At 43.2% G+C, this 121,764-nt stretch overlaps 2 protein-coding genes across 5 annotated transcripts in view; one reads left to right on the top strand and one right to left on the bottom strand.

Moving 5' to 3' along the window:
* Positions 1-32,929: 32,929 nt before the first annotated feature.
* LOC114050541 (CCR4-NOT transcription complex subunit 10) lies at positions 32,930-99,631 on the top strand. 4 transcript variants are annotated; one of them, XM_027872315.1, is made up of 20 exons: positions 32,930-33,156; positions 39,428-39,528; positions 57,148-57,242; positions 57,774-57,935; positions 58,040-58,190; positions 60,637-60,782; positions 62,329-62,415; positions 62,938-63,021; positions 65,267-65,384; positions 67,869-68,018; positions 69,456-69,658; positions 70,272-70,393; positions 71,167-71,343; positions 75,686-75,766; positions 90,492-90,605; positions 94,173-94,303; positions 94,957-94,992; positions 95,216-95,343; positions 97,996-98,071; positions 99,419-99,631. In XM_027872315.1, the coding sequence occupies exons 1-20, from the start codon at positions 32,930-32,932 to the stop codon at positions 99,571-99,573; spliced, it is 2,544 nt and encodes an 847-aa protein (XP_027728116.1). In that variant the 3' UTR covers positions 99,574-99,631. The 4 variants fall into 4 exon arrangements, with proteins under 4 accessions (XP_027728116.1, XP_027728117.1, XP_027728118.1 ...); XM_027872316.1 differs by lacking the exon at positions 39,428-39,528 and having other exon boundaries at positions 33,062-33,156; positions 75,689-75,766; XM_027872318.1 differs by lacking the exons at positions 32,930-33,156; positions 39,428-39,528 and adding an exon at positions 36,332-36,564.
* Positions 99,632-113,065: 13,434 nt separating this feature from the next.
* Positions 113,066-121,764, bottom strand: part of LOC114050420 (E3 ubiquitin-protein ligase TRIM71-like) — an 83,206-nt gene continuing 74,507 nt past the window's right edge. The window contains exons 6-7 of the mRNA XM_027872070.1: positions 117,913-118,047; positions 113,066-114,554 (exon numbers count right to left, since the gene is read on the bottom strand). Of these exons, the coding sequence (XP_027727871.1) occupies positions 113,103-114,554; positions 117,913-118,047 (1,587 nt within the window). The 3' untranslated portion in view covers positions 113,066-113,102. The remainder of the gene's footprint in view (positions 114,555-117,912; positions 118,048-121,764) is intronic.

Genomic DNA, 121,764 nt, shown 5'->3' on the forward strand with positions numbered 1-121,764 from the left:
GTTCTTTAGCCCCCGAAGGAAGAACAGAAGCGGCAATCGAAGACGCAGAGGCAGACGCCTATTGTATCAGGGGGAGTCCATTTCATCGATTAGCTTATTGGTCCCCTCCCCTCCCCCCCATTCTTTACCCTCCATGGTTCTTGTCCATGCTTTCCCATGGACCCTCCTTGGAGCATCCACCCAGTGCGCAGCAGGCCTTCCTTCCTCTGGTTCCGGTTTCCTTCCATGGGTGACACCTCGTCTTCCTGTCCTCCCTCACTCTTACTGCAGCGGGGCCATCACCAATCATCTTGACTTTTGCCTGGCCACAGGGCTCCAATGACTCCACAGGACAGAGTGAGCACGGCTCTGCCTCACTTAAATCCAATTCACCTGCAAGTCAAGGCTTAACCCCTGCTGAAGCCATTGGAGGACTAACACCAACCACAATCATGCCTGCTTTATGACCTGGCCATCTTCTTTTAGATCACACATCACCTTACTAGATGGAATCTTACATTTTTATTGGTATCTTTGTTTTTACATTCACTTACATTTCCCACTACTGAGAGCCACCCCTTATAACAAAGAATCAAAAAGAGGAGAAAAGACAGACAGTTCAGCAAAACTAACCAATGTATAAAAAAATTCTGACATTATATACAATCTTTCATATGCACAGAACCTTCCCCTCAACTTCTTTGGGGCCAACCTTGGTCATTAAAATTTCACAGCATACATTGGATCACAGATGACCTTAGAGGTCATAAAGCCATTTATGGAAGAGGAAACTGAGGCAAACATGGGTTAAGTGACTTGCCTAGGGTCGCACAGCTAGCAAGTGTTTGAGGCAGGATTTGTACCTGGGTCTTTTGGATTCAAAGTCCATCTTTCCATCCGACAGGTCACGTAGGATGTATTTTACAAGATGCCTAGAAGTTCAATTTAGTTCAGTTTTAATTGTTTTGTTGTCTTCATTTTTTCAATTCATATTGTTATAGTCATCGCATATCTTGTTTTGCTGGTTCTGCTTATTTTATTGTGCATCAGTTTGTAGGTCTTCCCATGTTTCTCTGTGTTCATCATACTAACTGATTTTTTTTTCAGCATGGTAACATCTCATTTCTCTTATGTATCCTGACTAATTAGTCATTCCAAATCAATGTCAGCTGCTTTGTCTGCACGAGACCTTTAAAGTCACTTCTTGGAATTCAGCTCAAGCTCCGCCTTCTAAACAAAGCCCTTCTTGACCCCATATCCCCTGCCTCCCTTCAGCTGCTAGTGCCCTTCTCTAACTACCTTGAATTATGTATGCACATTTTTTCTTCCTGTTAGAATGGAAGCTCCATGAGGGCAGGGCATGTTTCATTTTTGTCTTTGTATCCTCAATACTCGGCACAGTGCTTGGTACATGGTAGGCATTTAGTATGTTTGTTGACTGATTGTTCCCAAACATAGGTAATAACTGGAAATATGCTTTGGCCCACTCACACCCCCTTCACAGCTGTCCATTGCCCTCTGGATCACCTATAATCCCGATCTGTGGTGTTCCAGGAATCACAGTCATGCCACCTTACCAAGAGGCTACTAGGTTAAAAGGATAGGCTTTTGTGCCAGGTTGTGCCTTGCGAGTCATTCAAAGCTCTGGGCAATTTCCCAAAGGCGGTCCGGACCATTCTCTTCCTCCTCGTCAGTTATGAACCCTGATCATTGTCCAGCAGGGCAGCTAGGGGGCGCCATAGTGCACAGAGCACTGGGCTTGGGATCAGGAAGGCTCATCTTCCTGAGTTCAAATCTGGCCTCAGACACTTCCCAGCTGTGCAACCCTGAGCCAGTCACTTAACCCTGTTTGCCTCAGTTTCCTCAGCTGTAAAATTAGCTGGAGAAGGAAATGGCAAACTGCTCCAGTATCTTTACCAAGATAACCCCAAATAGGGTCACAGAGTCAGACAAGACTGAAAAACAACTGAACAACCTCTTTTTTTTTTGGACAAAGGGATATTAACTGAGAAAACATAGCAAGAACAAAAGTATAACCACCCCTCACCCCCACCCCCACTCTCTCATCCAGGGTACACTCTGCCACCCTGTTCCCTGGGGCTCAATTTTAAGTGGTTGCTGCTAAATATTTGTCCTACCATGTTGGCTTTGTGGCTGAACTAGGACCTCCTTGCCTGCAGGACAGGCTCATCAGTGTAGTGGGCGCAATTCCTTAATTGTCACCATTCACTGATTTCACAAATGGGGCTTTCCTTTGTTTCTCATAGGGGCTTCTGGCTATTTTCTCTCCTGTTCCAAAGAAGAGATAAACCATTGTCCCATATAATTCCCCCTTGAGCTGGACTTAGACATTTTCTAATATTAAGCTCTGATGTTGCAAAAATGCCAACCAAAAATATCTTACTGACCGTGCCATGAACATGCTATTTATTCTGGATCACTTGGGCAACTATTTTGTTCCCATTTTAACAAAAGGGTCATGAATCACACGACTTGACAACAGTAGAAAGCTCTCTGAATAAACCATGGAATATTCAAGATAGAAAGGAAGGGTTTGTTCTGTGAAGTTTGGATTCAGTCAAAGGGCCACACTTGAGGACCTAGAGGGCCACATGTGGCCTTGAGGCCCCCTTACTCTAGTCCAATATTCTTATTTTACTGAAGAGGAAACAGCAACCCAGAGAAGTAAAATCATTTGCCTAAGATTGCACAGCCAGTTAGTGACAGAATTTCCCTCTTGATACCCAGGTCAGTGTCCATTCTACTCTGCTGCAATATCTCCCAGGTCTAATATGTGGGGCAGCTAGGTGGCACCATATTGCAGAGAGCACTGGGACTGGAGTCAGGAAGACTTCATTTTCCTGTGTTCAAATCTGGCCTCCGATACTTACTAGCTATGTGACCCTGGGCAAATCACTTAACTCTGTCTGCCTCAGTTTCCTCATCTGTAAAATGAGCTGGAGAAGGAAATGGCAAACCACTGTGGTATCTGTGCCAAGAAAACTCCAAAGGGGGTCACAGAGAGTCCGATAAGACTGAAATGTCCGAACAACCAATATCTGGTTGTTGTTTTTTAATCTCCACTGAAAAGTGGATCTTAAATTTCCATTTAAAGACCAATTTTTATTGAAGTCTTTTGCTTTAATTACATAATCATTCCTCAATACATTCTCCCCCACTGGACACTCCTTTATAATGAAAGAGCAATCACGCAAAGGCAAGCATTGTAGAGCCCTCCACTGACAGCACATGCCACATTCTGCACCCATAGTCTTCTATCTTTCTATTAAAAGAAAGGAGAAACAATTCATCTTAAAGTTTAATCATTACGGTGCTCATTCTCACATCAGGAAGAAAGTCTTTTCATGCTTACCTTTTTATGAATAAAATAATCTTTTTATGTGAATAAATCAGCCTACTGTATTACTGAGTTGGGTTATTACTACAAACATGCCCTGCAGAAAGAAAATGTTGATCTATGAAGAAGGAAGCTAGCTGTTGTTGCTAACATGCCTGACAAGAGCCCTAGCCCTCCCACCCCCCTGCAAGATGAGTTTACCACTCACCAGGCTCTAAAAGCAGTGCTGGTTTAAGTTTCTGGATTTATATGTATTTATAAGCTGGCCGTCATACTGTGGAGCTGACTCTACTGTTGGGGGAATGAATGAGAGAGACTGACGACATTTGTATGTGCACAGCGGCATAAATGGGAAATAAGGTTAACAGGATGGTTTTTCTTCATCTGCATTCTCCTGTGCTGTGGGTGGGAGCCTCATGGCGAGGGTTATACTGTAAGCTACGGGAGGTCTTAAGTAAACATTAAATGACAAGATCAGTGTTAGGAGCAATTGATGCTATGGGACCAAGGTGGAGGAATATACGGGCCACACGCCGACCTTCTGCCAGTCATGCGCCAGTACCCACTTCTCTTAAAAGAAGTACACTACCAGAGTCTTACCCACGCCTGGGTCTTCGGTTCTGAGCCGGATCACCACACAGAGACGAGCCATGGGGAGGCACCAACACCAGAGCTTTATTCAGAGGCCAACACAGCAAACCATCATAGCAAGCCCAAGCAGCAAGGCCAGAGCAACAGGGCAGGAGCCAGGGGAGCGCGCACGTGTGATCTGACCACGCTTGTTCCTAAGTACCTACTTAGCCTCTCCTCCCCAGCCCGCTACTAGCCAATGATTGTAGGGTCAGATACCGGAAGGGGCTGTCTGAGTTTAGCACACCAAGGGGGAGGGAGTGACGTAGGAGGCTAGGATTGGATACAGGAAGGAGGCATCTGGGATTGACGCATAGACAAGAGTACGTGACCTAGGAAGTCAGACTCAGGAGGGGACTGGGTCAGTGCTGCACAAAGGGACCCGGAGGTCAGGAAGGTCACAAGAGGCATCTGGGGATGACGTTGCACATAGGGAGGGGACTAAGCAGAGGGAACTCAGTCCTCTGCCGTCCCACTCCCACGTGGCACCGCCCCTTGCCTCAGGAGCTCAGGCTCTGCTACTTCCTTGCACCCAGCTTATCTCATAGCACTGCCCAATTGCCTCATGGCTTCTCCGTATCCAGCCCATCCCAGTACACACGACTCTGCCTACCACAGTCCCTGCCTCGACTTCCAAAATACCCAGATCTTACCCTACCCTTGCCACAGTACCCAACCTGGTAGCTGCCAACATCAGACAGTCCCTCACAGAGGAAGAATTTCTATGCTACAGGATGTGGACGGGAGGGGTGAGGAGAGAAGAAAGCAACTGTCTCCAATTTTTTGGTTGCTGTGAAATAGTTTAGTAGTGTTGGAATCTTTGTGATCCCATTTATCCCGAGGTCACTTATTATGTCTGGTGTTTTCTTGGCAATATTATTATTATTTATGGGGTTTTCTTGGCAAAGATACAGGAATGCTTTGCCATTTCCTTCTCCAGGGTCCCCATTTTACGGTTGAGGAAAATGAGGCAAACAGAGGTTGAGTGACTTGCTCAGGGTTACACGGTTAATAAGTGTCTAAGGCTGGATTTGAACTTAGGTTCTCCTGAGATGCACCCCAGGCCCAGAGAGCTATCCACCAAGCCATCTAGCTGCCTGTCCCTAATTTTATTTTATTTTTTTATTTTTTTGTTTTTTTGGCTAGGCAATGGGGTTAAGTGACTTGCCCAAGGTCACACAGCTAGTAAGTGTTATGTGTCTGAGGCCGGATTTGAACTCAGGTCCTCCTGAATCCAGGGCTGGTGCTCTATCCACCATGCCACCTAGCTGACCCCTCCCCCCATTCCTAATTTTACAGAGCTTTTTAAGAGTGTCAGGATGTCAACAGATGATAGATAATTTATTAAGCACCTACTATGTGCTAGACACTGTTTAAGCATTTTAAATTATTATCTCATTTGGTCCTCACAACAACCCGTGGAGATAGGTGCTATTATTATCCCCGATTTACAGATGAGGAAAGTGAAGTAGACAGAGGTGAAGTGACTTGCCCAGGATCACAGAGGTAGTAAGTATCTGCGGACAGATTTGAACAGAGGTCTTGCTGACTCCAGGCCCAGTGCTCTGTGCACTTTGGCGCCACCTAGCTGCCCCTGGGTGAAGGTTTCTGTCTTCGTTCTTAAGTTAGATCAGCTTGGGAACGGTGAAGAAAGCTCAGCTATGGACAAAGATCTAGGGTCTGCAGCGGGGGTGCTGCATCAACAGATGGGGCAAAGGGGGGATGGAGTATTAAAGAGTTGATTCAGTGGCTATACAAGGAAGAAAAGACTTACTGCATATCTTAGAATCTCAGAATTTGGAAGAGAGCTGAATGGCTCCCAGCAATGCTTTCTACAACATACCCTCGTTTCCCCAAACTCCTACTTGAAGTGTCAGTCTGGGTTCCCGGAGGGCGATTGCTATTTAACCCCTCAGAGTTCTAGGAATAGCCCCGAGAGGTTGTGAGAAGCCCCCATTGGTGGGGTTCCCCTATAACTATCCATTGATCAGACAGATTTAATCAGCTTTTGCAAAGGGATATTTATTAAGGTGGCATAGTGAGAACACTGAGTACAAAAATATTCCCCCCTAAAACTCTTCTACAAGTAAATATGGAATTAAGGATAAAGTAGGTTAAGGCTTTAAAGGGGGAGCGGGTAACAGCTCCAGATATCCTTTTGCTGGATACTCACCTTAAGTATGGTGTACCATTTTTTGCTCGGCCCCTTGTAGAATCTTGAAGTTGACTTTCCTCCTCAAGTCTAGTCTGTCCTCATGTCCCAGTGCAGATGTTTTTATCAGCTGCTGCTAATCTGGGAACAGAGTTAGGACACTGTAAAAAAAAATGCCCAAATCTTTCAGACCTCTAAAATTCATAAGGTCCTTCCTCAGTCAAAGCTTCCCCCTGAAAATGATTCCTTCTTGGGGTCTTAGCTGGGAGGCTTCAACCTTCATCCTTCTGGTCACCCTCCTCTGGATGCTCTCCAGCTTATCTGAGGTTCTCAGTTCCAGCCTCCAGCCCAGTCTGAAACCTGCAGCAGAATAACTATGGCAGGAATCCAAAAGAGAGCATCTAGTTCTGTTACTCTATACCTACAGAACTTTCAGATCGCTAATAGTGGCTGAGTCCAATAGGAGTCACTGGAAGTTCCAACTAGGGGAAAGCCCACAGGTGTGTTGAACAGACCCAAACCTAGGTCAAGAACTTGCAGATCTCCGGGGTGGGGGTGGGGTGGGGTGGGGCAGTGATCAGACTTTACCCTGGACTAGACCACTTTGGGAATACTGAAAGTTTGCAAGTCCCCAGCTCAAGTTGTTCCTGAGACCCTGGTATAACACAACACTCAATTTTGAAAGAAAGACCCAAGAGGTCAAAAGCTCAGCCAAGACATTTCCCACTAGAAGTGCACAGAGCCCAGCCTTAACATAAAGTAATATCAGGAAACAGGCTGGAAGAATAAACAAACAAAAAAGAATCCTATCATAAAGAGCTACTATGCGACAGAGATGTTCAAGACACAAACCCAGAAAAAGAGAATGACTCCAAAACATCTACAAGCAAAGTCTCAAAGGAAAACACAACTTGGGCACAAGTCCAGTTAGAATTCCTAGAATAGATGAAGAAAGAGTTTGATTTTTTTAAGAGCCAAAAGTGATTTTTAAAATAATAACACTACAAATAAATAAATTTATTAAAATTTTTAAAATAATAACACTAAAGGGAAAAATGGGAAAATAAATGAGACTTTAAAATGGCCTAGACACCATATTGAAGAAATTATAAAAGAGAACTGCCTAGATCACTTATAACCATAAGACAAAGTAGAAACACCACTGATCACCACCTGAGAGAGACTCCAAAATAAAAGCTGGAATATTAAAGTTAAACTTCAGTGTCCAGGTAAAATAAAAATTAGTGGTTACAGAAAGAAAGAATGAATTCAAGTAACTAAGAGCCACAGTTAGGATCACACATGATTTAGCAGCTACCACTATAAAAGAGGGGAGAATGTAGAATATAATATTACAGAAGGCAAAAGATATAGGCTTACAAGCAAGAATATTCACCCAGCAAAACTGAATATAATTCTACAGGGGGAAAATGAATCTTTAATATAGAAGACTTCCGAGCATTCCTAATGAAAAGACCAGAGCTGCATAGAAACTTTGAAGTACAAATATAGGAGTCAAAGAAACACAAAAAGGTAAACATGAAAGAGCAATCTAAACAAAGCACTAAACAAAGACACACTGTTTATAATTTAACGTGGAGAGATGATACATGGTATCTTTCAGAACTGTATCTTCACCAGGGATCACAGAGTCTAATTAGACAGAGGACTTAGGAATAGCTCTTTTATGTTTTGATGATCTTAGAAGAATGAAAAGGCAGGAGAAGAGGAGTATATTGCAGGGGTGAAAAAGAAGGGATGGGGAAAATTATTTCACATGATTATGGTATACAAATGGAAGTCAACACAAATAAGGAGGAAGGGGTGGGGAGAGCAGGCAACACTTGGACCTTATTCTCATCTAAACTGGTGAAAGGAGGGAGGAATATACACATAGCTGGGTACAGAAATACATTTCACTTAGCAGGAGGGAAAGGAGGCAAAGGAAGGAAGGGGAGTAGGGAAGGGGGGTAATAAGAAGAGTGTATTAAGAGATGAATCAGTCTTAAGCAAAATGAATTCTTAAAGAGGGTGGGGGAAACAGAGATGCACACAGAGTTAAAATAAGAGGTTGGAGCAAAATCTATTATGCTTCAACTTTAGTAAAAAAAGGCAGGGTAGCAAGAATGATCTTAGACAAAGCAACAGCAAAAAGAATTAATTAAAAATAATAAACAAGGAATCATATTTTGCTGAAAAATACCATAGACAGTGAATTAATATCAATAATAAATACATATGCACCAAATGCCATTATATCTAGATACTTAAAGGAAAAGTTAAGCAAGTTATAGAGTGAAATGGATAGTAAAACTGTAATAATGAGAGACTTCAATTTACCCCCTTTCAGACCTAGACAAATCTAACCAAAAAATAAACAAAGAAGAAGAAGAAGAAGAAGAAGAAGAAGAAGGAGAAGAAGAAGGAGAAGAAGAAGAAGAAGAAGAAGGAGAAGAAGAAGAAGAAGAAGAAGAAGAAGAAGAAGAAGAAGAAGAAGAAGAAGAAGAAGAAGAAGGAACTGAATAGGGTTTTAGAAAAGTTAGATATGATAAACCTTTAGAAATTATTGAATGAAAACAGAAAGGACTCTATATATTTCCCAGATCTGCCTAGTACCTTCACAACAACTGACCGTGAGTTAGGACATTAAAAATCTTGCAAATTCAGAAAGGCAGAAATATTACATATATTTTTCTGATACAACAAAAATTATATTCAAAAAAAGTCCATTGATGAAATAATTTAAAATTAGTTGGAGACTAAATAACTTAATCCTAAACAATGAGTGGGTCAAAGAACAAATCATAGAAATAATCAGTAATTTCATTAAATATGACAACAATACCAAACATTTGGGGGTTGTAGCCAAACAAGTCCTGAGGGGGAAATTCTATCTCTAAACACTTTCATCAATAAAAGAGAAAAAGAACAAATCAATGAACTGGGCATGCAACTAAAAAGACTAGAAAACCAGCAAATTAAAACTCCCAATTAAGCACCAAAATTGAAAATTTGAAAATCAAAGAAGAGACTAACAAAATTGAAAGCAAGGAACTTGAAAAAAAAAAAGATGAAATAGATACACCATTAGCTAACTTAATTTAAAAAAGAAAGAAGAAAACCAAATTACCAGCATAAAAAATGAAAGAAGTAAATGGCAACCAATGAAGAATAAATAAAACAAATTATTAGGAACTATTTTACCTAATTATATGCCAATAAAACTAATAATCTAAATGAAATGGATGAATATTTATGAAAATGTAAAATGCCCACATCAACAGAACAAGAAATAGATGGCTTAAATAACCCAATCTTAGGAAAATAAAAGCAAGGGCTAAAAATGGAGCTGATAATTAGGCAGAAGTTGGAGGTGGAGGGCAGGGCAAAGGAGAGCACGGATAGGGTCAGGCTTATAATAAGGGATGGGCTCTCTTGGCTTTGCTCCTTATTACCCGTGTGACCTGAGTTCACTTAACCTCTCTGGGTCTCTTAGTAAGTCTCATGATCCTCTCATCTTTTACTTCTACCCATTCAGGAAGTATGTGAAACTGCTACATGCACCTTGAGAACATTGAGGTTCTCTTAGAGACCACTAATCATGCCAAGGTCAGATCTTTGTTTTGTTTTTGGTGCAGTGTTAACAATTGAGGCGTGTCCTGGTCTGGCCACATTGCTCACAAGCTTACAGGCAATCCAACCATTATTTCTCATAGCATCACACATGGCTGCTACCAACTCTAAGCCCTTGGCTGCTATCTGAACTGGAATGATGCAGATGTCATAAATGATGCTGATGATATGTGACTGTATCAATAGCAAAAAGCATCTGTCACACAGGAAAGGAGTCATTTTTAAAGAGCAGGAGACGATTTTCAAAGTTTCAATTCAACAAGCATTTAATAAGAGCTCTGTGCCAGGCTCCAGGAGATTTAGGATAAAATGAAGCAATCTCTGCCCTCACAGACTTTACATTCTACTGGGATGTAGCTATTAGTTAATAATGATAACTGACATTTATTTAATACTTCATATGCATTATTTATTGTGAGGCTCACAACAACTCACAATCGATTTGAGCTAAGTTACATTTATAATTGCCCTTTAAGCCTCATACAACACTTTCCTTATATTAGCACTTTGGGGAAGAGAGTAAAAGTAAAATATCTCTCCTACAAAATTCAATCCCTTAGAATATGTAATTGCTTAACAAGCCTGATTGTCTTCCCTGAGTTTCCAGTTCCAGCGCTGGGAATGAAATTAACCATGGCAATTGGGTTTCTCCATGGAAACCATAGAGTTCAGATGTTCTATGTTCCAAAAAAGATGAAACTTAAGCTCTCCTGTTGTTTGTTGCTTGGCAACAATACTCACTGTTGTGACTCTCTGGGAACTAAATTGAGACTCCAGAATCAGTGCAACTTTGTGTGGGGGAATACAATGATGAGAATGGTTTTCCCAGTGGTTACAATCAGTAGGGCAGTTCCATGCTTGACCATGTCACATGGAAACACCCTTATGGGCAGCACAGGGGAGAGTGACCTTGAACAGTATAAAGACGAAACAAAATCAGAGATTTCTCTCTCTTATAGTACCAGTGAGGATTCTATAGGGTGGAATTTCTGAAAGAGCTTTATCCCCCAAGGAAGGAGGGAGGTCCCCCTGGTTTTATATGGGTCATTCATTCTAACTATTTTTGGAGTGAATTTTTCTAGTTTAGCCATCATTCCAGTTGATTCCTATGAAATATTATAAATCCTGTGAATGCTTGATCTAGGTAACTGGGGACATGAGGACATAGGATCTTAGACCTGGAAGGGACCTAAGAGAAGAATTCACGGCATTCAGTCACCTTGTTTTACAGACGAGAAGAGTGAGACCATCATGGATCCATTATCAGAGTGTGCCTAGCTGGCCTTCTCTTGAAATTTCCATTTATCTGGAACAAAGCCATATCTAGCCACCTGTCTGGACATTCTTAACTATATTGAGAATCAAAGTGTGTTTCCCCTTAAGAAAAAACAATACTGTTCATCTATTCAGAAAGCAATTTGGAACTATTTCCAAAATGTTCCTAAACTGTGCATGCCCTTCGGCCCAGTGAAACCACTACTAGGCCTATGTCCCAAAGAGGTCAAGGAAAGTAGAAAAGGCCCCATATGCACAAAAAATACTTAGAACAGCTCTTTTCATTGTAGACCCAAACTGGAAACTAAGGGGAACAGCTAAACAAATTATGGCATATGAATGTAATGGACTGACACTGTGCCACAAGAAACAATGAAATGGATAGTTTCAGAGAAAACTGGGAAGATCTCTATGAACTGATGCGGAGCAAAGTGAGCAGAACTGGAGAAACAAATTATACAACGACGACAACATTGTGGAGAAAAATCTTTGAAAGTCTTTAGAACTCTGACCAATGTGATGATAAACCACACGTCCTCAGGACTGAAGACAAAATGCACCACCCACTCCTGCCAAAGAGACGGATGGTGGTCTTAACGTGCAGAATGAGATATACATTTTTGAACAGGTCTATTGGTTTGCTGGACTATAATTTGTTATGGTTTTATTTTAATAAATGCTCATATATTTAAGTAAAATTAAAAATCATGACTCATTTATTCATTCAACAGGAATGAGAGGCAGTGGGACTGAAGTAGATAGGAAGAGGGCCTCAAAGTCAGGAAAACCTGGGTTCAAGTCAGTGGTATGCTGGTAAATATTTAACAACTGGCTGTTCGGGGGAAAATGTATGCAGGACATACTTACAAATTTAACTAGCATTATTAACATTTTCTCCATCACTTTCTTAAGTCTGGACAATCAACAAGTCCTGATTTGCCACATTTCCCCATTTCCTAGGTGTAAATGCTCACACTGAAAATTTAATAATCAGCCCTTACAAACAAGACTTGGTTCCAGCACACGACAAGGTTCAAGTCCAGTGTCTAACTTATGTTGGCTGTGTGACCCTGGATAAGTCACAACCTCTCAGCCCCCAGGCAAATCTCTAATTTGTAGAGCAGGTATCCATTTGTGATGCTAGGATTTCCCTGACTAGGAGTTTTGGATGCCCATTAAATAACACATCTGGTCCTCCCCCCTTCAAAAAAAAAAGAAAGAAAAAAGAAAAGCCAGGTGCCATTTTATCGATGGATTTTTCTTTTTTGTTTGTCTGTTTGTTTTTTGTTAAGGATTTTTCTTTCTTACATAAAACATATCTATCACTTCATTATAACTGACCCTACCCTAATAGAAACCCTCTTGTAAGAAATAATTCTAGTCATATGCTTTGTTTCCCATAGCACCTAGCATTATGTCTTATATATATTTATATATACATACATTTCATGTATAAATTATTAGATTTTATTAATATAGTATATATTTGTGTGTATACATAAATATATAAACACATGTATAAGACATGTATATTGTGACATATAGAAATATAGGCATATAACTGTGTATGTACGACATGACGCCATGTTGGATTTGTCTATCCTCATCTGTGTACATGTTGTTTTCCTACTCTCTCAATGGACTATAAGCTCCTTGAGGTCAGGAACTGCTTTATTTTTGCCTCTGTAGCCCTAGCTCCTAAGCACCCATAAATGCTTATTATATTGAATTGAATGAACCGAATCTCCATTAATCCTTATCTTCCTTTAAAGTTCAGCTCAGTGAAGCTTACCCTGATGGCCCTAATTGAAAGTATTCTCTCTCTCCACACATTTTTCTAGAATATTCTGTCTGGATCTCTACTTTGTCCCTATACATTCTACCATGTACCACATTTTGTGTATATATCCTATCCCCATGTTTCCTACATATTCAAACACTGACTTCACTTCTATTAAGGAGTTAAGACTTAGCATCTCTCTGGTATATTTGCAGTTTACTAGGGAACTGTCACAGCCAGAAACATTTTTCAAGACCATAAAGAATGGAATTAGAATACTGTAATGAGTATCTTTTGCCATAGACATTTGTGGCCAAGGGACCTACCTGGTGCCCCACCCTCCAATCACACCATGTCAATGAGCTCTTATGTTGCTTACTTTGGTTTCCCCTATCCCATCTTGGGGGGGCTTCCAGACCATTTGGCATATGCCATCCCTGCTCATTCTACCACCCATCTGGATGCCAGAGCAGTAGAGGAGGCAAGAATGGGATGGTGAATAAAGGCAGAAGCTTTATTTCCTCAAAGCTGTTGGCTCCATATTACTACCACCTGGGAGGAGGAGATATTGTTAATCTCTTTATTAGTCAATCCTCCCCCACCAGACTGAGTCAAGGTCACAAACAATGGATATAATTACACTGAGGCAACTGTGTGTTGTTAAAGTCTAGACACATTTAAAAATAAAGAGGCGGGAAAGGGGGAACCCCCTGCTAGCTTTTTCCTCTCTGGGTGACTATGCCAAGTCTGGATGGCTCTTTGGTGATCAGCAGCTGCTCACTGTCAAAGCTTCTGGGCCTTCTTTTTTTTCTTCCAGTAGAAGAGCCAGGGCTGGTCTACCATTTCTAAAAAGCAGAGAGGCAGGACCCACTCCGGCAGGCCAAGCCTAGACAGCAAGTTATGCCCAAACTTCCAGGCTTCCAGACAAGATGGCATGGCAACTCGGACAACTTCTGCAGCCTCAGGTAAAATCAAAAAGGCCCCTGTAGGTGAAAACGTCCGAAAGGTTGCCAGCATGCGCCATAATTTTTTAAAGTCCCCTTTTGATTTAAAAAACAATTTTATTTTCAGAATTTGTACAAATTTCAAGTGTTTTATCCTTAGACAAAGATGATCCAGCCCTTGTGAAGAAATGCCATAAAGCTCTGGGCTGGGTGTTCTCAGTTGTTTCTGATTTACTGTGGCCAGTTCAGGAGAAATGAGGCTGTATTTTGTGTCTCTACACCTACAGGGCTGTGTAGACAAGCTGTGGCAAATCAAAAGGTCGGTTCTTATTTGAAATTGCATTCAACCAGACCTAAGCCTGTATGAACATAAGTAGACACTGAAGCTTTGCCAATATTTTCTTTTTCTTCCTTTTCCTTCCTTCCTTGTTTTGAAAAAAATAATGTTTTATTGAGACCTTTTGTAGTTATATCAGAGTCAACCCCAGATATTCCACACACCCCTTGTATACCCTGGGAGCCTCTCTCATAAGAAAGAAAAACACTGAAGGAAAACCAACCAATACAGTAGCCACACCCAACAATGCACACAACTCGGATTCAGTGATGGATGGGACCTTCAAAGCCATCTAGCCTAATTCTTAATTTTTCTATACACAAGAAAACTCCGGCCTAGGGAAGATAAAAAACAAGCTTCCGACTACATAGAAACTAAGTGTTAGCGACAAGATTTGGGCACAGATCTTCTGATCCAAGAGCCAGGTATCCTTCCACTGTACTACACTGGCTCATCTGTACTTATAGTCTCCTATCTCCTCAAGGAAAGCAGGGAGATGAATTTCTTCACCTTTTCTTGGGACCTTGATTGGCAGTGTGAGAAATGAATATTTCTTTCTTATATTTAATAATTAACTATTATATTAGGACCAAGGCTTTTCCCCTCTTCTACTTCTTCATCCAGAAACCAACCAGTGTGGGAAATTTATCTAGGCCAAGATCTAATTAGACAGTAAAAGAAATTCTAAAGTTGGGCTAATGGGTGTATCCCGGCTCACTATGTTTGTTCAGACAGGTCCTGGGAAAATGTTGACTCTCCCAATTATCAAGACAGGTGATACGGATATCGATGTCTCTTTGACCAAGATTTGAGAGACCTCTAAGTCATGGACCTCAAGATAGCCCACCTCCCATTTGATTAGCCAATCAGAATTGACTGCCACCTTTCAGGAACGCTTCCTCTTTGAAGGGCTTATAAACCGTGATTCCAGGCCATTAGGGGTCTTTGGTCTAAGAGAGATGGCCAAATGACTATCCTTTTATTAATAACCTGCTGGCCTTATTAATAAAATGATTAAATTACCCAGAAACTATGTCTCTTGAACCCACGGCAATCAATGCAAGCTTCATGGTAACATAGTCCAGAACAGGCAATTCTCCTTAGTGTACTATGTAATTGGGGCACATTTAACAAAACAAACAAAAACACAATTGAATACAGACAATGTTGATATGTGGTTTTCTGGGTCAATACGCAGGCCAGCAGGGATCTTTACGTGTGGTTTTACTGGCTCCCATTTCTATCTGAGTTTGGTACCCCTGACAGACCATCTAAGATTTGAGGCTATCCCAATTCCCATTCTCACACAGTCCCAGGTCATGAGGCAAGACTTTATCTCTCTTTCAGGGTTCTGGGAGTGGCCCCTGAGGAGGTGGGAATGATTCTCTGCTTTTCTATCCTTATTTTGTATGACTGTCCTTCAAACACTCTCCTAGTTATCCAAACTGGTCTATTCCATGATCATAGAACCATCTTCCTGTTCCCAGAATTTTCCTTTCCCCAAGTCACAGATGGCCTATAGGATGTCCTATCTTCCTTCAAGGCTAAGCTCACAAGTCATCTTTAATCATCAGGTGATGGTGCTAGTTACTGTCCCTGATCCCATTAACCCAGAAAGGCTTGAGCTCATGTGACAGCTTCCATCCCCCTCTACTCTTACGTTCCAGCCTAGGATGGCACCTGGCATGTGAGGAGAGAATAGGGAATGGATTTGGGAGTCCAAAGGTGCAGAGAACTGTGGGATGAGGAAATGCCACCTTCACCTAGGCAGGTCAGTCCTTTCTCTGCAATTATAGTCTTAGAGAGCTGCCCAGGGGAATGAGAGGTGAAGCAACTGGGCCAGGGTCATACAGTGACTGTGTCAAAGGCTCATCTCTACCTCCCACCTTCCCTGGCTTTCTCCAGGTCCCAGCTCAAGTTTCACCTTCTGCAGGAAGCCTTTCCCAGCCTCCCTTAATGATACTGCTTTCCTTCTGCTGATGATTTCTAATTTATCCTGTAGATATCCTGTTTGTACATGGTTAATTGCCTATTGTCTCCCCCATTAGACTGTGAGCTCTTGGACAGCTGCCTTTTTTCTTTTGCTTGGCATACAGTAGTCATGTAATGAATGCTAGTTAACTGACTCTTTTGCCTCTCCTAGCTCATAAGAGATGCTTCATAATTGCTTCTTGAGTTGAATTGTTGGGCTGATGTTTTGTTCTCTTTGCCTTCCGATAGCTTTATGTCAGTGATTTTAAAGGAATTTTGTTCTCCACAGAGTAGTGTTTGCAGTAATAAATGGGCTGTCATCAGAAGGCTTGCTCAAGTCTCTTGCTGGCACCAGAGCGAGAGGGCATCCCAAATCCTGGCCTGTCTTCATCCAGATCATATGGACGACAACCTTACCATGCCAAACATGACCCAAGGAGGACACCAAATCGTTAGTACCATGCCGGGGCTGATGTTACTGTCACAGATAATACACAATCTGTCACAGTCTTAGTAGTGTCTACAAACTAGACACATCTGACTCCTAGAGTGGAGGTTACTTCTCAGGGCTTTACGTGAGGATGCTCAATGAACGTATGCTGTTATTGGTGCTGTTAGTTTGACTAGGTGATCACTTATGCAGCACTTAGCTATGTGCTGGGCATGGGCCAGACAGGCTCTGGGGAGACAAAGAGGACTGATAAGCAGGGCCACTCACTGAAGAGGGCGTATAGCACCCCTTTTGGGCCATCTGCCCCAGATCACTGGGACGCTTTATCTGGGAAACAAGAAAGAAACTGTGTCATAGAAGGGGCCTCAAGGAAGCTCCAGGAAGGAGGGGCAAGTTTGACTTTCTGTATTCAAGGAATGACCAAAGTTGAACAGACCAGAATAACTGAAAAGTGAGTCAAATCTCCCAGAGCATTCTCTCATAATGGTATCTAGTGAACAGAGATGGAACCTACCAACTTCCTCATTTTACAGATGAGGAAATCCCCAGGCCCAGAACCAGTTAGAGATGTCTACAAGGGCTCTACGATTTCTCTAAAACGCATCAAGTCATTTTATCACGACTCTCCTGGAAGCAGGTTCTGGGGCTACCCCTACCTGAAGAATTTCCAATCAGTCAAGCACACTGATGCAGGCTATCCCTGGCACACAGGTGAGGAATTAGAAGCTCACACCCCCTTCAGCTACTGAGATTTAAGTGTCAGAGGTAGGATTCATAATAACTTCATTTTAAAAAACAATTTTACTAATGTATTTTGTTTTTACATAACCTTAATTTCCAAATATGTCTCTTATCCCTCCCTGGAATCCAGTAAGCCATCCCCTGTAACAAGGAAGGAGGGAAGGAGAGAAAATGAGACAAACAGACAGACAGACAGAGACAGAGAGAGTAGGGAGAGAGACACAGAGACACAGAGACAGAATGACATGGCGAGGAGAGAAATAAGGAGGAGGAGAGAGAAAGAGAGAGAGAGACAGAGACAGAGAGACAGAGACAGAGACAGAGAGAAGAGATAAAGAGACAGAGAGACAGGGTGGGGGTGGGGGTGGTGGAGAAACACTAAATCCTCCACTTCGGCCTGACCTTTTATGAGGCATCTCCCAAGGGACTGAGCTGAGCTGGGCCTAGGAATCTCTGTACCTTGAGCATCCATCACAAAACATCCAACTCTGCCTTGGCCCGGTGGAAGTGGGGGCAGGGAACAGAGCAGTACACACTACTATCGCTAGGTTTCTATTTTACTAAACATTTTTGCTAACAAGAGGTGAAGTTTTATAGTCCTATAGTTTTTCTTCTGGAGGATTCCTATATTAACTCAGGGCCCCCTGGGGCCAAGTTACATCCTGCTTATAGCTCTGCCCATAAGCTTTTTTAATTTATAGATCTTGTCATATAAGACAGTGGTGTCAAATTCAAATAGAAAGAGAGTCCTGTGGGTGTGTATTTACTTAAAAACCAAATATTAACATTAACTATACTGCATTGTACTTTTACTTACTTTGATAAACACTTCCTAGCTACATTATAATCTGGTTCAGCTGCACTTGGGGGAGGGGGAGGGCCATGGGAGTTGGACCCCCTGGACTCCAGAAAGTCTTAACACTGTAATATCAGGCACTGGGATTCTAGAAACGCTTTGGTCTCTGTCTTTGTTGAGATAAACTATTATTTGAAGTGGATATTCCTTTAATTACCTTATGCTAATGTCTGTTATCTTAGTATTGCTGGGAGGCATCAGGGTGGTGGGCAGTGGATGGAGAATGGGCTTCAGTCCTGAGCTGGAGACCTTGGACAAGTCACCTCACCACTCACTGACTGAGGCAATTCTGTAAGATTCTAAGTTACAGAGCAGGTACAAATCTGCATTAGTCAAAAAAAAAAAAAAAAGTAAATGCCATCATAGATCCAGTTTTCCTTCCCCTACCCTCCAAGCTAGGATAATTATAAGATAACTTAAAGAATATTGGGAATTAACTGAGTAAAAAAATCAACATAGAGAATGATGTTTTAAAAAAAAATCCTCTGGGCAGCTGTGTGGCACAGTGAATAGAGCATAGGCCCTGGAGTCAGGAGGACCTGAGTTCAAATCCAACCTCAGACACATAACACTAGCTGTGTGACCCTGGGCAAGTCACTTAACCCCATTGCCTAGTCCAAAAAAAAAAATCCTCAATGGTTCTCACAAATAGCAACCAACAAACATTTACTAAGCACCTTCTGTGTGTAAAGAACCGTGTTGGGCTGAAGGGTGTACAAAGACTACTAAGATACCAATCCTGCCCTCAGGGAGCTTGCCATGTCTCTGTCAACTCTCAGGTCAAAACAGCTTGACTGAACCCAAACCATGAAGTTTCCAACTGTTTATTCGGAAGAAACCACGTGGAACCTGCCCACAGGTATGTTAAATCTCCTGACTCTAGAAAGGCTGGGTGAGGCTGGGGACAAAGTCCCTCCTACAGTATGATAAAAGGCAAGGCTGTATGAGGAATACAGCAGAGGCCTATTGGTATGAATGAGTCACCAACATAAACTAAGACCTGAAGACCTCAAAAGCTGACAGACACTAAGTCCTTTTGGATAACTGCAGTAGGGTGTTGGGAATGTGGAAGGAGTCTGGTCTGAGCCTCCTGGAATATACTGAACTCAGAAGGTGCCCAGCTCTGTGTGGAGATTACCAAGCCAAACGCCATGAAAAGCAGCAAGCAGAAAAGAAAAACATTTCAAAATGATTAGACTTTCCTTTTAGACCATCATCCTAACCTGAGTTCCTGGAGTGACCACTTTGTATTGTATTATATTGAATTAATTTGATTTTAATATATTTAATGATATCTTATATTTTATGCCTCGGTCTCCTCAATTGCAAAATGAGCTGGAGAAGGAAACGGCAAACCACTCTAGTATCTTTGCCAAGAAAACTCCAGATGGAGTCACAGAGTTGGACAAGACTGAAAAAGAACTGAATGTTTTTTTTTATCACCTGCATTTCCCAATGCATATCCTTCCCCGAGAGTTATCCCTTATAACAAAACTTAAAAGCAGAATAATACAGTTCAGTAAAACTAACCTATCAAAGAAGTCTGTCTTTCTATCTAGCATTCCACACCTACAGACCCAACTTTTGCAAACAAGGTAGGGAAAGTTCCTTCTTGTATCTCTTCTTCGGGGCCAGACTGGAGCATTATTATTTTGCAGCTGGTTTTTTTTAATTTGATCACCATATATTTTCAAACAAGCATGTTCTCATAGAACCCCCTTGCTCCTCTATCCCCTTGGGGCATGCTCAGTTGGCATTCTAGGCAAACACGCAAAATTGGGGTGGGCTTGCTTTCAGGCATGTGTGATACAGGGGCTTCCTTCCCCTCTTCAGAGTACTGCAGTATTCCCTGTGTAGTTTCAACCTAAAACAAGGGGATTGGTGAACTTTGTTTTGGAAGGAGAGTAGAAGAGGTTGAGCCAGAATGGAGTATGCCTACAAAAGGTTCAAACAGACAGTTTCTCCTCATCTTAACCGGTAGCTTTCAGATGAGAAAGGCTGCTGTGGACTGCGGGTATGGGGATGAACGCAGCTAGCTGGACAGTACTCCTGCCCCCTGGCTACCATGTATCCCTGAGTGCATGGTGCCTCTGGCCCGGCTGTCTCTTCTTTCCTTGTCTCATGTGAGTGAACATTCTGAGAAGGGAGGACCCAAGTGACCAGTGAGACTGAGAGACTGGTCAAAGCCAACCATGATCTCAAAGCCAGTAGCAGCATTAGCTGAGTTTGGTGAAAGGCAACTTACTTGACCCAACCCAGCAGTGAATTGATCCACCAGTGCAGACACCATGCTCTGGAAGGAGCCAGCCCATCAAAGGAAAGGATCCCCTCACTTATCACAAATGCAACATTCCCTGAAGTGAAATCTGTTGAGGACTCCTCAAGGGAGAAAAGGACTCATAGGTCCAGTAGTTGTGAGCTACTCCTTGGTCCCATGCTGATGGGGTCTAGAGGTTCAGGGGTGCTGGAACCCCAAAATCATGACATGTGGGCCCTCCCTGAAAGAATTTGACCCAAACCCTCTTTCAGCCAGAGACAGAGTTTATTATTTAGAGATAAACCATAAAGGCCAGACTCTTAAGGTATCTGAACATTAGGGATGCCCGTAATTAGTAAGCAGGCATGAGGAAGTCTCAGCATTTAAATGGGGGCCAGGGTGGATCTTACATACACTCAAGTAATTTTGGGTAACCAGAGGAAGGGCTGGGATCTGGGTGACTGGGGGAGGAGTTTAGGGAGAATTCTGATTAGAATGTCTGGGAGGTTGAACAGACAATGGGAACAGATAATGAAGAGAACTGGAAGGAAGAGGTTTGAATAGGGTCTGAATAAGATCAAAGGTGGGAGTAGGGCTTTCAAAGGGAGATAGGGAGAAAAGCCATTGGGTGGCTTTAAGACCAGAGTGAGTATAAGGGTTTTCTGGGGCCCATAGACAAATGGGAGCCAAATTCTTTTTGGGGCAAGAGGCAAAGGTCTTGGCTTAGGCCCATACCCCATCAATGTGATCTTTATGAGTCCTCACTAGCATGATCTCTTAAATTTGAGCCCATTCTCCCCAGGGACCTTGTGGATGTGAAAGGAGAGAGAGTGCCCTCTGAGTTTGGGGAAGATCATTTTATAACTACTATTATTGCTATGTATTCTCAGTAATTCTGTAAAAATCACCTTTCTAAAACTCCTTGTAATAGGGTTCTACTGGCTGACTGATATCAGTGAGCACACTGTATAGGGGCTCATGAGCTACAGTATGAGCACTCCCAGCTCCCTAGTCTCAGGAAAGAAATATGCAAATACCCTCTGGGGGAACCCATAATGCCAGTTGCAGTGGAAGGTGAGGAAGCAGTCCAGAAGGTGTTCTACACTTAAATCAACTTATACAAAATGTTTTGGTCCTTAGGACGTTCAACAATATCACATTCAACAAACAAGTAATTATTAAATTTGTAGTATGTACAAGGCACTGGGCTAGGGGCTAGGCATACAGAGACAACATAAACAATCTCTGCCCCAAGAAGTTTCCATTCCTAGACATGTGCACAGATAAGTAAATGTATAAGATAATCTAAGGAGAAAGAAACACTAACAACCAGGAGAATCAGGAAAAGCTTTGTCAGACAGTGCCATGAGCTGAGCCCTGAAAGAAGCTGAGAATTCTAAGAGGTCTCTGAGGTGAGGAAGGAGCTTCATTCCAGCCCATGCAAAGACATGCAGACAGGAAATGAACTGCTGTGATTGGGAATAGCAAATAGACCGATATGACTAGAATAGAGAGTGTTGGAGAATGGAGTAATGTGAAATAATCCTGGAATGGCAGAGTGGAGCCAGATTTTGAAGGGCTTTCAATGCCAAGTGGACAAGTCTGTATTTCATCCTACGGGTTTTTCTGAGTAGTGATTTGGGTGGACTGTTTTGGGAGCCATGTGGAAGATGGATTGGAGTGGAGAGACTAGAAGCAGGGAGACCAGAGAGGAAGCCATGGCAATAGCTGATAAGGGCCCAGAGTAAGACTGGAGGTCTGTGGCTGCAAAGAAGGGATAGAGTCAAGGGACGCTTCCTTGAAAGAACTGACAAATCTTGGGAACTGATTTGATATGGGGAAGTGTAAGGAATGAAGAAATAAGGGTGATTCTTACATTTGCAAACCTGAGTGACAGAAAGGATGATGGCACCTTGGAAATGGAGAAATTTGGAGGGGAGGTAGGCTTAGGAAGGTAGACCATGGATTCTCTTTGGACATGTTGTGTGTGAGGCACCCATGGGGCATTCAGGAGGAGAGTCTCTACATTACGCTGGTAACATTTTATATTCACCCAGAGCCTCCCAGAGGGACTAATTACAGAGCCGCTCTTCCTTTTCTTCCCCTTGTTGTGACCAAGGAAAAAGGGATGGATGGGTTGTTCCAACAGCTGGCAATATTCGAGGAGACAGCATCAGGCCCCACATCCAATCCGTTGCTAAATCTTGTCACTTCCACTTCTCTCTGTCCCCTCCTCCCCTTTCAACTCTTACGTCTTTCTCCTCCCACCTACCTGGTTCAGGCCCTGCCCACCTCTTGCCAGGATGTCTGCAACAGCCTCCTAACTGGTCTTACTGATTTCAGTCTCACCTCTCGCCAATTCATCTTTTATATTAGTGGTGTTGAACTCAAACAGAACCAATTGGGGTGGAAAACCACAAATTAACATTATCTATGTTGTATTATACTTTTATTTTGTTAAATAAAGCCAATGCATCCAACATTAGGAGGGAGGCAGAAAACCGGGAAAGAATTTTTACAACCTGTGTCTCTGATAAGGGCCTCATTTCTAAAATATATAGAGAACTAAGTCAAATTTATAAGAATACAAGTCATTCCCCAATTGATAAATGGTCAAAGGATATGAACAGGCAGTTCTCAAATGAAGAAATTAAAGCCATCTACAGTCAATGTAAAAATGCTCTAAAATGAGCATTTTTGAAAATGCTCTAAATGAAAAAAATGCTCTAAATCACTATTGATCAGAGAAATGCAAATCAAAACAACTCTGAGGTACCACATCACACCCATCAGATTGGCCAACATGACAAAACAGGAAAATGATAAATGTTGGAGAAGATGTGGGAAAATTGGAACACTAATGCATTGTTGCTGGAGTTGTGAACTCATTCAGCCATTCTGGAGAGCAATTTGGAACTATGCCCAAAGGGCTATAAAAATGTGCATACCCTTTGACCCAGCAATAGCACTTCTAGGGCTGTATCCCAAAGAGATCATACAAATGGGAAGAGGACCCACATGTACAAAAATAGTTATAGCAGCTCTTTTTGTGGTGGCAAAGAATTGGAAATTGAGTGGATGCCTATCAATTGGGGAATGGCTGAACAAGTTGTGGTATATGAATGTGATGGAATACTATTGTACTATAACAAATGATGAACAGACTGACTTCAGAAAAATCTGAAAAGACTTATATGGTCTGATGCTGAGTGAAATGAGCAGAACCAGGAAAACAATGTACACAGTAACAGCCACGTTGTGCGATGACTAATGCTGATAGCCTTAACCCTTCTTAGCAATACAAGGATCTAGGACATCTCCAAAGGCTGAATGATGGAAAATGCTATCCACATCCAAAGAAAGAACTATGGAGTTTGAATGCAGATCGAAGCATACTATTTGCTATTTTTTTTCTTCTGTTGTGTTCTGTTTCCTCTATCTGGTGGTTCCTCCTATGGGTTCTAATTCTTATTTACAACATCACTAATGTGAAAATATGTTTAATAGGCATGTGTATGTACAGCTTATATCAATTTGCACGCCTTCTTGGGGAGGAAGGTGGGGAGGAAGGTGGGGAGGGAGGGGGACAAAAATTTAAAACTCAAAAGCCTATGGAAGTGATCGATAATTCAAAATAAATTAATTTTAAAAATTAAATAAAATTAAAAAAGAGCAAAAAAACAAAAACAAAAACAAAAAACAGGTGCACCCGCCATACTTGGTTTAATCATCATTAATATTTTCTCCAGCACTTTCTTAAATCTAGACAATCAACAAAATAATAAATCAAACCCTAATCTGTACTGTGCATATTTCCAGCTGCAAATGCACATGCTGAAAATTTACCAATTTTCTGGTTTTCATAGCTGGCTCCAGCACAGTCCTGGCTTCAGTGAATGCCTTCCTCAATCTCTGACTTCCTTCAATGCTCAGCTCCACCCGCAAAAATACACTGTATTCCTCCAATAAAATGTAAGCTCCTTGAGGAGAGGGACTTTTTTTTATTTAGTCTTAGTTTCTCTAGTGCAGGGGTGGGTTGGGAACCTACGCCTTTAGGCCACATGTGACCCTCTAGGTCCTCAACTGTGGCCCTGTGACTGAATCCAAACTTTACTGAACAAATCCCCTTAATAAAAGGATTTGTCCCCTAAAACTTGGACTCAAAGGGCCTTACCCAAGGACCTAGAGGGTCACATGTGGCCTCGGGGTCACAGGTTCCCCACCCCTGCTCTGGTGCCTACCATAGTGTCTCCTACCTGTAGGTACTTCAAGGCTGGAGATATGCTGAATGGAATTGCTGGCTATTAATGCTGCTTGGTCTCACATGATCAGGTTGGGATTGGTCAGTAAAGAATTACAGGTATCCCTTCCACATCTCAGGAATTGGGGGTGTAGCGCTCTTTTGACGTAAAGTTTTTTGGCCCTCCCTCCATACCAGAGAAATCTGAATTTTTTCTTTTTCTTTTATGGGGTGTTTATAGCATCTTATTGTAAAATTTGGGTTATGTTTTGGTCATAGGCTTTGTGTCAACTGATGGCCTTCATGTGTCGTCTGTGACTTCCGAAAAACTCCCCAAAAATTCCCATTTAATTTCTTACACCAACCCACAGTATATGGAAACTGTGATGGGGAAAGTCACAATATGAAAGGGATAACTGTACGTACTTTCTGTAGTGGCTAACTTTCTCAGGCTGAAAATCTTGTGAGTGACATCTCAGTGTGGATATGTTTAAAATCTCTCAAATAAATGCTTAACATACTACAATGTTGTTTTCAAATGTAACTTGACATTGTCTCTCTGAGTTTCCTTTTCCTCATCTATGAATAGCCCAGGAGTTAGGTTAGAACCTTGTGGATCGAGGACCCTTTGGCCTTCTGGTGAGGCCTGTGAACCACTCCTCAGAATCGTGTTTTTAAATGCATAAAATAAAATGCAATTAAATTGAAATGCAGTTTTCAAAATATTTTTAAAAACAGCAAACAAGTTCACGGACAGCGGGTTAAGAAGCCTAGGAGCAGATGATTTCCGAGGACTTTTCCAGCTCGGCATCACTGAATCAATGATCCTATAAAACTAGAAAAGTAGCATGGTATAGTGAGGTATAGTGAGGCTTAAGCCTCAGTTTTGCCACTTACGACTTGCATGAGCATGAAAAAGACAGGCAGTGTTGCCCAATGGAAAGAGTCTGATGCTGGAGCCAGAAGAACTGGTTTCAAATTCTATTTCTGAGGGGCAATTAGGTGGTGCAGTGGACAGAGAGTCAGGAGGATCCTAGTTCAAATTTGATGTTAGGCACCTACTATGTGACCTGGACAAGTCAGTTAACCCTGACTGCCTAAAAAACAAAACAAAACAAAAAACCAAAAAACCCCAAAAAACCAAATTCTACTCTGACACTTACTATGTAAGGAATGCACGCATGAGCAAAGTGTGTGGCCCTTAGCTGCTCTGGGCTTCAATTTTTCCATCAGTAAAATGAAGGAGTGGGACTTAGTCCTTGAGAGCCTTTCCAGTTCTAAATCAACGGTCCCAAGTCACTTCTCCCTGGGCCTCAATTTCTCTACCTGTAAAATAGGGTTTGAAGAGTGGGGTATAACTAACTAGATGATCCCTAAAGTCCCTGCTGGCTCTAAAGCCTATGGCTCCGTACTTGGTTTAGTTAGGGGTACAGCGCCACCTAGAGACCAATGGTAATAGTTACATGCTCCTGATAAATATGGACCCCTGGTCTATATTTGCACAGCCTTGAAGACCTCCCTGGAAAAAAGGATAGTGAGGTGGGTCTTTGTGCCAGCGAAGGCCTGATGAGCAGAGCAGCCTCAGTGACCCACGGACCTGGCACTCCCCCTCCCCACACACACTCTGTATAGGTTCACTCAAGGAATAACCTCTTTCTGATGTGGTGAAGACAGATACTGATTATAGAAGATACATAAACCATGAAATTCTTCTGGGTGAGACAGAAATCCTGCATTGTTTGTAAATAGGACGGCCTTCACGCCACAATACACTTACAGACAAAATGATGGCTATGGGGTCAGAGGGCCTGGGTTTGAATCCAGTTCTCCCACTGTGATGTTGGACAAATCACCTGACCCCTCTGGGCCTCCGTTTCCTCATTTATAAGATGAGCCCAAATCTTTTTGGACTTGGTGATGCCTAAGGTCATCCTCTCCTCTTCTACCTGTCAACATGTGATCTTAGGATGATCTCACCCTCATTCATACACCTCTCTGCATCTCACATAGTCCCGGCTGAGGTGCTGGGTAGAGAGGGGAGACGAGGGGGAAAGGAAAGTTACCCCTAATCCCCACATCATCACTGCCAGTCTCAGGATTGGCTTTACCCTCATCTCTCTAGCCGTGTCCTTAGCCCTGACCTATCCATCAACCTCTATCCTGAACTCCATCCTGAAGCCCTCACCTCTGCCTTTGGATAGTCTGGGCCTACCTCTTATCTACAAGCAGATGAAATGTTCCTCCATCCTTTGTATAGCCCAGACTCAATCATGTGCCCCCTGAAACTTCCCTCAACACAAGCTACACTTTGGGTCACCATCTGCTAAATGTTTAACAATTAGGTTCTCCAGGGGGGAAAAGTATGAACACATTCTTTTAAGTTTAATCCTCATTATTAATACTTTAAGTGTAGACAATTAACAAAACAATAAAATTGATGGGAGTCTGATGGTAGAGGCCTTTAAAGGTCTCCACTGAATGATTAGGCCAACAAAGGGAGGGTCCTACTTTTAATCTGTTTTAGGGAATTGAGCTGATAAAAATACCCAAGGCCATAAAGCTTGTTTTCTGAGTGACAAGGAGCAAGGGTTGTAGCTAGACTAAAAAGAAACAAAAGCCTAGCACCTCCTCTACAAGGGCACAAAGGATAGACTGAAATTTTTACCCTCTGTACAAGTACATATATTTATGTCTTTACATCTGTCCATAATGACGTCTACTTTAAAACATAAGTATAGAGGAATCTAGCCTAATGAACTATCTTTTTCATTTCAATAAGCATTTATTAAACCCCTTCTATGTGCCAGACACTGTACTACATGCTGGGGATGTAAAGACAAACATGAAGCAGACTTGTCCTCAAGAAGCTCACATTCTACTGGGAAATACAACCTGTACATAGATAAGTAAATACAAGTATAAACAGAAGAAAATGATTTCTAGACAGGGAGCACATTAGCACCTGGGAGAGTGGGATACAGATCATCCATGACAACAGAGAAATGAGGATTGAAGAGACATATTTTAATGGGAAGGTTAAAATAATTATTTCTCATCAAATGCCAACAGCAGCCAGATTTTGCTTGAGAAGATAGGCTACTAATATTTGAATTATAATACAAAACCTTAGAGGTTAAAATGGTCTAAATACCGTACTATTTTTAAATTATAGGATACAAAATTACTGTTTTCTTTGTAGCATTTTTAATTAGGCATTTTTTTAGGGAGCTAACATCATAAAACGTGGTTTTTAATTTAGTTCTATTTGCACCCTCTGCTGGAAGGAAGTGCTAATAAACAGAGGGGCATGGCTGGGACCTCTCAGGGAAGTTCAACTTAACATTTTTGGTGGTGAGAGCTCTGTGTGCTCATCTGTCCTCACACATGAACACTGCAGGGGCATGGGGAAGAACGTATGGTAGGAAGAAAGGGCAGCGGTTCTGGGATCAAAGGAGCAAGGCGCCGGCTGGCGCCTTTCTGACTGCTTGAACCTGGACAGGTTTCTCTCCCGGCCTCAATTTCCTCAGCTGTACATAATCTGCTCACCTCAGGCCACGGGGCAGGAACCTTCATTCCTCACAGGCCCTGGGGAAGCCTGACTTCTAGGGGGGAAGCAGGCTCCCCGTCTTCACATTTCTTGGCTCATAAGCCCCAACCTTGGCTACTGCATGGAAAGGTGCCAACCAAATACAGCTCCAAAGTCTAAGGGGTTTCCAACGGGCAAACCTGAAGAAGGGATAGGGCAGGCGATTTATGCCTACTCACAAAAAAGGTAGGCTGAGTTTAAAGGAACCAAAGTATGCACTAACAGAAAGATTCGAATAGAATTCAATAATTTAACTTATTGCTAGAAGTAAAATCAGTTTAATATTCAAGTATTTTGACATTAAACGGGGCTTTTTGGGGCAGGATACTAGTTAGTCACATTACATTTCATTTGGGATTTTCTTTCTTTCTTTTTTTTTTGTCTTTTGGTTGGGCAATGGAGGTTAAGTGACTTGCCCAGGGTCACACAGCTAGTACGTGTTATGTGTCTGAGGCCGGATTTGAACTCAGGTCCTCCTGACTCCAGGGCCGGTGCTCTATCCACTGCGCCACCTAGCTGCCCCCCATTTGGGATTTTCCAATCAAACAACCAAACTTAATCTTCTTTCCCAGTGGACTCTCTCTCTGAGGCTCCCCCTGCTCTCCATTACTGCTTCTCTGGGGACGCTGCAGCCCTGAAGGAAGACCTTCTCACCTTTGGGGACCCAGAAGGGTCCTGCTTGGCTACCTGGATACTGTAAGAAACACGCAAGAGGAAGGCAAAGGCAACCAGGAATCCTGCCTATGGATAAGCCGGCCTAGCTGAGTTGACACTCCACGTGGGAAGCGGTGCCCCTCCATACCCACCATTACACTGGAGTCAAGGACTGTCTTTTACCCTCGTTGGAATTATATGCCGTCTACTGAAGGACAGAAGGCAAGAGGGCAGCTAGAGAACGTCTCCTTTTTCAATAGGTCCCCTGAGTCCTCAGCTCTTCCAGTCCAGCACCAACTGGGGGACTCTCACCAATGCGCCTAGACAGCTGAAAGTCAGCCCGCCCCCCAAACTTCCCTGATGGGCCATAATGGTGACGGCTCGTGCTCCAGGTGGCGAAGGGCCACATTACCCGTAAAACCTGTTAAACTAGAAGACCTACAAAGTCCATTCCAGATGCCTTTATTCCTGTGTCTTTTCTATCATGTGGAAATGTCCCCAGAAGGGGGCTCCAGTGAGCTACCTCAGGATAAAAAGTGACGGGCCATCCCTGTTATTATTTACAGTGAATGCAACGGGAAGAATCCTATGGTTGATAGAATTAAAGCTTCTCAATGCCAAGGGCTGTTTCATTTTGGTTTTCGTATTCCAAGCACCTAGCATAATATCCAGCACATAGAAGGAGCTTAATAAATGTTTGTGAATTGATTGATAATAAGTTGTATTTTTGTTGTTCAGTTATTTCAGTCCTGTCCAACTCTTCATGACCCCTTTAGGGATTTCCTTGGCAGAGACACTGGAGTGGTTTGCCATTTCCTTCTCCAATTCATTTTACAGTTTCTCAGGAAACGGAGGCAAACAGGGTTAAGTGACTTACCCAGGGTCACACAGCTAGTAAGTGTTGGAGGCTGGATTTGAATTCAAAATTTGAACTTGGACCTAGCTGGCCCAAGAATCTTATGGGCATGGTTATAATTCCAATAATAGAGCATTTTCGTTTGTCCACCACATTATAGTAATAAATCACTGAGGATGCAAAAAAATTACCACACACATTGCAAGGGGAACCTGATAGACCTTTGAGGAAGATCTTCTTTTACCCCAAGATAGAAAGGGCAAGGAGGAGCAGAGTGGAATAGTAGACCAAGCCCCAACTTCAGAGTCAAGAAGCCCCAAGGTCAAGTCACAGCTTCACCAAAGCACACTGACTCTGCGACCCTGGCCAGGAAAGTCCCTTAACTTAATGGTGTCCCAGGCCACTCGGAAGCTAGAGTTGCCAAGTAATGCTGATCTACGTTGACAGGGGAGTTTTTTCATTAGGAGATCCCCATGTGAGTCAAATCAGAAGTCTGTTAAGAAAACATCTCGAAAGGGCAAAGGGTTATCAGGAGAGTGATAATGGCTAAGCATTTCCCAAAGGCTTCAGTTTACAAAGTGCTTTAAACATCTTATTTGAACCTCACAACAACACTGTGGGTTGTGGACTATTGTTTTCCCCGCTTTACAGATGGGGAAACTGAGATTTGGAGAGATGTAGTGACCGGCCTACAGTTCTACAGCTAGAACAATGGGCACAACCAGCAGCTCGGGTCCACGGGAAGATCCACCTGTGATGTGCCACGTGACTATAAAAATGGAAATGCAGAACCAACAGACCACTTACATTCACACAAGTGCCGTCCGTGGGCACGTGACTTCTGTCCTCAACAAACTGTAGATTTATTTCAATGTCTTGACATGGCAGAGCTTGGCTGGGGATGCCAAATCCTCAGGCTTTTCAGGTTTCGGGCCAAAGACAATTTAGGGCCGATGCCACTAGGGCAAGACTTTCGGAGTTTCAATCCCAAATGATTTGACGCTGGCCTCCTTGATTCAGGTAACTTTTAGTGCAGCTCTCACACCACTAATATGTACTGTGAAGGAATCTAAACATATTTGTGCTAATGTAATGAGAAAAAAGTAATAATAATAATAAGTAATGTTTTGATCCAGCTTTAAAGTTTGCCAAATACTTTATATCTATTACCTCATTGTAAGAAGGTCTCACCTTCTGCTCTACATGGCATCATGGAAACCAACAGAATTTGGATTCCTGTTCCTCAGATTTGTGACTGGACAAAGCACTTCCTTTCTCATCCTCACTTTCCTCTCCTGTAAAAGGGAGCTGATAATACCTGTCACAGGATTGTTGTGAGAATCAAATGAAATCCTGTATGAAAAATGCTACTGAAATATAAACTGTCATGATTAAAGTCAACAGACTACATTTATGAGTGTACTTACAGATTTAGAGGCAGAAGGCACCTAAGAGGTCATCAGGTCCAACCTGTCTCATGTTTCAGGTGAGGAAACTGAGCCCCAGAGATGAAGTGACTTATTCAAAGTCAAAACAGACAGTAAGTGACCGATGGGATTTGAATTCAGGATGGCTGATCCAATAGTCTTTGCCTTAGTACCATGCTTATCCACCTTACAAACAATACAATACAAAACAATATAAACTATATAAAAGACAAATACTATTATTATTGATATTACTATAATATTAGAAGCTATTGCAGCATTAGAAGAACCTGGGTTCAAGTCCTTACTCTGACACACACTGGCTATGTAACTCAGCCCCAGTATTGACAGCTATAAATCAGAGATGATATTTGCTATTTCTCCCTCTCACAGGCATTACTTTCTAGCACAAAAACTTTTCTGATCCTGCCCCCGCCCAGATGCTTAATGTCATACTTTATTATGTATTTTTATATTCATTCTGTATATGCTTATGTATGAACATCTTAACTCCCCGGATGGAATGCAAGCTCATTAAAAATAGTAGGGAAGGGATCCCAAGCCCCTGCAAAGGTTTGGCAGAAAATAAATACTGATGGATTGACCCTTGGCAAACCACTGCACCTCCTCCAAAATTATAACTTGCAGATCTGCATACAAGAAAGGAGTTTGGGTCACCAATGAAACGACAGGCATTGACCCCCTCCCAGTTAATAAAAACAATTAAAAAAATAAGATGAAGAGGCTTTCAGTTGGTTATAAAAGATGAGTTTACGGTTCGTTATGTTTATCTAATCAGAGAAGCATTTACTTTAACTACTTGCATAAATTTACTGAAGAGGTGTCTTCATACAGCCAGTATGACCCAAACCAGATTAAAATGTAATTGGGAAATAGTGAACAAAATAAGTAAGAATACTACAAAACAAAGTTGCACTTTAAAATGAAGAGAACATGTGGCTTACAGGGATTCTTATGCATAAATTAGCAGCCCCCAATCCTATTTGAGTTTGACATCACTTGTGTATTAAATACAAAAATAATAATAGCAGGCTGGAAACTCGTCCCAGAATCTTTGCTATCCACAATCCATTAAAAAATATGAGAATAAGTGAAAAAGCATTTATTAAGTGCTTATTGTGTACCCTGTAAAATGCTAGGCTCTTGGGACATAGATGCAAAAAATGAAAAATGAGCCCTCCCCTCAAGGGACTTACATTCTTTCGGGGGAGCCACGTTCATCCCTAAAAATAAAATAAATCCAAGACAGTTAAGTACGGCGCTGAGCACCAGGGATACAGATACAAGAATGCTGACAGCCCCTGCCCTCAAGGAGCTTACTCTGTAAGTGGGGGAGGGGCACTAATGGTTAGGAGAGTTCCAAGGCGGGTGAGTGAGGCCGCGGGGAAGCAGACCTTCGCAGGCAACAAATAAACATAATAGTAATGATGATGATGATGATGATGATGATGATGATGATGGTCCATCCAAGTCCATCCCGCAGGGAGAGCGTGCACGCGCACACACACCCACACACCCACCCCCTCCCCTGGATCCCGAGCGGGGCGGGGCCTGGGGGAGGGGGGCGGGATGTCGAGGGCCGGAGGGAGGGGCCGAGGAGCAGGAGGAGGCCGACAGCTCTGACGTAAGTGACACGAGGCGTGGCCTCGACCGCGTTCCCACGCTCGCCCCGCCCCTCCCGCGACCTCTCCTCTCCTGGCCCCGCCCCCCCACCTCCGCCGCGCGCGAGGCACCCGGAAGTCGCGTGTCAGGAAAGGGGGAGGGGCGGCCGCCGGCGGTGGATGGCGGGAGGTCTTCGCCCAAGCGCCCGCGGAAAAGCAATCATCCCGCTGCGGGAGCGGCTGAGGGCTTGTGGTCGCCGGTCCGCGCTCCCGCCAGGGCCGCGGCGAGGCCCGCGAAGGCTGGCACCACAGCGAGTCGGCGGTCGCCCCCGCCGGAGTCCCGGCTGCGCCGCTGGCCGGGAGGCGCGTGAAGCGGGCGGGGAAGATGGCAGCAGACAAGGCCGCAGGTGAGGAGGGCTCGGCCCGGCGCCCTCGGACGCGCGCGCGCGGCGGAGGGATATAAGTTTCCCGGTCCAGTGGCGGTGAAGTGAACGCGCATGCGCAGGGGAAAGACGGATCAATGCGCGGCGAGGAAGCTGCGGGCGCATGCGCAGTATCTCCAGCCCCGGGCGCGGCGCTGCTGCTGCCCTCCATCTCCTCTCTCTGCCTCGTGCGGGTCCGGGTCTGCGCCCCCAGCTTTGCCCTTTTTTACCTCCTTGGTGACCCCGCCGAAGCTCCTTCCCCCCTCTGGGTCTCAGGTTTCCCCTCTGTAGTCGCCATGCTGCTGTGACCTTGGGGTGCGGAGGCCTCTGTGGCCCCTCGTCCTCGTTCTGGGCAGTGTTGGGGAGGTGGGCGGCGGGGCTGCACCCCGGGGCTCGGCGGCAGCCTCACTGTCTGTCTGGGCTTGGACTCAGTTTCCTCTTGTGTGAAATGAAGAGGGGGGCCCCCGAAGGTCAGTGCCACAGTACTTTAAGTCATAGCGATGCCTCCTCAGTTCATCGCTTCCCAGGCTTTGGAGCGCGATCCAGTCCCCTCCGACTTCTCCTTCCGAAGGCTGCCTCTGTTAAGCTCCCACTGTGTGCCAGGCACCAGGCCCTTGTCACTCCTCATCTCACATGGCTGGCCACACACCCCCGTCCAATGCGATCAAAAGGACCTGGTCATTCACTCTCAGGAGGAATCGAACGAAGCATCTGCCAAACACTGAACTGTGTGCTGAGCGCCTTTTGGTCCAAATAGAAAAGTAGGACACTCCCCGCTGGACACGGTGTGCCCCACACCTGCAGGGCCCTCCTTCCCATCCTCACCTTTATGTCCCAGCGCCCATGTCACCTCTGCCATGGAGCCCTTCCCCATCCACCACCCGTGGTAGTGGCCTCTCCTAGTACTTTGGTTTAATAACTAATACACTCACCGTGCAGTATTTTGTATAATAGTTGTCCCTGTTTGGTTCTTCCATCAACAAGCATTTATTAAACACCTGTTATGGGCCCTGGGGCTTCGCATGCAAAGATTGAAACAATCCCTACTTGCCAGGAGTGTGTCTTCTAATGGCAAGGATGACTGGTACCTGCAGCATAAATGTGAAAAGAGAATAAGTACCTGCTAGTTAGATGCGGGGTAATTTGGGAGGAAGAACCCTAGCAGGTTGGGAGGTGGTGCTCAGGCTTGAGCTGGAGGTTAAGAGGGGAGTGCATTCCAAGCCTGGGAGATGGTTGGTCTGAGTCCAGAGATAACAGTGTTTGGGACAGTGTGTGACACTGGATTGCAGTGTGGAGTGGGAAGTTAACATTCAGTGAGACTGGAAAGATAGGTTGGGTCAGCTTGTGAAGGACTCTAAAGGCTAAATGGAGGAGTTGATCTTTAAACCTAGAGGCAATCCCCACCAGAATCTGAGTGGGGAATGACATGCTCAGAACTGCATTTAAGGAAACTCCCTTGGGCAGCAGGGTCTCCAATGGCCTGGACTGGGTTGCAGTAATCTGGATTAAGGGATCTGAACTCATAATCTAAGGCTTTTTTTTTTTAACAACTTGCAATATAATTGTAACTTGCAGTATTATTGTAAGTTTTATTTTTGGCATTGAAAAATATTTTTTCTGAGAAGGATCCATAGGCTTCACCAGGTTGCCAAAGACGTCCATGACCCAAAAAAGACAAACAGAAATAAGGTCCTAAACTAAGGTGGTGGCTGTGAGCAAAGAGAAGGGGCTGCAGATGGTATGGCATTCGTGGAAGTGACATGAGGTGAGAAGAGGAAGGCAATGCTGAGTTTGGAAGACTGTAAGAATCAGTCAGTCAAGAAGGGTGGTGCTTTTCACAGCTACAGGAATATCTGGAAGAAGAAGGGATGCATTGGGGGGAAATGAGAGACATTGAGATTGAGATGCCTGGAATGTCCAATTTGAAGTAGGCAGTTGATGATATGGAATTGAACTTCATTGGGGGCTGGGGCTGATTATAGAGATTTGAGTTACTTGCATAGAGATGATGATTGAACCATGTGACTTGATAGGGTTTCCAGGAGTGTAGAGACCAAAGAGGGCCTGGGACAGAACTTTGGAGAATGCTCACAGGTAGCATGGTGTGGATGAGGAGCCAGCCAAGGAGACTGAGAAGGAGCAGTCAGACAGGAGAGAGTATCTGGGAGGAGCTGGTGATTGGCAGTGTCAGATGCAGGTTGAGAAGGATGAGGACTGAAAAAAGATGCACATATTTGGTAACTAAGAGATCATTGGTAACTTTATAGAGATAGTAGCTTAAATTCAGACTGTAGAGGGTGAGAGGAGAAGAGGGAGAAGTAGAGACAGGGAGAGTTTTTTTTTCCCCAGAGTTGAGCTGGGAAGAGAAGATGTATAGGACAATAGGTAGCGTGGATTGGAGGTTCTAGTGAATGCGTTTGTTTTTAAGTTTTGGAAGACTTGGTCATATTTGAAGTCAGTTGAAAGTAATCAGTAAAGTAGGCAGAGGTTGAAGATTTGAGAGAGGACAATGGAGGTTGTCATCTGCAGGAGGTGATGAGAGGAGGGGACCGAGAGCACGTGCAAGTAGAGAGGTGGTACTGAACTCAGCTTTCTCCTGACTCCAGGGAATCCTTTCCTGTTGAGTGCCATAGGATGAAATCATTGCGTTGTACCACTGAGCATGCTTCATTAACAGTCATTAAACAGTGCTGCTGTTCAGGTGATTAAAAAAAGCATGTGTCAGCCGGGTGAGCACCTTTTCTATGGCAATAAGGGTAACCTTGAGTTGTTTCTGAAGTGTCTTGGTATGAAAAGTTTCTTTTCATGAAAGTATGATCCATTTGAAGCAGTAGACTGGCTAGGGCCTTAAAATTCTTTTTTTCTCTGAAATTCTTTTTTTCTTGAGCATTATGGTTACTTAGCTGTATTTTGACAAGTGAATTTAACTTGTTCGGAACACTAGAGTCCAGTGGGGCTTATCCACCAATCAGATTTGAATTGTTAACATTCTGTGTTTGAATATACCACTCTGTACTTTCTGTTAACTGGCTTTTTCATTTGATATACTAATGAAGATTTGGTTCCACTTTCTTTAGAGAGAGAGAGAATTTTGGGGGTCAACTTGACCAGTTTAAAGAATTTTGAAGATGTAATGAATTCTTTTTTTTTTTTCATGTGGCTTAGGCATGAAAGGAATTGTTTTGTCAAAGATGAAATCCATTAGCTCAAAGAGTATCAAGCCTTGGGAGACCCAGAGGTCTGTGTGTCTAAAGGATAAACCCTTTTTATTAGATCAAAGTGGAAAAGGTGCCCAGGCTATGAATAAACAATCATTTACTATTTCAATTGGCAATGGTGATTTCTTTTGGAGAAATAAAGATGAATTGTGGAATTGGATGCAGACTCACTCTGGTAAGCCTTTGTTAGACTTTTAAAAACTTTTAAAAACTAATGGTGTTTGGTCTTAGAGTTAAAGAAACTGAGTCAAGCACTGTTTGTGCTCATGTCAGTGTTATTCCCTGAGTCCGTTTCTTCCTAATGTATTTAGAAGTGGGTCTGTCTGAGCAGAAAGGGAAAGAGGCTACTCTGCCCATGTGGGCAGCCCTTCAGCTCATTTTGCACTGAGATCTGGTCCTCAGTTTTTGTATACTTTGGTTTCCACATAGTTACTAACCCTGATGCTTTTCTGTCTAGGAAAGTGACACATCACATTAATAAAAGGGAAAGTAATAACAGTGGGAAGATTTCTAGGAGGGGAGATAGGTGGGCATGGACACATAGGCCCTGGAGGATTATGATAGCAACAGCCACATGAAATACCATTGGACTCTATTGTCTTCCTAGAAAGACGAGGATCACCCATCTGGGTTGGAACTTTTGTCCTGTTTAACTGAGTAAAAGTCTCTTGAGGAGGTAGAGAGTTAAACTCTATCCTTCTTCAATAAATTTATTGGGAGTATCCCAGTGGGGTTCTTAGAGTGGGGTGCTCTGAGAACTGGACAGCATGAATCTCATTTAATCATGTCATCTGATTATGAGTTGATATTTATTGGGATTAACTGAGGTAACACTAACATGATCCCAAATTCAACAAATATTTATTGTCTACTCTGTGCAGAGCCTTGTGCTATCTGTTGGAGGAGAAAAGAAGTTGAGATAAGATATCTTTACTCTTTTGGAGTTTAGAGTTAAGTAGGTCAGTCAGTAGGCATTTATTAAGCACCTGCTTTGCCAGGCACTGTCGTATATAACACATACATGATAATTGACATCAAGATTCATCAAGTACTTTCAATACGTTGTTTCATTTGAGCCTCACACAAGCCTATGAGGCTGGAGTTACTGGTATTGTTAGCCTCATTTTACAAATAAAATTTTATTTAAAAAATTTTTTAAAATCCTATTTTATTTTATTTTCAGTTCCTAATTCTCTTCTCATCTCTACCTCCCCCACCCATGGTGAAAGCAAGAAAACAAAATCCGTTACAAACATAGATAGTCTAGCAAAACAAATTCCAGCATTAAGCCATGTCCCCCAAAAAAAGATGCTTCAATCTGCCCTCTGAGTCCATCAGTTCTCTATTGAACTGGGTAGCATGTTTCATCATGAGCCTGGGAAATCTAAAAAGACAAGGATGTGCATAGAAGTACATGTCGGATAGTTAAAGCTTCATTCTTAATCAACATGATTGGCAAACAAATGATCAAAAACAGAGTGTATGATGAAATGCTTTCTCTCTTACATTATACCTTATATCCTCTCTTTGCCATGATGTAGTGGTAACCCTGGGTCCCCGACATGTTGCCAAGAGAGCGTAAGTTCCTGCTGCTCTTTCTAAGTTGGAGAGGCTTCAAGGACTAGGGTGGGGTGGGGGAGAGGGGGTGTCCTTTCTCTGAGAACTTCCCAGCTTTGCCAGATTTTAAGAGACTCATCACCGAATATTGACTCCTGGGGGAGTTTTTTCTTTTGTGGCTGAAATAATTTGTGAAGATATATATGTTAAGGTGTGGGAAAAGTTTTCAGTGATGCAATAGTGTGTCTTTGAAGTATGAAGTACATACATTCAATGTATGAGGGAGCTGGAGGTTTGGTGTATATGTTGGAGTATGGGGAGATGGCCAAGGAACCTAGAGTTAGGGTGCACGTGTGTGTGACCACTGGGCAATGGGGGTCATAGAGGGGAAGTTTCACCATCATTTCTCTCCCGGTCTTTTTAGTATTATTAATGTGATAGTGAGGTTTCCTTCAGCTGAAGGGACTGCAGGAGTTTAAGGGGGCGAAAGAAGCCAGGTGGGGTGATACTTGCATATAAGCTGTTTTACTGAGAGAGTACCATTGTTGGGCCATTTAAAAGCTAAAAGGTAACAGGTATTTTTCTGGGTTTTAAAAACTATTAAATTTTTCCCCATGAAGTTTCTAGGCTCTTACAGAATCTTAAGTTGAAAGGGGTTTTAGAGGCCTCGTATTCCAAATCCATTCCCCACCCCCAGCCTTTGCTTGAAGACCTCTACCCAGTACCAGGAAAGGCCCCACCTCCTGAGGCAGCATCTCCTGCTTCTGGCTGACTGGGGTTTAGGCAAGCCTGAATCTGCCTCTCTGCCAGTTCTATTCATTGTCACCAGTTATTAGCATCAAGCAGAATAAGTCTGAGTCTTCTGTGACATGACAGCCCTTCAGATCCATGAGGGCAAGGCAGCGCTCCAGTTCCTCCTAAGTCTTATCTTCTCCAGGCTCAATCGTGCCAGGCCCTGAAGTTGATCTGCCTGGGCTGTCGTCTCTCTTTGCTCGACTTTCTTTTCAACATATCAGTGTGCTTCCTGAAATATGGCACCCAGAACTGAACACAGCACTCCAGATAGGATCCGAGAGAGCATTGCACTGCAGACCTCTCCTGCCCCTCGTCCTTGACTTAGGTCTCTCTTAATGCAGCCTGAGATCACGTTGGCTCCATATCGTACTGGTAACTCATTTTGAGCTTGTAGTCCACTAAAATTTCCGGGTCTTTTTCAGATGAACTTGTTTCTAGACATGCCTCCCCCATCTTGTGCTCCTGAAGTTGATATTTTTGAACGTAAATGTAAGACTTTATGTTTGTCCCTATTAAATTTTGTCTTATTAAATTCCATTCAGCGTTTTAGCTTGTCAAGAGTTATTGGGTCCTGACTCTATCATCTCTGTTGGCTGTTCTTCACAACTTTGTGTCATCTGCAAGTTTGATAAGCATGCCATCTATGCATTTATCCAAATTATTAATAAAAATGTTAAATTGCACAGGGCCAAAGACAGATCCTGGGGCACTCCACTAAAGACCTCCTTCCAACATCTAGCCATTAATGACCCATTGTGTCCAGCCGCTCAGCCAGTTCCAAATCCACGTAAGTGTATTGTTGTCTAACCCACACGTCTCCATCTTGTCCAGAAGAATAACATAAGAGAGTTTGTCAAGTTCATTGCTGAAATCTAGATAAGATATATCAAGAGATCTACTGGTCTAGTAACCCTGTTCCCTCCAAAAAAAGGAGTTAAGGTTTAGTTTGACATGACCAGTTCTTGGTAAAGCCGTGTTGGGTCTTCGTGCTCGCCATTTTCTTTTCTGGTTGTTTGTGAACTATGTCTTTAAGAACGTGTACTGGAATTTTGCTCAACATCAAAGTTGAGCTCAGGGGCCTTTAGTTTACAGGTTCTGCTCCCTTTAAAAAAAATTCTGTACAACATTTGCTCTTCTCCAGCCTTGCAGTAATTCTGTTCTCCATGATCTTTTGTTTTTTAAGGTTTTTTTTCTCCTGGTAAATGTATAGATTTATTATATTTTCTGTGAAATAAGACTCGAGTTGACATAAGTCTCCCCATGTTTCTCTAAATTCTTTATAGTTGCCATTTCTTACACTGTGGTGATGTTCCCATTATTTTCTCTCCCACCCCTGTTACAAACCTGTATCATCAAGCAAAACAAATTCCTGAATTGGCCACATCCAAAAAAAGGTTCAGTTTATACTTTGAGTCCCATTATCTCTCTGTTGAGAAATGGGCTTCATCGTGAGTCTTCTGGAATTGTGGTCAGTCACTCTTGTTGATCAGAGGTCCTATGTCTTCCAAAGTTGTTTGTCTTTATAATACTGTGTCATTGTATAAACTGTTCTCCAGGTTCCTCCCACCTTAATCAGCATCATACAAGTCTTCCCAGGTTTTTCTGAAACCATCTGCTTCATTATTTTTTAGAGTACAATAATATTGCATCACATTTATATACCGTAATTTGTTCAGCCATTCTGTAGTTGGTGGACACCCTCTCAGTTTCCAGTTCTTTGCTACCACAAAAAGAGCTGCTAATAATATTTTTGTACATCCTTAGAGTCTATTTTGCTTAGAACTCATCTGTTCTTTAATCTGTTCTCCCTCTCATTCCCCCTTCTCTCTTTTCCCCTTTCTTTCCAGTTTGCCCATTAAGTGAAACATTTCTGAACCCATTGCTGTATGTGTATTTTTTCCTTCTTTGACTGGTTCAGAAGAAAATGAGATTGAATTATCAACCATTTTTTCTACTCCTTCTTCCTTTTTTATATAGACTTTTACTTTCTTACACCCACCATATGAGATAATTTTCTTCATTTTTCCTATCCACCCATTGTATTCTTTTTTCCCTCCCTTTCTGTTCAAGACCATCAATATCACAAAATAGCTCCCAGACCCTCTGGTGATGTTAAAGTTCTTAGGAGTCACATGTATCATCTCCCTGTATTAGGCTGCAAAGAGTTTATCCTTGTTTTTATGTTACTTTTGATTCCTGTGTTTGTACTTTAAAGTTTTTATACAGCTTTGGCCTTTTCATGAGGAATGCTTGGAAGTCTTCTTTTTCATTAAAAGTTCCTTTTTCCTTCTTCAGGATTATTCTCAGTGTAGCTGATGAGGTTATTCTTGGTGGTAAGTCTATATCCTTTGCCTTCTAGAACATCGTATTACAAGTTCTCTGCTCCTTTATAGTGGTGACTGCTAAGTAATGTGTGGTTCTGTAACTGTTGGTACTGGAATTCTTTCTTTCTGGATGCTTTCAGTATTCTTTGACCTGGAAGCTTGGGGTTTTAGCTACAGTGTTCCCGGGAGTTTTCATTTTGGGCTTTTCTTTCAGGATGTGACTGGTAGATTCTTTCTAGGTGGTTTTCTTTTATGGTTTCTTAAAATGTGATGTGTAGACTATTTTTTTTTTGTCACGGATTTTAGGTAATCCAGTGATTCTCAAGCAATCTCTCCTTGATGTGTTTTTCAGGGCAGTTTTTGCAATGAGATCGTTTAAGTTTTCTTTCTTTTCTTTTTTTTTTTCAAATTATCCAATCTTCTGACTTTGTTTTAATATTTCCTCTTGTGTCGTGGAGTCATTATCTTCTATATGGTTTATTCTAAGTTTTAGGGAGTTTGTTGCTTGGCTGAGTTTTTCTTCCTCTGATGCCAAGTTTTCAGTTCCCTTTCCAGTTCTTTCTTCCATAGCTTTTATTTCTTTTCCATTTTTTTCCTCTAGCACTATCATTTCACTTATAGAAACATTTTAAAACTTAAAAAAAAGCAAAACACCTCTGCCTTCCTCTCTTCTAGGAATTCTAGTTAAACATGTGCCCAAGTTTATTTTTCTTTGACCCTTTTCTTGTAAATGCCTTAGGGTCATTTTCTACTTCTGGGTTTGTTTCTTGAACGTTCCTGTCCCCACAATAATTCTTTATGGTAGGGTTCTTTTTTTGTTTGCTCATTCTTTCAACATACGTCCTGACTTTAACCTTGATGTTGGGGCTGGCCTCTGTGCACTTCTGGAAGGAATGTCCTTTTGCTGCTTTCTTACTGTAATGGGTCTTGTTTATTCCAGGACCTCAAGGATAGCTCGTGATGAGAACTTACAAACTCTCAGTGATTCCAGAGTGATCTGATCCAGAGCAGAATCCAGTTTTTGCCCTTTTCATCTTAATTCTGCAAGTTCCTGAGCAACTGGCCTCTGGGCTTGCCCTGTTTGGAGTTCCAGTAGACTGCTGCTGGACTTGGCCCCTACCAGCTGATTGGAAAGCTCTGCTGTTTCAGAGGGACAGAATTGCAGGCTCCTCTTTGGTCTGACATCCGTGCCCTGGTTATTTCTCTGTAGGCTTCAGACTGGGCTGGAGGCTGGAAGTGAGACCCTGCTCTTCTCCTTACTAGGTGACTGCTCACCCTGAAATGCCATCATGTAGGTATAGATTCCTTCCTCAGTCAGCCCTGGATCTGTGACCTAGAACTGGGCGGTGAGCCACAAAGCCGCACCTAGTCTGTGCTCGGGCCCCCTCAATGCTGGCGTTGCGATCTGTCTTTGCCCCTGGGTGCAGCCTTGTCTCCAAAGTCTGAAGACCCCTGCCCCCTTGTGACAAGCTGAGCTGGAAGAACAACTCCTCGCTGTTACTTTTGCTTGGATTTCACCACTGGGCCTTGGTCTGGTGCATTTTCTAGATCTGTTTGAAGGAGTCGTGGGGTAGGTCTTGACTCTACTTCTTCCTCTGGGGCTGCCATCTTGTCTCTACCCCATGTGCGTGATCCTTCAGAAGTCACTGAGAGCAGCTTAGCAGCTACATCTTCAGTTCTTTAGGTTCCTGGGCCTAGTGACAGCGAGGGGATTTCTCACTGTCTTTCTGTTATCTTGAATTGCAGCTCCTTCTTGGCCATTTCTGTCTGTCCTTTCCAACCCAGAGGTCATTCTCTCTGTCAGAGAACACAGAAGCAAAAGAATTAAATAGTTCAATCTCTGCCTTGGTGTATGCTGTCATCCATTCGTGGGGAAGGAGCAGGCCCAGCCCTTCTCTGACCCTCTCTTCCATAATTCATAAATAAATCCCTCGGCCACCTTCATCAGCATTCCTCACCAGCCTTACGTTCCAAGCTGTTAACCTGTTTGCTTACCTGCCCTGTGCCTATTTTCTAGAACTGTCTTTTTAGAAACAAAAATCCTCGAATTTCCGGTCAATACGAATTAGCCTCCTCAGACTTCCGCTTTTCTTCATCTAATAGTATCTTCTTGTCTCCAGAACGTCATTCTTGAAAGTCTCTCATTCTGGCTGGGTTGATTTCTTCTGGAGAATCTGTGGGATCCTGCTTATCCTTTTCTATTCCCTTTGAAATCTGCTCTCCCAAGATCTGGGATGTTGGACTGTGCTTGCCTTTGCTCTCCACAGTCTCAAAATCTACAGAAATGCTGTCTCTCTGCCGGCTCCCATCATTTCTCTGGTTTAACAGCTACCTCTTCCTTGTTGGTCAGGATGTTGAATAAATGACCCTTTCCTCTTGTTGCTTCCACAACTTTTGGAAGAGTGAATGAAGCTTTTTTTCCCACATTGGGACTAATTTAATAAACTTTTCCTCTATGTAGACATGAAAGAGAAGCCTGTTCTTTCGTTTTAACTTCCCATATGGTAAGTAGAATGACCTGTTTGTGAAACCACTCTGGTTGTAAGCCAGGTGATTTTTCTATAGGCCAGATCATCTTCAAATAAGATTTTTTAGAACACAGCTTACATGAGATAGCATGAGGTTATACCTGAGACTATCAGAGTGAGGAGAAGTTTCGAGGTGGTCTGGCCGTGGAACAAAATGTGAATCATATGTGACCTCTCAGCTTTCTCCTTTTGTTGGATCTCTGTCTTCATCACTTGCTAACAGTGTTGGTCCCCCAAGCCTGTCTCCTGGATCCTCTTTTCCTCTCCCTCTATGCTGTTTGACTTGCTGTGGCTGCCATTGAGGGTGGGGCCTGTCTCGTGTCTTTCTTTGTAATCCTTGTGCTTAGCACAGTGCGTAGCACATAGTAGGTGTTTAATAAATGCCAGTTGACTTGACTAGCTTTTTAAAAGTATATTTTACTCTTATTGGAATCTGAAAAACCACACATCAATGCAAATGTTTTAAATAGTGACCCAAATAGTGATTTACTCAAACAAAAATAGTGCTTGGTTTTTCTTTTTTTGAAGTAGAAAAGAGGGATTGGGTAGGATAAATGGTCTACTCCAAAGTAACATGCAAGCCAAAAATAATGAAAACTGCTATGCAGCAGTATTTTCTAGAGGATTTATTCTCTTATTCTTTACTAAATTAGCATTGAAAAAGAGCAGGTTAGCAAAGCCACTGGAGCAGCTTGACTTGAACTTTGCTGCTGACACAGTGAGTTCTCAAAAACATGGTATAACTTCTCTCCTGTATCTTGAAACTTCAGACTCTCTGTGAGGGGCATTATCATTCCTTTCATTTGACCCACTCATTTTACAGGTAAGCAAACTGAGGCCCAGGAGAGTTCAAAGTGGCACGCCCATCATTCATTCTTCATTCTGCAGGAACATTCCTGCCCAGGGCTTTGTTCACAGCCCCATCCTGCTTCTCTTCTGCAAAATGGGAATGAGGCTGGAACCAAATGATGATTTGCTAACTGAGTGGGAATATCACTGAATCTGGAGGCTGATAATAAAGACCATTCCTCCCTCAGGGAGTTTATTGGCTATGGGATTACCACTTGTTTGCCGGGCATTTCTCCATGGATGTTGTAAGTTCATCTCAAATTCTCTTTGTAAAAAGATGTCATTCCCAAAACCCAGGACATAACCTGTTTTGTCTCTGCCTTATCTATCTGGCATGGCCATTACTGTCTGTCCCATAGACTCGGCCTCTATCTGCCAGTCTGTTTCTCATCTCCTTTTCTCTCCATCCATCCCTTCACACAGCTTCCAAAGTCATTGTCCCTGTGGAATCAGTGCCTCACTGATGCATCAAGACGCCCACAAACTTTTCATCCTGGCTGGCTGCAGGCAACATTTCCAGACCTCTTTCGTGGACCTTGTGTTCCAGTCAGACCAGCCTACTAACTGTTCCCCAGGCTGAGTATTCTGTCTCCTTCCTGTCTCCCTCCTGAGTAACCTCTCTGTCCTGGAATCCTGAGCTTTTTTCAAGGCTCATGGTCAGGGCCAGGGGGAGCATCTCCCACAGGAAGCCCTTCCTGATACCCTCCCTCCCCCTGCCCCATATTAGTTCTGTCTCCCTCCCTGTCCTGCATGTTGACTTGGAAAACCACAAATTAACTTTATCATTGTTGCATTCTATTTTTATTCTGTTAAATATTTCTGTGTTACATTTAAATCAGGTCTGGGACAAGTTTGACCCCTCTGCCCTAGTAAACTGTAAACTACTTGAAGAAGAAGAAGAAGACTGGTTTCATCTTTGATTTTGTATCCCTAGAACTTAGCACTGGATGCTTTGTTCGGAGTAGGTGCTTAAAAGATGTTTGTTGACCTGAATTGAGAATTGTGTAAAAGACACCCAGTTCGTAAATGTGGTCATCTTTACATGAATCACAGTGGGTGCTGTAATTCATTGCCTTTGACTTGAAATTAGACTCTCACTTTCCTTTCTTTTAAAACAACATTGCCAGACGCACATAGTAGTACACATCTGCTATCCCAGCTACTAGGGAAACTGAGGCTGGTGGAGCTCTGAGTTGGGGGGGCAGGGCGAAGCAGTGTTGATTAGGTATACGCAACAAGGTCTGCATTCATGTGGCAAGCCTGGGGAGGGGGAGCGATGCCAGGGTGCATAAGGTGGTGTAGACCCACCTAGGTTAGAAATGGAGCAGGTTGAAGCTCCCAGGTTGGTTGATTTGTATGTAATGGGATCAGCATGTGATAGATCTGGCTGTATTCCAGCCCGGGTGAGAGAGGGAAACCCCATCTTTTAAAAAATAAAGGCTAAAAACATTACTAACAGCTCTAGTGGTTTATAAATAGTAGTTAATAATGGGGTGCTTTACTTTTTTACAAAATACTTGACATGAATTAGGGGCAGCTAGGTGGCCCAGAGTATAAACCCCAGTCAGGAAGACCTGAATTCAGATTCTGCCTCAGACACTCACTAGCTGTGTGACCCAGGGCACCTTGGTTACTTATCTGCTGTCTGCCTTAGTTTCCTCATCTGTAAGATAGGGATGATAATAATAGCACCTACATCTCAGGGTTGTATTGAGGATCAAATGAGGTAATCATTGTAAATTACTTAGCCCAGTGCCTGGCACATAGTAAGCAATACATAAATGTTACCTGCTATCATTACTATTAATATCTCATTGCTTACAACAGCTCCATGTGACTTATGCAGGTCGTCTGTCCAGTACTCTGTCCACAATCCTGTCTTTCCTCCCCTCATTTTCCTTATGCTACTTTCCCAGCCATATTGAAGGATTATTAAGCATAGAGAATCTTGGTCTTCACTTGTAAAATGAAGATGTCAGTCTAGAAGGTCCCTGCCATCCCCAGCTCTGACTCTGTGAATAGAGCCCAGAAAGTGAGTGTTTCGGGGATGAATTGACGGTCACCGTTTGATGCTACAGTCATTAGCGATGCTAAAAGGGACGCCCTAAGACTGCTCTCCTCTTTATCGGTGAAGCCAGCAGCTTCCCCGAGTCTGTTCTTTCTCAGCCTTTGAGGTGGTTTCCCTGACTCATTTGCCTGCTCCTCGTTAATGCCCTTTTAAGATTTTTGTTGACGGTCTTGAATGTCATTGTCACTTCCCAGATGACAAACGAGTACCATCAAAACAAGCCAACACATGGTCCACGTCTAAGACTGTATGTCTTATTGTACGCTTGTTGTCTGTCCTCTCTGCTGATGAAGTCCAGACCGTCCGTGAAGTTATGATTAGTTATTTGCATTAATCAGAGTTCTGACGTCTTTCATTGTTTGTCTTTCTGTTTCCTGGTCACGCTTCTTTATGTTTTCCTGGTTGTTCTCTGTTAGTTCTGCTTGCTTCATTCTGTATTCACCCCGTTTCTCAGAATTCTTTATATTCATTTTTTCTAAGATGGTTCGGTAAATTCCATTGCTGTGGTAGATTTCTTTCCTGTGTGTGTACCCTTGGACTTCATCCTGGGCCCTTTTTTTTCCATATATTGGTGATTTCATCAGCTCCTTTAGGTGTACCTATAATCTCTATGCAGATGACTCCCAAATCCAGCCCTTGTCCAACTCTTTTGAGTTCCAGTCTCGTATTCCAACTGATTGGTGATCAGTCAGTCAGTATGCATTTATTAAGTGCCTACTATGTGCAGGCACCTGTGCTAAGTAGTGGGGATACAAAAAGAGGCAAATAATAGCCCCTGCCTGAAGGACTATTAATCTGATGGAGAAGACAACAACCCAATCTATACAAACAAGTTACATGTGGGATAATGGGAAATAGTAAGAGAGGGAAGGCACTAGCATGAAGGGGTTGGGAAAGACTTCCTGTAAAAGATGAGATTTTAGTTGGAACTTTAAGAAGCCAGGAGGCAGCATGCAGAGGTGAACGTTCCAGGCCTTGTCATGTTCCCTGAGATATTCCCTAGGGACCCCAGACTGAGCAAGAACAAATAACTCATAGCTTTCTCTTAAGCCTACTCCTAATCCTTCCCTATCTATTTATTTACTTACTTACTTACTTATTTATTTATTGGGTTAGGCAGTGGGGTCAAGTGACTTGCCCAGGGTCACACAGCTAGTAAGTGTTATGTGTCTGAGGCTGAATTTGAACTCAGGTCCTCCTGAATCCAGGGCTGGTACTCTTATCTACTGCGCCACCTAGCTGCCCCAACCCTTCCCTATTTCTGCTGAGGGCACCACCTTCTAGTTGCCTAGGTCTGTGTTCTTAGAATCATTCTTTTTTTAATTTTCAGCATTCACTTTGATAAGATTTTGATTTCCCCTCCCTCCCCAAAACAGAATACAATCTGATACAGGCTCTACATGTACAATCGTGTTAAACATATTTCCACATTAGTCATGTTGTGAAAGAAGAATCAGAACAAAAAGGAAAAACCATGAGGAAGAACAGAAAGAGAGAACATGGTATGCTTTGACCTACATTCAGGCTCCATAGTTCTTTCTCTGGAGGTGGATAGCATTTTCCCTCTTGAGTCTTTTGGAATTGTTTTAGATCATTGCGTTGCTGAGAATAGCTAATCCTATCAAAGTTGATCATTGCGCAGTGTGACTGTTACTGTGTGCAATGTTCTGGTTCTGCTCATTTTCACTCAGCATCAGTTATGCAAGTCTTTCCAGGTTTTTCTGAAATCCACCTGCTCATCATTTCTTTCTTTCTTTTTTAAAAATGATTTATTTATTTATGTATAGTTTTCCACGTTCACTTCCGTAACATTTTGACTTCTAAATTTTCTTCCCCTCCCCAAGACAGCATGCAATCTGATGTAGGGTATACATATACATTCATATTAAACATGTTTTCACATTAGTCATGTTGTAAAGAAGAATAAGAGCCAATAGGAGAAACCATGAGAAAGAAGAAACAAAAAGGAGAGAGCAAATACTATTCTTCAATCTGCATTCAGACTCCATAGTTCTTTCTCTGGAGGTGAATAGCATTTTCCATCTTGAGTCTTTTGGAATTGTCTTGGATCGTTGCATTACTGAGAAGAGCTGAGTCTATCAAAGTTGGTTATTGCACAGTGTTGCTGTTAACTGTGTACAACTTTGTCTTGGTTCTGCTCGCTTCACTCAGCATCAGTCCATACAAGTCTTTCCAGGGTTTTCTGAAGTCCGCCTGCTCATCATTTCTTACAGCACAATAGTATTCCATTACATTCATATACCATAACTTGTTCAGCCATTCTCCAGTTGGTGGGCATCCCCTCAATTTCCAGTTCTTTGCCACCACAAAAAGAGGTGCTAATACATATTTTTGTACATGTGGGTCCTTTCCCTTTTTTATGATCTCTTTGGGATACAGCCCTAGAAGTGCTATTGCTGGGTCAAAGGGTGTGCACAATTTTATAGCCCTTTGGGCATAGTCCTTGGAGTCTTTCTTGTCGTTTTCCCCTCCCACCAGTATGTGGGATCATTTGCTAAATCGTGTTAATTCTCCCTCTGGAAATCTTCTCCATCATCTTTTCTCCACTTTCATGGGTCCTCATCGCCTGTCATCTGGACCGTTGCCTAGTGTCGTAATTGGTCTCCTGCCTCCAGCCTCTCCCCTTTCCGAACAGCTGCCAAATCGATATTCCGAAAGTACTGCTTTCTTTGGCTGCCTGTTGCCCAGGATAAAATAGGATCTCCATGGTTTTGGCACTGAACGCCCTTTTCAGCCTGGATCCGGTTTCAATTTCCAGGCTGCTTAAGCATTTCCCACCTTCACACATGGCCTGTCTCTACTGCTTTGGCTGCTTTGCCATTTTCCTGACAATTTATTCCATCTCCTACCCTGTTCCTTTTTGGAATGCTCTGCCTCTTGGAATTCCCTTGCTCTCTTCAAGCCTCAGCTCAAATGCCACCTGGCTATACCAGGGTTTCCCTAATCCCCCCCCCCCAGTTGTTAGTGGTTACCCCTGAACTCACTTTGTATTTGCATAGATTTTGTATTTACCTACCCTACCCCCAAACCCTAGTAGAATGTAGGGTTCTTAGAGACTTTTTGGTTTTTGTCTCTATGCCCCAGTGCCTCTCAATGCTAGCACATAGTAGGTATTTCATGAAGGCTTGTTGAATTCAACTTACAAAGTGCTGTAACAGCATTTGGACGTTTATTAGCACAGGTATCACTTAGAGAAAGCTGTTTTTTTTTTAACCATTATGCGAATGGGAAAGGAAAAATATCATTTCTCCCATGCCTCAGTAAGTTGCTTTTTTTCCTAAACCATAACAAAGAATTTTTGATTAAGACTTTATTGTTCTAGTCAACATAACCCAAGTGGAGAATTTTGAGAAATTAAAGAAAATCTTACTTTGCAGAGGTAAGCAATTTAAGGCAAGCCTTTATTCAGGGGGTCAGTGCCATCTTTTTAAATTAATTAATCAATTAATTTTGGTTAACAGCCTGTTCAGACTTCAGTGGTAGTCCAGTTACTGTTGTCCGTAGGAACTGACAAGACTAATAAGCTGTGGACCAGAAGAAGGGCCACGTTGGGAAATTGGCCAGTGACTAAGGTGCTTTTTGTGATGCTAAACGTGATGGGTAGAGGCAGGCACATTGCACTCCCGTCCTCAGGGTAGGAAACACTTGAGTTAAGGAATCCATTCTCCTTGGTGGAAGAGAGTTGGCGTTTCGTGTGTCTGCCAGTTAAGCAGAGTTCCTCATGTACCACAGGAGGCAGCCTTAGTTTTGGTCAGGTTTGTCAGCTTCAGGACGTTCGTCAGAAACTGATGGAATACAGGGAGAGGAAAAGATGAGCCTGGAACGAGTAACAGCAGTTGTTGCCAGTGACCTTTCACTGAAAGCCGAGGCCAACAAACCCAGCTGCTGACCCCTCCGCCCCACTTCTCATATTGGAGTTAATGGGCTGGGAAACCCAGAGCTCAATGGTAGTGTATTGAATTCACTTCATTTCTTACAGAAGCCAGAAACTTGACCCATGCTATTATTCTTATGTTTGGGACACTGATTCTTATAACTTAATGCATTATTACTATGACATAAGCACATGTGGAAAAGACTAGAAAAAGATTTTGAATAGGAGTTGGGGTTTTGTTTTTTTGTTTTTGTTTTTTTTTTTAAACTTATTTATAAGGAGGTTTAAGCAGTAATGGTTGAAATACAGTGGCCTTGAAACTCTTTTTAGCAGCTGTAGACTCCAGTTCAACAAATATTAGTTCAGCACCTGCTGTGTTGAAGATGCTGTTAGGTGTCTGGAATGCCAGGAGAGATGTTAATACCACATTGTCTCTCCTCTCCAGGAGAAGGTGCTGTGATGTGAGGGGACCTAGTGTAAGGGTAAAAGAGAGCTTGCTTTCATCTGGAAGGGCTAGGGGAGGAGTTTTGTGAAGCAGGTGGCAGCTGAGTTGGGCCTTGAACAGTCAAGGCCTAGGGAACCCATTCCCAATGGGAGAAATGCCCCAGGCAAGATCACCAAGATGAGAGAAATTGGGGGCGGGGGGATGGACACGCAGAATAACTCCGTTTTGCCACAACGTAGAATATTGAAAGGAGAGTGGCAATGGGGAGCCACTGAAGGTTATGGAGTCAAGTCAGTGGGCCTACTAACAGCCCTGGCCTAAGTAAGCCCTGAAGATGCAAAGACAAAACCAGGCCCTGCCCTTAAGGTGGGGAAAACCACGAAGGACTCTATGTATACAGGATAAATTGGAGGTGATCTTAGAGGTAAAGCACTGATATTAAGGAGGATTAGGAAGGTGGGATCTTAGCTGAGGCTTGAAGGAAATCCAGACAGCCAGGAGGCAGAGGAGAGAGAGAATTCTAGGCTTGGAGGACAGCCAGGGAGGGGGCAGGATTCAAGAGATGTTGGAGGAGCAGCCAACAGGCCAGTGTCGCTGGACTGAAGAGCACATGGTGGCCAGAGGAAGGGAGAGGAAGATTGGAAAAATAGGAAGGAGCCAGATGATGAAGGCCTTTAAAAGCCCATCAGGGTTTGATTCTAATCCTGGAGTTGTTTGACTTAGGGACCTGACATGGTCAGATCTGTACTTTACCATCATTTTGACAGCAAAGTAGGGGACAACTTGAGACTAGAAGAAGATCCAGTGAGCCTTTGCAGTAGTCTGGGAGTGAGGGGATGAGGGCATGCTCGCACATGTGTGTGCACATACATACACATGTGCATGTATATACAGATGTATATGAAATGGTGTGAAGGTAGATTCAACAGGTTTTGTCAGCTGATTGGATATGAGGGAAGAAAGAGAGTAAGGAGCCACGGGTGATATGTGGGCTTCAAAACTGGGAAACTGGTGGTGCCTTTGACAGTAACAGCAGAATTAGGAAGAGAGGAGTGTGGGGGCCAAAGATGATGAGCCCAGTTTTGGATATGTTGAGTTTATGATGTCTCCAAGAAATGCAGTGGATTTTGGGAGAGAGGTCAAGGCTGGATAAATAGATCTGTGAATCATCTGCATAGAGATGATAATTACAGGAACTAATGAGATCACCAGGACAGTACAGAGGGAGAGAAGAAGGCCCAGGACAGGGCTTTTGGGGGGGGGGGCACTTTTGACTAGCAGGTGGCCCTGGTTGGAGATTCTGTTGGAGACCAAAGATTGGTCAGATAAGATAAGAGAGCCAAGAGAGAGACACGTCATGAGACTCTAGAGAGGAGAGAATATCAAGAAGGAGAGAGGTGGACAATGTCAAAGGCTGCAGGATAGGGAGAAAGAAAAAGCCATTGATTTGACAATTAAGAGATCATTAATAACTTTGGAGAGAGAAGATTCAGCTGGGTGATGATGTTGGAAGCCAGACTGAGAGTTCCAAAGAGAGAGGAAAGGAAATGGAAGCACTGATTGTAGCTTCCTCAAAAAGTTTAGCTAGCAGGCAGCTAGGTGGCTCAGTAGATAGAGCACCGGACCTGGATTCCAGAGGACCTGAGTTCAAATCCGGCTTTAGACATAACACTCACTAACTGTGTGACTCTGGGCAAGTCACTTAACCCCAATTGCCTCACACACACAAAAAAAGTTTACCTAGAAAAGGGAGGTGAGATACAGGAAGACGGCGAGCGGGATGTGGCTCGAGGGACGACTTCGGAGGATGAGGAGACATCTTCCTTCCCTCTTCTTCATAGGCAGTAGGGAAGCAGCCAGGAGACAGGGAGAGGCTGAAGATGAGTGGGAGTGAGCTGGCGAAGAGGGGAGGGTGAGGAAGAGCATAGCATGTTGGTGGGTTGGCCTTGGCAAGGAGAAGGGCTGCCTCTTCCCATGAGACAGGGATAAAGAAGATAATGGGGAAAAGCATCTGAGTGAGAGGAGAGGACAAGCACGGGAGGAATGACGCCATACCAGGGGTGTTCAGAAGAATACTCAGGCAGTGTGGTGGAGAATGGGTCAGATTCGATGGACTAGGGGTAGACTAGATGTAGGAAGAACATTTAGAAAGCCCCTGACAATAATCTAGACCTGTGGGAGCCAAAGTGTGACCCTGAAGGGTCGTTCTTGTCTCCAGTACAATTACTGAACTAAGTGCCTAAGATACAGAGAGGAAATAAGGATGGGAGAGAAAACTCCTAGAAGAGTTCAGCTGCGAGAGGGATGGAGAATCCTGGAAGTCCTTGTGGTACTTTGCGGGGTGCATGGCAGGCCTGGGAGGTCTCACTGGAAGTAGTTGGTGACTTCCAGCTCAGTCCAGGTGGTGTGAACAGCAATGTTCTTTCTCCCCTTCTTCTCCCCAACAGGGTTTGGGTTTTGGGGTGGGAGGTGGGGGGGTGTAGTATGAGCTGTACCAGCAGCTCAGGTACCTGGTTGTGTTTTAAGATTATCTCTCCTCCACTTTATTTTTTTTCTTTTTTTTTCCCTTTTTAAAAATTTTTTATTAATTTATTTTGATTTATCAATAATCACTTCCATATGCTTTTGAGTTTAAAATTTTTCTCCCCCCTCCTCCCCACCACCCTCCCCAAGACGGCACACAATCTGATATAGGCTATACATTTACATTCCTATTAAACATATTTTCACATTAGTGATATTGTAAGTAAAAATTAAATCCAATAGGAGGAACCATCAGAAAGAGGAAACAAAACTCAATAGAAGAGGAAAAAAAAATAACAATTCAACTTCCATAGTTCTTTCTTTGGATGTGGATAGCATTTTCCATCACAAGGCCTCTGGAAATGTCTTAGATCCTTGTATTGCTGGGAAGAGTTAAGTTTTATCAATATTAGTTGTCACACAATGTGGCTGTTGTTGTGTACAACGTTCTCTTGGTTCTGCTCACTTCACTCAGCATCAGACCATACAAGTCTTTCCAGGTTTTTCTGAAGTCTGCCTGCTCATCATTTCTTATAGCACAATAGTTTTCCATCACATTCATATACCACAACTTGTTCAGCCATTCCCCAGCTGATGAGCATCCTCTCAATTTCCCATTCTTTGCCACCACAAAAAGAGCCGCTATGAAAATTTTTGTACATGTGGGTCCTTTTCCCATTTGTATGATCTCTCTGGGATATAGCCCTAGAAGTGCTATTGCTGGGTCGAAGGGTATGCACATTTTTATAGCCCTTTGGGCATACCCACTTTAATTTTCTGTGAGATAGGCTAGCTACAGGATAAGCAGATTCCAGGCTCCCAGCCTCAGGGTCTCTTTATCCTTTACTCATGTAAACGAAACTACTTTTTCCAAAGTTATCGGTGATTTCTTTATTGTCAAATTTGATGAGCTTTTCTAAATCTTTATCTTTTTTGACTTCTACATTGACTGTCCTTTCTTGAACACTTAGTCTTTTCTCTGTGGATTACTAAAAATTGTTTATAACCCACCAGAGTACCCATATCTGCACATTTTAAAACTCGGAAATAGAATTTCCTAATTTGTTTAAACATCTTCTAAATAATGAATTTCAATGGGTTTTGAACCAACTGTAAAAATATAAAAATGAAACATCTTCTAGTCAGTTAATGGATTGGCATCACTGAAGCTGCACATGTACTAGCTAAATTTCACCCAAGCCCTCTGTGTAATTGGGGGGTAGAATTGGAAAATAAAGTGTCAGGGTTTGTAAATTTGACCAATGCTACTGTTCTTCCATTCGCATCCATGTGTCTGGGAGGTGTCTTTTTTTTTTTTTTTAAGCAAAGACAACTGTTAAAACCAAGTATTAAAATGAGTTAAACTTAGGCTTTCTAAATGTCAAACCAAGATCTTGAAATATAACAGAACATGCTCAATCATGTTACTTTAATGGTATGTTAGAGGAAAATGTATTGTACCATTAATAAATGAAAGGTTTTCAAAATATTAATTTTTTTCATCCTTTAATCCTATTATATCCTACTATATATATATACATAATTATTAGTACTGTAGTGTATATAGATACAGTTTATAAATAAAATCAATGTCAAGATTGTGTGCTCAAAGATTTTGTTACTGATTTTGTTCCAGAAAAACCTGGAAAGACTTGTATGGTCTGATGCTGAGATTTTTAAAATTTTGGACATGACTGGTCCATATATAAAAGAAATGGGAGGCTGCCCCCTGGTGGCTACATTGAGAATGCACAGGAGGAACCACAAGAAAGTGTAGAAGCAGTAGGAGGCCCAGGGTGCTTGGGGTAAGGCAGAAGAAAGAGGTAAAGATAGATCCAGGTTTAAGACTTAGAAGAAGATGAAGGTGATGGTCTCTTGAATAGAAAGGGAAATTAGAGGTGGGACGAGTTTTGGAGGGAAGACAATGAGGCCAGGTTTAGATGCTAGCAAGATATCCAGGTGGCTGGATCTAGTGAAAAGGTGAAACTACCAGCCTAGAGATTGGGGAGAAGTCAGGGGCACACAAAAATATTTGTAGATGGGTAATATGTATTAATTAGGGGCAGCAGTGTAATTCAATGGATAGAGCACTGGGACTGGAGTCAGGACTCATCTTGCTGAGTTCAAATCTGGCCTCAAACACTTACTTGCTGTGTGATCCTGGGCAAGTTACTTAACCCTCTTTGCCTTAGTTTCCTTGTCTGTAAAATGAGCTAGAGAAGGAAATGGGAAACCACTCCAGGATCTTTGCCAAGAAAAGTCTGATATGTTCTGACATGACTGAACAGTAATATATAATATGTATTAATTATAAACATTTACTTGTTAATCTTAGAGATTAGAACTTTTAATATTTGTTTCTTTACTACCTCCTTCCTAAAACAAAACTTCTGTGTTTTGTGAATAGGGCTAGGGAATATATATTTTTAAATATCAGTAATTATGCCTTATAGACACTAATACATGATTTACAGACAAAAGAATTTTGAAGTTTATTTAAAAAAAACAAAACCAAAAAACAAGAAGCTTGTTGTCTCCAAAGAGTGATTTAGATTCTTATCACTCATCTAACATCAAGGCTCAAAATTCCAAAGGGTTGAAAATAGGGGGAAAGGTTCCCTTAGGCCAATTAATCATTCCACCAAAATATAAGGTTAGCCCTAATCTGTAAAAACCAAATGTGAGGTGGGGAGCGTGCTCCCTGATGAACAGTGGCTGAAAAAAATGGCTGGAGTTGTTTGTAACAGTTTTTTTGTTTGTTTATTTATTTATTTATTTTTGACCAGGCAACTGGGGTTAAGTGACTTGCCCAGGGCCACACAGTTAGTGAGTATCATGTGTCTGAGTCTGGATTTGAACTCAGGTCCTCCTGACTCTGGGGCGGATCCTCTAGCCACTGAGCCATTTAGCTGCCCCTGTTTGTAACAGTTTTAAAAGATGTTTCAGCATCTTTCTTGTCTTCAGTAGAGCTCACAAATTTTTTTCTGAGATTTTTTTTTTAATCCTAACCTCAGGAAAAAAAGATCTTAACTTGAAAAAAGAAACATATCATAGTGAAATGTGTTCTTCTTTCAACTCTTACTAAAAATGGCGGCATTGCTTTTCGTTATATTGTCACTAAGCAACGGAAGCTTAAGTTTTACTTTGGGGTAAAAAGAGGAAGTAGAGCTACAAGTGGTCTCCCAGGTGGGGAGAGCCCTGTCAATTCTAACAGTCCCTGATTTTTTTTTTTTTTCATCTAATTTCTCTGGGCTTCAATTTCCTCATTTGTAAAGTAAGGAGGTTCTATCTCTAAAACTGTATCATTTGAAATGACTCAGAGATGAGGAGCTAGCCTGGCTTTCTGTTGGTACAGCAGCAGAACTACAGATTCGTGATCCTTGTGGGCAGGGCCTGCTTATTATGTATCTGATGGAGCACTTGAAGCAGGCTTCAGAAAATGCTTGTTGGTTTGTTGATTGTAGATTTAATATGTAGATATGTTTTATGGAGCACAGTATCTTAAAATTAGTACCTTTATCATGAAAAAGTTTTAAGTTCTCAAAATAAGGGCTGGTGAAATTTCATTGTGTTTGACCACTGACTTCAGAAAAGGGAAGTGGTTTCTAATTTCATTTTTCCAAGTGATTAACAATTGTAGTTAAAAAGGATGCCATTTGTAAAATGTCATTATGACTGTAATTAGGAATAGGAATAAACTAAGAAAAAAAGTTTTTAATAAGAAAAATACTAGAATGTTTTTGATTTCTAAAGAATATAATTTTGTCTTTATAGATCAAGGAACAGAGAAACATGAAGGAACAGTTTCTACTTCTGGGATCACTGATCAAGAGAAGGAATTATCAAGCAATGCTTTTCAAGCATTCATGGTAAGAAAATATTTCATGTTAATCTCTGAAACTTTTGAGAAACTTCTTTCATATTGGACATTCTTTGTTGCTTTTAGGAATACTGTCTTTGATAAGCACCTGAGAGTATAAGTTTTTGTGAAATTTGAACTTCTTTAAAGACCATTGAAAGGATTTGGAAGAGCAACTTTTTTTCGTTGTATTGCTTGTACAAAACCAAAAGAGCTATTCTCTGATGTTTGTTTTCCATAGACTTTTGAACTTTTTATTTAAATTCAGAATTGGAATTTCTTTGGTCTTGGGCCCACTGACAATGTTGTGTACCTTTGGCATTTCCCATATTAGAAGGGTTAGGGGTTTTACCTCTTGGGAGTTTAGACTCATCATTTCTCTTGGAGAAGATATGGCTTAGTAACGTGACTTCAGGCTTGTGATCAACCTCTCTTTTCATTAATCTGAGGGATTTTGTTCTATCATGATGTGCGTAAAATCATTTTTGAAACTCTTGGTTTACAAGGCTAGAGTGTAAGTCACTGTGTGTGCCCTTTGTAGGCTGGGAATTATGAAACATGCCTGCAGCACCTGGCCAGCCTGCAGGACATCAATAAGGATGACTACAAGATTGTCCTGAACACAGCGGTGGCCGAGTTCTGCAAAAACGAGCAGACGACCACCGATCACCTGCGAGCAACGCTGAACCAGCTGAAGAATCAGGTACGCCGGCGCGGGTCAGCGTTGTTCACGTGGCCAGTTCCATTACGCTGGCTGCCCCTTATTTTCTTGTTGTAAATCAGAAAGTGTGATGGGCTATTTTTCAGGTCCATTCAGCTGTCGAAGAAATGGATGGCTTAGATGATGTCGAAAATAGCATGCTCTACTATAATCAAGCTGTTATTCTCTATCACCTGCGCCAGCACACTGAAGCTATATCAGTCGGAGAGAAACTCTATCAGTTCATAGAACCTTTTGGTACGTCATTGATTGAAGCAAGTAATTTTTCACATGTTTTCTCTGACTTAAATTTTTTAGTTCATCAAATTCTTGAATAATTTATACTAGGACATTCTGGCTGTTTCCTCTTTGATTGTCCCTTCTCTGTCTCCTTTGCAGACCCCTTTCCTCGTTCTGACCTTGCAATGGTGGTGGGCTCTCGGCTCGATTCTCTTCTTGTCGCATGCCCCATGTCTTTAGCCTTGACATCTCTGCTGAGCCCCAGGCCCACATTTCCTCTGGGTGTCCCCTGGCCTCTCAGACCCACCGTACCTAAAGTGGGACCTAACTTTATCCTCAAACTTGCTTATCTTTCTGACTTTATTTTCTGTTGATGCCTGATCCACCTGTTTGAAACGTAGCTGTCTTTGACTTATTTCTCTCCCTTCCAACATCTGATTAGGTGACATATCCTATCGGTTCTGTCACTGCAGTTTTCCCTTCTCTCCTTCCTTTCCCACTGCCCTCGTACAGGCTTGTGGGACCTCGCGTCTGGACTACCGCTACAGGCCTAGATGCCCCAACCTGTTCTTGCTCTAGTCGGTCCTTCATCCTGCTGCCAGGTGAATCTGTCTTTGCCGATCTGGTCACGTCATTCCTCCGCTGAAAACTCTTTTGGGAGTCCTGATTGCCTTACTCGATAAACTCCTTTGCTTGGCATTCCAGGTCCTTTCAGTCAATCATTTGATCAGCTAATAAACATTTGTTTAATGCCTGCTGTGTGCCAGGCACCGTGTTAAGCACTGGGGATACAAAAAAGGGCAACAGGCAGCCCCTATTCTTAAGGAGCTTACAGTCTAATGAAGAAAACAACAGGCGAGCAAATACAGACAAAGCAGTGCTGTGCCGCCACCCCGTCCTTTCCAGTGTTACATCATGCCCTGAGCTCCCGCCCAGCTGGACCCCTTGTCTTGCCTTACAGCTTTCACAGTGTCTGCCTTTGCTCACGTCATGTTTTAATTAGAAACAGATTGCCTTTTGTCTTGGATTCCTGCCTTTCAAGAGCCCACTGCTACACAGTTCCATGAAGCTTTGGCTTCTCTCCATTTGCCCTTGCCCTTTCCCACTACGTGGGAAACACGCTTTCTCTCCTCTCAACCTTCTCCAAACTTTTTACTGTCTTTCATTTGGTCACCATGTTCCATTTCATGTTGTATTTGGGTACATGTTATCTATCTCCTGGTTTGTAAGAGGACAGATGTCATGATAGTTTTTATATCCCTAGCACCTAGTAAAGGGCTTTGAAAATGTAGGCTTTGAGTAAATGTCAGTTCAGTTGAATTAAGCTGAGAGTCATTGTGGTAACAAGTTATTTCCTAATGATGAGAAGAAGTGTAAAAAAGAAAAGATATGAAGGCATTGCCTTCTATCGGCACAGTTTTGGGGGAAGCTGAAAACGTTCGTTCTATTTTTCTTCTGTCTTTCTTCCGGCTCTCTGAATGCCTGAACATGTTTGCTGGGTCATGGTTGGCGAGACTTTACAGCTTTGACTCTCTCTCAGAAAGCTTGTTCCTTCCTACGAGGCTTCAGGGCATTGAGGGAGGAGATTCTGGGCCCTTTGGGGGCATACAAAATCCTTGTGGGGACTTTGGGACAAGGGGACAAGGGAAGGAGCCTAGAATTGTCTCATCTCCTAACTAACCCCTGGGCTGCTTGCAGTATGTGAAAGCAATAAGACACCCGGGGGGAAGAAGGAGCTGGGAGCTCTTTCTGTGAGATAGGGGACAAAAGAGAGGGTCAAGCACAGAGGTGAGTAGGAGAGAATGCTCCTATTTTCCATTTTGAAAACTAAAAAAATAGGTAATTCCAATTTGCTTTAATTTCATTTGTTAAGAAAATTTGTTATAATTGCATGTGAAACTGATGGTGTTGGCAATTCCAGACAAAGAGTAGGCTTCAAAAATACCGCCTGTCTGAATCCAGCAGTAACACCCACTTCTCGTGCCTCCTCGTACAATGCTGTCCTTACTGTAGCAGGGGGTCAGAACCTTTCTGTGTGTCTGGCACCTGGACCCTTTTCTTTGCTCTCAAAAATCATCTTTTTAAGTGCATAAAAGTCAGATTGCAAAGGGAAACAATTACGTTGAAATCAAAGCCTAACCGTTTTTCCATCCAAGTTCATAGACCCCCTGAAATCTTTTTCCTCACGCCTTGAAGATTGGTTAGGCCCTAGATGAAGGACCCCTGAACTTGACTCTGTTACCCCGTGGGAGGCTGGTTCGAGGGCAGCCCTGGCTGAGACTTTGGAGGCTCAGGGGTATGGCGTCCATACCGTCTTCAGGGATCCAGTTGATGGTCACGGGCCCTGCATAGAGTGTGGTGGCGGGCTGGAGTAGAGAGACCAGGAGACTGGAGGGCGTATTTGTCCTCATTTGCTCAAAGCGCATGTCTGTCTTCATGTCTTCTTGTCTTTTGTGTTCTGTAGAAGAGAAGTTTGCACAGGCCGTGTGCTTCCTGCTTGTGGATCTATACATTCTAACTTACCAAGCGGAGAAAGCGCTGCATCTCCTTGCTGTCCTAGAAAAAATGATCTCACAGGGCAATAATCACAAAAACGGGAAAAATAACGAGGTGAGTGGTCTGAGGCAGACGTGCCAAGCACAACTGAGGACATCTCCCCCATTAACCCGGCTCCTCTCTGGGTAGCGGTCAGGCCTGGTAGTAAGCAGCTGCTGTGTAAGTAGCTGCTGAGCATTGGAGACAAGAGTCCCAGCTCTCAAGAAGCTAGTAGCATAATAATGGGGGGGACAGCACTCTAACAGAGGACAGCCAGGTGGCGCCAGAGTGCAAGAAGACCTGAGTTCAAAATGGACCTTGGGCTCTTACTAGCTGTGTGACCCTGGGCAAGTCATTGAAACTTTGTTTGTCTCAGTTTCCTCATCTGTAAAAATAGGGATAACAACACCATCCTCCCGCCCAGGGTTATTGTGAGGGTCAGATGAGATAATAATCATAAAGCACTCAGTGCCGAGCCCAGCACACAACAGATGGTGTAGTATAAATGGTAGCTGTCGTCGTCATCATCGTTATTAAATATGTACAAACAAGCTATGTACTGGGTAAATGGGAAACAGTCAACAAAAAGGAGGGGTAGAATTAGAAGAGATTGAGAAAAGCGTCACGGGGCAGGATTTGAAGGAATCCAGGAGAGGAGAAGGGAAAGCCTTGCAGGCCTGGGGGACAGTCGGTGAAAATGCCTGGAGCCTAGAGATGGAGAGTGGCCTTGAGGAGCAACCTGGGGCCTGTGTCACTGGACAGCGCTGGGAAGGGAAGAGGGGCTGGGTCACGAAGGGCTTTGAAGGCCCACCAGAGCATTTGGTGTTTGCTCCTGGGGGCAAGAAGGAGCCATTGGAGTTCACCGAGTGGGAATCAGAGAGTCGGACATGGTCAGACCTGAACTTTAGGAATATCCCTTTGGTGGCTGAATGGAGGATGGCTTGGAGTGGGGGGACAGTCAGCATCAGTTATTGCAGGTCAATGCAGTAATCCAGATGTGAGGTGATGAGGGACTGCCCCAGGGTGGCAGCGATGTCAGAGAAGAGAGGGGGGTGTATTCGAGAGATGTTACAGAGGCAAATTGACAGGCCTTGGCAGCAGCGTGGATAACGGGGTTGAGAGACAGTGATAATTGGCCCTCTACAGTAATTGGCAAGTTAAAAGGGGAGAGGGTTCGGTGGAAAAATCATGAGTTCTGTTTGGACATGTCGAGCTGCTGTTGATCTGAGGGCTGAGCCAGAGTCTTGGATGTCCCCTTTGACCAGGGTGGTGGTCATACCTGGAGTGCTTGGCTTTGTTAAGGAGATACTTATCTTGTCCCCTGATTCCTTCTCCTTTATTGTACAAGCAGTAGGCAGGGAAGAGGTTCCTTTTTGTTTGTAAATAAACATCTTCCTTGAGTTCTTGACATCACCCTTTGGTACCAAAGAGGGAGTCAAAAAAAAGTGACTTCATTTGAAGGTCTTTATGCTGTAGTACTGAGACCTGGACAGCAAATCAGCTTGGATTGCCTGGGGAGCCACCTTATTTTTCAGTATTTGTTATCATGTTTTTAAAATTTAAGATGCAATTAAAGCCTGATTAAATTCTGGTTTATTTGTTTTCTTCAATTTTTGTGCAGTCAGGAAACACTGCAGGCAAAGAGGGATCGAATCACAAAGCGGACAGTGGAGCCTTAATAGAAGCAGCAAAGTCCAAGATTCACCAGGTGAGCTGATGTCAGAGATAGCTTCTGCGTAACATGTAGTCAGCCTGGTGATGGAGCCTAAGAAAGGAAGAGCGTTCATTATTGGGAAAAGTAAACAACGGAGAAACAGTTGTCTTTACGCTTGCAGAGCATTACTGAATTTTTGTGGTCGATTTGTGGTCCTAACTGTTTCGCTTCAAGTGTCACTAATAAAGAGGCATTTTTAGTGGTTGTGTCCCCCAGGGTAGTGGGGGGGGGTAGCGAGCACAGGGGCTACACAAAAGCCCCCCACGATTGTAACAGAGAACTGAAGATGACTTTGGTTTGGAGCCTCAGCACAGCCTTCATTCCTGCTCTGTTAGTGTGCTAACTTTGCTCCTAAGATAGGAAGGATTTGAGATCATTTTAAAGTGACTTTTTAGCATTAACTTTACAAATGTGACGTTGCATTTTTACTCTCTACCTCATAAAGTTAAGTACTGTTTTGTGATGTTTACATTCACTGTAGTTCTCATGTGAAAACTTTTCCCTCCAACTGTGCAGTATAAAGTGAGAGCCTATATCCAAATGAAGTCTCTGAAAGCTTGCAAAAGGGAAATCAAATCTGTCATGAATACAGCTGGAAATGTAAGTGTCTCCCCTGACTTTTCTCTTTTTTGTCTTTTCTCTCTTAAGGGCATGCTGTGTATACTTACCTTTATTTTCTTGGAGAATGGTAATTCCTTGTTAAGGAAGCTTTAAACAGGTGATTGTAATGTGGCCTGTTCCCGTTATCAAGGAAAAGCCAGGCCAGCAAAGGGCCAGCGCTTAGCTCTTTTATGATGGGGCTTGGGTTTTTTGTGTTTCATAGAGACCAAAAATTAAATCTGAATCACTTCTTTAAAGCACCTTTTAAAAATAATTTATTATAAATTTAGCCTTTTTTTTCCACCCAGTGGTGTAGGGAGCTCCTTATGAGGAAACCCATTTCCAGGACCCAGTGTGCAAAGTGAAGTCAAGTGACTCACCCAGGGCCCCATAAACGGTGTGGGAGGGGTTAGAACTTGAACCCAGAACTTGTGTGCTCTCTAGCCAGCTCTCCAGCTGCCCTGCACACTAGAAACACTCATCTCACATAAAACCTCATCGTGTAGCAGTAGAGAAGTGAACACATTAGCAGAAAATAAATACTAGCAACCTTTTTGTACTAGAATCTACCTCCCCAGTCATAGCTACATGCGGCCCCATCGTAACTGAAATGTAATCGTGCTTTGTATAAGCCCAGATTTCTGTTGATCTTTCATTGCTGAAGCACCTACCGCAAGGGACTGTAGCCAAGACAGTGAGCCCTGAAATTTGGCCCACTAACCACCTGGATGACTCTTGATGGCATCCAGGAGAAATGAGAAGCAGGTTGATGCTTTGGGATGGCTTCTTAAAAAACTTGAAAGGAGAGGATAGAAAGATGTGAGGTCTTGTCCAAGGAGGGCTGGAAGCAAAAATAAGTCAGATTATTTGAGTGGGTGGAGGAAAGGGGGAGTTGAGCCCTAGACTAGAGAGTCTGGGTAAAGTCACCCTGGGAGCTGCAGGGAGACAGCAGTTTTTGTCCAAGCCCAGGGGTAGATCTGAAGCTTTGCCAGAAAAGGTTGGCTTCCTTGGTGATCAAGAAGCTGTTAAATGTATGAGAATTTGAGACAGATGAGGGAGCCAGGGTGTGGAAGGGCTCCTCAGAAAGCCAGATGGACTGAGATATTTGAGCCCTAGTATCCTGAGAGACTGGGCTGGGGATTCCCCTCTTGGGTCATTCGATGCCTAGGGTTTGCTCTGGGGGTATGTGTGTTTTACGTAGGTTACAAGTAGGTTGGACCACAGTGGGTACTGTGAGGAGGAATTACAGGAGCAGAAGGCTGTGATTGCAGAGAAAAGGGGGGTTGGTGTAAATGCCTTGCTTCTTTGGGGCTGGGGCAGCAGCCAGTTCTTACACATGGAATTGGGGAGGCGGCCTGTGCAGTGTGGCGGTGCTTAGACAGATCCCTTTGGTTACATCTCTAAAAAGAATGCACAGTTCTTGAGTGAGTTCAGGACAATTATGATTTACCCCTCCATAAATTAAGATTTGCCCCTGTCTTGTTATTTATCTCCCTACACTCAGACACACACACACTCTCTTCAGTAAATCTGTGCCTATTTCCTTTAATGGCACATGGTAATCCATTCATGCCTTCTGGTGTGGTGTGACAGTAAACTCCCATAGTGAAGCATACCCAAAACACACATCTGCGTATTATCTTTTCCCCTCAGATGTTCTGTCATTTGGAGTTCTCCTTCACACTTAACACACTCTGCTTGATGAGACTTACTTGTATTACTTTCCCCCACTCCAACTCAGTTATACGCTCTTTGAATACAGGGCCTGGCTGTGAGTGTGCTCCCAGGATTTTACGCACTGTGGGTGCTTCATAAATGTTGAATAAATGAACAACAGTGACTTTGTCTCCAGTGATTTAGAAAAGTATTTAATTCATGTATATTTAGAAATATATAAGAGATGATCAGTCTCTGTGGAGACTATAGAAACATTAAAATGGTTGTTAATCCCAAATCAGTGATATAACAAGAAGATCCCTTTGATACACTGTAAAGCATGTACTCTTAAACTGTGTTTTGGTTGTTTGCTCTGTTGTGGTTAATTGTGTGTTTTGACATCTACTTATTAATTCCTATAGGAACAAGAGACTTAGAAACAGATAGATATTGAAATAACAAGCGACAAACAATAGCCTCAGTTTCCTGTGCCATAACTGTGTGAATTCATTGCTAACATGTTAGTATAGTAATGGAAATCTGAACTCATGTCATACCTCTTTAAGTTATAACTTGTGTTTTTTTACAGTCTGCTCCTTCTTTGTTTCTTAAAAGCAATTTTGAATATTTAAGGGGCAATTATCGAAAAGCAGTGAAATTGTTAAATAGTGCAAACATTGCTGAACATCCAGGATTCATGAAAACAGGTAAAAGAAAATCATGAAATTTGAAAAGTCTGTATTCTTGCTCTTCTTTCCCTTACTATGTTCTCTGTTCACAGACACTTGTTGAGAATGACTTCTAAATGGGTAATTCTAATAGTGCCTCATAGAGTCAATAACTTTCGGAATCTCTACTTTGCCTTATCCCAAACTCTTGGGATTTCAGTTGATTGTATACTGATTCCTTGTTGTTCAGTCATTCAGTTGTGTTCAACTCTTTATGGCCCTGTGGACCAAACTGTCAAGGGGGATTTCTTGGCAAAGATACTGGAGTGGTCTGCCATTTCCTCACCTGGTCAATTAAGGCAGAGGTTAAGTGACTTGCCCAGGGTCACACAGTTAATACGTGACTGAAGCCATATTTGAACTCAGGTCTTCCTGACTCCAGGCCCAGTGCTCTATCCAGTGAGCCAGCTGGCTGCTTCCTCATGAATTCTAGTGGCAGCCCAACTTTAAAAATGTTTTGTCTTTGCAAAGACTGCCATCTCAAATAGTGAATAACTTGAGGGTATATTTGGAATACAGGGCTGAAGACTAAGGACAGCAGTAAGTCAGATGAAAGTTCTAAAATCTAGGTCATCTCTCATGGTCAAACTAACCCAGTTGTGAATTTCTGTTCTGGGGATGTGAACCCCATTAACTTGTCCTGCTGGTGTGAGGCAAAGGGCAGGAGAGGGGAGGGGTCACATAGAAAAAGAAGGTCTAATGAGGATTCCTTCCTTTTCATTTCTCATCCTCTTCCTCCTTAAAAGTAATGTGTGTATTCTATATAAAATATATCTGACACATTGTTTGTAATCTCAAGAAATGGTAAAAAAAAAATGACTCCCTAAGTCCTTGTGAGTGATGAGTCTTTGGTGTATATTTTACAAATGAGTAATTAACTGACACACAGTTACACTTAATAAAACTTCCAAAACTGTTGTCTTGGAAATAAGAATTTTTTAAAAAATAGGTTGGTGGTACTGAATAAGTAAAGTATAAATATTTTCTTCCAAAAAGGTTGAATTTCATAGATGTCACTTCTAGTCAGCTAGTAGCCATTTTTCAAAATAGTTTATTCTTGATTTTTCAGTGGAATTAGAAAAATAACATGAATAATTCAAAACCACAGATAAACCAAAAATTCATTTTCGAATGCAGTCAGCGTCATACTTGGGCATAAATACAAATAAATTGTCAGATTGACACATGTGTAGATGTTTTTCAATGCCTGCTTTGACCTTGGCCATCTCCAGAGCCAGCCAGGCAGCAGTGTGCACGTGGAAAAAGAGGCAGGGAAGAGGCCACTCTGGGGCGCTCCCTTAGTACAGACCACGAATGCTTGGCCAGTTGGCCTCCAGCGTCTTTTAGCTTCTCAGCTAAGACACTGGTTGACATTATTACTCTTTCTGTTTGCTCTTTGCAGGCCTTTCCATTGAGAAAGACTTGTGTTCTCTCTCTCTAAAGAGGGATGGAGTGTAAGATTAGCTCATTTGGAGAATTGAGAAATCCCTCCCCACTCTCCTCCTCCATCATCAGGCTGATCCTTAGCTTCAACCTGAAAAATAGTGTGGTTTCCTCCCCGGGGTTCCAACTCTTGGGGAGCTTCCTAGTTTGTGAGTGGAGTTTTTATCATATGATCCTAATTTATGGAGTACTAACAGGAAATATATTCAAAGTCAAATATGTGAGTGCACACACACATACGTGTACATGTGTCAGATCACTGGTATTTTAAATGTCTATGCCTCTGGACCACTTCCTTAGCACAGATCATCATATAATGATTTTACATGTAGCCACAGGTTTTGTGTAGCAGTTTTACAGGTAGACCTCATCTAACATTGCCTCACCACACAGAGTTCACAGTGACGTCACTAGCACATCGTAATACCCAAGCCCTCTCGTGACATCGTGAATCTTGCAGGGATGTGGTTCTAGGCACCCGCATGCCCATCTGAGGGGCTAATTGCCATCCTTCAGAGGGTGTTTCACCTGATGCTTTGTTTTGTCAGAATCTGTTGATGAAGATGGAAGGGCTTTCCCTGAATCTTGCCTGTATTAGGGTATTTCCTTCAACTTTTACAGCAACCACTAGACTTGAGGATGAGCTCCTCCCCCACTACCCTCTGCTGTGCCTCATCATGGCATCAAGTGGCCCTCATTCTGGCAGGCCTGGCCCGCCAAGCACAAGGGGTGCAAGGGTTTGGAGGAGGGTCCCAGTGATGGTCCCTGGCTCTGCCAGCTGAGGACCAGCCCCGTGAAGTACACAGAGCCTCCCATCAGCATCTGGCTGCATCCCTCTCCTGCATCCCTCAGAATGCAGACCCTTGAAGTGGCCTAGCTCTGCCCGTGCTCTGTCTGTGCCCCAGAACATAGCCTGCCCCATCCCACAGGGGAGGCAGGAGCCTGGGCAGCTGTTGGGGGCGTCTCCATTAGAAGATATCGTTCTGGCCTCACGCAGTTTGGTGTGTTTGTTTTTCTCAGGTGAATGTTTAAGGTGCATGTTCTGGAACAATCTGGGCTGCATTCACTTTGCCATGGGTAAACACAATTTGGGAATTTTCTATTTTAAGAAGGCTCTCCAAGAAAATGACAATGTGTGTGCCCAGCTCGGAGCAGGCAGCACAGACCCGGGTAAGTCTTCTTTTAATGTGCTGTGGCTGTGCACGCTGCTGGGGGAGCGTGGGGAGGAATTGGGGTTTTGTTTTTTTCCCAAAAGGACTTTGTCAGCATTGAGAGATGAGGATCAATAATCATTGAGAGTGAACCTGTGGGGGTGCTCGATTGATTAATTTCAAATAGTAAACCAAAAAAGTGAAGTACTTTTTTTAATGCATAAAAGAAAGCAGAAGAATTTGTGGGCAATCAGGACAGCTTTGAAAGTTAGATGTTGAGTTTATTATATTCTTCAAAGGAAAAAAACAGGTCTACATAATAACTGTTTCGTGTTTGTCCCTTTTTCTGTTCTACTTTGTATATGGGAGCGCTCATTTTATTTGGTGTGGTAAATTCAGAACAAATTTTTAAAATGAAAAAAATAAGGGAGAAGAGTGTAAGCATTTCTATAGTGCCCCCTGTGTGCTACGTACTGTGCTAAGTGCTTTACAAATATTATCTCATTTGATCCTCACAACAACTCTGGGAGGCAGGTGCTGTTATTATCCCCATTTTACAGATGAGGAAACCGAGGTAGACAGAGGTTAAGTGCCTTGCCCAGAGTCACACAGCTAGTAAGTGTCTGAGGCTGGATTTGAACTCAGGTTTTCCTGATTCCAGGACTGACACTGTATCCACTGGGCCACCTGGCTGCCTCAAATGAGGTAATGAATGTGAAAATACATTTCCCTAGTTCATTTCCGTTTCATTCAACAAACATTTACAAATTATGGCATTTAAAATGAGGTGCCACCTCACTCAAGTTGATAAGAATCAGCCCTTGTGCCCCCTTTTCATAAAGTGAGAGAGTGTATGTGTGTGTGCATGCGTGCGTGCGCGTGCATATGTGCACGCTAGGCACAGCTGCTCTAAATAACCCTCCTGGCTGCTGATGTGGTTCTGAGCCCAGATCCTGAGACTCAGGATCGCAGACTTCTCTGAGGAAAGAGGTGCTGAGGTTCCAGGAGCAGACGTAGAGCTCTAAGGCAGTGCAGAGGCATCCAGGCCAACCCCTCCATTTCACTGTGAGGGAGCAAGGTGGGATCAGCCCCTAGTCATTCCTCTCAGGGCGGAAGGGATGGGCCCCATGGGGCTGCGTGGGACCTCTCCCCTGTGCCGACGTCTCCTTGCATCTAGGTAAGGGGGCTTTAGGAACAGAAGGTGGTAGCCCTGCCTGAGGGAGACCAGGGACGTCTCCTGACAGAGGCACCCGCCAGGAGGATTGGGGTCAGTGTGTGCTGAGGGGCGGCCACTCCAGGAGGAGGAGGATGGTGAGGTGGCCATGATGTGGGGATTTGCATTCAGGATTGCTTGGGGTGGACAGGTGGCTTAATTTGACTTCTCTGTTAGCATGTTGAGTGAGTGCAAAATAAAGATTAAACTAAAAACTTCACAAGAATCTTATTATATTACCAGGGAAGAAATTCTCGGGGAGGCCCATGTGTACCCTGCTAACAAATAAGCGCTATGAGCTCCTGTACAATTGTGGCATTCAGCTGCTGCACATTGGCCGGCCACTGGCGGCCTTCGAGTGCTTGATCGAAGCTGTCCAGGTTTATCATTCCAACGCCCGCCTTTGGCTGCGGCTGGCCGAGTGCTGCATTGCTGCCAACAAGGGGGTGAGTAATGGCCTTCACCCTGGTTTGGCTCAGGGACAACGTTGTCCTTTTTGTTTCTCATTTCACTCATGTTCAAAGAGACAGTTCTCGCTCTCTGTCAGCTAGCTGTTTTACTGCCCATTTGTTAAAACTTTTGTTTACAGACAAAGTACACATTATCCATTTTTAAAGGGAGTAATTGTCCAAAGCCCCTACAGAGAGAGTGGGGTTAGGACGAGGCTGAGGAAGGTTCCCTGCAGATGCCTGAGGAGGCTGGTGGGCTTAGAGTAGGCCCTTTTTTACACTCTTTAAGTATCATAAGCAGTTTTGGTTGGGCTGGGTTCTATCTATGGCTATTTACCGTGTTAAAAACTAAAATGTCTTAGTGTGATTATGAAAACGGTTTTGACCTCATGGGCCCCAAAAGGGTCACGTTGAGAGCTGCTCCTTGGGAGAAACAGGCAGGCAGGTAGTTTCCTCAGGCTTGGATGGGTCTTTCCTGATCTTTGCCCACCTTCCCTTTGAGACCTTCAGAAAATTAAAATGAATTTGAAATATATCTGTCTGTCTTTATAGCTCAGCCTTTTACTGTGATTATGAGGCTTCTTGAAAACTTCCCTTGTATGTTTTATAGACCTCAGAACAGGAGACTAAAGGTCTTCCAAGCAAAAAGGGGATTGTACAGTCCATTGTGGGTCAAGGCTATCATCGAAAGATAGTCCTGGCATCCCAGTCCATACAGAACACCGTATATAAGTAAGTACTTGGCAAGGAGGTCACCTCGTCTTGTTTGTTTATTTATTTTTGCACATGGGAGTTTTGCTGTTATGTTGACTTTGAAGTTAATGTCTTAATTCATAGATGGGCTCATTTTGTAACCAGCATTATTGTTACTTTCCAAACTAAACCTCCATGATGAGGGTACAGACGAATTGGCCTTGGGCTAGCTTGGGCTTTCTCCCACAGCAGGATTCTGGAGGAGTCCTGGTCCAACCCTGTCAGCTCCATCTCTCTGTGCCCTCACCTCATCTCTCCAGGAGAGGGTGTCGAGGGATGTGACGCGTCCTAGGCTGTCCATCACTCAGGGTTTTGTTTCTGAGCTCCTTTCTCTCAAATTAGAATGTTTACATGTGATAATTTGTGGTTTAAAGGGGCCAGCAGAGACTGTTTGGTTACTGGTACGTGTAAGTGTCCAAAATAGCTTGGAAATCCTTAGCTGCCAGAGTGATTTTTCCAATTTATGGTCTTTCAAAAATGCAAGGACCACGTTCTACATAAATATTCCAGCTAGAGTTTCCCATATTTCTCTGGTGACAGCCAGCATCTGGTGGCTTCAAGGAGTCTTTCACAGCTTCTTCTGTGAATAGCTGCCTATTGGATTTTAACGTCCTGATTAAAATTACCCGTGATTTCATATCTGCTACTAGTAAAACAAGGCATTTTAAAACAATACTTAGCATCCATCTCCGTAAACATTGTGTCTGAATTTTTTATTTTTCATTTGATCTGTTTAATTCTGTTCCTTTAAGTGATGGACAGTCCTCTGCCATTCCTGTAGCCAGTATGGAATTTGCAGCCATTTGTCTCAGGAACGCCTTGTTGCTGTTACCAGAAGACCAGCAGGACCCAAAGCAGGAGAATGGGTCTAAGACCAGCCACCAGTTGGGTGGAAGTGCAGAAAATGCTGAAAGTCAGGAGACTTGCAGGTAATCCCACCCTATCCCCAAACCTGTAGTTTCATTGAGAGAGGGAACTCCCAAATGAGGAAATTCCCTCTGCCAGTGCAGAAGTTTGGTGGCATCTCTGTAACTTACGGTCTTAGAGAATTGCCTAGATCGCTGAGAGGTTAAGTGATTTGTCCAGAATCAGTTTACATCAGAACTCAAACCTAAAGGTCCCTGTCTCAAAGGCCAGTTCTTCATCCTTTACACCCTGGCTGCCTCTGTTAAGATATAATAAGCATTCAGCAAAAATAAGCTTTCATGAGATTGTGTTGTAAACCAAAGGAGCAGAATATGTTTATTATGAAATTAACATAGGGTTGTTCTGTCACATTTCTTCATTCAGCATTCAGTCACTATTGTTTTATAAATTAGTGAATCTTTCCTAATATTTGTATTATAAAGATTGTTAATTTAATGTAAATACATTCTTTAAGAATTTAGAATATTAAAAACATAACTTTTCATTTAAAAAAGTGAAGTATGTCCTATTTGTTTGCTATTGTACTATGAACAGTGACCAGTATAAATAAGTGTATGGTCCTTGCCCTCAGGGAACACATGCTCTAACTGAAAGAGGCAAGATGTGTGTAAAATAAAACGGTGAATCTGTAAAATGAGGGGGTTGGAGGAAGTCATTTCTCCAGGCCTCTTTTAGGTCTTCCTTTTAATAAGTTTAATAATAGCTGGCATTGATATAGCTCTATAAGGTTTGCAAATTATTTTCCAGTATCAACAGTACAATGACTGACTCAGAACAGTGTTCAGAGTTCCAAGGAGGGCGGTAATCATAGTGGTTGGGGAAGGCATTTCAGAAGACGTGGCATATGAAGGATGATTAGTACTCAGGAAGACAGAGGAGCGGGGAAAGTGTTTGAGCTGAGGGAACAGCATAGGTGAAGACCTGGGTAATGGGAATGGATGAGAGATGGTTTGTGTAGAGGAAGTGTGGGAGTGCTGACAGGACAGATCACGGAGGGCTTTGGATGCTAGGCGTAAGAGTCAAGTGGTTATTCTAGACAGTATGAGAGAGAGAGAGTAATGTGAGAAAAGCGATGTTTTAGGCAAAGTATTATCTGATGGTGGTTTCAGGATGGATTGGTTTGGGGAGAGATGGAGGTTGGTAGACTGGTTATGGGCTGCCCTGGTAGTATAGGAGTAAAGTGAATACCTGGGCTGGAGTGGTGGTGGTGTTAGTGGGGAGCAGAGAATGGGTGGGGGGAAGAGATGTCTTCATGGCAGAATTCAGAGGAAAAAGAAGAGTCAAAAGGGCCTCTGGTGTTTGAGCCTGGGTGATTGGGAGGATGGTATTTCTGTTAATGGACAAAAGGAAGCTAAGTGGAGAAACTGGCTTCAGCATTGGTTGGTGGCAGGCTAGCTATTTCAGGTTTGAAGTGGTGATAGGGAGGAGAGGCCTGGGCACCCCGTGGTCATATGCTTCTGTGTTTGGAAAAGGGTCATCAGACCAAGGGATGAGAAAGAAGCCATCCAGGAGCTGAGAGAGATGGGGAGAAAGCAGCATAGAGGAGCTGATGCTCAGAGACAGGACAGACTCAGCCTAGGCAGATTTCAGGAAGCCGATGGAGACCTTGTGTCACTCCTAGACTCTGTTAATGGAAGATTTAGATCAGAGGTTTCCAAACTTGTTTGGCCAACTGCCCCCTTAAAAGAAAAAAAAAATACTCAGTGCCCCCCTGGAAATCTACTTTCTTTAACCCTTTAACATTTTTTAAAAAATTTTTTGAGTCATTTCAAAAAAAAAATTATATACATATAAAATGACATCTTAAATTTAATAATTTATTGTAAATTTGCAGGTTTTTTCCTGCACTGAAATTTTGATGATGCAATGTTGTGTCATATAGTTGTATTGTATCATACTGTAAACAAGTCATGACACGCACGTATTCCTACCCATGCATGCTGGACTTCACCTCATTGAAGGACAGGGACAGGCTTGCCTGCCAGCACTTGCATGTTAAGACCTGTTGGCGAACTTGACCACTGATCAGGTATAACTTGCATTTTGTGTGCTTATTTGGAAAATAATGTAAATCACTATGATTTTAGCTCTGTTACACAACAGATGAAACATGTACGGACAATTTTCAAAATGTTTTCATTTTCTCTTCTTTCTTTTTGTTTCCACTGCCCCGTTATTTTTATTCAACGCCCCTCAATATTATCCAAGGCTACTACCACCCCCCTGGATGGTCCAGTGTGGGGCAGGGTGGGTATCGCCCACTTTGGGAACCTACGATTACATGTGCCATTGAGAACGATCACACAGTGTACCACCCCCATCCCCACTGCAGCCAAAAAAAAAAAGACATAATCATTTAACTAATTCTAAGTAGAATCAGAGTCTGAGAGTTTGAGAGCTGGAAGAGAACCCTCTTCTTTTAACAGATGAGGAAATCTGGGCCCAAAGAAAGGAAGTGCCTTGTTTAAAGCCACACAGCTAGTTAGTGGCAGCTGCAGGTGGTAGTTTTATTTGAATGCCTGTCCAGGGCTGTGGTTTTTTTGTTTTTTTTTTTTACAGTCTTCATGCCCACATTTTCCCTGGTGTAAACTTCTGTGGTGTCCAGACCTGCAGAGGCACTGGGCAACCATGGCTGGTATGGAGGGGAAGGTGTGAGGGCCTTCTTTAGGATGCGCCCTCAAACCTCACACTGTGATCCTGCAGACAGGTAGACAGCTTGTCCCAGCTGTCCCAGTGTGAAGAGAGAGGAGAACAGAGGCACTCTGCCAGACCAGTGTCTTCTTTCTGTGCAGAGAGAGAAGATGCCCGGCACCCCCTCCCTGCTCATGTTCAAATTTTTAGATGTTTGAGAAGGAGGCAAGCAAGCTCGAGAGGAGCAGTTAGAACTGTGGGTGAAGGAGAAGGGACAGTGGGACCTGAAGGCTGGGGCAGAAGAGGGAGAGCAGTGAAGACATGCGTGGGGTTTGTGCTTTGAATTTGGGGGGATCGAAATGAGGCATGTTTTTGCTGGATTTCATGCAGGAAAATGTTTAAACTCTGAAAATCTTTCTGATTTTGCCCCTGCTTTTTACTTTGCCTCTCACCAAATTTAAACTCCATGTCTGAGGTGGTATATTACTTTTGTGGCTTGCAGTGTTCTTGATACACATTTGTTGTTCAGCCATGTTCAATTGTGTCTGACTCTTTGTGACCCCATTTGATTCGGAGTTTTCTTTGCGGAGATACGAGTGGTTTGTTATTTTCTTCTCCAGCTCATTTTACAGATGGGACACTGAGGCAAAGAGGGTGAAGTGACTTGCCCAGGGTCACACAGCTAGTTAGTGTCTTAAGCCAGATTTGAACTCAGCAAGATGAGTCTTCATGATTCTGGGCCTGGCGCTGTATTCACTAGCTGCCCTTTGATATATGCATTATCTCACTTGAACTTCCAAAAATCTGAAAATTAAGTACCACTGGTTTTATTTTCTCTCACCTGTAAAATTGCAGAGACCTCAGGTCCACGCTTTCTAAAGAGCTGGTTCAGAGAGTGGTGGCTTTCTGTATAAACTGGGAGAGAATGTGGTGATCTGCAGGAGTGGCTGTTACCTGGCAATGCAGCCGTGGGCTTTCGCTCTCTCTAGTCTGTTTCCAAGACTAGAGTGAGGTCGTTTTTGTAGTTTCATTTCAGTGGGATGGGGACACCAGTGATCCTAAGTGGGAAGAATCCGGAGAGACCTGGGTTTGAATTCCCCATTGGACGCAAGCTGTGTGACCAAGGCAAGTCACATAACCACTCACAGGGAGTTCTGAGACTCACATGATATCATGTTGGTTGAGTGCTTCAGAAATTTTAAGAATTGTTTAAATTCCAGTATTTGGTTAAGAGATCAGTGATCTTGAGGTAGTCTTTGTAAGATCATTTAGCACAGTACCTGGTACATAGTAGGTACTATGTAAGCCTACCTGCCTGCCTGCCTTCCTTTCTTCCTTCCTCCCTCCCTCCCTCCCTTCCTCCCTTTCTTTCTTCCTTCCCTCCTTTCCCTCCTTTCTCTCCCTTCCCTTTCCTCCCTCCTTTCTACTATGTAATCTATCCATTTACTTATATTAAAAAATAAGGAGCATCTATTGGGTAACTTTCTCATAAGTAAGACTTGATGTGTGAAATAGCAAAGTCAGTGGTAATAACAAATTTTTAAGCATTTATCATTTAACCCTCCCACCTCTCACACTGTTCTTTTTTCCTATTTTTAAACATCATAGGGAAATGAGTAGTAGTAAGTATGTAACGAGTGAGAGGCAATATGGAAAAAAAAATTAAGGACTTATTGGTTAATCTGTGTAAGTAATAGGCTATTTTTATTTCAGCAGTAAAAGTCATGATGGAGATAAATTCATTCCAGCTCCACCGTCTTCTCCTCTCAGAAAACAAGAATTAGAAAACTTAAGGTAAGTGCCAAAATAAAATTGTTTTTAATTTAGAGCAAAAGCAAATGACTCAGTCTTTTTAAAAGCTTGCTCACTGTTAAAATATCTATAAGATGTAAGAAAAAATATTGATAGGTGACAAATTCCATTCAAAAATTATTAATGCCATTTGTCCTTATATCATGTTCATTTTTGATGGGGAAAAAGCAGTTCTGCAAAAGTATCTGAGAGAAATGATTATTAATAACCAGTGATTTGGGGAGGTTGGGAATTCCCCCTTCTTCTAAAGTCCCCATTTCAAAGCTCAGTCTCTGAAGGTTGAATTAACTTTGTCCTCAATCTGGGTCAGACCCCACCCAATTTTACCAGGAATTTAATCTAAGCCCATTGTGCTCTCCACAGGTTTGGGTGGGGATAAATTCTTTGATTAGATTGCCCAAGGCTAGGTGTGATTTAGAAGTGAATGACATAATGAAAGTTATGTTTCCCCCATCCTTTCTTCAGAATAGGTCCTCCTCTCATTGTAATGTTTATTCTCTCATTCATTGTTAACCAATCAGAGTTGATTTCCAGACTCAGGAACACCCACTCTTCCCAGGGCATATAAAGTGTGAGCCTACCACTATGATTGGTCTTTGGCATTTGAGAGTGTCACATTGACTCTTTTATTAATGAAATGCTAGCATTATTAGTAAAATGATTAATTACCCAGAAAGTATATCTCTTGAACTTTTTAAATGTCACATATCTGGGTCTATGAAATATTCTATGCCCATGGTCCACCATTCCTGCAATAAAGGGACAGGGATATTCAGCTTTTCTTAAGGGTGAGGCTTAGTAATTTTTGTTAGACAGCATTGATTTCCGTTGTATTGTCCTTTTTTGTGCCCTTTGTTGTGGTCACTGTTTATTAACAGTTTTCCAGGTTTGGCTTCTTTTACTCTGCATCAATTCATGTAAGTCTTCCTGTACTACTCTGAATTCTTATACTTCATATCCTGTGGTACAGTAAGTAGTAGTCCATTACGTTCACCTACCACAGTGTGGGCAGCCATCCCTGGCCAATGGGCACCTAATTTGTGGCCTGTCCTTGACTGAATATTTTGGTATGTATAGGGCCTTTCTGTTTTGATAGCCTTGGGATATATTCCAATGGCCATATATGATTTTACTACGGCATCCCAAAGGTTTCATTTTTTCAGACAGGGCGGAATTTGAAGACAGGCAGTGGGGAAAGAGAGGTCTGCTGTGTGTGTGGCATTTATTGTATGTAACTGGGCCCCTCGTTAGTCTTGCATTAGAATCGACAAATAACATTGTCACGAAATTATGCTCAGTCACAGAATTTGAAAGTTTGTGCAGCGTGGTAGGTGGAAGCAAAAAGGAATCATCTGTATGTTTTATTGATGGACAATAAATGATCTTTAATGCAATCAAGACATGGAAAGCTGCTTGATTTTTTTTTTAATGGTGGGCAAATGTTAATTTTCTTCAAAATTGTTATTGTTTTTTGCTAGATGAATAGCTTTAACAAATGCTTCAGTAATTCCTTTTCCGATAGAGACAAGTTCCCTGTGGAATTTATAATGTGGTTATATTTTGAGTAAGTCATTATTGAATTTGGCCTTTCCAGCAAATATCTAAGCGGTTTACAGTAGTTTGTGACTTGTAAAGCTGTCATCTGGACTTTTTCTCTGTTTCCTAAAAGTAAAATATTAGAAGCATAAATAATTTATCAAAATTAATATCTGTGTTCTCTGGATGCAGGAATTTAAAAATGTTTACTAGCCTTCATTTCTTGAGAAAACAGATTGCCTATAGCTGAGGCAGGTAGGTGGCGCAGTGGCTAACAGTACCTGGCCCAGAGTAAGGAAGGCTTAAGTTCAAATTTGTCCTCGGATCATAGGCAAGTCTCTTAACCTCTGTTTGTTCCAGTTTCTTTAACTGTAAAATGGGGATAGTAATAGAACCTACCTCACAGGGTTGTTGTGAGGATCAGACGAGGTAAAAGTGCTTAGCACAGTGCCTAGCAAATGATAGACGCTATATAAATGCTTATTCCCTTCTTTTCCCTCCCCCCTTTCCACCATATACCTCCTGAACAATATGGCAGCTGGCCGTAATTGTATTGAAAGAAAGAAATTCTCAAGTAGAGAGTAGCTCACATCATAATCTATATAGAAGACCTATGTACCAAATTTCATTGAAATCCCTGAAATTAAAAGAAGATATTCGTGTTTGATAATTTTGAAAATTCGTCACCATTTTGTTCCAAGTTGGTAGATTAAATTCCAATATGAATTTAGATATGTCTTTTATGGTTTTGTAAATAAAGTTGACACAGACTACTTGTTGAGAATTTATCATGGAATTCAGACAAGCAGTTGAAAGAGCTCTCTCACAGTCAGATACTATTTTTCATCACTGTTATTGGATGCAGTTTGGAGTAACGCCGCTTTGAAATGTATGTCCTTGCACTTCTAATGTCTTTGGGGATAACCAGGCCAAACAAATGTTGTCTTGTAAATAAAAGTGTTTTTGTGTATTCAGTGGGGCTGGGGTGGGGGTGGGAAAGGAGGAGAGGAGTATTGGCTAATGATCTCAGCAGTTGGGCTCTAGGAGTGTCTGGGAGCACATGTTTCTTCTGCTCCGTAAAACAACAGAAAGGATGTTGTCTTCGGTTCTTTTACCCTCTTTTTTGTTTTACTTCTGTCAGAGCGTACAGTAATTTCCCACTTCAGCTGCCAGTAATACCCTCTGAATCCTGGGTTGTTACCCTCTGTGTCCTGTTGTCTTAAGGGAACAGTTCACCTTTGTTGTTCTTGGGTTACTTTCGAGCCCCTGATTCTATTAGGAAGGAGGCGTTGACCTTGCTTTTGAGTTTTAGTTGTATTTTCAGCATGAATTAAGCATGTTCTTGAGTTAGGCTCTCCTTCTTGGGTTCTGCATAAGGTGTTACTTTAATATGGCCCCCAAAGTGCAATCTGGAGAGGCTGATCATTACTGAAAGTTAAAAGCAAGAAAAACAGGCCACAGTTTTCTGATGTGAAATGCTGCAGCAGAAGCCCAGACTCTGTACGGAGTTGGGTTTGTTATCACCTCAGGAGCTAAAGCCAGCCCAGGGATCTGGGCTCAGAGATGAGCAGCAAGCACCGCCCAGGCCTCTCCATGCAGAAACTACAGTGACACGAATCTGTTTGATTTCTTTAGAGAGTGGAATTGGTTTCAAATCAAGGAACTTGAGTGAAAACTCAAAAAGCAAGAAGGAAAATTCTGAAGGAGCATCAGGAAGAGTTTGGGGGAAATGCCATTCATGGTGTTGGCTTTCATTCACCCAAGAAAGGCCTGCTTTGCTTGCATACTATTTAGTCATGGTTTGAAATGTTACTGGTGAAGTCATTTGCTTTCATGGTGTTTGCCAGGGGAATTTTATAATAAAAATGTTGTCATTTTCAGTAAATGGATTTATGAATAAATTGATTTGAAGGAATGAGAAAGTCAAGTTTTTTGGTTTGCTTTAGTCATTCCATATTTTATTTTTTTCCATTATGAACTTGAACAGATGAACCTGAAAATTAGCGTGATTATTTATCTCCTGAGTAGAGCTTTTAAGAGAAGTGCGGCAGGAAGGAATATTTCTTCTCTTGAATGCTTGTTCCTTTCTCGTTTAGTCAGCTTCTTTTTCTGGACGTCCTGAGAATAGGAGTGATCAGTTCTGGGATGAGGGGACTGCTTCCTTTTGTTACGGAAAGAAGCACCTTTAGGAATGGTACAGTACCTCAGAGTTTCCATGAGGGAATTCCAGGATCACTACAATGAATTGTTAAAAATTAGTTAGCTAGTATATATTAAACTTTATTGTGTGGAGCAGATGGGACAGAGGAAGTGGAACAAGATGGAATGGGCCTTGGGGTGGATTTCTCAAAGGAGCTGCCGAGGCAGGCAGTTGTGACAGCCTTGTAGAGACAAACGGGCTGGGGAAGGGGCTACACAGGGTCGGGGTCATCATTTTCAGAGCTAGAGAAGGTTTGGTGGGTGCCTTGGAGATGCTGGGAAGAGAGGGCTGGGCAGCGTCTGGGCTCAGGCTAGTGAGAGCAAGATTTCTGGCAAGAGGAGAGTTTTCTTGGGCTTGCTTTTGACTTGATGCTTCTCCCTTCCACGTAACGAGTGTGTAGCTGAGTTTCTATAGGCTGTTGTGTTTGACCCCTTGAACTCTGTAATGCCCAAAGCAACCATCACATAGGCCATTTCCTCTTTCTAGCATAACTAATATGCAGTAATTTATCGTGACTGTTCTTATGGCCATTTCTTATTACATCCTCTTGAGTGTGTTCTTTTTGTGTATTTGCACATAAAATAAACCTGGGACTAAATATGTATCGACATGTATGCACATATATGTAGAGACATCACATATATATTCAGTATATATACTCATACTAATCTAATTGTAGGTGTGTCTTCAGAAGGTAGGCAAAACACATGAAGCCTTCATTATGTTATTATATTTTGTATTAAAACAGGGAACCATTCTGAAAAATTCTTAACTAATAAAAAAATGATACAACTAAAAATTAGGAGACTGTCCCAGATAAATTATGTAGTTGAATTATGGGCCTGCTCTTACTTGGGCCAAAAGAATGATCCCCAATTCCACCCCCAAATCAAAGCTTTGTTATAAGTATTTCTTTAACGTCACAAGTTGAGAGATCAGACATTTTATTCTGAACGTTGAGGTAAAAGAAAGTTTGAAGCTTGATTTAAATGAGTGCTACAAGTAGACAAATATGAAATGTTAAGAATTGTGAATATTCTTAAAATATATCTAAGGCTTCAAAAACAAAATCTTTTTTAATTTCATAAGGGAAAAATAATTAGAACTCGACCTTAGCTACCAGTAATTGGTAAGAAGCTGGCAATTTCCTTTGCCTGTCAGTTATGACATGTGAAGAAAAGGCCAACAGGGAAAAAACTATGTTGTGTCTTAACAGAAAACTCTGCTGCTCTTCACTTCTAACCCTTAGGCCCAAGGTTCACATGGCAAAGACTTCAGTAAGTTGCGTGTTTAAAATTGTGTGTACTCCCATAAACTTATGACTCAGCCTCAGTCCCAGCATTTTCTCAGATACAAGAAATGCTAGATGAATTCGATCCATATCTCTAATAGCTTATTTTAATAAGTAAGTTTAATAAGTTATTTAAAAAGCAAGTAGCTTAGTGATGCAGTGAATGACTTTGAATAGATATTTATTTAATTTTGTTACAGTTTACATTAAGCTTTAGGGACTTAATTTCAAAAGTATTTGAATGAGGGTCTTCCTTATTTAGCCCTTTGAGTTTTCTTGATATTTTCTATGATAATGGAAGTATCACAGTGATTCTCAATCAAATCAACAGGTATTTGAGTGCTGATACAAGAATACTCTAAAGCCAGTGGTGGTCAAGAAATTCACCAGTTCAGTTACAGTCTCTAGTAACTTAATCTGTTTTCCAGTATTCCAGCTCCTTTTAGCCCATAGCAAACATGACTCCGCTGAGAGTCTGCGATGTGTTGTACTTGATAGAGTTATTTTTTGCTTTCCTCTGAAGTTGAAACTTTAGTGGAATCTCATTTCCCCAAGCTGTCATGAAGGTCACAGCTAGGGTGGGAAGAAATGGTATGTATGTGTGGAGAGAAGTGGGATGTGCCACAGGGTGGGGATTAAAATTCCTGAAAGGGTTAACCCTAAATTAAAGCTGGAAACATGGCAAGAAAAGGGGATTTTTTATTCATTTGTCATTTGCTACAAAAATATAGGCAGAAAAAAAGGTAAAAAGAAATCTTCTGCGGTGATCCCAGCCTGTTAAGGTGTCTGTTCCCTAGGCATCTTCAGTGAGACACACAGGGCAATTCAGTGGTTCTTTCAGGCCACCAAAGGACATGGAGCAAATTCTCCTTCACTGAATTTAACAAACTCTCTTGTGGCCCATTGTTAATTAAAAAAAAAAGAAGATGATTTAAAGATAAAGGGATTATGGTCTAAATGTGTTTGAAAATTACTTTCTAAATGTATTGAAGAAAAATTATATTCTTGTGACTTCTGACTTCCTGATTTAAAGTCCATGCTACTTTATTCTGATGCATAGTTTCATCAAGACCGTGTCTGCATATTCAACAGCAGAACTGTCTCAGCTGTAACTTTTCAATAAGACTGACTAGCCCCTGTCTCTGTGCAAAGAGGTATAAAAGTCTTTGGATCTGGCTCCCACTGAAATGGACTGTTACTGGTCCAGTTGACTAGCAAGTGATGATGGAACAAAAACATCAGTAGGAGGAAAAGTACATGTTCCCTCTGGACACAGACCTGCACAGACCTGCACGGAAGAGGCAAATGCTTTACAGATTGTAAACTCCTTGGGAGCAGGGGCCCCCACAGTGACCTCCATGGTATTGTCTGTCTTGTTTCTCCTTGAGATTAGAGACCTGGGAAGATAAAGCAGAGGATGACCCTGACTCACTTCATATAATTGGGGGAGGGGCGTTTAGGCTAAAATTTCCTGAGAAATAAACGTTTGCTGGAAAGCAGCATAATGAACTTGAGAACCGCTTTGAACCCTGTTTATTGTCTCCGACTGTTTGCACTATTCTGTCTGCTGCCACAATGCTAGTTTGCCGTGTAGTATATGGAATGCTTAGTCTGTAGTCCATAGCTGGACTTGATGTAATCTGACATGTTCCTGAGAGGGGGGAAATACCTGTCAACCCTTGTAGTTGTGTAAGTTGAGATATTGAATTAGGAGTTAGGAATACCTGGGTTCTAATCCTGCCTCAGATGTTCACTAGTTGTGCCATCCCAGACAAATCACCCAACTGCCCTCTAGCGAAATGGAAACCAACATGGGAGTGATAATAATAAATAAAATGGTCATTTCACATAGACTCAAAGATGATCGTGTATGTAAGGTGGTTGGGAAACCCTAAAGCCTGCAGGAATTCGAGCTCTTATGGGGGGGGGGGTGAGTCAGCTGGAGTGGAGCTTGTTTCTCTTTGGAGCTGCGAGGTCTGAGTGCTGAAGGGTATTGTGGTCTGCTAACAGATTGGGGCACTGATTTGCCTCTTTGAGAGAAGTTTGGTATTTTTTGTTCTCCTTTCATTTAGTAGATGGTGAATAGCTGCTTTTACCCTATTCTAGCTTCTTTTAACCTAGATTAAGCTAAGCTAAATGCCTGGTTCAGTTAACTACAGGATATGTGGTTTGACAAACCTTATTTCCCAGTCTTACCCAACAGGTTGTTTGATGTTATTTGTGGTTCGAAAGAAGGTTTTTTTCCCCTTTTCCCTAGTCCAAGTTGCTAGAACACAGAGCTCCATAGGACTAGGGCTCATAGCCTATGAAGGCAGCCTGTGGAGTTTGGTCAAATCCTCATGGGGGGTGGGACAGGGGGAGGTAGCTTGTCTTTTCCCTTGTGGTACAATTCTTCCAGTCTAATGAACTGTCAGATCTCTTGAGTGTTTGGTAAAGCAGATTGGACAGTGACTCGAAGATGGAGTTTGGGGTGGGGGTGGGCAGGAGGAACGGTATTTTGAGCAGCAGCCATCAGACTCATATGTTTGTCGTGAAAATAGATAATTACCAGATTGACACAGACTTGGGTGAGGGGCTGTAAGTGGGCTGTTCATTTCTGTTAAGTGACATAGGGGACAAAGGGAGAGGCGGCTGTAATGAACTGGAAGAGAGGAATAGCACAGACTGGTTGGAGAATGCATGCAGGGGAAGACATCACTGTGCAGGTGTGAATTTGAATTTTAACCAGCATCTTGACCATTTGTTATTATGTTAACTTTTCAATTGGAAAGAAAACTAACTTAATCAACTTTTCTCTGTTGGAACTTTTATCTCTGTTGCAATTGGATGTGACATCTTGGCCTGGCAAGGCCAGGGTAGAAAACTGAGGAAAACAGAGGTTCTTTGCCGTCTTGTTCATAATGAATGTATGGGCTTCTTGGGAAAGAGGATAAAGTGATCTTGGCCCTGCCATAAATTACATGACTGACTTCTGGACTCAAAGTGGGCTTGACAGTTGCCAGAGGTTTGAAGCTAGAGTAGCCCACCAACTGTCAGAAGAGTCCAGGACAGGCGTCCCGCAGCATGCCTGACATGAGACTTGTCCAACAGCATTCATGTTTCCTCCCTCCAGAGTTTTAAAAAAAAAATCTGCTTTCTCAGCAAGAAGCCCTATAGCACACATCCTGGAAGGATTTGGGCTTTGAGGATGCAACCTCAAAAGAACTGTTTTTATGGAATGGGGAAATCTTACCAAGTGCAGCAGTCAGCTGATAAGATTAATCAGGTGCCTACTATGTACAGAGCTTTGCACGAGGTGCTTTGGGGATGCAAAGATAAACTAGGCTTGTGCCCTGCCCTCATGGAGAGAGCTCATATTCTGCCACAATACTCATGCTCACCCAGGGAAAGTGGTGGGTGGGATCATCCCAGAAGAGCCCTGCCTTGTTGGCCGGGTTCTCTTTGTAAGTTTCACTGGGAGCAGCTTTGGGGAAACAGTGTCACTCGCTTTCTGGAGACCCAAGCCCAGGAGTGGATGGGGTTTCCTCTTTCACACTGTGGTTTTGGCAATTGAGTCTTTGCCCTTTAGAGACAGGAAACTGGTCCTGACACAGCAAAGCAGTGTCTTTTGTACTGTCTGTGCCTCAGATTTCCTCCAATTCCGTGGCTGCTGTAAGGGACCAAAATTCAACTCACTTCTACCCTGGGGAAATTGCAGTGTTTACACGCTAATGAATTCATCACAGTATATGGTTGAAATAGTGTTTGCTCTAAGTATTACGTTATTGTTCTCAATTTCTAGATTCTTTTGAATCCAGAAGTCTGAAGTAGTCATTTCTACTTTTTCAAAATCTAATTGATAATACTTTCATTCAAGATATTGCTATCTTTCACCTGATAAAAAGATTTGACATGCTGTAGGGAATTCTGAAAAGATGGCAAAATGAGAGATAGCCAAGGGTACAACTGTTCCTTTCCTACCCCACGAGAAAAATGCTGTCAAATGGAGCAAACAGCACAGTGACAAGAAGACAAATATTTAAAGAATCCAGAACAAGACGATTCTTCTAGGAAAAAAAAACTGCCAGACACCTCGCAGTTCATTGCTCCTGGCACTCCTTCCCTGGCGTCACTCCCCTTTTCCATGGCTTTTAGCTCCTCCGTAGCCTCGGGGGCCCCGTGTGCCTCGTGGAATTTGCAGTTTGAGGCCCTGACTTTTGAAGTTAGTCCCACTGGGTGGGTTGAGGTCCATGAATCATACCAATGTCAAGGCTTGGAAGGAAGGAATGACCCCCATGGAGGAATATAAAGTCCTAGAGAGAAGATGGTGGAGTGAAGAGGAGACCAGAAGTTCAGAGATGGCTGCAGGTATTTAACAATTACAAGTGGAGATAAGCAGCTTGTGGCCAAAAGATGGAAAGAGGCCCAGATGTAGAGGCTTCTTAGTTTCTCCTCCACAATTTTTCTCCAACCTTACCCTCCGCTGCCACTTCCTAAAGGGCCCCCCAGCTCAGCCTTGGGACTAAAGAGAGTCAGCTACAGAGAAAAGTGTAGAACCCAGAAGAGTGAGAATGGGAAAGGAAGAAAATGGGTCCATCTGTGATGGTCTGCCCTCTTCCCTGCAGCAGTGTTCCAGTGGTTCACCCTCACCATCAAGGACCACAGAGCTCATCTGACCCCATTGGTATGAGACAATAGAGAACAGGTAGCTGGCTGAGGCTTGGGAGGGGGTTGGGGATTGGGGGGCGCGGTAAAGTGGGCAAAACAGAGATAGGTCTACTAAAAAGAAAGGATTAATAGAAGAAGCATTCTATAGCAGGGACACTAGGAAATTCAGCAGAGTGATGGATAAAGACACATAAAAGTCAATCGAAGAGGACAAATGACAATACCAAAAAAAGCTATTTCATTGAACAAATACTTCATAGTGAAGAAAAGTGAGACTATTTTCTGAGAAAGGTAAAAGTATTACAACAAATTTAGGCAGGCCTCCAAAATCAACAGTAAAACAGTACTTTAAAAGCTCCACAGTGGTTCAGAAGCACAAAGAACTGAGCGAAAACATCCAAGATGTTGTTTAGTCACTTCACTTGTGTTTGCCTCTTTGTGACCCTGTTTTGGAGTTTTCTTGACAAAGATACTGGAGTGGTTTGCCATTTTCTTCTCCAGCTCGTTTTACAGATGAGAAAACTGAGACAAAGTTAAGTGACTTGCCCAGGGTCACACAGCTAAGTAGTATCTGAGGCTAGATTTGAATTCATGAAAATGAGTCTTCTTGATTCAAAGCCCAGTGCCCTATCCACTGAGCCACCTAGCTGCTCTCTCCAAGACAGAAGTACAGAAATTAGAACTCTTATGGAAGAAATAAAGTTTAAAAAGAGTGAAGAATGTAGAACAAAAAACAGGGTCATACTTCAAAACAGATTTCCAGATGAAGGGAACAACAGAATGGGAATGCAGAAGTGAAAGGAAAATTAACTGAAGAAAATTAGAAGATTAGATTGAAAGAATACAGGAGAACTCAAAAAAACAAGAATGTGGATTATAGGTCTATTAGAAAATAATGAAAAATAAAACTTGAGTTCCATACTTCAAGTTATTCCTACAGGGAAGTTGCCAAGAATGTACTAGAAACAGATGGAAAAAAAAAGAGAGGAAGAGAATCTATAAAATAACAAAAAACCCTCAAGTTTAACATGTCAAGAAATATTATAGTCAGACTTCATAATAACATAATAAAGCAAAAAAATCTGTAGACATCCAGGAAAATATCTTTTATAAGGACAATAGGAAGAACACAAGATTACTCTCTTTATGAGAAATCAAAGGAAAAGATGGAAAATGATATTCTGAAAAGCAAAGAAAAAAAACTGGCACTTAAAAATAATACATCCTGCAAAACTGAACCTAAGGAACAAAGAAAATGACTTGATGTTTGGCAAAAGGGAAGAATTTGGGATATTCCTTCTAACGAATCAACATGCTGACCAGTAGAATCAGATGAGTATAAGCAAAACACATGGCAGAGACTACTAAGATGAAGGAAAAAAAGATATTAGATGTGTGCATTTTTCTATTTAGTGAACGTTAAATATAAATGGATTAAATTTCTCAACAAAGAGAAAGAAAATGGAAGAATAATTGATTTAAAAAAAAAAACTGAAATCTAAGAACGTTACTACACAAATGAAACATACCTAAAATGGAGTGAAAATGGAGAGGATTTGACAAAACTGTTTTCCCTCAGACTATACTTTAAAAAAGGAGTTGTAGTCATGATTCTAGATAAGGCAACAATACCATACTGTAGACACTATGAAAAAACTATTGTAAGGTGTTTTTTTTTAAAAAAAATTATACCCTAGATGAATTACATAAAGATATTGATAGTAACACCATAATAATAAAAAGTAATATTCTTTTCTCAGAAATTGATTAAAAACCATTAGAAAGATAAACAAGGAGAATATAGCGCTAGACAAATTTTCAGAAAAATTAAGTTTTACTGGCCTTTGGTGACTTCTAGATGAGAAGAGTATTAAGAAGGATATATTTCTTGCATCCCATGGTAGTTTTATGCGCTCAGACATAAAGGAATCATAAATATAAAATGGCAGAAATAATAAACATATCCTTTATAGAGCATCGCATAATAAAAGTAGTAATATAGAAAATAAAAGCAAAATAAACAGACCTAAATAGAGTCTAAGTAATGGCATTCTGAATAATGAGTGGGTGGAAGAATAAATCAGAGACACAATAAATAATTATATAATCATGAGAAGGCATACTCTAAAGCTTATGGGATACAGTTAATTTAATGCAGTTCTCAGAGGAAAATTTGTGTCTAAAAAATTATATTAACCAACTAAGGGAATCAGTGAACTAATAAGCACGCAGAGGGTAGGAAATGGACAGAAGAAATCCATAAATTTAGAGGAGAAATAGATAAACTTGTCGGTTGAAAGAAAAAAAAAAAGATTAATCCACCATCTGTTATCTAACCTGAACAAGAAAAAGAGAAAAACAGATCATCAAAATAAAAAATGAACAAAATAAATTCACAATAAACAGACTAGAAACAAATTATTAGAAATTACTGTATAAAACCACGTGTCAGAAAAACTGAGAATTCAAAGGAAATAGATAAATATCTACAAAAATATAAAATACTGAAATAAACAAAACAATTCTTAACCTCATGTCAGAAAAAGAAGTCAGTGAAGCCATTGGAAAAATGCAAAAAGGTAAAAAATAACTCTGGGCCAAATGCATTTACAGGTGAATTCTAGCAGACATTTAAAGAGTAATTAGGACCTGTACAACAACAACAAAAAAATTGTTTTCAAAAGACAGTATTATTCTAGTCTTATTTTATAACATAAATGTGGTCTTTATATTCTAACCAAGGAGAGGTAAAGAATAATCATTGTAGACCAACTGATAAATGAATATTCGTGCAGAATTTAAATTAAAATTCTCCCAAGAAATTGATACAGGATTGCAATAGTATCTAGGGAAAACTCATTGGAAAACAGTTTGGAAAAAAATAGCTTTATACTAACATCTTATCTTATGTAACATAAATTCAAAATGTATACCAAAACGGAATAGAGAAGAAAACCTTTAAAAAATTAGAGACTAGGGCAAGATACATTTTGCCCCTATGACTCGAGGGATAATTCTTAACCAAATATGGAATAGGATAGCAAACAACACCAAAAAAGACAATTTTGATTACATATAATTCAAAAGCTTTTACACAAATAAAGTCATTGAAGTTATAGTAAAAAGAGAACATTATGGGGGAGAAAAAACAGTTGAGTCAGATATCACTGAAAAAAATCTAGTATCCATGCCATGTAGGGAATTGACATGTATGTAACACCAGACTCCATTCCCTGATAAAGTCAAGGAATATGAACAGTTTTCAAGAGAAGAATTACAAAATATACAAATGACCATTTGAGAATGTGGTCTAAATCACTAATAATAAGAGAAAGCCAAATTACATCAACTTTGAGATTTTACCTCTCACACTGAAAATTGTCCAAGATGACTTAAAATGAGAACATTCGATATTGGAGGGGCTGTGGGAAGGTAGGCACACTGATAACAGGCATTTTTTAAGCAGTGTGTAGCAGCCACTATGCCAAGCACTGGAGGAGAATACAAATAGAGAACAAAAGAAAGATAGCCCTGGACCTCAAGAAGTTTACATTTTAAGGAAGACATACATCAAGGGAAGCTGAAAGGTCAAAGGGTCCAGGAGGAATTGATGGCTCAGAAGAAGGGACCACTAGGATGGGATGATTTTCCAGGATAAGAAAGCTATTGGGTCATGATGGAAAAAGAACTTGAGTCAGGAGCAGGGCCCAGTTTTGCCTCCAAACCACAAAACTGTTCATGCCTTTTTGACCCAGATATCGCACTATTAGGTAGATATCCCAAGGAGGTCAAAGATAAAAACAAAGCCTGATACATAAAAATATTTCTCTTTTTTGTGGTAGCAAAGCATTCAGAACTATGCAGTGTACCATTCATCTCTTCGCCTAGCTTCACAACTTCAGTTGTCTTCAACTTTTCACTCTCCTTTACCCATTTCCAGTTAATTGCCAAGTCTTACTGATTCTCCTTCCCCATCTCTTACAACTATCCCTCTCTTCCCATTCACCCTCTCCATGGCCACCACCCTGTTTTAGGACTTTACCATCTCCCCCCTGGCTTATTACAATAGCTTAATCAATCTCCTTGCCTCATTTCTCCCTTCTCTAATGCATCTCCCACGCATCTGCCAAAATGATATTCATAAAGAATATCTGGCCATGTTATTTGTCTGCTCAGTAAGCCCAGTGGCTTCCTGTTGCTTCGAGGATAAATTAAGAAGTTCCCTGTCTTGGGGCAGCTAGGTGGCACAGTGGATAGAGCACCGGCCCTGAAGTCAGGAGGACCTGAGTTCACATCCGGCCTCAGACCAAACGCTTGACACTTACTAGCTGTGTGACCCTGGGCAAGTCACTTAACCCCAGTTGCCTAAAAAAAACCAAAAACAACAAAAAAAAAAAAGTTCCCTGTCTTGCATTCAGAACCCTTCTCAATCAGGCTGCAGCTTCCCTTTCTGAGGTTGTGACATACTACTCCCTTCCCTATTCTCAGTGTCCCAATCAAATGGGCCTCCTTGCTAATCCTTGTATACCACAGTCCATCTCCTGTGTCTGTACAGTCTTGTCATCTTCTCCTGCCTCCACTCTGTGCCTCAGTTCATTCACCTGCCACAGCATTACACTGCTTCGACGAGTTTAGACAGGGATCGGTTTTCAGCGGGCTGCCTTGTGGGCTGAGTTCTTCACCAGACCATACACCTGCACAGAAAAGAATAAACTATCCTTCCAAGGTAATAGAATGATGGTGTCAGTGGAAGCACCTTCCTCATTCCTTAGCGGGCCGTGAATTATAAGCTCTTTTGTATTATATTGGGTTGGAACCAAATTAGCATTTGTAATTTGTGAAAAATAACTTGAAGAAATGCTTATGGTGATTTGTAAAACACACGTAGCCAAAATGTGCTTTGGAAATCAAGCGTAACCATGTCTCCCAATAAGCCTCGTAGTTTCTTCTGTTGTTTTATTCCCCAGAATAAGTGGTCAGAGAGGTATAGTTTGTGAATTCTTCACATTATCTCCCTCGTTTTCTCGTTCCAGGTGCTCTATCCTCGCCTGTAGTGCTTATGTCGCTCTGGCTTTGGGTGACAGCCTCATGGCCCTGAATCATGCAGACAGACTACTTCAGCAGCCTAAGTTGTCAGGATCTCTTAAGTAAGTTTGACTTTGTTACACATGATGAAGTTGTTTTCTCCTTCATACCCTTTCTCCAGCCAACAGAGTTTAACTCGAGCTGATTTGTCTCTTCCTGGTATGACCCCTCACCTGTGTAGTGGCCCATTGGCCCATCCCTGTCCTGAGACTAAGGAGATGGAGTCCTGGTTCTGCCTCTAGCTGTTGTCACTCGAGCTGTCTTGGGGAGGGACCTGGATAACTCTTACATCCTTCAGATCTCCATGGTCAGGGCCATGTAGTTACAAATCTCATGAAGAGTATCTGGCGCTGCTGAAATCTGTCATTCTTATGGACACGTATTTATCTGTCAGCATAGAAGCACTTAGTCCGTATTTAGAATGAAGGCATGGGTCCGTGTTGCACACAGCAGATGGCTAGTCATGGCAGTTGTTCCTTCTACATGCTGCTCTTAAGCAGTCAGAGATGGAGCTGGAGAGGTCAGGAGAAGGCAGCGTGGTTGGGCTGTGTGGTACAGAGAAGAGGTGCATCCCTTCCTCTTTGGAATCTTTGGGACTCCTGCACCAGAGTGCCACCCTCTTGATTAGTAACTGCTTTGCCCGCTGCGCATAGCTAGCCCCAGACCACGTTTCACTTTCCACCCCCAGCTGGCCCTCATCTGCTGGGCTCCCTCATGTATTCCCTTTCCCTGACCCCCACCCCACCCCCAGGCTCTGGGAACCTTCATCAAAGGAGGGCATATCATTGGATTGCCCTGTGGATCTAGTCACCATTCTTAGGACACCTTAGGTCAGAACTTCCTTCCCTTTCTAACATTCCTCTCTATGGGGTTTTTCCCACCAGAGTATAAGCTCCTCGAGGGTAGGAGTTATCTCTTTTCACATGGCTCTCCCCAGCACGGTGTGTGGCACACCATATGCTCTTAGTAAGTGCTTTTCTCATTTTTCATTAAGGTATGCATTTATTCAGAGGCCTGCCTGGGTTCTAGTCTCAGCTGCCACTTGTCTGTGTGACCATGAACATGTCATTGCACCTCGCTTAGCCTCTGTTTCTTCATCTCTAACATGGGGGTGATGATAATGTCTATTCAGTCTATCTCAAACAGTTAATATGATGAGGATGAAATGAGCTGATGCCTTGGCAAAGCCTATCCCCCAACCTAGAATGGTTTCTTTCCTTCCTCACACCTCCTAGACTTCTAAGTCACCTTCAGAACTCAGTTCAAGTATCCCCCTCTACCTAAAACCTTCTCTGATTCTCCCCAGAGTCACTTTATATATTCTTCTATGTGTACATGTTATCTCCTCAAACAGAATCTGACCTCCTTGAAGCCAGGGCCATCTTCTTTTTGTCACCACATCCTTCACACACATCAATCTGCAGGCAGGAAGCCCCTGACCAGGGGCTAAAGCCAGGCACTGTTCTAGCTTCTGAGAATGTACAGTTATCCCTTCCACATCTAGACTTTCCCTATCATCATTTCGATATATCACGGGTTGACATAAGAAATTAAATGGGAATTTTGAAGGAGTTTTGCAGAAGACACATGAAGGCCAGCAGACAACAGAGAAAAAGTTTAGAAATTCAGAAACGCACAAAATAGACACATAACTTGTATAATGTCTTCTCTGGCACAAAGGGAGGGCCAAACAACTGTACGTGGATTTTCCAGACCACGGGGGCGTCATGCCCTAACCCCTGCAATGTGGAAGGCTTAGCTGTGAAGGCAAAAAGAAGATGGCCTGGCTTCAAGGAGGTCAGATTCTGTTTGATTCTGTTAAAGGTCATTATGAGGCTGAGCCCTGAGAAGGAAGGTCAGAGAGAGTGGCAGTGCATTTGGCATGTGCCTGAATAGGAGAATTCTGGACTCTCTGTGGAACTGAACTGACTTCGGTTGGGTGACTGTGATGGATGATTGATACAGAGCTGGAAAGGACCTCACAGATCACCCGATCTGTGCCCTCGTTTTACAGAGAGGAAGCGGAGGCCCAGCCCGGAAAGCTTCAGGAGGAGAGCTGATCCACTGACTCCTTTCTGACACGCCACGGGGCTGGTTGAGGTCAGAACCAGTTGTTGAATGCTGTCAAAGCTAGTCTGCTTGGGAGTCTGGACTCTTCCTTTATAAAATTGGTAGCTCACACTCGCGTTTGAGCAAGGGGGTTTCGCAGACAAACTGCTTTGAGAAGATTAATTAGGTGGACACGTGCAGACTGAAAGGGATGCTTGAGAGACTTAAGGGAGGCCAGGGAAGAGGCTGTTGTTGCAGTCCAGGTGTGAAAAAGGATAGATGGCTGGAAGCAGGCTGGTGACACTGGCAGGGGTCGGGGGGTGGGGGGGTGTCAGATGAAACCCAAAACCTCTGGAAGAAGAAATAAGATCTTCATCTCTGTGCTGATCCAAGACAGATTTTTTATTGATTTTTTTGTTTTTACATTGCCTAGATTTTTTTCTCCTCTCAGAGAACCATCTCTGATAACAAAGGATTTTTTTTTTTTTAATGATTCAACCAAACCAATGAGTGCAGCAGTCTGACATTCTGTGCAGGGCTCCACAGCCATGTACTCCCCACCCCCACCAAGGAGCCAAGGGAAGGGCCAAGACAGAGCATCGCAGCTATTGGTGACATCGCTTAGAGTTACAGTTGGGGTGCAATGAAGGAAGCACTGGCTGGGTCCGTCCCCAGCCGTGCCGCTAAGCAGCAGCATGTCCTTGGTTAGGGGATTAGCTGGCCTAAGAGATGATAAGGTCATCCATCTTATAGCAGGATACAGACCGCCTCTTCCAGGCTTACGCTCCCCAGTAAGCAGTGGGGAGGCTGCTTGGGATGCCCTCAGAATATCCTTACCAAGTCTTTGCCTCTCAGCCGAGCATCCTGGGTTATTCTGGCCTGGCCTTGGAGTGAGGAAGACCTGGGATCAAGTCGTGCCAATGTTATTGTATCACTCTGGGAAGGTCATTTAACCTCAAGCAGCTCTCTTAAGTTTTTAAGTTACAGGCAAGTTGGCAGTCTTAATTGGTGAAGGTAAATTGAACATTGGCACACTGTTGTAACTTCCACACTGATGAAATCACATACTTTGAAAAAATTAGAGTAGAAAGATCATAGGATTGAGAACTGGAAGCAGTTTTAGAGATGATCTGGTGCCCTTCTCTTATTGTACAAAGGAGGAAACTCTGAAGCCCCCAGGGTAGGATCCTGGGGCTGGAGCTGGAGGTGACCTGCAAGGCTGTCCTGTAGAGTTAAGTGATCTGCCCACAATCGTACAGATTTGAACCCAGCTCCTCTAGTTCCAAATGCTGTCAGACCAGGGGCCTCTCCAAGTATGAACTGACTGAATTTTCTAACTGTTCTTCAGTTGTACTCAACCAGAATCAAAGCAGCAACATATGTCATTTTAATATGAATTAGTAACATTTTAGTGATGCCAGATGACTCTGTCCATTATGTTTGAACTCTTACATTCCACCTCAATTACTGCAATAAGATTGTAATAGGAAATCTTTAAATACAGGCCTGTTTCCTAAAGAATTTGTGGTGCAATACTTGACCATTTGGGAATGATTTCTTTATTTTGTTTCCTACTTTAGGTTTTTGGGCCATTTATATGCAGCAGAAGCCCTCATCTCTCTTGACAGAATCTCTGATGCCATTACGCATTTGAACCCTGAAAACGTCACTGATGTGTCTTTGGGGATCTCTTCAAATGAGCAGGACCAAGGTTAATGAAGACATATTTGATTAGACATGGCCCAAGTTCCTACTTCTTTTTTATTGTAACTCATGATGTATAGAAATTTAAGGCTGCAACCATTGTAAAAGCAGGTCTTAACATAGCTTCTTCCCAGCCTTTTAATGATGTTTCTTTTGTAATAATTGATCTAGGCATCATTGGTGTAACTCTTGATTTTTAAAAGGCTGTCTAGCAGAGTGGGTTAAGTTTTGATTCACTGCTTTTTTCCTTCTTTGGAATCAGTCTAGACTGTTTGTTAGCCCCAGTGTGGTGAGGGAAGGTGATATGACTATTTAAAAAATACAGCTTAATTCTTGCCTAATTAATGTACAGGCTTGCTAAATACAATCAGGGTATTCTGAAGCTGTGGTCTAATTCCTAGCTTTGAAAAGTTAGTTGATATTTGAGTAAGTGGAACAGGAACACATGGGTTGGATTTTTTTTCCCCTCCATTTAAGCTTATCTCATGGTTTATGCTGCCATGCTCTGATGCTTTTAGATAAGAGAAATCATTCACTGAAAATTAAAACTCAAAGGAATGAGGAGCTGTTTAATGTCAGAATTCTTGTTTCATGAAGAGTTGGGTTTTCAGAAATGACTCCCTTTTGGCCTCAGACTGGTTTCTCATGTCTTTGTTGTAGGATCTGACAAAGGGGAAAATGAAGCAATGGAGTCTTGTAAGTAAGACGTTTGTAAGTCTTTAGTGAATGTGTAAGGCTGAAGGGGGCGTAGCCTAGACTTAGGTGAGACCGGGAGAGCCTTGTCTCCTTCCCCATACCTGATGCCGTAAGCTCTGCAGCTGGTCACTGGTTTTTAAAATTCTGTAGACTTTGGGTCACATTAAGCTACGTGAGTTCATTTGGATTTGTGTTTTTAATAACATTAATATTCCTTTTTAAGCTGGCAAGCAAACACCTCAGTGCTACCCAAGCTCTGTCACTTCTGCCCGAACGATGATGCTGTTTAATCTCGGCAGTGCCTACTGTTTGCGCAGTGAATATGACAAGGCTCGCAAGTGTCTCCACCAGGTAAGCCTGTGATGCTTCACTGCCCTTGTGTTCTCCGAGAGCCCCAAAGCTGAGGCATACGTCAGACATGTAGCATCTGAACTGTCTTCGAGTCAAAGAGCCGTTTTCTCAGAATGACTGGAGGATCCTGGCCTGGTCGGAAGGGGGCCTTCTGCGGCCTGAGCTCGGTGTACCATCTGTGATCCTCCACCTGAAAACGCTGTGCACCCTTAGAGCACCGAGTACGTGGGAGGCCGTGGTGCTGGCGGCTGCTTGTTGCTCCCGGTATTCTATGTTTAGCACCTGGAGAGTAACGGATATCGAATGCCTGACTACTTGGACACACATGTAGAAGCATGTAGAAGTTCAGAGCCGTGTGCCTAAGCATGTACTTCCACACGTCACAGCTTTTAAAATGAGGGCTTTGGTCATAAGAGTGTGTAACTCACTTATTCTCCACTGAATTCTCCTGATGACCCTGACAATTGTGTCCTCAGAACATCCTCACTGCAGGGACCTAGAGTCAGAGTGCTTGAGGACAGCTGAGCCTCGGAGGGCCTTGGGGCAGGCGGTGTTGGTGTCTTGGGGAGGGAAGATGGGGAGCTGGAGGAGGATCTGAAGGAACATTTTTACACCAACTTAACCTCCTTGGAAGCAAAATTATTAAGTGAACATACTGTATTGTGGCCTAACGAAGCATCATCATAAGCAGGTGCTCTGACATTGCAGTCAGAGAGCCTGGTTCAAATCCCCATTCTGATACAAGTCACGTTCCCTGGGCCTGCTCCTTTGTTTGTAAGATGAGGAGGCCAGTTGGGTGTGAGGTACTCTGAAATCCCCTCCAGGGCTGGCTCCTCGAGGGATGCCCTCGGAGACAGTTCTGGCTTGTCTGTCCAGTGACTCTATAGCTGGAGCATCCTCAGAGAAGAGGCTGTGAAGCGTCTCTCAGCAAGATGGTTGGCTGGGCACCTCAGCAGCTTCTGTGGCTGCAGAAAGCATAGCCTCAAGTTTTAGTCGTATTTTCAGAGTTTACCAATTACAGACATATATGCTCTTCGGTAATGTCCTGGAAAGGAGACTGGGTGTGAGACAGAGCAGAGACTTGTGGTCTTCTTCTTACATCTGCCACTAGTTCACTCTATGACCTTGGGCCTCTCTTTATCATCTGCCAGATGAGGTCACTGGATAATAGTTCTAAAATTCTGATTATGTTCTAATATAGGTGAAGTGTGACTGTAATGTGAGGAGATTTATTCCATTCTACGTAACTGGGGGATGTTCAACAAGGTGAAACTACAGTGTGATACAGAGAATGGGAATCTGTGGTTTTCTATAAACGAGTGGGACCTCAAGAGTCTATTGCCCTTTGAGTTTGATAGCAACTGGCACATTTCCTCTCCTCCCTCAAAAGGAAACAAGAACAATTCACAGTTAATTCCCAGTCTGTTGTCCCAAGCACGGTGGTGTTGAGCTCGTGTCCTGCAGTAGTAGAAGCCCAGGGATGACTAGAAGAGCATCACGTTAACCCCCGAAGCGGAAGAGAGACCAGGCCAGGGTGGGGGTGGCTGTAGGGGAGGGAGAATAGCTTGTCTGGGAGGGCTGAGAAGGAGGAGGGCCGTGAAAGGGAACGCTGGGAGGATGGCCAGCAACAGAAATGAACATGTCTGGTGGACGGGTGGAGTTTGTAATGGGGATGTCCAGGTGCAAATGTCCTGGAGGAAGTTGGAGCTTTGGAGAATGGGCAGGAATGGGATGTGATCGTGGAAGGTCTGGGAGAGAGGATAGCCATGTTCCCCGGGTCAGACGAGGCACAGGTCAGGGAGAAACCTTGAGAAGCCAGCAGGAGTGGCTCTCCAGAAGTGGAAGGTATGGTTAGCAGTGAAGGCCAGGAGGATGAGGACTGGGAAAAACCCTTGAGGTGCTGTTTTTATTTTGAATTCTGTGGGTGTGATCGGGCCTGGAATCAGGAAGACCTGAGTTCAAATCTGGCCTCAGACCTATCCTAGCAATGTGACCCTGGGCAAGTCATTTAACCCTGTTTGCCTCAGTTTCTTCATCCATAAAAGGAACTGGAGAGAAGAAATGGCAAACCACTTCAGTATCTTTGCCAAGAAAACCCCAAATTGGGGACAGGATTGAAATAGCAACAACAAATGCTATGAAGACATCGACCTGGTTTTACCAGTACAGTGTTCTGTACCCTTTCTTAACCTTTTTTATGTCCTTTGGCAGTCTCAGAATGTTTTTCAATGCATAAAATAAAATATAAAGGGTTACAAAGGAAAACCATTATGTCGAAAAGCAGTTATGAAAATATTTTAAAAAGCCCACACAGAAGGTCTTTAGGCTTTAGTGCCTTTATGAGGGAGTGAGAGCCATAGGGAACCACACCCAGGATTTTCACATATGAGGCCCTTAACATAGAAATTATTTCAAAAATTGGATTGAGTCCTTGACCCCCAGATTAGGGACAGAGCCCTTGAGCAAAGTCCTGGCGGCTCTGTGGGCTGAAGGGAAGAGGTTCCGAGCAGTAGCCCCGGGACTCTGGTTCTGGTTCTGGGCCCAGGCCCACCCGACCCACCAAGAGGCGGTTCTTGACAGGCTCGGGGGTTGTGCTTTCAGTCACTGGTCCTGTGGTTTTGATCACTTCTTTTTGTTGTGTTTTGAGAAAAGGCGGCTTCCATGATACATCCTAAGGAAATACCACCTGAGGCCATCTTGCTGGCTGTCTACCTCGAACTACAGAATGGTAAGTAATTCGAAAATAGGTGTGAAGTTTCAAGTCCCAGCATAAGAGCTCACACCGAGTGCAGTGAACTGAACTGGCCAGGGAGGAGGGACCAAGGCTTGTCTCTTCTGTGACTTCTTGGCATCGTCCTGCCTCTGATACAGAGTGGCTCGTTTGGGCTCAGGCTCGCATAGGGGGTTCCCTGGACTCGCGAAGTCATCGGTTGGGTCCATTTGGCTGACCTCTTAAAAATGTCAGTATTCCTACACTCTTTCTGTGTGAGAACTTGTGTATATTAAACACGGCCCATCTGGTGCAGTCTGGCCACAAGAGCAAGTGACCCTCCATTGGCAGAGGACAACTGACCCTCTCTTCTGCAGAAAAACATCATCATTTTGAAATGCAAAAGAAAGAAATCAGATCTTGGAGTTAGTGGGAATTTTGAGATAAGATGGCCAGAAGACTAAGAAAGCATGTGGTCAGTCGGACAGCGTGCTGCCAGGCCTTGAATGACCTGGTGCCAGACGGAGGAGGTCATGGTAACTGTCGCCTTAGCCCTCTAGCTTTCTCTCCAACTCTCAGTCTGGGCTTGAACCCAGGCCTACAGATGGAATCCAGTCCAGGTCCTAAGAGAACAGAGGTAGTGCCCATGTACTACTAGCCTGCTCCTCCCCTCCAGTGCCGCTTTGGGTATCATCAGAATTTGCATCTGGTGCAGATGGGGTGGGGGGCGGGGTTGGGTTGGTTGTGTTTTTAAATAAAACCTAGCTTGGGAAGGAGTAGCAGTGGAATGTGGGTTTGGTAGAATAGATTTTCAATGGCCTAAGAGAATTGAGGGGCCAGAAGACACAGGAGAGATTTCAGGCATCCCAATTCCACCAACCTGTGTGATCTCATGGGACATTTATCCATCAGGTTTTAAAAGCACAAGACCTAGGAATCCTTGTGCCAGAATGCCAAAGTGGGAGTCAGTAAGGCCTGGAAGCAAACTCCTCTCAGACACTAACTAGATCCGCAGCCTCACAGCCTTTTAGAGAAAAGGGACACAATTAGACTGGTGGAGAACCTGCCCCACAGGATTAAGATCTGTACGTCCAGACACTTTGCTCTTTTTTCTGCTAGGTCAAGGAATGATTTAGAACTATGAGAGCTAGTCCAGCCCCCTTCTTTACACACAAAATCCGAGATTAAGCGATTGGGAGCAGAGTGGAAGCCGGGCCCTCTGATCAGTGTTGTGAGAGGCAGAGGCCTCGGGAGATGGGCTTGACCAAGGTCCTCGAGGAAATGCTGGGGGCCCTAAGGCTGCAGCTGAACTGTCTGTGCCCTCCGCTGCAGTGAGCTTTTCTCATCACATCTTTCTCCACTCAGGTAACACTCAGCTGGCCTTACAGATCATCAAAAGAAACCAGCTGCTGCCTTCAGTGAAGACCCTGTCTGAAATTCGGAAGAAACCGGCCTTCCCATCTGCCCCACCCATCCAGCCCATCCAGATGCCAGCTTTCCCCCCAGGGCAGAGAAAGTGACCCAGGGCCACAAACCAGGGTGTTGTGTAATAGCCAATAAAGGACATTGGCTCGTGCAGCTGCGTTGGTGGATCTTTGGGGGGGATCGCCCAGCATCCACCCTTGCCTCGCTCACATCTCCATGCGTGAATGTCCGTTTCTAGTCGATAAAATGACCTTGTTCACAAAGTCACATTCGGAAGCCTTTTTCCCTTTAGCTCCCTCCCCCCCAGGCACTGTGCACAAGGGCATGATGGAGAAGGCAGGGAGTAGATAACTGGCTTTCAGAATGGGAGAGGACCAGCTCTTCAGAGCCAGGAGCCCAAGGGGAGAGCCTTGTGCTGGCCTGGGGGCATGTCGGGGAGGGGGTGATGTGAGAGGGGGTTTAAAGCAGCGACTTGACCTGTGACTTCACACAGCCCCTGGTGCATGTCCTTGACCAAGTTCTGGGTGTAGTTTAGCAGAACTAGCCAGGTGAGAAACCCAAGCCCAAGGTTTGCTCTGAATCCTTCCTAGGCCTGGCTGTGTGTGGGGAAAGGAATGCAAAGCATCCCTCCCTGCTGGGCTGGCCCTTAGCGTGTCCGCCCAGCCTGAAGTGCCTGGAGAAGGCCACTGTCTGGGCAGCCTTAGACCAGGGACCAGTCGGGCATGTGATTGAGTTCTTGGAGCACCCACCCTGGGTCAGATGAGCCCCAAGCAGATGACTCATTGAGGCCAAGAAGTTCCTTCAGCAGAGATTAAGTTGTGTGGTGAGGGGCTGGCCTGAAATCCACTGGCAGTCGCTAATTAGCGATTTTCAAGTGAGCCCGGCATGACTCAAGTGTGACCCAAGCCAAAAGAGATTATAAGTAACAAAATGGGTAAGTGTTGCTTGCTTGGTGCCTTCAGGGGAAAAAATCACTTAAGATGATGGATGGGAAAGTGATGGCCAGAAAGTTGCCAAGCTAGCTAAATTATAGCTTTTCCTTGAAGTAGATTCCTTGCAAGTGTGTCTGTAAAGAACTTAGAGTTTTTCTCTTCTTCCAACTCTTGATACTGCTTTCTAGTCTTACTAAACTTAGAAAAATAAATTTTAAGATGGTAGTTAACATTGGCCAGAATCCTAAGTAAACTAAGGTTATATAAAACAAGATTAATTGGCATTGGCTTTTGGGTGTCATTGGGGTTGTTGGGTTTTGTTTTGTTTTTGGAGCAGGCACAGGTATACCTACCCAGCTCAGCCCATTAACCAGAGGGGAAGGATGATTTATTCCCTAATGGAGATCTGTTGAGGCCAGCCTAGGGTGGATTTGACCTGTGGGCAATGGTACTCAGCTACATATTAATCCAGGGGAAGCACCAGCTTACCTGGAGGATTGTCTCGGGAGCTTTGTGACCTTGGCAGGGCATCGAGTTCCTCATCTATAAAGTGAAGAGACTGTACTGGATGGTCTCTGAGATCCTTCCCACTCCCGACTCTGTACAGATTAAAGATAAAGTCTCCTCTTGGGTTTCCATGAATGAAAAGGTTAGGGATGTTCACAAGACAAGATTTAAGATAATGGGCCAAAGAGAGGCAACGGCACCAGTGGCCCCAAAACCTACCAAGAGGATGAGTCACAGACCTTTCAACTTGAGGAAGTATTTTCTTCAGTGAGCTTTTGGACTTCCTTTTTCATCTGGCCAATTCTGCTTGTGAAGGCATTCTTCTCATTGGCTTTTTGGACCTCTTTTGCCATTTGGGTCAGGCTATTTTTTAAGGTGTGATTTTCTTGAGCATTTTTTGGGGTCTCCTGTAGCAAGCAAACTGTTGACTTGTTTTTCATGTTTTTTCTTGCATCACTCTCATTTCTCTTCCCAGTTTTTCCTCTACTTCTCTTACTTGCTTCTCAAAATCCTTTTTGAGCTCTTCATGGTCTGGGACTGATTTATATTTTTCTTGGAGGCTTTGGATGTAGGAGCTTTGACTTTGTTGTCTTCTTCTGGTTGTATGTTTTGATCTTCTTTGTCACCAAAGAAAGATTCTGTGATATGACTTTTTTTTTGTGCAGTTTGCTCATATTCTCAGCCAATTACTTGAGTTATAGACTTTGTTAAGGTAGGGGTCTGCTTCCAGTGTGGAGAATGCACTGTCCCAAGCTTCAGGGGTTTTGTGCAGCTGTGTTCAGAGATATTTTTAGGGACCTGTAAGTTTTTAGTTCTTCCAACATGGTATGATCAAGGGTGAGGTGTTTACTCCTTTTCGGGCCTGTGAGTGACCACAAGCACTCTTATCTGCCTTGGAACTGTGAGGAGGATTCCCTCTTCACCACCACCACAAGCTCCACCACGCCAATGCTCCTCCTCGCCCAGAACTGTGACCCAGATCCAAGCACAGGCAAAGCAAGAGAATCCTGCCTCAGCACCAGCAAAGAGATCCCTACAATCCCCCTCTGATCAGCCACTTGATTCCACTTCAGTTTGTGGGCTGAGAGCTCCAGAAACAGCCGCCATCCCGAGGCTGGACCAGGACTGGGGCTGGGACCAAGCTTTTCTTTCACTGCAGTCACAGACCTTTCCTACTGATCTTCTAAGTCGTCTTTGGTGTTTGTGGATTGAGAAGTCTAGAAACCACCACAGCTGCCCCTGATTCAGTTCTCTGAGGGTTGCTCCAGGTTCACTGAGGCCTGGTCTTTGTTTGCTCAGCCCCTGCCGACCTGAGCTCCTCTGTCAGCCTGGAGCAATAGACCTTTCCAATCAACTATCCAGGTTGTCTTGGGCTGGAAACTTGTTTCACTGTTTTTTGTGGGTTCTGCTGCTCTAGAATTTGTTTAGAAAGCCATTTTTTTAATAGGTATTTGGAGGGGTTTGGGGGATAGCTCAAGCAAGTCACTGCTTTCACTCCGCCATGTTGGCTCTGCCCTGACATCTCAACTTGAGCCCGTGCCAGCACTGCCCTTTGAGGGAGAAAATGGAACTTTTCGGACCTGCTGAAGTCCCCTGAGTTTAAGTTAAGAGAGGTCTTCTGTAACTCAACAGTGGCAGCTCCCATCCTTCCAGTGAAGTTTAGATGATGCTGCTCTGGGGAAGGCACTCGGGGGTCATGCTAGTAACTCCTTTGGAGATGCACTGGAGATACCCCCAGATTGGAACAGAAGCCAGGACCTCCTAGTGTTTGTCACCAGGACCATGAGAACTCACAATGTTTGGGTCTTAGTGCCCTCAGCTGCATGATGAGGGGTTGTAACCCAGATGGGTTGATAGATAACTCCTGTTAACAGATTTGAAGGGATCCATGTACTTGGATCAGAAAAAAAAAATGAACTTTATAGCAATGTAATTGCTTTCCTTTGTAACACTATGTATTTTATGCATCTAAAAACTCTTTTCTGAGAAGCACCCCAGGTCTTCAGCAGACTGCCCAGGTTAAGAATCCCTGCCCTGGATGGGTTCTCAAATCTCCTCCCAGTTGACCATATGTATTGGACAGAGCACTAGATGTGGGCTGAAGGACTGGTGTTGAAATCTCCCATGTGACTCTGTGCAGGTGCCCTGATGTGCCGAGTTCACAGAATTGGGAGTGGACTCACTGATACCGACGGCTCTTCCAGGATTATACCTGACCAACCATTTTAGGGGCAGCTGGATGGCGCAGTGGTTAAAGTGCTGGGCCTGGAGTCAGGAAGACTCATCTTCTTGAGTTCAAATTTGATCTAAGACAGCCCACTAGCTGTGTGACCCTGGGTAAATCACTTCATCTCTCTTTGCCTCAGTTTTCTTATTTTTAAAATGAGCTGGATAAGGAAATGGACAAGAAAACCCCACGGATATTATTGAATGACTGTGCGTGGTTCACAGGGTCACAGAGGGCACGCGCCTGAACAACAATCACAGCCTTCATTTTAGGAAGGAGCTGGAAGGCAGATAAGTGACTTGGGACGCCCCAGGTGACTTCCAGAGCAGATGCATCTTAGCCACTCCAGACACTGTGCTAGGCATGAAATACAGAAGACAAAGAGCTGCCTTTGCCATACATTCTGCCCAGTGACGATCACAATTAACAGCTGAACTTTATCCTCAGTCCAGGTTCTAAGAGTCTAAGCTCCCAGGCAGCCGTTGCCTCACTTTCTTTTTTGTCATCTCCCCAGTGCCTAATTAAATGCTGATTGATTGATACCAGTGGCTCAGTAGTAAGACACTTGTACATTTCTTTGGTTCAGGTAACTCTCCCAACCACCCTGTGATGCTGGGACCAGAAGGGACACAGAAGGGAGTATATGTTGCACTGCGCCTTCCTTTAAAAATTCAAGGGCCTTCTAGGTGCTGTGCACTGAGGGTTCAAAGAGAAAATAAGAAACCAGAACTTGTATTTGTGGCAGGGACGGAAAACACGCACAGATGCAGCATGTCCCAAAATGAGTCTTAGTGCGGTTGCGATAGCTGCCCAAGCAGAGGTGCTGCCCCTTCTGCTCATAACCTGGCTTGTCCCACCCAAAACCAGAAGCAAAAAGTGTTAAAGGCCCGGCTTCAGAGGAAGGGGGACAGCTGCTTAAATTAGAGCCAGTGGGTGTTTGGGTATAAGTGTAGAAATTGAACCCTCCATCCTGGGATCCTGGGGGAAGCCATCCATTTGTAGTGACTCTGTTTGGAAAACCTGCTTTTCTGCAAGTTTCAGACTGTACCGACCTCCATTTCCTATCCATCTCGGAGGCCCCAGGAAGCCTTCTCCCCACCTCTTGTGGAGCTCCTGTAGATGGTGAGTGTCTGTGTGGTCCCCGAGTCTGAATAGCTGCAGCCCTGTGCTTCGCCTCTCCTTCCTCCCCTCCCCCCAGGAATGCAGGGTTTTCACATGCACCAAATGCTAATGCCTTGTTTCAGCATTTCCCACCTCCTGATGGGTTTAGCTGGAAGGCAGCAACATCACTCAAAGCCTTTGAAAACCAGTGCTGGGGTTTCTCAGCTCCCCCACATATTGTCACAGCTGCATTGATTTGCATGGGAGCTGAACAGTGATGACTTTTCTCTCAAACTCCTGCTCTCCCCAGGAGAGAGGCCCTGGATGTCCAGAGTCTAATCTATTCTGACTTTCAGGACTATTATTTAGGACTTCATTAATGCTCTGGCTATAGTCCAATAAAAATTAAATTCATTTAAATTCAGTGCCTTTCAGAAGTGCATGATCTTCGATTCTGATGCTGTGCTGGGAGGGACTTGTCAGTGAACTTGGTCCAACCCATTTCTGAACAGCCAGAGACTATAGGAATTGAATTTTAGAAGAAGGAAAGACCTTAAAGGGTTATACTTGGGTCACACGTAGCAATTTGCCTGAAAAAAGATCTAGGGGTCTTACTGGGCTACAAACTTAGCATGGTAATGGCATGATGTTGGATCTAGAACAGTTTAATGCAACCTTGGACTGTATTAGAGAGTTTTTGGAAGATGAGGTCAAAATTCACCATACTCTGCCCAGGTCAAACCACAGCTGGTATATTGGGTTCAATTTGGGCGACTACACCTTTAAAGACACTAATCTGGAGAATGGAAGAAAGGAAATAAACCAAAGAGATTCAAAGTCCTAATAGCTGAGGACTGAGTGAAGGAATCCTTTTCTTCATCTATAAAACTGAAGGCTAAGTGATCTCCAAGGTTCCTTCTGGCATCCTCTTTGGAATTGGGGGTGTTTATCCTGGAGAAGACTTGAGCTACACAATAGCCACATTCAGGGATCTGAAAGGCTGCCCTACGGAAAAGGGATTAAACCTATTCTGTGTGGCCTCAGAAGACTAGAAATTAGAGGAAAGCAAAGCTTCTTCCAAGTGAAATGGACTGCCTTAAAAAGAGATGTTGAGTTCCCTCTTACTGGAGGTCTTCAAGCAGAAATGACAAGCATGTGATGATAGTGAGGATTCCTTCTGGGTAAGATGAAGGATGAGGCCCTTCCAATCCTCCAATTCTATCGGATTGTCCAACCCCCATCTCAAAGCTGAACAAACTGAGGCCCAGAGACATGTGATTTGCACAAATTAACACGAAGTAGCCTGGCGGAGCTGGACTTGAAGCCTGGGCTTCTGAAAGGGGCCCTTTCCCGAGGGTTTGGAAAGTAACTTCTCTTGGGTCACACAGTGCTTTGGATGAGCCACAGGGCACTGGTAACAATTGGACCTCATGGTCAAAACAGGCAGGCCAGGAGTCTAAGTCAATCAATCTGAAGCATGCATGGAAAACAGTTCAAGACGACGACATCTCAGAGCTACTGCTCACTTACGTGTACGAACGTGGAAAGAAAATACTCAGAAATGTTTATATAAGAAATCTCCATTTTAGGATTATTTAGGATACTGCTAACTAAAGATGGTGTGCTTTTTGAAAACTCTTAAGCACAAATGGAACAGGTTACCTATCAGCACTTACTTGCCCAATGAACCTGATGACATTGGGTCAGTTAACTCCAGGGGAGCTGAGGGATTCCCTAATCACCTCTTGTGGCCACCATCTTTGTTACCACCATCTTTGTTACCACATTTGGAGCACTGCTTAGCGAGGTCTATCCTGTCACTACAGGGCAGAAGGCTAGGACATCTGAGGAGACCTAACTTTAAATTGCCAAATAACAGTCAACTGGTCTCCGCTAAATAAAACATCTGTCCTAAGTTTGCCACAGGACTCAATGCTATAAGAGCTGGAAAGGACCATGGAGATCACCTAGTTCAGCCTCCTCATGTAATAAATGAGGCTGAAGAGGACAGAAGACTTGGCAGAGTGGTAGTTAAGGGACAGACTCAGGTGTATGATCCTGATTTTAAATCTAGGGTATTTCCCCTCCCTATGATGTGAGCAGGATTGTAGATGGGACAGCTGGATGCGACACCAGGAAGCCACCAATGAAGAAACTAACAAGTTATAGAGAGAGGATCCTTCGCAGCAGGAAAGGCTCTAAGATGTCAAATCAGTTAGAGGAAACATCCACGTTTGGACTCCAAAGTTCATCTTCAGCCTTTCAACATGGGCTTCCACAAGAATAAATCACACTGACACAGCTTTGATGAAAAAAGAAAAAACCCTCACATTTATTTGATTAAACAAAAATAAAATAAACTGCATAGGAACAATTTTAAAGTCCAAAGAGACACCAACTTTGTTTTAAGGCTGCTGGTAGCTGACACGGCATCTCCTTGCTACCTTCTCCAGCCTTCTCCATGGACCACAGTGATACATTCAGAAGCCTCTGTCTACACAGGAGTTTTTGAACACCTCTGTCTGCTCTTCCTCTGTCCATTGTCTGTCATGCCTGGCTACCTATAGGACCTGGGATTTGATGGTCAAAACTGTTTTGGGAAGTGAAGGGCATGCCTCCTTCTTCTCCCCTCTAGGGGAGGTGGACTGAGCCTGCCAAATTAAGATGAATTAATGCCCACTAAGTATCGTGACAAATGAGAAGTAAGGTTTCCCTAGGGAAAACACCAACATTCCAGCTCAGCAACACAGGAACAGCCAAAAAGAAAGTTGCTCAGCTGTTGAGGAATAAGGAAATTCTACTCTGAGGGTAGTGATGTTCCCAGATCATGTCTGACCTCAGTAAGTCAAAAGGCAAGGCTTAGGTCTGTCATAGGGACACCAAGATTCCTTTCCCATCCCCCCCCTTAATTTAGCATTGAACCCCCCCCCCCCCCCAAAAAGACCCAAGTCTATCAGTCCCATGTTGTATACTTGGAGTAAAGTGTCTCTGCCAAGGCAAGACACAACAGCCAATAGACAGAGTAAGCCAGGTTCTCGTAAACCATGTTAATAGACCCCTCCCACCCACCCTATTAAACCTTACAAACTAGTTTTTAATGATCCCCACCCACCCCACCCCACCCCACCACTTAACTGGTACTGATTTAAGGGGGAAAAAAAAAAGAAAAAAACAAAACCCTCCACCAGAAGATAACACACAGAACCCCAGGACCAGGACACAGATGTCCTCCAGGGGACAAAATAGCTAAGCGGACTAAGAAGCAAGCCACACCCAGAAAGAGGCAATGGCCTAGTGGGCGGCAACTCCGTTCACTTGATAGACAGGTACGATTCAAGAGCCTTCACAACCAATCCTACCTGAGTTTGTAACGTTCATACAATCATTAAGAGGGTCTAAGACCATGCAGGTACTCACAAAGCTTTTAGAACCATCATTGGTTAAACAATGGCAGGAAATTTCCTGCCTATCTGGCTTAATGTTAACCCGTAAGATCATTTTATTTATTTTAAATAGAGGCATGTCTTCTCACCATGACATAAACGCAATGCACAGGAACTGGGGGGGAGGGAGGTGTCTAGACATTACCCATAATTCCCCCACCCCTAACTCTGAAGATCCATTAAGCTACCTAGAAAAAAAGTGGGGGAAATGGGAGCTCAACCCTACTTTCTGGTAAATGTGCTTCTCAACTTTTATTATTTCAAAACAAAACAAAAAACCAACAACCAAAACAAAAAATCCCCCTCAGATTACCTTTGGTAGCAAAACAAAACAAAACACATTCACTCAAAGAGTTCTCCCCAAATGTGAAGAGAAGTGGGTTACTGCAGGTCATGGTGGAAGACATCCCACTGGGTCAAGAAATTACAAATACAATCACAAAGTCAAAACAATTCTCATTCCCTTCAAACATTTGGTATAGATAGCTCTGCCGTCCAAAGCATTTATAGCAATACAATCTTCTCTAACAGGATGTATTTGTAAACATCCAAACATAAGATAAAATAGAATATTTTTCTCTTGAAGAGAGGAGACCTAAAGGTCTTGAGGATGTAAGAATGTTGCAAATTCAAATTCCAAATTACTAGTAGTTTTTGTTTTTAATACTGAAAAAAAGTGGATTTTTAAAACAAGTTTGCATAACTCTTCATTAAAATAAAGAATCCAATTTGTTAAGAACTATTTGGATCTAGGGACTAAGTTTGCTTGAGTTTTGTAAGAACATTTAGTTTAAAGTCAGAGTTTCTCTAACCAGGGCCACTGAACAGTCCTCCTGAAAGTCAACAAAATCCCCTGTAGGTTGATGGATGTATGTATGGATGGATGGATGGATGTGTTCGACTCTGTAGGTGTGGGTGAGCTGTTTTTTCCTGAAATCAATTAATACTATTTCTTCAGAGACCTGTAGAGTGCTCAAGTGAGGTAGATGCTGTCTCTCTAAAAATGAGGTAGAAACAAAGCAAACAACGAACAAAAACCCAACAACTTTTCAAATAATAATTAAAAAAATAATAAAACAGGTGAATGTGTAATGGTTTGTGCATCCTGCATCACCAGTAAGCAGGGAGCCCAAGTACTCAGAGAAAGACTCGGGATCAGAGGCATATCTGTCTAACGCAAGTACCAGTGTTTGATTTTTATACAGCTCCAGACTGTTGGAAACAAACTCCAAAGAGAGGTGTTTAAATAAATACCCTAGTTCCTTTTTTTGGCACCACGTAGATTTTTTTTTTAAAGAAAACACAATAAAACAGAAAAAAAAAACAAACCCACAAAACTTTGGCACGACTTTCACTCATTTCCCAAACACAGCAAATCTCACAATCTTTGAAAGAAGAAAAGAGACAAACAAACACAATTCTGCTAGACCAAGCCTAAAGACTTCTCTCTTCAAATAAATTAAGCTTTGGCTTAACTCTAACTAAAAAAGCCAATCTCAAGTTATCCCATGGGAAGCCAAACACGAAGTGCCCTAATTCTGTTTGCAACGCGGAAGTTTTTGGCCCAATGTTAGATTTTAGGTTGTCTTTATGGTAGGCTCTTCTGAGACTTCCCCCAAGTCAGTTACGCTTAAAACTGGTCCCCACCGAGGGGTTTTGTTCTAGTTCACCTAGGGTACTTACTGCATTACAGAGTGTCAGGGCTACCGCTGATGTGTTCTGTCACAGGCTTGGCAGCAGGGTTGCCTAACGGTCACTTTAAGAAAGCAGTTTGTTTTAGCTGACCACACTTTCGAAAGGTCATCAGCACCCCACCCAAAGTGGTTTTACCCATTGATTATGGAAATTTCTTCAGGAGAGTTTTAGTGCACAAATTACCTAAACTAGAGTTTGATGAAAACTGATCTGTCTTCTGCACCTTTCGTGTCTCCCACCCTTCAGCACCCACTGGACTAAAGCCAAAGGAGATTCTGGGAAGGTTTCTCAAAGTCATGTCTTCATAGGAAGCAAACAGCTCCCTTCTGTCCCGTTCTCATGTAACTGATCTGCCTAAGCTCTACCTTTACTGGATACTTCTGCATTACCTAATAATGGAAAAGTAAATACGCACAGAATGGAGATTTGGGTGCTTTTTGAAAAGCCACACCCCTAGGGGGTACTAGATGTTGGCTTTCATCATATTCTTCCCTTTGAACCAAGACCCACCGTGTTGGAAGCTACACTAACATTCTTCAAGAGTGCTTAGCACTCTTGGAGGAGGACATGAATGGCTGTGGGGATCCACAGATGGTAATGTTTTACAAACAATGGCTTCCCAAATGCGACACATATTTCTCTGAATAACAGCCAGGCACATTTGTGCTGCTGATCCACTGAATTTAAAGGAGCAACACTACCAAGGAAGAGAGCCAAGCAATCCACTTCTGATTTCAGTCACTTAAACACCGAGCTCGTTCCAAGCTTATATGGCTCCCAGATACAGGTCAGTGAAGGTCATCTACCATCACACAAAGCTTTAATGCTCTCAGGCATGACAAAACGTGTAACCACCTTCAGAGCCAAAACAGCCAAGTTCTTGATGCATCAGTTACTGCTGATCAACAGTGATAATGTGTCATCCAAGTTTCAAAATATCCCCCCAAAATGTCTGGGGGAACAGCAGGAGACTACTGGAGGTGGAGACACGGGGAAGAAAAAGCACAGGCTCAGCAGAAAGATATGCTGTAATAACAGGCAAAGGCAACAGGACTATTCTTGGATAGACTGCCTCAACCAAACAGTAAGGTCAAGATGAAGAAGGCAAAAAAAGCTACAAGGATCCCCAGAATTGAAATATGTTTAAAGCTTTTAAAACCACTTGTCTTTGGTATTTTAAGGGATGCTAGGATAGTATTTCCTCATTAATAAAATAAGACCTTCCCCAACTGTTGATTAACCATAAAAAAAAATCCAATGAGAACTGAGAATTTAGGGACAAAAGTGGGGACAGTTAAAGAAAATGGAAAAAATTTCCTAATTAGAGGCACTGCATTAGGGGTAATTAGGAAATGAGAACCATTCACATGCTATTTTTCTCACCCCTTACCCTCCTTCCTGATAGCTAATAGAAGGGTGCAATGCCTTGCCTACACTGAGGAATTTGCCAGGCTCAGCTTCCACAGGGGAGAGTAGTCTGGCTGCTACCTTCAATGCCTGATCTCCTGTAAGAGGCTGTGGATATATCTGCAATTTTTTGTAGATACACTGAGAATTTTGTGGATACAGTACCCTCTCTTCCCTGGATACACAAAAGGTCTTTAAGTTTAGGAATGAAGACCTCAAGAATATAAAAAGGGAAAGAGAGAAGAAGAAAAGAAAAGAAACAAGGCAGGAAGGAGCACCAAGGAGAGAAGACAGCAAACAGAAGACAAACTTTGAGCCATCATCCAATTCTGATGACCCAAGCAAAGACAAAGCTGCTCAAATGAGGTGTCTGGAGAAGGAAATTCAGTGATTGCTTTATGCCATCTTCTCCTAGGAGTCACAAAGAAAAAGCTCTCTCCCAAGTCACTAGATCTCTTGAAATTTTATTTTTTTTTTTGAATTAATGGCTCATTCCTCCTTCCAGGATGGAAATAGAAGTTGATCCATTAGGCTTCTGACCACTAAAAAGTAGGCGGCTCCCAAACCCTCACTCCCTGAGCACTAAGGGAAGCCTGGTTTCTTAAAGAGACAAAGTGAGTACTTGCTGGCATCTCGGAATAATCCAAGAAAATAAAAGGCCAATCTCTGCCCCCACCCGATATGCACAATTTCTGCTTTCTCCTTCAAGACAGATAAGGAGCCACTGGAAAAGGTCATGAGAAGAAACTTGTGCCCAGCCAGAAGGAGCATACCCTCCCAAGTACCCACAGGTCTGGCCACTGGGTTCAATGCTGAATGCTCCATTTGGCTTTTGTTCTTTGGAACTCCCTGAAGCAGGAGGAGCTGGCCTCCTCCCTCACTTTCAACTGCTACCATCAACGTCGGAGGGGGGGATATTTCAGAAGGAAAAAGATCTTTACATTCAAAAGCACTCCAAGGAATTAATGCTGACTGTATCAAGTCTCCTGTGCAGCACCAGTTTTCAGCAAATGATGCAGTTAAAGTGACTTCTCAAAAGATCAAAGAAATTTTTGTTTTGGTTGGGGGAGGGAAGGGAACGAAGGGAAATGTTAACAAATCTGACATTTAAAGGTTTTTGTTCCCTGAACTTCCAAAGCTGTAGAAAAAATTGTGCTTTAAAATAAAAACTTTATTCTTCCACCTACCACCATCACTCTTAGGAAAAAAAAAACGCCTAGCTACAACATACAAAACAACAACATTTGGCTATTCCATGCCCTTGACGACAATTTCCCATGTTTCTTTGCTTCTACTGATGTGTACACACACACACACACACACACACACACACACACACACACACACACACACTGACACACCCCAAACATTTTTTAAAAGTTTTAAATCCGAGAATTAGATGACTTCCATTTTCTTATAACAGATTACACTCCTCCCACTCCCACAAAACCATCCCCACCCCCAAACACTGAAGATATTTTACTAAAAGTCATCAAAAAACTTAAGATGTGCACCATCTTCTTGGCTTTTACCATTTGGGGCAGGGATACTGCACATACTCCTCTAAAATAGAACCCCAAACTATGAAAGGCCCGCTCTTCTGAGCTGGCATACCTCACCCATATTTTCTAGAAATAAGAAAAAGATGCTGAACAGGACGTCAAACATATTGAGGTATGAAAGGGTAAGAGGGAAATGTTCTCTGTTGCAGCATTTTTAAAAAGTTTTTAAAAGGCTTATTACCAAAACACACTTAACACAGGAAGAAACCCACAAACCACAGTCTAGAATCTGGAACATAGATGCTCTAGGTATCTAACCCTACTTTTTTTAATCTTTTTTTTTTTTTTTTTTTTTTTTAGAAGTTAGAGAGCCTCATTTGGCTTCCTCTCTAGAAAGCTTTGATCGCACACGACCAATCCAGTGACAGCATGATAACCAATCCAATCGTAGGCTTGTGCATTCAATAACCCATTTTGGGGATGGAGGTAAATACAAAATCTGCACTGGGCTGAGAAGGGAGGGGGTGAGGAAAGGAACAAAGGGAGGAGGGAACCCAAAGAACATGAGGTAGATAGAATATATGACTTCCCAGGCTCAATCCCTGCAGAAAGAGAAGTACATTCATCTGTAAAAAAATAAAGATGAGGTAGGTCTTCAGTAACGTTGTACTTTTTTTTGTTCTCATAGTAAAGAAAAAAAATTTCCCTGAGAGTTTCTTCTTTGAAATTCAAAATGGACAAAAAAAAACAAAAAAAAAACCACTACCCCCCAAAAAGCAACCGCAAGAACAACAAAGCCAACGCTTTCTATTAAAAGATGATGATTCGATTGTTTCCAAAATCAACCACGACGATCATGCCATCTGGAGTGACAGCAATGCCCGAGGGCCGGTCCATCTGGCCAAAGCCACTTCCCTGAGCACCAAATTTGCATATGAAGCTGCCATTGGATTCAAATATCTGCACCCGATGATTCCTTGAATCGGCAACGATGATGCGTCCTTCCTGGTCCACCGCTACCCCCTGAGGACGCAGGAACTGCCCGGTGCCTGTGCCCTCTGATCCCAGGAAGCGGGCAGACTGGCAGTCTGGATGGATGACTAGAAGGCGGTGGTTATTGAAGTCCGTCACCACCAGATGGCCTTCGTGGTTGAAGGTCACGCCCCGGGGGGAATCAAAGTGCTTCCAGAGGGCCCCTTCAAAGCCATACTTGTTCAGGAAGGCCCCGTCAGGCCCGAACAGCTGGACCCGGTGGTTCCGTGTATCAGAGACGAGAATCTTGCCTTCTGAATTCACGGCTACATCCCAAGGGTAATTGAACTGTCCGTTCTTCGTGCCCTTCTCCCCAAATTTGAGGAGAAACTGCCCTTCGAATGTGAATATCTGGATGCGATGATTGTCCTTGTCAGCCACCACAATCCTCCGGGAGGAGTCGCAAGCCACTCCAGCAGGGCGGTCGAACTGGCCAGGCCTCGAGCCCAATGTGCCGAACTTGTGATAGAAGGTGCCGCAGGGTTTAAACACCTGGATCCGGTTGTTGCTACGGTCAGCCACGATGATGAAGCCTTCCTTGTCCACACTGACCCCCCAAGGGCGGCACAGCTTCCCGTCACTGTCCCCCTCGCTGCCGAAGACCAGGCCGGGCAGCCCGATGCCCACGTAGCTACGACCAGACTTGACCAGCACCTTGAAGGGGCTGTTCTTTATGTGCTGGTTGCAGATCATAACGGAGACTAGGTGCTCACCCTCCAGCTGTGGCCGGTAGCTGACCAGGTAAGTACCATTCTGCTGATCACTGACATCAGCACCAAACAGATTCCCGTCGGGCCCCATCACCACCACGGACATCAGGTCCCCCCCTGAAAGGCGTGGTTCCCCATCATGGTCATACCCGATCACAGTGAATGAGGCCACCTTGCCTTGGAGGGCACGCTTGAGGCCTTCCCCGGTGGCCGTGGTCAAGGGGGCAAAAGCCCCACTACTGACAAAGCCCAGGGATTTGATGGCCAGGTACAGGGCCTGGTCTGGGGGGGTGAACATCACTCTGTCATCTTCCTGGGGTTTCAGGAGGCTCCGGAGATTCTTCAGCTCCTGGACCTGAGCCAACATGCGGTCTCGGGCCAACAGGATGTCCATGGCACGCCCCTCCTCCAGGACCTGCTGCACCGCGCTGATGGTGCTATCTAGCTTGCTGAGGTTCTGACGAAGCTTTTCCACCTGCAGGTACAGAGACTTGGCCTTGACTTGTCGGATCTTCTCCACCTAAGAGGAGAAAGGGAAGAGGCCTTGTTAAAAATCGTACGTGAGGAGTGATGAGTGACAGTCAACCTTTATATCTTCAGGGGCACAAAAAGCCCCCAACGGGCCTAAGAAGGAAACTGAGTCACTGGAACCTCTTAGAATGGACAGATTCTCGAATCTAATTTTGTTTACTGAAGGACTTTTAGGAAGTTTCATTAAGGCCTTTGGGTTTTACATCAGTCCTTGTAAGGAAATACCACCATCACTGCCCTACAAAATTGTTCCCTCCCTTGTAACAAAGAAAAAAAGAAAGAAAAATAGCCAAACCAAAACAACAGTACTCAATGATATCACGTGATTATGTATTTAACATTCTGCTATCATAAGCCTCTGCTGACAGGAAGGAGTTACAGATACTTTAATGCTCTTTCTCACAGGGCATTACTAAGTTTTTTGCTGAGGGGTTTTCCCTACTTGTTCAGAGTTTGGCTTCTTTTGGGGGGGATCTTTTTATTGTTATTGCTACCAGGCAAAATATTTTTGGGGAATGTAGCAGGAATGATCAATCGATACTGGAGGGAGAATGAGGCAAGCCAAGGCCTGAGATCCAGAATTCTTGGAGAGATGTTTCCACGGAAATCCCTCTTCCTCCTGATGCAGACCTTGCCCCACCCCCCACCCCAGCCTCTGCACTCCCACCCACCCGACCCAGGCCAGGTGAGAGCTACAGTGTCTGCGAGTGGGCCGGAAGGCTCTCCACTAAAGCAGTGCTGCTGTGGTGGACAACACGGATTTACCTACTTCCATTGACAGCAGACCTGTCCTTGACGACTAAGAGGATGCTATAAATAAAATACCTACATTTAGAAAAAATCCACTAAAATATTGTTTAAATTCAAATTGATTTAATTTCAAACAAAGCTCAATTATTCTATCCCACTCAGTCTATGAAGCAGCACCACGTGGAGGGAGAGAGGTGGCCTTGAACGTAGAGGACCTGGGTTCAAATTTTGCCTCAGACTTGTCCAGGGTCTTTCAACCTCTCTGTGATCTATGCAACTCCCGAAGGCTCTGAATGTCACCGAAGACGCTGACCTGCCTTGGCAAAAGAACTGGCTCATCGAGGACTCACTGAATCTCGTGAAATCGCTGATCCAAGGCCCTGTCTCTTTCTCAAAGTTCCCATGAGGACTCTTCTTTAATTTAGCTGCTTCCTGTATTCCTAATTAAGCCAAATGGATGAGCCTCCTTTCCCCAAACTACAGGCAGGCTTTCTCCTAGGGCTAGAATGCCCCACTCCTTCCTTCCAGGCTTTGGGGCCAATGTGCAAGCCCATCCAAAATTTCCACAGAACTGCAGAAAAGCCAGCTCGTCCTTCTGAGATAAACCAATGACGGAGGCTTCATCAGCATCCTCAGCACAGAATGCGTTTAAGGAGACCCAGAGAGACAGAAGGTAAATTGTTAAACCACCAGCGAGCCCTCGGGACAAAGAACACCATTACAGGGTCTATCATTAAGAAAAATCACGGCTCTTAGCATTTGAGGAGAAAAGAGAAGCAGAGAAGCGTTGAACGGAAAAGAGAGAGGAAGGTTTGGATGGCCAGCAGCAGGGTAGTTAATATTAACGAAGGAATGGGAAAGGTTTGTGATTAAGATTCAGAGGACAAAGATGACCACAATCTCATGACTCATAGGACAACACGCAATAATGGGAAATTTGAACACATCAGACAACGTGAAGGAGGAAAACAAGGAACACAAATGTAAAAGTCTATGGTGGTAGGATATCTTGGAAATAGACACCTGGAGAGACAAGAGCATCTAGGTGAAGAGAGGCAAGTGGGAGGGAAGCCATCAGTCTGGAACCCAAGACAGAGTTGAAGAAGAGGAAGAGAAGGCTTCAGGAGAGAAGGATTTGCCAGAATCTATGGGGCCAAATGTACCGAGAACATAAGACAAGAGTGATTCACAGAAATTGACTGGTTTGAGTTGTCCAGCGTAATCAATGTCTTGGGAAAGAAGTCAAGGACAATTAAGATTAATTAAATGCATGATGCTGACATGAACAACAATCAGAAAGGAAACTAAAGTGAAAATACAAAGGAATTTTCTAGGAAATGAAATCCATCATTTACAATAAACACAAGACTGACGTTTTTTCTTCCAAAAGGTTACTCTATAATGCTAAGGACTAGAGAAAGAAATTCATCATTTTCTCCCGAAGGATGGAAGATAGCAGCACCTCAAAACCAGAGCTAGGTCAAGGGAAGAAAGATGTTTTGCATCACTGAAGGTGAGCATTCAAAAGACCACCTCCCCCAACCTCCAACAGATGACAAAGACCCTTTCATTCAGAAATCCAGAAAAGCAAGTTTGTGGCATAGTTTGATACACTACAGACAGTCTTCTCAAATTGCACCAAGTACCTAGCTCCTCTCCCGATTTTAATTAACATTTGGGCATGTTATATAAGATCTGAACAATGGGAGCATTTGAGTGTCTGAAGTGTCTGAAGATTCCAGGACTCACAGTTTGTCTTCCAAGAAAAACTACTAAATAAATGCCTATCCGTTTCTGTCTCTGGCTAACTTTCTGTGGCAATGGTATTTCATAAAAATAGGCCGGTATCACACTCTACCATCCCACCAAAAAGAAAGACTTTGGTAAAAACATCCTGCCCAAACTGTGTATTCTTAGGAAGCTTAAGAGTTTGGCTACCCCCATTGGCAGCCCGATCCATGTTAATGAATGCCACCATCTTGCTGTTAGGGAATGCAATGATGGCCTAAATATTCCTTCTGGATATGTTCAACTCCTAAGTGAAGAATGAGACCGGGCAAGGAGGGATGGGATGGGGGTGCTAGGGAGTGGCATGAGTCATTTTCTCCATCTGGTTTTAAAATCGCCCTCTAGGCTTGGCATCTCATCCTCTACAATTGGAGGAAAAGCCTTAAGAACAAAAAGGAAACTGGTCTTTTGGACGGGCCAGGAAATGGAGCCATCCAGCAATTCCCCCAAAGGCCTCTTTCCTATCAGTGTGCTGGCCTTAAAAAGTCATCTCCCTTGTGCTCTGCCCCTCCTGCCTTCTCTACTCGGGCGACATTCATTGATGGGTGTCTACCAGCTCTGAAAAGCGCCCTTGTTGCTCGACTGGGAGAGAAGGCCATACAATGCACCAGTGTGTCCTGGCAACACCAGGGGTTGGGCCCTTCCTCCCCCAAAACACTTCCATGAAATACTCCAATGTTCCGAATTTAGAACACGACCCGTGAAAGTCTATAATTAGCGCTACTGGAGTTTGGCCTTAGCGCACATGGGTCTTTGTCTCACAGCGGCTGGACAAAGAACAGCCGGGTCTGGCAGAGCATCTGTCTTACCTTCCACAGCAGCTCACACTCCCTCTCCTCCAGGGCCTTCTTGTGCCTCGATGTGACTGCTTTGACTTCAGACTGGACCACCTTTGCTTTCATTTCAACTTGGTCCGCCACAGCCTGGGCCTGTTCAATGCTCAGCTGGAAACAACAGAACAAAACAAAGACAGAGCATATATAATATCTGTCCGAAGCGGCTACAGAGACTGCAAAGGGGAGACACACACACGAAGCCACTATCACTCGGCTCTGCCCCCAAGCAGAGGGCTGGCACGGCAAGACTGGCACCTGTCTGACATGTAACCAGAGGAGTGTTTGGGCAGCCCCAGCTTCCTCCGTATGACGAGTTACACCTAAATGGTGGTGTATGTCAGGACTATTAAAAGATACTCTGACATGGGAAAACCAGTGTAGCAGAGTTCCAGGCGAAAACTTGAAATGCAGTATCAAATGCAGCATGTATCATCAAGCAGCTGTGACTATGGACCCAGCCAACCCTTGGGCCCTACTGTGCTGGAGGGTACAGCTCCAACTCCCAGCACCCCCTCCCACAACCAAGACTCCCCACCCACTCTAGCCCAAAACTGCTGCCTAGAGGTGCTGGGTTTGCTAGAGTCAAGATAAAAGCGTTAGGAACAAACCCCCTAAAAGCCTTCCTGAAGGAAAAAATGGGAACCTATATCAAGTGTTCAAGGGGAATCTCGTCCTCCTGAGGCAAAAAATCAAATTTCCTAAAATTTCCTTAGCCTTCAAAAAGCAGGCAGAAATTATCCATAAAGAATTAATTAAAACTGAAAACCTACTGATTTTAAGTACCTGTAATATTAATGCCTCTTTTAAAACCCATCAAGATTTCTATGAGAGGCAGGGTAGTAGATAGAGGGAGATACACCAGCCTGAGAATGAGGAAGACTGGGGTTCAAAATACTGCCAGGGATAAGTCTGTCCTTGTAGATAAATTGCCAATTTGCATGCAAAGGTGGGATTCCCACTTCCTCCTTGACCCCTCCCACCCCACTGCCCCTAATCCACGAGAAGATAAGAAACAAGGCAGAAAGCTCATAGTACTTGGGTTTCATGGCCCAACTGTGTGACCTTGGACAAGATGGATCATCTCTCTGGGTCTCAGTATCCTCATCTGTAAAATGGGGGTTGACCTAATGATCTCAAAAGACCTTTGCAGTTCAAATAGCACAAGAACCTCTACTTGGATCAGGGATTCCAAACCTTAGGGGCCCCAACTCTTTGGAATGGCATTTCCCCAGTGTTTAGGAGACAGCCCAGTAGAGTGTGGTGTACATAATGGAGTGAAGGGAGTGGCAGAGGATACCAGCTGAAAAGGAGACCAAATGTGAAAGGAAATCTAATGAGCCAGAATGGCCAGCCGAGAATCCTGACGGGGGCTGGGAGCAGGGTACTGCACTCCTTTATGCACTATAATTCATTGAATCAAATGTAAAAAGGTTCCCAAATAAAATAGTTGTTGGGAAGGATAATTAAGGCTAAGTTTCTAACAGAAACTAGCTATTCTACATAAGGCAAGAACCTTATTGGAAACTTCATTTCTCCTGTTACCTCCAAGATCACTGAAATGGCTTCCCAAGCTGGTCCCATCCTAGCTTTGCCTCCTTCTTACACCTCAACCCACTCCATGCATTCTACAATCTGGCTTTACTGGTCTTCTGAAGGCTGGTGTTCACAAGTGACATTCCCATCACCCACCTCGAGGCCTAGTCACTGATTCTGCCCTGGGCTTGGAATATTTTCCTTCTCACCTTAGCATCCCTGGTTGCCTTCAACGTTCAGTTCAAACATCTTTCTGCAGGTGACTTTCTGCAGTCTGTCCACTTGCTAATGAGATCCTCCCCCCCACCCCCCATAAGGTTGCCTTACACTAGGAAGGTACATTGTATGTACTTAATTATGTCCAACTTATCTCCCCGTTTTTGCTTTTCCTTTGACTCTGCAATGCCTGGTACATAGTAAGCACTTAATAAATGCATGTTATTGATTGGCTGATCTTAAAAGACACCTGCATATGTAAGATGCACTCTGGCAAATGGAACTCCATAATTCCAAATTCCTGGTCCTGAACATTCATTTTACCCCTATTAACCAACATAACTCTCCAATGGGCCCTTGGCCCTTCCTCTCCCTCACCTGTCCCAGACCAGGGGAAGATGACATCAATCTATACGGACTCACACGCCTCAGAGAGAATGCAAAGACACAGCAGGTGGCCATGTCATGCATTGGCCTGATACCCATGGGATAGTAAACGAGCCAGGGAAAGCCTGCCAGCATGGCCCAGGTCCTTGAGGGGGGCTTGGGAGAGAGGGCACGGCCAAGCTCAGAACATGCAATGCTGAGGGAAATCCCCAATCAGTAAGATTCCAGAAGGGGCAGGTTATGTTGGTCTGTATCATCTTGGCTGGGGTGGGGGAGGTTCCTTTTTTTATTCAAGATGTTGGCTTCTAAATTATCTTTAGTGTGGATTTTTGTAATTCGGTCAAAAGGCCAAAACTATCCAGATGTTAGTGATATAGTTAGTACGCAATGTGAATGAAGACTGTAATGGTGAAGGTAAATCGATGACAGTTTCTATCTTATTTTTATTCCTTTTGCATTGGGAAAACCTGATTTTCATTCCTGGTTATTACCTTTGTTTTATAGTCTCTTTCAAATTTCCTGGTTTATCCAATTACCCCGGGGTGGGAGTGGGGATACCCAATTTGGTTCAACTAAATATTTATAGTAAAATGGAAACTGATTATTTTTACACATTTTACAGAGTCAGTCCCACAATGACTGTGCCTCATACATTATCATCACTGGGCAGGCTCAATAAATACAAAAACTCAATCAATCAATTTGTACAAGTTTCATCAATAAGCTCAACTTTTCAATCACACCGTCAGTTTCAACCAATCTTTGAGGGTCCTCTGCATTAAATGAATGCCTCAGCATCCTTATCAGCAAAATGGGGCTACTAACAGCCTGTCCCTCCCAAGGTTGTGGCAAGGATCCAAGGAGATCCCATTTGTAAAGCACTCTATAAACACTAGCTAGTAGGATTATTAGCCCTTTTACACAGGCAGCTCTGGGTTCTAAAACTAGCAAAGGAGTGAGCCCAGGAGTCCAGAATCATCTAATATTTACAAGTGCCCACATGCAGATCAGCAAGCTTTCACACAGGATATCTTATCAATGTCTTACACACTGGCGTTATCAGCATCGGCAGCTGGGGCCCCCCAAGAGACCCTGACAAGGGGGAGCCCACAGACCTGAGAGGCTAAATGAGGAACGTGGGCAGCTCAGGCTCTTCGCCTTGCTAAGAAAGAGGCTTTGAGGTACCTGGGGGGAGGCAGCCATGGTAGGTGCCAGCGGGCAAAGTGACTACTCTTAAAGCAACTGAGAAACACTAAGACAATAAAGCTAGACTGGACAAACCAAACGGCAAAGAGCAAAGCTGGAGACTGGAAAGAGATTCCAAAGCCACCAACCCACTCCGCCATTTTAGAGGCGAAGAAACTCCAGCTGAGAGCTAGAGATACAAGAAAGGCAGAAGTCCAGCTCCTGCACAGGTAATCAGCCTCTGAACAAAGGTGGGGGGGGGGGGGGCAAGTGGCAAGGGCCACGGCCACCCGTGCCCCTCAGGTACTGCAGAGCTCCCGGATCGACACCACTGCACACATCAGGGGCTTTCTCCGGTGCGATCTCCTCAGAAAATCTCCGGGCCAGCAAAGGAGAAATTCCCATTCGTTACATAGACACTTCAGTGGGGTCCCCAGTGCTCTCTCTCACAAGGGCTCTCCCACTCCTCTCTAGAATCCCATACATTTCGGTGGCAGGGTTTTC

This window comes from Vombatus ursinus, unplaced genomic scaffold, assembly GCF_900497805.2.
Source record: "Vombatus ursinus unplaced genomic scaffold, bare-nosed wombat genome assembly UNPS02014799.1, whole genome shotgun sequence".
In the NCBI taxonomy this organism is placed as follows: Eukaryota; Metazoa; Chordata; class Mammalia; order Diprotodontia; family Vombatidae; genus Vombatus; species Vombatus ursinus.

What these genes read in the sequence shown, in the direction of transcription:
- LOC114050541 (XM_027872315.1), top strand. Translation starts at nt 32,930, where the DNA reads ATGGCGGGAGGTCTTCGCCCAAGCGCCCGCGGAAAAGCAATCATCCCG. An exon ending in AAAACGGGAAAAATAACGAG is followed by an intron (nt 60,783 to 62,328) that starts GTGAGTGGTCTG and finishes ATTTTTGTGCAG; the next exon opens with TCAGGAAACACTGCAGGCAA. An exon ending in CTCGCAAGTGTCTCCACCAG is followed by an intron (nt 95,344 to 97,995) that starts GTAAGCCTGTGA and finishes TTTTGAGAAAAG; the next exon opens with GCGGCTTCCATGATACATCC.